General features: G+C 51.6%; 3 protein-coding genes across 8 annotated transcripts in view; 2 read left to right on the top strand and 1 right to left on the bottom strand.

Annotated features, from left to right (window-relative positions):
- Positions 1-3,959: 3,959 nt before the first annotated feature.
- Positions 3,960-83,510, bottom strand: NCKAP1L (NCK associated protein 1 like). 4 transcript variants are annotated; one of them, XM_038752291.1, is made up of 45 exons: positions 83,361-83,510; positions 82,081-82,191; positions 81,061-81,153; positions 79,805-79,861; positions 78,899-79,041; positions 77,620-77,710; positions 77,371-77,508; positions 76,577-76,625; positions 76,019-76,175; positions 74,278-74,334; positions 73,930-74,026; positions 73,626-73,735; positions 72,571-72,703; positions 71,057-71,138; positions 70,774-70,832; positions 70,440-70,585; positions 69,938-70,070; positions 69,351-69,470; positions 68,588-68,733; positions 68,268-68,399; positions 67,809-68,027; positions 66,210-66,343; positions 63,170-63,267; positions 62,839-62,932; positions 62,533-62,615; positions 62,256-62,336; positions 60,170-60,263; positions 58,843-58,959; positions 57,903-58,012; positions 54,798-54,887; positions 36,516-36,640; positions 15,206-15,319; positions 13,187-13,369; positions 12,950-13,016; positions 12,645-12,761; positions 11,666-11,806; positions 10,872-10,972; positions 10,276-10,401; positions 9,418-9,519; positions 7,840-7,960; positions 7,381-7,462; positions 7,145-7,262; positions 6,692-6,831; positions 6,068-6,202; positions 3,960-5,625 (listed from the first exon to the last, which is right to left on the bottom strand). In XM_038752291.1, the coding sequence occupies exons 1-44, from the start codon at positions 83,460-83,462 to the stop codon at positions 6,105-6,107; spliced, it is 4,911 nt and encodes a 1,636-aa protein (XP_038608219.1). In that variant the 5' UTR covers positions 83,463-83,510; the 3' UTR covers positions 3,960-5,625; positions 6,068-6,104. The 4 variants fall into 4 exon arrangements, with proteins under 4 accessions (XP_038608219.1, XP_038608222.1, XP_038608221.1 ...); XM_038752292.1 differs by lacking the exons at positions 3,960-5,625; positions 6,068-6,202; positions 6,692-6,831; ... (10 more) ...; positions 15,206-15,319; positions 36,516-36,640 and adding an exon at positions 50,441-51,064; XM_038752294.1 differs by lacking the exons at positions 54,798-54,887; positions 57,903-58,012; positions 58,843-58,959; ... (25 more) ...; positions 82,081-82,191; positions 83,361-83,510 and adding an exon at positions 37,187-37,247.
- Positions 83,511-85,579: 2,069 nt separating this feature from the next.
- LOC119933642 (gametocyte-specific factor 1-like) lies at positions 85,580-101,487 on the top strand. Of its 3 annotated transcripts, XM_038753193.1 has the most exons (8): positions 85,580-85,758; positions 86,345-86,416; positions 93,323-93,414; positions 94,862-94,988; positions 95,318-95,395; positions 96,013-96,085; positions 98,526-98,628; positions 101,204-101,487. In XM_038753193.1, exons 3-7 carry the CDS (start codon positions 93,328-93,330, stop codon positions 98,608-98,610), a joined length of 450 nt encoding a protein of 149 aa, XP_038609121.1. In that variant the 5' UTR covers positions 85,580-85,758; positions 86,345-86,416; positions 93,323-93,327; the 3' UTR covers positions 98,611-98,628; positions 101,204-101,487. The 3 variants fall into 3 exon arrangements, with proteins under 3 accessions (XP_038609121.1, XP_038609122.1, XP_038609123.1); XM_038753194.1 differs by lacking the exons at positions 85,580-85,758; positions 86,345-86,416 and adding an exon at positions 90,487-90,593; XM_038753195.1 differs by lacking the exons at positions 85,580-85,758; positions 86,345-86,416 and adding an exon at positions 92,693-92,715.
- A 10,466-nt stretch (positions 101,488-111,953) lies between these two features.
- Positions 111,954-117,479, top strand: part of LOC119933574 (gametocyte-specific factor 1-like) — an 11,102-nt gene continuing 5,576 nt past the window's right edge. Inside the window, exons 1-3 of the mRNA XM_038753117.1 lie at positions 111,954-112,045; positions 113,762-113,867; positions 115,471-115,571. Of these exons, the coding sequence (XP_038609045.1) occupies positions 115,559-115,571 (13 nt within the window). The 5' untranslated portion in view covers positions 111,954-112,045; positions 113,762-113,867; positions 115,471-115,558. The remainder of the gene's footprint in view (positions 112,046-113,761; positions 113,868-115,470; positions 115,572-117,479) is intronic.

Below are 117,479 nucleotides of genomic sequence, written 5' to 3'. Positions count from 1 at the left end.
CTCTCAGGCCCATGCGCTTTCCATTAGGCTATGCTGCTTCTCTATTTCCCCATAGCACTTAGTTACACTGTGTTGTTTTCCCTATCAATAATTTATATTCATCTCTGTCTTCATCTTTCTTTGCTCCTTGTGGGCAGGGATCGTGTCTACCAACTCTTGTGTATTGACCTCTCCCAAGTGTTTAATCCAGTGCTCCATACATGGTGAGTAGTTAATTTATTAATTGACTGACCCGGGGGTGAGGGTGCCAATGAAATGAAAAAGGGAACAGGGATGGGGGTGGGCAGGGAGACCCCTGATAGAGGTGGGGTGGGTGGCTGGGGGGTCTGAGTTAATAATAATAATAATAATAATAATAATAATAATAATAATAATAATAATAATGGTATTAGTTAAACACTTACTATGTGCCATACTGGGAGGATACAAGCAAATTGGGTTTGGACACAGTCCCTGTCAATCAATCAATCAATGAATCAATCGTATTTATTGAGCAATTACTGTGTGCAGAGCACTGTACTAAGCGCTCGGGAAGTACAAGCATATTCATTCATATTCATATTCATATGTCCTGCATATTCATTCATTCATTCAATCAAATTTATATAGGGGTCACAGTCTTAATCCCCATTTTACAGATGAGGTAACTCAGGGGCAAAGATGTGAAATGACTTGCTCAAGACCACACAGCAGACAAGTGGAGGAGGCAGGAGTAGGACCCATGCCTTTCAGACTCCCAGGCCCGTGCTCCACCTACTGTGCCATGCTGCTTCTCGTCTGCTTGTCCCTTTTTTTCCCAGAGAGACCACAGAGGCTACAGGAGAGCCCTGGTTTAGACCCGCTGAGAGTGTTCCTTCAAATGTGAGGGCAGACTGGATCAGGTCTTGAACAGGAAAGCAGGGTGGCCTACTGAAAAGAGCCCAAGCCTGCAAGGATCTAGGATCTCTGGATCCTAGGTTTTAATCCTTTCTCTGCCACTGGACCACCGTTTGATCTTGGAGAAGTCATTTCACTTCTCTGTGCCTCATCTGTAAAATGAGGATTAAATCCTCCTCCCTCCAATTTAGACTGTAAGCCCCAGGTGGGAAGAGACTGCCCACCTTGATTATCCTGTGTCTAGCCCAGCATAACTTAGTACAGTGCCTGGCACAGAATAAGTGCTTAACAAGTATCATTAAAAACAGAACATTGGGGTGAGCCAGGAGTGAGGGCCGGATGGGTGAACAGGGGTCCCACCGGTGGGGTGGGGTTGGCAGCCCAATTCTGACCCCCAATCTGAGGGCCCAGGCCTCAGCCTCAGGCCTGGGTGAGCTCTGCCAGCCTGCCACGACCCAGCTGGCACCAGAGCCAGGTTTCTCCTGTTTGCTCTCAACCGTCTCTCTCTGCCTGGCCCCCGGCCCTTGCCCTCTTCCTGATGGCCTTTTCTGCGCTCTCCCACTGATCGCTCATCCCCCACTGTGGCGTTGCCTTTATAAGGTGCCTCAGTGTACCCTAAGCCCCAGCAGCTGAGCATCTCTGATCAGGCTGTCTGCCCACCCTGCCACCGCCACCATGAAGGTATTCCTCATCCTCGTCCTGGCCGGGCTCCTGTGCACCCTCGCCTCGGCCCGTGAGTCTGGGCTCTGACCGTCGTCCCATCCGTCTGTGCGGGGAGAGAGGCAGGGTGGCCCGAGGCGGGCGATGAGGGGCCGGGTGGGGCGGCGGTGTCCCGGGCTCTTTCCTGACAAATTTTCTTTTCTCTGTCGCTACTCAAAAGAAAACCTCACCATGATTGGAATGACAGGTCGGGCCCGCTCCGCTTTGCCAGGGCTGGGGTTGGAGGAGGAGATGGGGAGGAGTGGCGAGGAGAGGCCAGGGCCTGGGCCGGTGAGGCCGATCGGGGTTTGGGCCCCTCTCAGTGGGGGACCGGAGGATAAGCCGTGCATGCGGGATATTGGGGAGTGAGGGAGGAGGGTGTGGGATGGTCCACCCCGGCCCGCAGAGGGTGGGTGTTAAATGAAAAGAGAAGGGGTCTTCAGTTCTCTTTCCTCCGTTGACTCTTCCGCCCTGAACTTTAGGAGCCCCCACTACTGCCACCACCGGATCCTCCGCTACTACTACTGGTATGGGCCCGGCGTGGGCTGAGTGGAGGGGTAAGGAGGCTGGGAATGGATTGGGGCCGGAGTGACGCGCGCGCTTTCTCTTCCAGATTGGCTAATGGGTATCATCAAGACTATTCTTTTTGATTAAAGAGCAGCGAGGCAGCATGGAGCCGGCCTTGCCCTGAGCCCCTTGACCCTCCCCATCACCCACCCTCCGCTAGTCAATGAATAAAATAGTTACAGCATCACCCGGTCGGTCTGCACGTGTTCTGTCCGCTCGCTCCCCACCCCCCGCCCACACCGGCTCCGGTGGCCCTGGAGATTGGAGGCGGGGGACAGTTAACGGATACAGGCTTGGGGTGTGGGGTGGCGGCTCCTGGATTCGTCCCGCTCCACCCTCGCCCTCTGCCAGAGCGGTCACGGGTGCGGGGGAGGCGGGCAGGGGGAGCAAGAGACGGGGGAGTAACAGGCAGGGAAAAGGACCAGAGATGTCGCGCGTTGTCCCGAGAACACACAACAGGGGCGAGGCCACGGTACAGGTGTCCGGCCTCACTGTGGAGCGATTCTTCAGCTCTCCCGGCCAGCAGAGAGTGGCTCTGCCTGGGGCAGGTGTGGACGGGGGGCGCAGAGGGAAAATGCTCCAAGGGGAAAGACTTGGAGAGGGGAGAGCAGCTGGGGTCCGGCCTAGGGGAGCACAGCACTTATGTCCATATCCGTAATTTTATTTGTATTAACGTCTGTCCCTCTAGACTGTAAACTCCTTGTGGGCAGGAAATTTGTCTACCAACTCTGTATTGTACTCTCCCAAGCGCTCAATACAGTACTCCGCACAGAGGAAGCACTCAATAAATACGATTGGTTTATTGACTGATTGGGAACAGGAAGGCCGGCGGGAGGAAGGGGGAGAAAGGAGTCAGACGGGAGGCCGGATTGGCAGGGGACCCGTCCCGCCGTCGACCCCCGGCCCACGTCACCTCCTGGCCTGGAATGCCCTCCCTCCCAACATCCGCCAAGCTAGCTCTCTTCCTCCCTTCAAGGCCCTACTGAGAGCTCACCTCCTCCAGGAGGCCTTCCCAAACTGAGCTCCCTCTTTCCTCTCCCCCTCATCCCCCTCTCCATTCCCTCCATCTTACCTCCTTCCCTTCCCCACAGCACCTGTATATATGTATATCTATTTGTACATATTTATTACTCTATTTATTTTACTTGTACATATCTATTCTATTTATTTTATTTTGTTAATATGTTTTGTTTTGTTCTCTGTCTCCCCCTCCTAGACTGTGAGCCCACTGTTAGGTAGGGACTGTCTCTATATGTTGCCAACTTGTACTTCCCAAGCGCTTAGTACAGCTCTGCACACAGTAAGCGCTCAGTAAATACGATTGATTGATTAATTGATTGATTCCTCTGTCCCCAGGCACTCGCCGTTTATTAACATGCCCTCGAGTGATTTGGGGTCGTGAGTTAACCTGCCGGGCCCCGTGACCCACTGCCAACTCTTTCCGGCTCGCTCTCCCAGCGTGGCTTAGTGGAAAGATCCCGGGGCTTAGGAGTTAGGGGTCGTGGGTTCTAATTCCGTCTCTGCCACTTGTCAGCTGTGTGACTTTGGGCAAGTCACTTAACTTCTCTGGGCCTCAGTTACCTCGTCTGTAAAATGGGGGTTAAGACCGTGAGTCCCAAGTGGGACAACCTGTTAACCTTGTATCTCCGCCAGCGCCAGTGTTTGGCACACAGTAAGCGCTTAACAAATACCATTATTATTATTATTATTATTATTATTATTATTATTATCGCCCCGTCTCTCCAGGGGCAGGAGTGATGTTGCGGGTCCTCGAACCCCTGCAGGAGGGCGTCGGAACAAGACACAGTAACGACCGCTCTCTCTCTCGCTCCTTTATTGGTGACCAAGTGTCGGATATAGCGCAATGTCGGTGTGGAGGCTCAGACCGACTCATGCCTTCCTGCCCCGCCCGGGAGCGGGGTTGGGTGTGGGGTGCATGTGTGTATGTGTTTGTGTGTGTGCGTGAATCAGTGTTTATTACAGTAAGTAATAGCATCGTTCTGGTCCGCAGCAGCGCGTTTAGAAAACTATGGATTAAAGTCCAAACGGCACGGACTTGCCCTGTACAGAAGGGCTGGCTATTTACAAAGATTTGTCCTCTCGCTCCCCTCGCTAAGCTGCTTCCGCGACATAGCGGGGCAAGGGTCCCCATTTCTCTCCCGGACCCTTCCCTCCCAGGAACCCGCGCATCCTGGCCCCCAGCTCTCTCGTACTCCCGCAGAGAGCAAATTGCTACTGGGGATTGACCCCAGTGTCCGACGCTCGCTGGGCCCTTCCGAGAGATGCTGGGGGAAGGGAAGGGGCGTCACCGTTGGGGGAGGGGGCGAGGGGGCGACATCTCTAGGAGAGAAAGCGGGTGGGGTCCCCTCCAGGCCCTTCCCCCGCCTCCAGCAGAGCCCGGGAGGCGAGATTTGTGCTCCTCAAGAGTCCTACTTGCGCGCTTTGCTTGGAGGTTCTCAAAGCACATTACAGACATTAGTCGGATGGGGGCGGGTCCACCTCTCTGGGAGATGGGGGGCGGGGCGGGGCGGGGCGGACAGAGGGGAGGAGAGGGCGAGTTTTGGGAAAGGGGGTCCTTCTTGGCTGACGAACCCACTAAAGTGGCTTCTCCCATTCGTCCGACCACCCGGCTGTCAGGAAGGCCGTGACTCCAAAAACCATAACCACTTCAGTTGTTTTTTGCTTTCGGCTCCCAATAGCAGGCCGGGCCCGGGGTGTCTGAGGGAGGGGGGCGTCGGTGGGTGGGCCATCAGAGATCCGGATCCAGGCTCCCCCTGGACAAGGCGACGCTGCCCCTCCTTCTCCACCCCTACACCCGAGAACCTCCCCCCAACCGCCAGCGGCTTCTGCTTGTGGTCCCAGGCGCTCTGCTTATCCCGCCCCCCCGCAACCCCCCATCTCCTCGACCACCCGCTTCCCCTACTCCAGTCCCCTTCCAGCCTCCTCGGGGCCGGGAGAGACCGGGACCCTGGACCTGAACCAGCCAGCTGGGATCCGGGTTGGGGGGCGGGGCGACCCCCCGATACCTATTGCTCAGAAACAGCAGGTGCAGAGGACGGTGGGTGGGGGAGAGGCTGATCGCAGAAGGAAGGGCTTGATTCTCACCCCGCCCCGCCGATTCCCCGCCGGTCGCCTCCTCCCACTCCCGGCCCTGGACGGATTTGGGGAGATAGGAAGGGCGGGAAGTGAGAGGCAGGGGTCTGGACATAACGACTTTAGGGGCCCCAAAGTCGTAAATATCTCAGATTCCTAGAGATTAGAATCAGACCTGAATTAGGGAGGGGGTCATCCTGGGGACCCTCGATTAAATTCTACGGGCCAACTCCCTCCCTGTCCCCCACCCCTGATCTCTGACATTTGGTTTTGGGTTGGGGGGAGCAGCTCTGTGACTTCGGGGTTCCCTCCTTCCGACCCTCGGGGGTCCGATCCATGTGAGTGGTTCTGAGTTCGATGGTGTCAAAGATTTCCGACAAAACTGGGGACCTGGGAGGAGGGACCATGGAGTGAGCAAGGTGGAGGCCTCCAGGAATCATTATCTCACACACCCGCCCCAATTTCCCAGCAAGGAAATCATCCCCCATTTTCTCCGCTCTCCATTTGTCTTGCCTTTTCTTGGGGTCCACTCTGACCCAGAAATCTATTTCGGATGCTCCTGTCTTTCCCTGGTCACCATTGTTTTTCAGGTAGGGGGAAATATGGCAGGAGGGTTTTATTCTCCTTCCAAAGTGGACTTGTCTCTTTCTCCAATCCCAGTCTGCTCTAGTCCTTTCTGCTGTCTAACCTCCATCCCTCCTGCTGTAGTCCTCTTTCTCCATTCCACCACGTCCACAGCCTCGGAGAGCAGTCCGAATCTCCTTCTCTCCTCCCGGGCCCTCAGCCTCCCGCCTTCTCGCTCTCCCTTCCTCGCCTCCCCCTCCCCTCTAACCTGGGATAGGTCCTCCGGGGCCCGGAGGGGCTAGGGGCTAGTCCAGGTTGCCGTTCTGGTTATGCCCATCGTCGGGGGCTGCGGCCTCATCATCGCAGAGAGACAGCTCCTCGATGGAGGCCTGGTTGGTGATGCCTGTTAGTGGTGGGAGGCGGCAGGGGTCGAGGGGGGAACCGTCACTTCCGTGGTGCCCCCCTCCCGCCCTCCCTGACTGGGCCCTCTCACCTCTGAGGGTGACTCCCAGGCCAGCCTGCCCCCGGCTATCCTCTCCGGCCCCTCCCCTCCTGTCCATTTGTCGGTTAGGGCTGGTCCACTTCCCCCACCACTACTTGTGCAGCCCCCGCCTCCTGCAAGGCGGAAATCTGTCCGCTGAATGGACAGACTCTGCCGGCCATGTGGGCATCCTTCTGACCCTCTCCTCTCCTCGCACCTTAGGCCGAGGCTCCTCCATTCAGGGTCCGAGTCTGCTGTCAGTCCTGTCCTCTAACCGGGGCCCAACGGTTGGCTCAGGGTAGCGCCCCCGGAGCTCCGGACAGACTGGGGTGCTGAGCTCCCCACCCCCAACCCCCGGGCCGGAGGGGACCGAGAGGACAAGGAGATTCGAAGCCAGGCCCGGAGCCTCACCGCTGGCCGCCCGTTCCTTCCACTTCTGCTTATTCTCTTGGACGTAACGGCTCCAGGTGCTGCGGAAGCTGACAATGTCGGCGTTCACGTTCGTCTCGCCCTCGCCACGTTCGTCCAGAGACGGCTGGCGCCACTGCGGGCTGCGGGCGGGACCCCCGGGCGGTGAGACCCTAGCCCCACCTCGCCACTCCACTGCACGCTGGGCCGAGCTTATCCGGGACTCAGTTTCCCCTCCTTGGCCAGAGGAAGTTTCCACTGGACCAAGGCCTGGGGATGGAGCCGGGTCAGGTAGCTAGATGCGAGGAAGAGGCAGGACTGGAGAGGGACCGGGGGCAGGTGGACAGGTTAGGATAGCTGGGGTGGAGATGGGGGCATGGAGGGGAGATGGGTCTGCCTGCGTGGACTAGAGATGGGTCAGAGGTGATCGGGGAAATCTAAGTGATATGGGTTTACCCCTCGGATCTGGTCTGCGTCTTGGGCTTGGTGCTTTCATCCACCAGCGGCTGGACGCTCTTGTCGGCCACGTCGGTCAGCACGGAGAAAGTGGGCTCCACAATGAAGTCAATGAAGCCTGAGGGGTGGGTTATGTCGGGAGCGAGGCATGTGGGTGTGTCCTTGCCCACCTCCCGCCCCCTCCCGCCTCACCCCCGGCCCTATCCCCTCCTCCTTTCACTCCTCCGGACCCTCACCGATCTGGGACTGGGCCACGAGGGTGGACGTTCGGTCACACAGCGGCGAGAATGGAAGACCCAACTCCGCCTCCTTATCTCCCTGTCAGAGACGGAGGAATGAGGCGTTAGAATTAGGCAGGGGCTGGGGGCCGGGGGACGGGAGGAACTGGGCACTCGAGGGAAAGGGCAGAGGCCCGGGCACAGGGGGAGGGGGGAAGCATGTGCCCAGTCAGCACTCTGGAGCCAATCCTCATGCTGCAGCAGGAGGGATGCAGGTTAGACAGCAGGAAGCACTTCCCAAACGTTGGCAACAGGAGGACAAGGCTGGGGATCAAGGGAGCCGCTGGGCAGGGCTGCTCCCTTCTGGGTGTTTCTGAGGAGAGGGAAGAGGTAGGTGGGCGGGGGGGGGGGGAGGTCGAGGCTGGGGGACGGTGCGGATGAACCCCCCCCCCCCCCGCGCGCCCCTCGGGGGCGTACCTGGCGGAAGAATTCCTCCATTAGGGCCTTGGTCCAGCGGCTGTGGACATTCCACTGCTTGGTGGGGTGACTGATGTCAGCGGCGTGGAGCAGTAGGGACAGAGCCTTGGACTTGTCGATCCTGCAGCCGGCGGGCGAGAGGGCAGGAGGGCGAAGGGGAGGTGGCCGAGGCAGGGGACAGGCTGGGGTGAGGGAGGAGCCTACCGTCTCCGGAGCCCCCATACCACTCTCAGTGGATGCAGACACAGGCACAGAGACACAGATGGAGACACACAGGCAGCCAGAGAAAGAGACATACAGACATCCAGAGACAGACAGTGACAGACACACAGATAGACACACACAAACAGCCAGAGACAGACACAGTGACAGACACACAGATAGCCGGAGATACACAAACAGTCAGACAGACACACAGACAGCCAGTCAGGGATACAAAAACAGCCAGACACGCACACAGCCAGAGATAGAGACACAGTGACAAAGATATACAGGTAGCCAAAGAAAGAGATACACAAACAGCCAGAGGCAGAGATACAATGACATAGACAACCCCTTCCACAGATACAGACACACAGACAGCCATAGATAAACACACAGACAGCAATAGACACAGACAGTCCCTCTCACAGACACACAGACACAGATACACAGAAAGTCATAAACACATTCAGACAGGCATAAACACAGACACACAGACAGTCCTCTCACAGACACATAGACATGGACATACAGAAAGCCATAGACACAGATACACAGACACAGGTAGCCACCTCAGACAGTCACACCTACAGCCATAGAAACACAAGCAGCCTCTCTTACAGAGACAACTTAACTCTAACCCCCTACTCATCGCCCCAAGCTTTGGTGGTGGTTGTATTTTTTTATGGCATTTGCTAATCACTTATTATGTGCCAAGCACTGTACTAAGCACTGGTGTAGATATAAGCTAATAATAATAATAATAATGGCATTTATTAAGCACTTACTATGTGCAAAGCACTGTTCTAAGTGCTGGGGAGGTTACAAGGTGATCAGGTTGTCCCACAGGGGGCTCACAGTCTTAATCCCCATTTTCCAGATGAGGTAACTGAGGCCCAGAGAAGTTAAGTGACTTGCCCAAAGTCACACAGTTGACAATTGGCAGAGTGGGGATCTGGTTGGACACAGGAGTTGTGGTACTAATCCCCATTTTACAGATGAGGTACTGAGGCACAGAGACCTGACTTGCCCAAGGTCTCACGGAAGACAAGTGGCGGAGCCGGGATTAGAACCCACGTCTTTCTAACTCCTGGGCCCATGCTCTATGCACTAGGCCACGCTACTCCCTCCACCCAGTCCTTTGTCCCTCTCCCAGCCCCCTCCTCCCCCATCCCTGACTACTCCTTCCTCCATCTTCCTGCTCCTTCCCCCAGCCACTGGCTCTCTCCCCTCAGCCCACTGCTCCTCCTCTCCATCTCCCTGCTCCCCTATCCTCAGCCACTTTCTCCCTTCTCCTGCCTCCACTCCCCACTCCTCACCCAGAGCAGGGTCTCTGCCTGCCCCAGCCCATGGGTCTGCCCCCCGGCCCTGCCTCACCTCTCCAGCTGCTGCAGGGAAGTCTTCATGGACTTGACTTGCTGGAAGTGGCAGGACATGTCCGTGGACAGCACCATTTCTATGACCAGCGAGCGCAGCTCTCTGTCTCCACCAGAGAAAGACCCAGCTCAGCCCTACAGTCCCCTCCCCGGCCCTAAGTGCTCCCTGCCCCTCGGCTCCCCCCTGACAACCTCCTAGATAACTGGTTCAATACAGAATTCATCAAGGACAACAATACAGGATACACTTGCTGCTTCCTTTCCCTTGGATTTGCACCCTTTATTCACCTCCTCCCTCAGCCCCAGAGCATTCATGTCCATATCCATAATTTATTTATATTAGTGTACCTCTCCCCCTTTAGACTGTAAACAAACTGTGGGCTGGAAACGTACATACCAACTCTGTTATATTGTTCTCATCCAAGCGCATAGTACAATGCTTTGCACAAAGCAAGCGCTCAATAAATATGATTGATTGATCGATTTCTGGGTACTGGCATTTCCCTCTACTACCCTTTCCTCGGGGGCCAAGCCCTCTGACCAAGGTTCTGATCCTCCATCCTACCCTCTAATAAGGACCTCCTCTCCCATCAAGGGATGTAGGAGGACAAAGATCAGAGGTCAGAGATCAGAGGTTGTGGGAACCAGGTTCCAGTTGACCAAGGGCTAACCTTGAAGGGAGGAGAGGGATCTTGAGCTAGATAGAGAGGAGCAGGGATTCTCAGGCTGGATGGAGTGGGGTGGGGGTATTGAGCTAGATAGAGATGAGTGGAAAGGGTGCCAGGCTGGACAGAGGAGGGATTGGGGTTCTTGGGCTTGGCGTAGGAGGGGTGTGAGGGGTGGGGTAGAGGCTGCTCACGCGAATTCATCCTTGGCCAAGTTGGTAAAAATGTTCATCTCCTCATCCTGCATCAGGCGGAAGACGGAGCTGATGTGATGGTTCTCCAGCACCGAGCGATCATTGTACAGGATGGCACAGTCGGACCTGGACCAGGGTCTGGGCTCAGGGGGGACTGCCTGGTGGGGTCATGGCTCCCCACCCGGGCTTCCTGACCTCCATCCCTCCACTCCACTCCCTCTACCCTGGCCCCTCACCACCAGCCCATTCCCCTAGCCTCATCCTTGCTCCCAGCCTCAGGCCCAGAACTCACCTGCCTCCACCCCAGTCCCTTGTCCCCAGTCCCTGATCCCTCACCCCTCACTCCGAGACCCCTGCCCTCTCTCTGATTTCATCCCTGACCCCGCCCTCAGACCCCCACCCTGGCTTCCACCCCAACCCCCAAACAGCCCCCTCCCCTAGATCCTGGACATCCTCTGGTGCCAACACCCTGCCCCTGGACACCCTCCACCCCTGGCCCCAATCCCTGGATGCCCTCTGCCTCCGGCCCCGACCCCCGGCCCCTGACCCCAAGACCCTGGATACCCTCCACCCCAGGCCCCCCGCCTCTGTCTCACTTGGTCTGGATGTGGAAGCTGTTGGTGGTACCGGTGTGCTCATAGTCGTGGATGGCGGCTGCGAAGAGGATAGCGAGGACCTCTATCTCTGTCAGGCAGTGCTGGGGCCAAGAGGGAAATGTGCAGAGTTCAGGGTGGGGAACCCCAGAGACCCCAGGCAGGGCTGCCACCACAAGGCTGGTTCATCTCTGGCCTAATGAGGTTGAGCTGGCCCAGCCACTTCCCTCTCACTTGGGACTGAGACTCTGCCTTTAAAGCGCCCTCCCAGTGGCCCAGCTCCCCAGCCAGACACTCTGTGGCCCAATGGGAAGCTCCAAAGGCTGGGTGCACATGCAAATTGGATGCAAATTTGCCTTTATTTTTATGCTCAGGGGCTTTTGGTCAGAAATAGCTCTGTCACTTATCTGCTGTGTGACTTCGGGAAAGTCACTTAACTCCTCTATGCCTCAGGTACCTCACCTGTAAAACGGGGAGCAAGATTGAGCCCCATGAGGGACAGGGACTGTGTCCAACCCAATTTGCTTGTGTCCACCCCAGTGCTTAGTACAGTGCCTGGCAATAGTAAGTGCTTAAAAAATACTATTATTACTGTAATTATTTGGTGGAGGGCCTTGGGGGGACATTGTCCCTCCCCTAAATTCTGGGCTGGGTCCACTCGCCTCTCATCCCAGATGTGTCCCCCTTGCCTTTCCCCTGGCCCTGAAGTGTGCTCCTTTAGCCTCCTCTCCTCTAGCCCCAGGTGTGCCCCATAGATAGGCAAGCTCTTTCAGGTGCCTCAGATCCCTAGGCATTACCACCATGCCAGTCCGGAGCAGGAAGCAGTGGACGGTCTGCGTGACATCAGCTGCGTGGATCTGATTGTGGTAAGGATTTTTGTACTTTCCGTAGCCGGCCTCCAGGGCGTCCAGAAAAGTCATGAGGAACACAGTGGGGATCTGAGAATTGCAGTAGGAGGGATGGAAGTCAGACTGCAGGCAGCACAGCCAGAGTAAGGGAGAGGCAGGGAAATGGCCTCAGTGACCTTCAGTGATCCCTTATGGGCTGGGTCATTGCCTGCCAGTGCCAAGCCAAGCCCGATCCGGTTGGTACACTCAGGGAGATAGCCCTGGAAACCATTGGCCTATCCAGTGGTTCTAGACTGTGAGCCCGTTTCTAGACTGTGAGCCTATTTTGGGGTAGGGACCATCTCTATATGTTGCCAACTTGTACTTCCCAAGCGCTTAGTACAGTGCTCTGCACACAGTAAGTGCTCAATAAATACAACTGAATGAATGAATGAATGAATCCACACTGCAGCCTGCCAGAGGAGTGGACCAGGAGGCTTCCCTGCCTGTCCCCGCCCCCACCCTCCCAGACCGGCTCTCCAGTGCCCCAAATACAGGGAATGTAAAGGAACCGTTCCCATGGCAGCCATTTGCCTATTTTGGTGTTGTCATGGCGCCTGCCGCCGGGCACCTGGGTACAGCCAGGAAGGGACCAGCTGTGCCAAGGGCAGGACCAGAGGACTGGACCTGAATCTGCAGCAAGAAGGATGAAGGCTAGACTGTAGGAAGAAGCAATCAGGGGGGTGAGCTTCGTAAGTGGGGAAGGGAGTTGCTGTCTTGGCCCGGCACTGGTGGAGGGGCTGGTCGACCTGGACAAGGGGGTGGGGTGGCTGGGGTGGTTCAAGAGAGGATGTGGCACCTCCCCTGCAACCTCGCCAGGCTGGATGGTCTGGCGGGAGAGAGGCAGTGGGAGGTTGGGATAACCCCGGAGGAAGGCATGATGTCTGACCTTGAAGCGGCTGTTGAGGTTGTGGCGGGTAAACAGCTCGAAGACAACGGTCCGCAGGGCGTGGTCTTCAGACACACGGTTCAGGGAGAAGACGTCAAAGCACCACAGATCCAGGGTCTGCAAGGGTCCCGATGGGCTGCTGATACTGCCTGGCCCACCCCTTCCCCAGTCTAACCAGGACTCACCCCCAGTCCGGCCCCAGTCCCTCCCGGAGCTCAGTCCTGGCCCTGGCCCTGACCCAAACTGGCCCAGCCCCGGTTCCACCCCTAACCTGAGTCCAGCCTAGCCCTGGCCTCTCTCCTTACCTTCAAGCAGTTGATGACGGCCGAGGAGTAGCTGGGACCCACGGTGGTGTAGGTTCTTCGAAACATGCTGGGGACAAGTAGGTCATGAGCGGATTGGACCCAGAGCTCTCCTAGGGGCCTGTGGGAGGACTCTGGGGGCTCCAAGGGATGGGCGGAGGGCTGGAAGGGGGCTTGGGGAGCTCGGGCTGGGGAGGGGACTCGGGGGCCTGGGGACCAGTGTACAGGGAGTGGCCTCACCGCTCCACGAAGATGCCAGCCTGCACTGCGTGGACGATACTGCGGAACTTGGGCTTCTCTTCTGAGCGGCGGCCCTTGGCCCGGGTCTGCTGGGTGAAGGTGGAGGCCAGCCAGTCCCGCACCTCTGAGGGCACCGCGTCCGAGCGGATCTCCTGCAGTTCGTCCTCTGTGTCCAGGATTTGCCTGGGGCCGGGGGAGCCGCCGCAGACATTGACCTCTGATCCCTGCCCCACAGTCCCCAGCCTGCCCCAGGGATGACGTGGTACCGGGGTTTCTCATCTCTGTGCTCCTTCCCTGCTCCTATATCTGTGACCTTGTACAACTTGTACTTCCCAAGCGCTTAGTACAGTGCTCTGCACACAGTAAGTGCTCAATAAATACGATTGAATGAATGACCTCCCTCCTCTGTCTCTGCCCCTTTCTCCTCTGTTTCTGTCCACCCCTTCCTTCTCTGCCTCGGTTCCTCCCTCCCTCCTCTGCCTCTACCCTTCCTTCCTTCCTTTGTCTCTGCCCCTCCCTCCCCTGTCTCTATCCTTCCTCCTCTGTCTCTGCCCTTCCCTCAATCCATCATTATTTATTGAGTGCTTACTGTGTGCATCATCCATATTTATTGAACATTTACTACGTGCAGAGCACTATACTATGCCCTTGGGAGAGTACAGTGCAGCCCTTGGGAGACATATTCCCAAGGAGCTTACGGTCTAGAGAGGGAGACAGATATTAAGTGCTGTGGGTTTGGGGGTGGGGTGAATATCACATGCTTAATGCATACACATCCAAGTGCAAGGATAATGAAGAAGGGAGAGAGAGTAAGGGAGATGAGGCCTTAGTTGGGGAAAGCCTCTTGGAGGAGAAGTGATTTTAATAAGGCTTTGAAGGTGGGGAGAGTGGTGGTCTGTCGGATATCAATCAATGGTATTTATTAAGTGCTTATTGAGTGCAGATCACTGTATTAAGTGCTTGGCAGAATTGTATATGAGGTGGGAGGGAGTTGCAGGCCAGACGGAGGATGTGGGCAAGGAGTCAGCGGTGAGATAGACAAGATTGAGGTACAGTGAATAGACTGTTGCTAGAGGAGCCAAGTGTGTGGGCTGGACTGTAGTTGTAGTGAGGTAAGATGGGAGGGGAAAAGCTAATTGAGTGCTTTGAAACCAATGGTAAGAAGTTTATGTTTGATGCAGAAATGTAGGGGCAACCACTGGAGGCAGAGTCTTGAGGAGTGGGGAGATGTGGACTGAACTTTTTTTAGAAAAATAAGCTGGGCAGCAGAGTGAAATTTGACCTGGGGAGAGACAGGAGGCAGGGAAGTCAGCAAGGTGGCTGATAAAGTAATCCAAGTGGAATAGGATAAGTGCTTGGAACAGAATAGTAGCAGTTTGGGTGGAGAGGGAAAGGCAGATTTTAGCAATATTATGAAGGTAGAATCGACAGGATTTGGTGACATATTGAGTATGTGTGTTGAACGAGAGAGATGAGTTAAAGATAATGCCAAGGGCACTTGGTTGGCATAATAGGGAGTATAGTGGTATTGTCTACAGTGATGGGAAAGACAGGGAGAGGACAGGGTTTGGCTAGAAAGATGAGGAGTTCTGTCTTGAATATGTTAACTTTGAGATGTTGGTGGGACATCCAAACTGCAGTCCTCCCTCCCTGCCTCTCCCTCCCCATCTCTTCCCCTCCATCTCTCTTTTCTCAGAACAGTGCTTGACACATAGTAAGCGCTTAACAAATGCCATTATTATTATTATTATTATCTGTCCCTCCCCATCTCTTCCGCTCCATCTGTCCCTCACCATCTCCCCGTCTCCATCTCTCCCTGCTCTCTGTCTCTGACTCTCCATCTCTATCTCTTCCTCCTTTCCATCCCTCTCTCTGGGTCTGCATCTCTATTTCTCTCTGCCCCTGTCTCTCTTCAGGATTCAGTCTCTGCTCTATTCCTGCTCTCCCTCTCCAGCCCATTCCTCCCCACCCCGCATCCCTGCCCCAGTCAACACAGCAGCCCTGCAAGCCCTGGTCTACCTGGTCTCGTCGATGTAGACGGCCTCCAGCAGGGATGCTGTGTACTCGAGGTTCTTCTTCAGATCCTCGATGTTCACCTCACCGTTGTCTAGCTGCTTCACCATGAACCGCAGCCTGGGGGTCAGAGGTCAGGAGTCAGGGACAACACAGAGACATCATCTGCTCCCCTAACCGCTCCAGCTCTGATGGAGATGATAAGAATACCATAACTCCCAGGAAAGCATTCCCTGGGGCTTTGCATTAATAATCAATCAATTGTATTTATCAAGCTCATACTGTGTTCAGAACATTGCACTACATGCTTAGGAGAGTACAGTATAATAGAGTTGGTAGACACATCCACTACCCATAGTGATCTTGAAGTCTAGAGGGGGAGATGTACATTAATATAAATAAATAAATAAAATTGTAGATATGACAGTGTTATTATGTAAATTACAGATATATACATAATAGCAGTATTAATAGTTACAGTGATTATTAAGCACTTCTCTAAGCACTTTGCTGAACACTGATGTAGATACCAGAAAATCAGATGTGATCCAGCCCCTGTCTCACACAGGGCTTGCAATCTAAGTCCCCATTTTACAAAGGTGGACACTGAAATCCAGAGAGGTTAACTGACTTGCTTGAGGCCACAAATCAGGGCAAGGACCAAACTGGGACTAGAACCGGGTTTCCTGACTGCAGGCTCAATACCCCCACTAGGGAGGCCATGGACCAAACAGCCACAACCCCCGACATCCTTCCCGGGGGGTGATCCCAAGAGATGCCTCCTGGAGATAAAGGAGAGAGATGCTGGGGTAGAGTGCTCTTTCCCAGCCCTTTCCCCTTCTGCTCCCCCACCTTTCCAGGAGCCTAGAGAAAGCAGGGAGGGAGGAAAATCTCCAAAAATAGTAGGGAGCGGACAGCAGAACTCAAATTCAATTTTCTCCCTCTCCTGCAGGCTAATGGGGTTTGGATTCTGATATCTGCCAGTGAGGAGAGGGGCAGAGCAAAGATAAGAGAGAGAGGGGGAGGGGAAAGGAGTCAGAGGGTAAAGGCAGAGACCAGGGGCCCTGGGAGGGAGTACCAGGGACTGATGGGGTACTGATTATCACAGGAGGGGCAGGAGAGGGGCAAAGGGTCATGGGTGATGAGAGAGAGGGCCAGGGGTGCTGAAGGCTGGAGGGCAGGGGCAGGGGGCTCTGGAGAAAGAGGCAGGGGACTGGGGGGGCAGGAGGACCGGTAGGTGGACTCCAGGCCCAGAGAGATGCCCAAGGTGACCCTGTGAGTCAGAGGTAGCTCAGGGGAGACGGATGACTCAGGACCCCACTTTGGAGACCAAATTAGCCTCACCACTTTCCCAGAGGCTCCGGGGAGGCCGGAGCTGCCGGATTTCAGCTGGGTTCCCCCTCTGATTGGGAAGGGCAATCAATCAATCAATCAATCGTATTTATTGAGCGCTTACTGTGTGCAGAGCACTGTACTAAGCGCTTAGCACTGTACTACGGGCAGGGTCTGGTGTCCAACCAAGGGTCATTCTGCCCTTTCCCCTGCCTCTGTATGGGAGGTTCTTCTGATCTAGTTCCCCTAAGTCTTCAGGGAAAGCAACGCCAACATAACCCACCACACTCCAGCTCCCCTCCAGGCCTGAACACCGGGAAGTCCTCCCTGATGTCTATTCTCAATCCCGCCTGCTGGAATGAGCACCAGCTGTGTCTGCCTGGGAATGGGAGAGCTGCTGGACACGGGGACAGTGCTTCTAGGATCCGGTGGGCTCCCCACTACCCAGCTCTGACAATCCTCTTGGCCTCCAGGCATCTAACTACTACAGTGCTCTGCACACTGTAAACGTTCAATAAATACAATTGAATGAATGAATGAATCTGACCAAGCAGCAGGTTAGGTGGCGGTTAGACATCAGAAAGGACATCCCTTTAGGAGACACAGGTACAGGGAATGGAAGGGTTTTAGGGCATCTCTTCTCTTCTGCAGCTGCTCCCACCCTTTCCGCGACCCCTCCCATCATTCCAGCTCTTCCTCCTAGGGCCTCCTGTCTCCTCCTCCAGGCACCCTTCCCCCTCTCCCTGGGCTTCCATCCTGGGAAGGGAATTGATTTCTTTTTATCTCTTGAAGCCTCCGAGAGGAGTCAGAGGGCGGGAGGGGAATGGCCAGACGGGTGGAGAGTTGGCTGGTGATTAGTATAAATATTAACACCAGTTTTAATAAGGCTGATTACAGCGAGGATTAACGAGGAGAAGATGAATCACCCTCCTGCCCAGAGTCCCGCCGGGCTGCCGACGATCTCCCTCTCCAGCCCCAATTTTACATGGCCGGGGGAGGGAGGGGATTGAAGGGGGAGGGGACAACCGAAGGGGAAGCCAGTAGGGTGGGGGTGCAGAGATCAACCAGTGGCAGGGGCTGGAGCAGAGGATCTCCCCCAGAAAGGTCCCTCGGGTCACCCTTGGGAGGGCGAAACAGCTGCAGCAGGAAGCTTCAAGGGGAGAGAGCGGAAATAGTAATACTAATTATAACACTTAAGTGCTCACTATGTGCCCTACTCCACCCAGTGTCCCCCCACACTTTTGCTTGTGGTCCATCGCCCCTACCCCATTCCCACTGTCACAACTCTCCCTCCTCCTTTCAAACTTAATCAAAAACCCAACTCCTCCAGGAAGTCTCCCCACTTTTGCCACTCCCCTCCACACCCAGCTCTGGTGAGGAGCAGGGCACTGTTCTAAGCACTGGGGTGGATACAGGATAATCAGATGGGAGCAGTCCCCTGTCCCACATGGGGCTCACAGTCTAAGTTGAGGACACTAAGGCACAGAAAAGTTAAGTGCCCAAGGTCCAGAGTAGATCAGTAGTGGAGCCAGGATTGGAACCCAGGGCCTCTGATCCCAGGCCCAAGCTCTTTCCATTAGGCCACATGGGAAAGACTGGCACACAAGTCCTGGAGTTTGGGGGATCTTGAGGACCCCTGAATCCTGTGTCCCCTAAGAGACAAAATTAATCCAAGAACCTGTGACTCCTCTCTTACTGACTGAGGGTGAAACACCCCACAGGTTGGTTGTATCAGAGCAGCTAGGGAGTCAGTACCCCCACCTTATCCAACCCCCTGTCTCTCACCAGCCCAGCCCTACACTGGGAATGTTCTGCAGGGAAAGGGAACACCCTGCCCCCTCACTGTCCCACCATCCTAACCCTTGAGGCCGGAGATGTCCCTCCTCCAGTCTAGCCTCCAGCCCTCCAGCAGCATCACCAGGTACATCCCTCCGGTTCTGACCTCAGTGGAGCTGGAGCACAGAGGGTCTCCAGACCCCCTCAGGCTTCTCTTCTCACAGCTGAGCATCCCTGCTTCTCCGGCCTCTCCCCCGCCCCCCCCCGCCCCAGATTGCCTCGACCCTCTCCCCTGGATGGATGGAGTTGGGGGAGGGAATGACTGTTAGATTGTTTGCTCCTTGAAGGCAGGAAATGAATGTTTTACTCCCTATGTTTCCCTCCATGTGCTTAGTATTCATTCATTCAATCAATCGTATTTATTAAGCACTACTGTGTGCAGAGCACTGTACTAAACACTTGGGAAAGTACAGTACAACAATAAACAGTGACAATCCCTGCCCACACTGAGCTCACAGTCTAGAGGGAGTAGACAGACATCTATTCAAATAAATAAAATTACAGATATATACACAAGTGCTGTGGGGCGAGTGAGAGGGAGAACAAAGGGAGCAAGTCAGGTGACGAGAAGGGAGTGGGAGATGAGAACAAGTGGGGCTTAGTCTGGGAAGGCCTCTTGGAGGAGATGTGCCTTCAATAAGGCTTTGAAGGTGGGGAGAGTAATTGCTTGTCGGCCAGCACTGCACAATCAGCTGGCACTCAATTAATATCACTGATGGATCAAACAAGCATCACAAGAACCCAGTGCAGTCTGTGCAACACCTTGCTGCCTCCTGCCATCCTCCTGGACACCCTGGTTCCCAGGCCCCCAGGGAGAAAGACAGGGTGAAAGGCTGGAGAGACTCAGGAGGAGCTGAGTAGCTCAGCAGGTCTCAGAGGGAGGGAGGGGAGAAGTAGCATAGCCTAGTGGATAGAGCATGGGTCTAGGGGTCAAGAGGACTGAATTGTAATCCCAGCTCTGCCACTTGTCTGCTGTGTGACCTTGGGAAAATCACTTTACTTCTCTGTGCCTCAGTTGCCTCATCTGTAAAATGGGGATTGAGTGTGAGCCCTATGTGGGGCAGGGATTATGTCCAACCTGATTACTTTGTATCTACCCTAGCACTTGAAACAGTTCCTGGAACATAGGAAGTGCTTAACAAATATCACAAGAGAAAGAAAGAATAGAAAAAAGGGGAGGGAGGCCTGGGCTCCAGGGCCTCCTGAGGCCAGCAGCGACGTCAATCTTAACTGGGTTCTCTGCCTAGTTCAGCCACTGCCCGCTCTGACCCACCCAACACACATGGTGATGGACCTTAGAGCTGGACTCTGAGGCAGCCCCCAGCCAAGCCCTCCCTCTCTCAGTCCTCTGAATCCTCTACCTCAGCTTCCTCCAATGCCCTGCTCTCCCTTTCCCCAGCCCAGGCTCCCACCCCAGCCTGAACTAGGCAACCCACCCAGTGTCCCCCACACTTCCACCTGCGGTCCATTCCCCTTCACCATTCCCACTGCCTCCTCCAGGAAGGTTCCCCAAATTGGCCACACCGTCCACACCCAGCTCTGGTACAGAGCAATCTGGTCCCTCCATCCTCCATCTCTCACCAAGCACAGGAGTCTTTCCATGGAGTCTCTCGAGGGCAGGGATCATGTCTCCTCCTTCTGTCCACCAGTGATCACCACAGAGTGTGTGTCTGTGTGTGCGTGTGCACGTGTGCACGTTTGTGTCCATCCTATCACCCCCACCAGACTGGAAGCCCCTCAAGGCATGGTCTGTGACTCTCCTTTCCTGCCCTTCCCCCTGGTTCTAGTGCAGAGCTCAGTACAGTTTGGGGACTGACCAATCTACCAGTTGAGAACTCACTTCCTGGACAGACTGTCCACAGGGGACGATGGGGGGTGGGGTGGACAAGAGGAAGGGAGGAGGAGGAGGGAGGAGGCTCCGGAGTCTTTGGCTGCTTCTCCCGCCCTGTTTTCAACAGAATTCTCCTCCGACCCCTGGCACTCTGGGATGAGAAGGAGTCTCTGAGAGGGACAGCAGGCCTCTGTGTCCCCCTGTCTCCCCCGGACTTTGAGCGGTCTTCACCCACTCCACATTTCCTGCTGCACCCATGCTTCCAGGCCAGGGCCCATGAGCTCATCCCCAAGTTCCCAGCCGTTTATCTCGAGGCTCCCCCCTTCTTATGATAATTGTTAAGCACTTACTATGTGCCAGGCACTGTACTAAGCTCTGGGGTGGATACAAGATAATCAAGCTGGATACCATTCAGGCCCCACTTGGGGGTCACAGTTTCAATTCCCATTTTACAGAAGAGGTAAAAGAGGCACAGAGAATTGAGTGTCTTGCACAAGTTCACACAGCAGACAAGTGGTGGAGTCAAAGTTATAATCCAGGTCCTTTGTCTCCCAGGCCCCATGACCACTAGGCCATGCTGCTTCTCCCCACACTTCCTTCCTTTCTGCTCCTGGGATGACTATTCTCTGCAATGAGGGTGTTGCAGCCAACTCTGGGGAGCAAGTGAAGGGGCAGCACTCCACTGCCGTCGCCCCTCAAGAACATCACCTCCCTCTCCCTGGTCCAGCCTGCTCAGGAGTCAGAATCTCAAGGCTCTACCCCTCACCCACCCTTGGTCCCAACCTTTTTCCTCCTTTCCCCCCACCACACCTTGCTGCGGGTCCTCTAGGCTCTGGGCCCAACTAGCTACTCAGACACCCCGACCCCACTCTGGGGAAAGAGGGGAGAAGCAGGAAGACCAAGGGAGTCCAGAGAATTCTAGGAGGAGAGATTCCATGGCCCTCTAGGGAGGAGCAGTACTTGGCACATAGTAAGCGCTTAACAAATACCATTATTATTATTATTATTATTATTATTAGGGGCCAGTGGGGCCCAGAGTAGGAAGGTGGGGAAATCCTGGGTCCCCCTGAGAATCCTAGGGCCTTCCCCAAGGTCCAATAGGGACACCAAAAGCCTGGGGGGGAGAGAGGATGGGGAGCTGAGAGGGACAGGGCAAGGCTAAGGGAAGGAGAAATGTGGAGAGGAGGAGAAGGAGACGTGGGGAAAGAGATTAGATGGAAAGTTGGCGGGCAGTAGGAGGGATTTAATTCCCAGGTGTACAGAGGCAGAGGGTTATGTGTCTTGAAGTCCACCCTCCTCAAGTCTCCCCAGTCCCCCGAGGGGGGTCCAGTCTCCCCAGTCCCTCCGGGGGAAGAACAGTCTCTCCATTCCCCTGGCGGGGAGTCGGATGTCCCTAACACCCCGGGGGGTGGGGAGTCCAGTCTCCCAAACCCCTGAAGAGAAAGGGGGGATTCTGGTCTCCCTAATCCCTGTGGGGCGTGGGGGTCCGGTCTCCCCAACCCCCCAGGACGAAGGCCCTACCTGAGGACGGGGTTCTGCAGGTGACGCTGTTGAATTCTCACCAGCCCAGCCATGGGGGCCCGATTCGCAGGCCCCCCTGCCGGTCCCCCGCCCCGCAGGACGAGACCGGCCCCCTGCCCCCTGCCCACCCAGGCCAGGACCGGGAGAGCCGGGGCGGGGGCTCCGGGCCCGGGCGGATGGGGGCGCGGGCGGAGGGAGACGCCACCCGCAGCCGCTGAGGAATTGAGGACCCGGGGGAAAGTTTCTTGTTTTTACAAGCCCGAAGGAAAGAGTCAGTTCGAAGAATGGTCCCTCCGCGTGACAAAAATAGCTGCTCAGTCGCTTCCGGAGCCTGCACTTCTCCCCGGAGCTACCCCGCCCCTACCTCCTTTGCTCCCTACCCTGCCCCTTCCTTCCCTCTCCATAGTGTCCCCAAATCCTAACCTCTCCTTAAAAGTGACTCCCCCCCTCAATGCCCCCTACTCTGCCCCTCCCCAACGGTGATTCCACCCCCACAACAACTCTCCCCCCTCCCCGACTCCCCCCCCTCCAGTTCTCTGTGTAACGGAAATAATAATAACATTTAAGTGCATACTATGTTGTGAGTCCCAAGTGGGACATGGACTGTGTCCAACCTGATTGGCTTGTATCTACCCCAGCGCTTAGTACAGTGCCTGGCACATAGAACTTAACGAAAGCAGCATGGCTTAGTGGAAAGAGCACGGGCTTGGGAATCAGAGGACGTGAGTTCTAATCCCGGCTCCTCCACTTCTCTGCTGTGTGACCTTGGACAAGTCACTTAACTTCTCTGTGCCTCAGTTACCTCAACTGTAAAATGGGGATTTAGACTGTGATCCCCACGTGGAACAACCTGATTACCTTGTATCTACCCCAGCGTTTAGAACAGTGCTTGGCACATAGTAAGCGCTTAACACAAACCACAATAATGATTATTATTAATAATAATGTTAATATTAATAATTCTTATCATAATTATTATTATTAACAGCAGTTGGGGACAAGCTAGGACAGACAGTGGAGGAAGCAGAGTAGGTGGGGAGGAGAGGGAGGAAAGCAGGTAGGGCAGGTTGGGTAAACAGGGGAGGGAAGAAGTGGGGCAGGCTGGGGCAGACAGGAGTGGGAGGGGGTAAGTGGGGGCAGGGAGGGAAGCAGGGTAGGCGCAGTCTGGGGCAGGCTGGCTGTTTTCTGTCTCTCTGACTTGTTCCCTTTGCTCTTCCTCCCTCTCCCTGCCCCACAGCACTTACGTATACCTCTGTCATTTTATTTATTTATATTGACGTGTTTATTTGTATTGGTGTCTGCCCCCCTCCCCAGACTGTGAGCCCGTTCTGGGCAGGGATTGTCACTCTTTATTGTTATATTGTACCTTCGCAAGCGTTTAGTACAGTCATGGTGTAGTGAGTAGAGCATGGGCCTAGGAGTCAGGAGGTTATGGGTCCTAAGCCCGACTCCACCACTTGCCTGCTGTGTGACCTTGGGCAAGTCACTTCACTTCTCTGCGCTTGAGTAACCTAATCTGTAAAATGGGGATTGAGTCTGTGAGTCACACATGGGACAGGGACTGTGTACACACGGATTAAGCAAGTGAGTTGGAGAGGTGTGGGAATAAATTTAATTCATTCATTCATTCAATCGTATTTATTGAGCACTTACTGTGTGCAGAGCACTGTACTAAGCACTTGGAAAGTGCAATTTGGCAACAGAGACAATCCCTACCCAACAACGGGCTCACAGTCTAGAAGGGGGAGACAGACAACAAAACAAAACAAGTAGACAGGCATCAATAGCATCAAAATAGATAAACAGAATTATAGATATATACACATCATTAATAAAATAAATGCAATAATAAATATGTACAAATATACATAAGTGCTGTGGGGTGGGGAAGGGGTAGAGCAGAGGGAGGGAGTAGGGGTGAAGGGAAGGGGAGAAGGAGCGGAGGAAAAGGGGGGCTCAGTTTGGGAAGGCTGATTTGCTTGTATCTATCCCAGTGCTTAGTACAGTGCCTGGCACATAATAAATGCTTAATAAATGCCATTATTTTTATTACAGTGCTTTGTACACAGTAAGTGCTCAATAAATACTAGTGAATGAATGTTTGTTTCTGCCAGCCAGGGATGGGGGTGTGCCAACTGGGTTCTTGGGGAGTGCTGCAAGGCTGGGGCCATGGTGAGGGAGAGAGGGTATACCTTCAGTCCAAGGTTGAGGGCCATGAGGTACTCACCACCAGCAGCTGCAGGACACTAAGGGGAGAAGTTGGAGACAGTGGGGAAGGGGAGCATGGGCCGGGGGATTCTGGGGAGGCTGTCTTGGGGGCTCTGGGAGGAAGGGGACACTGAGACACAGTGTGGCTCAGTGAAAAGAGCACGGGCTTTGGAGTCAGAGGTCATGGATTCAAATCCCTGCTCTGCCAACTGTCAGCTGTGTGACTTTGGGAAAGTCACTTAACTTCCCTGTGCCTCAGTTACCTCATCTGTAAAATGGGGAAGACTGTGAGCCCCCCGTGGGACAACCTGATCATTTTGTAACCTCCCCAGTGCTTAGAACAGTGCTTTGCACATAGTAAGCACTTAATAAATGTCATCATTATTATTATTAAGGGGATGGAGCTGGGGCACTAGGGGTGGGGAGGCTTTAGAAGAAGACAGGAAGGTTCAGGGTAATAATTAATAATTACTGTATTTATTAAGTTCTTACTATGTGCCACACACTGTACTAAGCGCTGGAGAGGATACAAGCAAATAAGGTTGGACACAGTCCCTCTTCCACACGGGGCTCACAGTCTCAATCCCCATTTTACAGATGAGGTAACTGAGGTCCAGAGAAGTGAAATGACTTGCCCAAGGCCACAAAGCAGACTAGTGGCAGAGCCAGGCTTGGAACCTATGACCTTCGGGCTCCCAGGCCCATGTTCTATCCACTAGGCCAGGCTGCTTCCCTTAGCAGGGTAGCAGGATCAGGGACCTCGTGGGGTGAGCTACAGCCTGCCCCGTTCCTGGTTCAAAGCCATGGCTGGGCTAGTTGCAGGAGGGATATTTAGACAATGAGCCCCATGAGGGACAGGGGCTGTGTCTGATCTCATTAACTTGTACCTCCTCCAACTTTTAGAACAGTATTTGACACATAGTAAGTGCTTAACAAATACCATAGAAAAAAGAGCCGGGGAGGGGAGGAAAAGGAAAGAGATGAGGGGGTGGGGAAGAAGGGAAAAGAGAGGAGAGGAAATAAAAAGAGCAGAGGGGAGGGGAGGGAAAAAGGAAGAGAGGAAAGGAGATGGGTAGGGAGAGAGGGAACCTACCCCGGCTCTGCCACTTGTCTACTGTGTGATCTTGGGCAAATCACTTCATTTCTCTGTGCCTCAGTTACCTCATCTGAGGGGCTGAGTGTCAGCCCCACTTGGGACAGGGACTGTGTCCAACCCGATTTGCATGTAACCACTCGAGCGCTTGGTACAGCGCTTGGGCACATAGTAAGTACTTAACAAATACCATTATTATTCTTATGATCATCAGAATTTGGCCCCCTTTACCCCTGCCCCTCCCACCCCCCCTTCCAGCCTTTGGCTCCGGCTCCGGCACCGGCCCATCCGAGCCGCCGGCAGCTGGCGGGGCAGAGCGGCGGGGGCGGGAGGAGGCGAGGAGAGTTAAAAATATTTCACCAACTGGTGGCAGCCCCAGGGAAGCCAACATGCCAGGCTACGGGGTCCCGGAAACACCGCGTCCCCCGCCCTGCAATTCCCCAGCCCCCAGGCCTTAGCGCCCTAGGCCACGGTCCCACTGGAGCTGCGGAACATGGACTGTGTCCAACCTAGATGGCATGTATCTACCCCAGCGGTTAGTACAGTGCCTGGCACATAGTAAGTACTTAACAAGCTCCCAGACTGAACCCCCTTTTTCCTCTCCTCCTCTCCATCCCCCCGCCCTATCTCCTTCCCCTCCTCACAGCGCTTGTATATACTTGTACAGATTTATTACTCTATTTATTTTACTTGTACGTATTTACTATTCTATTTATTTTGATGTAAATGATGTGCATATAGTTATAATTCGATTTGTTCTGACGATTTTGACACCTGTCTATATGTTTTGTTTTGCTGCCTATCTCCCCCTTCTAGACTGTGAGCCCGTTGTTGAGTAGGAACCATCTCTATATGTTGCCGACTGTACTTCCCAAGCGCTTAGTACAGTGCTCTGCACACAGTAAACGCTCAATAAATATGATTGAATGAATGAATGAACAAAGCACTTAGAGAAGCGGCGTGGTTTAGTGGAAAGAGCACGGGCTTGGGAGTCAGAGGTCGTGGGTCCTAATCCAGGCTCCACCACTCGTCAACTGGGTGACTTTGTGTAAGTCACTTAACTTCTCTGCGCCTCAGTTCCCTCATCTGTAAAATGGGGATTAAGGCTGTGAGCCCCACGTGGGACAACCTGATAACCTTGTATCTACCCCAGCGCTTAGAAGAGCTGGCACATAGTGCTTAACAAATACCATTATTATTATACTATTATTATTATTATCACGGGCTCCTCCCAAGGCACTCCCAGTCTCCCCCCAAACCTTTCCTTCCTCCCTCCATCCAGGGTCTCTGCCGATTTCAGGGGGCAGCAAAGCTGAAGGGGAATTGGGGGAGCGGGAAGGGTCAGGATCTCCCGGTGCCAGAGTTGACTGGCTTTGATGGTGAAGGGGTGGTCCTGTGATAACTGCTCTCCCTCTCCACCCTTCCCAGATGTTGTCCATCCCAGCTGCCAAGCCTCTGGGGTCGGCAAGGGTCGTCAAGGCTGGTCAAGGCCGGGAGCCCAAGGGTGTCGCTGGGCAGCTTAGGGTAAGAGGAAGGGGCGTCTCTGGGCGCAGCACCAGGAGGTGGCCCGAGACCCCGACGTTGGGCCATAGCCCCACCGAAACCCAGAACTCGAAGGGAAACTGAGGCCCGCAGTGAGGCAGGGAGAGCCCAGACCCATAGGAAAGATGGTGCCCCACGGTGGGAGGGAGGCTCAGAGCTGGGAGAAATTGGGGCTGTAGGGCAGGGAGAGAAGGCTGGGTGGGAGTTCTGGGGGGGCAGGAGATGTTTCCCAGGGGAATTCTAGGAGGGAGACGATTCTCCTTCCTTCTTTTTCTCTTCCCTTCTGGAGTTATGTTCCACGTGCCCCAAAATTATGGAACCCAAGACTACCCAGCTCCAGCTCCAGGGTTAAGCAGAGGGAAGGTTGTTCGGCAGAAGCTCTTTTTTGTAGCGGGGATAGCGAGGAGGAGAGGGCGCTTAGTACAGTACTCTGCACACAGTAAGCGCTCAATAAATACGATTGAATAAATGAGAGGGAGGGGGAGAGAGAGAGAAAGGGAGAGGGAGAGGGAAAGGGAGCAGGGAGAAAAAGAGAAAGCGAGAGCAGAGACAGGGAGATTGAGAGGGAGAGACAGGAGCAGAGACAGGGAGGGCTATGGAAAGGAAGTAGAGAGAGAAAAAGAGAGAGCTAGCGAGAGACAAAGACAGGAACGAAGAGTCAAAGAGGAAGAGAAGAGGTAAAACAGGAGGGAGGCAGGGGGAGGAGGAGAAATGGTGGGAGGTGGGTAAGAGGAAGGGGGAGACGTGGAGCAGGACAGAAAGGTAGGGAAAGGGGGAGGGGAGGGAGCAGGAGGGGGGGAAGGGAAATAGGAGAGGGGAAAGGAGAAAGGGAGAGGCTCCAGAAAGAGAGAGAGAGAGACAATAGCTACATATCAACTCCGGGAAACCATGACAACGCCCAGCATCCCTCCGGGGACCAAGGCGGCCGTGGCCCTGGACCGTGGGAGGGGGGACATTGCCGTTTGCCGGAGAGAGGAAAATGAGGGGCACTGGGGTCCGCCCTACGGCAGGGTTGGTTCACAATGGTTTATGTGGAGTAGGATGGGGCAAGATAAGGAGGCACAGAGAGGTCAGGCAACACGCTTAGGATCACACAGCACCGCGAGGAGGGGCTGGAAACCGACCTCTCAGGTCCTGTGGGAGGGACTTAAAGAGGTCATTTTCTTCATCACCCTGCCTCTCCCTTTCTCTCTCGCTCCCCCTTCTCTGAGGAGGTGGCGTAGATTCCCTTTGCTGTCCAGCCTTGCACTATGTGTCAAGCACTGGGCTAGGCTTTGGAGTAGATACAGTACAGTCAGGTCAGACACAGACACAGAAGCAGCATGGTCTAGTGGATAGAGCTGGGACCTGGGAGTTAGAAGGAGCTGGGTTCCAATCCCAGCTCTGCCACCTGTCTGCTGTAGAACCTCAGGTAAGTCACTAAATTTCCCTGTGCCTCTGTTATCTCATCTGTAAAATGGGGGTTAAGACTGTGAGTCCCACGTGGAACATGGACTGTTTCCAACCCGATTAGCTTGTATCTACCCCAGGGCTTAGTACAGTGCTTGCCACATAGTAAGCTATTAACAAATACCATTTTAAAAATGGGATTACCACTGTAAGGGGGAAGAAGCATAGTTTTTTAGTTCCCATTTTACTGATGAGGAAAGTAATGTGCAGAGAAACTAAGCGTCTTCCCAGGTCACAAAGCAGGGAAGTGGCAAAACCGAGATCAGAAACCAGGTCTTCTGTTGCTCAGTCTTGTGCTCTTTCCACTAGGCCATGCTGTGTCCATTCTGCTCCTAGGATTGCAGTCTGTGGGGCTTTCGGCTCCCCCCAGATCTGCCCTCCTCCTGCCCTGCCCAGCTCCACATGGTGAGCAGAAAGAGGGAGAAAGGAGGGGAGAAAAGTGTGAGGGTGAGAGGAGGGGAGAAGGGAGAGGAGGGAGTCCAAGGTAGATTCCCGATCTGACCCCTGGGCGAGCCATTCATTCATTCATTCAATCATATTTATTGAGTGCTTACTGTGTTTAGAGCACTGTACTAAGCACGTGGGAGAGTACAATACAACAATAAACAGATTCCCTGCCCACAGTGAGTTTACAGTCTAGGGTGGGGGAGACAGACATCAATAAGTGGAGATGGGGGGGGGAACTGTGTTGTCCCTTTAGGGGGACCCCCAGGTTGAGGTACTGTCCACCCAAATGCCTTACTCAACGGCCCAGACCTGCCTCCCAATGGCTGCTCCTCCCCGTCCACCAAGGGGTGCCGTGTCTGAAGTCAGGAGCCCTATTACCGCCCCCCCCATTGCACCCCTCCCACATAGACCCTCTCCCAAGCACTTAACTATTATTATTATTATTATCATTATTATTATTACCGTGGTGTTTGTTAAATACTATGTGCCAAGCACTGTTCTAAGTGCTGGGGTAGATACAAGGTCATCAGTTTGTCCTACGTGGGGCTCACAGTCTCAATCCCCATTTTACATATGAGGGAACTGAGGCATAGAGAAGTGAAGTGATTTGCCCAAGGTCACACATAGCAGATAAGTGGCAGAGCTAGGGCTAAAACTCACGACCTCTAACTCTCAAGTCCATGCTCTTGTCACTAGGCCGTGCTGCTTAATAAAGTGCTCTGTCCACAGTAAGTGCTCAATAAATACGACAATGAGTGAACAGCCGACTCCCACCTTGTCCAGGGAGGAGGGCCAGAAAGCAGCAAGTTTATCCTGCACAGTCACTCGAACAAAGCAGCCAGTGGGGAGGAGAGGAGCTTCCAATTTTCAGCTCCCAGCCCCAACCCCAATCCCTAGCACCCCAATTCCAGTCCCCCAGTGCCCCACCCCTAATCCCACCCTCGGAGCCTTTGTGTGCAGTAATTAGCAGGTGGAAGACACTGCCTTGAGAACATCTGCTCTATCCTTGTCTAGAGAGCTGCCAGTCGGCACACCCACTCACACACGGGCACACTCAAATAGGCACCAACGCACACAGAGATTCACACTAGCATATGCACACTCAAACGTATGCATATGTATGCCCATACATACATGCACATATATGCAAGCACACAGACTCACATTGACAGTCAATCTCACAAGGACTCATGCACAACTATAGGGCTGCACACAGTCACATACGGAAGACAAACACGCAACCACACATATACATAGATATAAATGTGCACACCATCATACAATCACACACAAAGACCCACATCAATCACACACAGATTCCCATACAGCAGGACTCTCATAGTCACAAACATAAAGGCAATCATGTGGTCACACACCTGCCCAGAGACATACACATACATGCTTTCAAGGACACCCTCCTGCCATCACACAAGCAGAAGGATAAACAGGTACACATATATTCACAGAGACAGGTCCTGTAGATATAGTGGCTCAGTGGAAAGAGCCTGGGCTTGGGAGTCAGAGGTCATCGGTTTGAATCCCGGCTCCACCACTTGTCAGCTGTGTGACCTTGGGCAAGTCACTTAACTTCTCTGAGCCTCAGTTCCCTCATCTGTAAAATAGGGATTAAGACTGTGAGCCCCACGTGGGACAACCTGATCACCTGGTACCCCCCCAGCGCTTAGAACAGTGCTTTGCACATAGTAAGCACTTAACAAATGTCATCATCATTATTATTATTATTATTATATACACACATATACACAGACTCACAAATAGACAGTCACACAAGGGAAGTCACATATACTCCCTCCAGGAAACACATAAAAACTTGAAGACCATACGCACATGATTGCACACTTATAAACACATGTACACAACTGCATAGGCACCTGCACATGATGGTTTTGCACATATGCACCCATTTACCCATACAGATGCACACGGATCATATCTTCCCTAAATATGCACACGGAAATGTACACCCAGGGTCACACCTTTATGCTTTCACATACACCCGCACACACAGTTTCAGTTACTCCCAGGCACAAACATACGCAGAAACACACAAGCAGATTCATAGCTCCCTATAGTTGCCCAGCCCTCCGCAATTCAAAGAAAGAACTTAACCTCCCCTCCACACACAGACCACCAGCTCTCTCTCCTTCCCTTTCTAATCATTTTCAACAGTTCCAGGCCCATCCTACCCTCATCGCCCCCTGATCTACCCACCTAACATAAATGTCATACTTGGTAAGTACATACTACTTGCCAAGCATTGTGGTAGATATACAATAATCAGATTGGACACATTCTCTATCTCACATGGAGCTCAGAGGGGAGGGAGAGCATGTATCAGATCCCCATTTGCAGAATGGGGAAACTAAGGCCCAGAGAAGTTAAGTGACTTACTCAAGGTCACACAACAGGCAAGTGGTGGAACCAGAATTAGAACCCAGGTCTCCTGATACCCAGCCTCAGGCTCTTTCCACTAGGCCTCCACCAGGTCTTTGTCCCCTACCTGCATCAGCAGGCCCAGGGTTAGGCCTTGGGGCACCCGCCCTGGCCCCATTGTCCCAGGGAACAGGGAACCTAGCCCCCTGGATCCCCAGGCCCCTGCCTTCTTCCTACTCCTCACTGAATGCCCAAAGAGGCCCTTCCTGAGAAGCATCATGGCATAGTGGATAGAGCACAGGCCTGGAAGTCAGATGGTCATGGGTTCTAATCTCAGCTCAACCCCTTTTCTGCTGTGTGACCTTGGGCAAGTCACTTCACTTCACTGTGCCTCAGTTACTTCATCTGTAAGATGGGGATTGAGACTGTGAGCCCCATGTGGGACAGGGTCTGTGTCCATCTGGATTTGTTTATATCTACCCCAGTGCTTAGTACAGTGCCTGGCACAGAATAAATGCTCAACAAATACCAGCAGCAGGACAGTGGCCCAGAGTCCTCGGGTCCACCACTTCTCTGCCTTAGCCATAATGGCACTAAGGTGGGATTTCGCTGCTCTACCTCTTCCCTGGGCCCGGTCCTTGTGGGTAAGGTAGGGAAAAGGCACCAGAAACAGTTCAGAGAAATCTAAGCCACCTCCGGGAAGGGCATGATGGGCAGAGGGAAGATCTTGGGGGGTCCAGGGGCATGGTTGGCTGGGGAAGACCCTGCTGAGAAAACTGCCTTGGTTTCTCTGGAGAATTCACGGGTGGGAGAGGGTCCACAGGGGAGGGCCAAGTGTGACCCCTCAGCCCAAGTGGCTGCCCTGAGGCAAACAGGGCCTGAGCTGTGGACTCATTCATTCATTCATTCAGTCAGTCAGTCAGTCATATTTATTGAGCCCTTACTGTGTGCAGAGCATTGTACTAAGTGCTTGGGAGAATACAATACAACAATAAGTAGACACAACCCCTTCCTACGATGAGCTTTCAGTCTAGAGGGGTTGGAGACAGACATTAATATTTAAAAAATCACAGATCTGGACATAAGTGCTGTGAGGCTGGGAACGTGGAAGAATAAAGTGAACAAGTCGGCGATGCAAAAGGGGTAGGAGAAGGGAAAAATGGGGGCTTAGTCAGAAGAAGGCCTCCTGGAGGAGATGTACCTTCTGGACTCAAGGTCAAAGCCTAAGCTGCAGCTTTGAAATGAACGATTGAGTTATGTGATTCAAAACCAGCACCTGTGCTTTTTTTTAATGGTACTGTGCACTAAAAACTAGAGCCTGAGCTATGGACTTGAAACCAGCACCTGAGTTGTGGGGCTTGAGATCAGCGAGGCATTGGTGAAGTGCTTCCAATGTGCCAAACACTGTACCGAGCACCGGGGTAAAGTACAAGATAATCAGGTCAGACACAGCCCCTGAGCCACACGAGTCCCGCAGTTTCTTATCCTCATTTTACAGATGAGGAAACTGAGGCACAGAGAATTTAAAATGACTTGCCCAAGTCACACAGCAGACAAGTGGAGGAGCCAGAATCAGAAACCAGGTCCTCTGACTCCCAGGCCAGGTTGCTTCTCATGACCAAGGGTCTAGGGTTGGGTTAGAGTGGAGAGAAGGGCCTCCCACTCCTGTACCCTCTTTGCTCTACCCACCCGAGCTGCTCTCTGAACCACAGGGCAATGGAACTGAACAAAGGTAGACTTGGGGTCCACTCTGATCCAAAGATTTTTTTCCTCCTTCTACCATACATCCGAAAACTGAGAAAGAAGCTCAAGGTGGTTGCATTTTCTCTCTCTTTCTCTCTTTTTTCTGTGTTTTTGTCTCTCTGTGTTTCTCTTCTCTTATTCTCTCCCCCCACCACCCCCACACCAACACACACACATACACATTGGAGAAATGCCCAAGCTGTGGTCTCAGAAATGTGAAATCCCATCGGCCAATTACTGTGCAACAAGACTGCCCAGCCTCTGGCCCTAGCTTCTAGTGATCTCCTGGTTACTGCCCCTTTTCTCCCCTCCCCAGACCTTCCATGTTATTCTAAAGATTATGGCCATGAGCAGCTCTTCCTCCTCCACTGAGGGCGGAACAAGAGGGAGAAGCTGTAGCACGAAGGATGGTAGTTAGACATCAAGTGGAAGGTCCCAGCTCCAGGGATTGAGTAGCATAGGCCCAGGGGGAATCAAGAAGAGATAGGATCTCTCGGTCATCTATCAGCCAGGAGAGACTCCCCTCTTGCCCTCCCGTGCTTGGGTTGGGGAAGGGGCTAGCTGAAATGGAGGCAGGGGGATGGCTGGCAGAGCCTCCAGAGAGCCTGCACAACCCGGAATTCTCTGGCCCATGATCCCCCTAGGTATCACCTTCTCCACAGCTCAGTTGAATTTTCCATTAAGGATGGTCAGGCATGATCCAAAACAAATTCATCTGATTTCCCTCTCTCCTCCCCAACCTTGCTCTGGGGGGCCAAGTGGGCCCAAGGGGGCCCAAGGGTTTCCAGTCCATCTTGTTGCCAAGCTGCAGTGGCCATGGGAAACCTGGGAGGGTGGCCCAGATCATTCCATATTTTTCCCTTTATTCACCCCCACTCCCAGCCCCACAGCATTTATGTACATATTATATTAATGTCTGTCTCCCCCTCTAGATGGTAAACTCACTGTAGGCCGGGAATATGTCTGTTATATTGTTATATTGTACTCTCCCAAGTTTAGTACAGTGCTGTGCATGCAGTAAGTGCTCAATACGTATAACTGACTGACTGGGCCTGCTCTCAAATCAGTATCTCAGTTTCCCTCTCCGAGACACAAGGACTGCCCTTCACTAGTGCCTCTTACATCCCCTTCACCCCTCTTCAGGCACAGTCTCCTCCTAGCCCAAGTGGTGCAAATCAGGATCCCTCTGGCTCTTAGGTGGTGGCTCTAATCCCACAGTTCCCACACCACTGAGCAAAAGGCAGAGGTAGTAATACTTTTGGTATTTGTTAAGTGCGTACTATGCACCAGGCACTGTACTAAGCCCTGAAGTGGACACAAGCAAATCCAATTGGGCAGAGTCCCTGTCCTGCATGGGGCTCACAGTCTTAATCAATCAATCAATCGTATTGAGTGCTTACTGTGTGCAGAGCACTGTACTAAGTGCTTGGGAAGTCCAAGTTGGCAACATATAGAGACGGTCCCTACCCAACAGTGGGCTCACAGCCTAGAAGGGGGAGACAGAGAACAAAACAAAACATATTAACAAAATAAAATAAATAGAATAGATATGTACAAGTAAAATAAATAGAGTAATAAATACGTACAAACATATATACATATATACAGGTGCTGTGGGGAAGGGAAGGAGGTAAGGTGGGGGGAATGGAGAGGGGCAGGAGGGGGAGAGGAAGGAGGGGGCTCAGTATGGGAAGACCTCCTGGAGGAAGGCCTTGAAGGGAGGAAGAGAGCTAACTTGGCGGATGTTGGGAGGGAGGGCATTCCAGGCCTGGGGGATGATGTGGGCCAGGGGTCGACGGCCGGACAGGCAAGAACAAGGCATGGTGAGGAGATTAGAGGTGGCAGAGGAGCGGAGGGTGCAGGCTGGGCTGTAGAAGGAGAGAAGGGAGGTGAGGTAGGAGGGGGCGAGGTGATGGACAGCCTTGAAGCCGAGGGTGAGGAGTTTCTGCCTGATAATCCCCATTTTACAGATGAGGCAACTGAGGCACAGAGAAGTGAAGGGACTTACCCAAGGCCAAACAGCAGACAACTGGCAGACTTAGAACCCATGACCTTCTGACTCCCAGGCCCACGCTGTAGTCACTACTCCATGTTTGGCCAGCAGAGAGTGGAAAATTGCCTTCACGCCTGTCCACCTCTGGGCAGGAACCCTGGGGGTCCTGAGAGGGAGAAACCCTCATGTCCCCTGGGACTCCAAGAAGGGCTGGGTGGCAGAGGGCAAGCAGGCCAATCCCATCACTGGCTCAGCCTGGGTATCTCTCCCCAGCTTCCCATTGCCAGAGTCTGCGAGGCAGGGCTGAATGCTCTGTCCAGTCTCCCTACACCCCCAACAACGTCCCCTACCCAGAGTTCAGGTGCCCCCCCCGGTACCTGAGATCTTCCCAAAACCTCAAAGTCCCCTCCTCCACTGGTCTACCTCCATGCCCTGAAAAGATGGACCTGAGCTCTCTCCCCCAGGCCCTCTTCCCAGACCCTCTCTCTGCCCCCTCCCTTGGCCCTCTTGCAGCCCCTCAACATTGGCCCTCTTGCAGCCCCTCAATCCCTGATCCCCCATTACTCCCTCCCCCCTTGGTTCTCAGTGCCCCCGATATTCACAGGGCCTCCCTGATACAATCTCCACTGGTACACAGTGACCCCTCAGTACTCACTGCCCCTTGGTTCACAGAGGTCCCTGGTACACAGAACCACTCTCATACCCACTGACCCCTGATGCCCACTGACCCCCATTAAACATTGACTCCCAGGACCCACTGCCACCCCAGTAAATGGTCCTACCTAGTACTCAGTGCTCCCTGTACCCAGTACCCCCTTAGCACATAGTGCCCCTGGTACTCACTGCCATCCTTGAACTTAATGCCCCCATGATGCTCACAGAGACCCCCAGTACCTAGTGCCCCCAGTACACAGTTGTCCCCTAGAACTCTCAGCACCCCTTCAGTACACAGTGCCCCCCAATACTCACAGTACTGCCAGCACTCACAGTGACCCTCCAACACATAGTGGACCCCAGATATTTACAATGCACCCCAGCACTCACATTGCCCCTCCAGTACCCAGTGCCCTCCCAAAACTCACAGTGCCCCCAGCACTCATAGTGCCCCATGGTACCCGCGTTCACAGTATCCCCCAGCACTCACAGTGCACCCCGATACTCAGAATGATCCAGCAGTCACAGTGCACACCGATATTCACAGTGCCCCCAATACTCACAATGTTCCCAATACTCAGTGACTCCCAGCACTCACAATACCCCAATAGTCACAGTGTCCCCAATACTCACAGTGCCCCCTGATACCCACAGTGACTCCCAGCACTTGCAGCACCCCAATAGTCACAGTGCCCCCGATACTCACAGTGCCCCCTGATACCCACAGTGACTCCCAGCACTCACAGTACCCCAATACTCCCAGTGCCCCCCGATACTCCCAGTGCCCCCCGATACCCACGGTGACTCTCAGCACTCACAGTACCCCTCGATATTCACAGTGCCTCCCAGCACTCACATTACCTCAATAGTCACAGTTCCCCCCATACTCACAGTGACTCCCAGCACTCACAGTACCCCAATACACACAGTGTCCCCAATACCCACAGTGACTCCCAACACCCCCAGCACCCCAGCACTCACAGTGTTCCCCGATACTCACAATGCCCCCTGATCCCCACAGTGTCTCCCGGCACTCACAGTACCCCAGCACTCACAGAACCCCAATACTCACAGTACCCCGATACTCTCAGTGGCCCCAGTACTCACAGTGCCCCCCGTTATTCAAGTGATTCCCAGCACTCACAGTACCCCCTCAATACTCACCCTTTCCCCATGACTCACAGTATCCCCCCCGATACCCAACGCCCCCCAGATACCCCTAGTGGTCCCCCAAACCCAGAGCGCCCTCCGGCGGGTCCCCCGGGGTACTCACAGCGTCCTCAGTTTAATCCACATCTTCTTGCTGGGGCCGGCCTTCAGCTCCAGGGGAGACGGGCAGCCCCCGGGCTCCAGCATCTCGGGCTCCTCGGGGGGCTGGGCCATCAGCTCCATCGGTGCCTGCGGGAGGGGGAGAGGACCGGGGCGGGGGACGGGGGGGATGCCAAGGGGAGAGACCCGGGCTCAGCCGACCCCTCCAGGTGAACCCCAACAGGTGACCCCCCCCTTTCCCCAGTACGCGCGCACACACACACACACACCCCGTGCTCCCCACCTGCAGCCCCGGGCGGGGTGAGGGGCGGCGGGGTCCCCGGGGATGGGTGGGGGGTTGCTGTCTCCGGGCTGGGGGAGTCTCCCCCCGAGCTCCCAGCTCCAGGCGGCGGTTGTGGCGTCTCCCGCACTCTCTCTCTCTCCCCGGCTCCTTGCGCCTTCTGTCTCTCTCTGTCTCTGTCTCTGTCTCCGGCGGCTGCCTCTCTGCTTCAACGCAGCCGCCTCTCCCCCCCCACCCCCCCGCGAGGCCTCGATCCCCTCCCTCCCTCGGCCCCCTCCCCTTCTCCTCCTCCTCCTCCTCCTCCCTCCGGGAGCGGGGCCCACCAGAAGCTGGAGAGAGAGAGCAGCGCACATACACGCACACACACAAACATACACACACAAGCACCCCCTCACCCTCTACCGCACGCTGCTGCGGTCCGTGGGTCCTCCCTGTGCCCTCCGGGTGGGAGGGCGGGAGATGCGGTGGGTGGGAGAGGGGTGGGGAGAGGGAAGAGAGGAGGGAAGAGAGGAGGGAAGGGGAAGGGAAGGGGAAGGGAAGGGGAGAGGGAAGGGAGAGGGAAGGGGGAGGGAAGGAGGGAGGGAAGGAGCGATGAGAAGGAGGGAGGGGAAGGGAGGGGAGGGGAAGAGAGGAGGGAAGGGGAGAGGGAAGGGGGAGGGAAGGATGGAGGGGAGGGCAGGGGAGAGGGAGGAGAGGAGGGAAGGGAAGGGGGAGAGAAGGGGAGAGGAAAGGGGAGAGGGGGAAAAGGGAGGGAAGGGGAGAGGAGAGGCGGGCCCTGCCGCGGTGCTGAGAGCCGTCCTCAGGGTGTGTGGGTGTGTGTGTTGCGGGGGTCGGGGTGGGGGTAGCTGTCTGTGTGTGTGTATGTTTGTGTGTGTGTATGAGTGAGCCTGTCTGGAGCAAGAACAGTGCTTCATTCAATCGTATTTATTGAGCGCTTACTGTGTGCAGAGCACTGTACTCAGCGCTTGGGAAGTACAAGTCGGCACACAGTAAGCGCTCAATAAATGCGATTGAATGAATGAATATATATACATATGTGTGTGTGTGTGTGTTATATATATGACTCTAAATATACCTGTATATATGTCCCCCTCCTCCCCCTCTCCATCCCTCCCGCCTTACCTCCTTCCCCTCCCCACATCACCTGTATATATGTATATATGTTTGAATGCATTCATTACTCTATTTATTTATTTATTTTATTTGTACATATTCTATTTATTTTATTTTGTTAATATGTTATGTTTTGTTTTGTTGTCTGTCTCCCCCTTCTAGACTGTGAGCCCGCTGTTGGGTGGGGACCGTCTCTATATGTTGCCAACTTGGACTTCCCAAGCGCTTAATACAGTGCTCTGCACACAGTAAGCGCTCAATAAATACGATTGAATGAATGAATGAATGAGTAAATGAGTGTGTCTGTGTGTGTGCGCGTTAGCATATGAATCAGTGTGACTGGGGGCATGAATGGGTAAATAAGTGTGTCTGTGAGTGTGAGTGTGAGTCTGTGTGTGTGTGTGTGTATGTGTGTGAATGAGCATGCCTGGGGTCATGAACAGTGCTGTGCACATAGTAAGCGCTTAATAAATGCCATCGTTATTATTATTATTATTATGAATGGGCAAATACGTATGTGTGTGAGTGTGTTTGTGTGGGTGAATGAGTGAGGGTGACTGGGAGCATGAATAGGCAAATGAGTGTGTTTGTGAGTGTGTGCGTGAGTGGGACTGGGTGTATAAGTGCAAATGGATGTTTGAGTGTGGGAGTAGGAGTGAGTGTGGGAGTAGGAGTGAGTGTGCATGAATGTGTGTGACGGTGTGATAGTGTGTGTGTATGAAGGAGTGTGAACGGATGTATGTGTATGCTCATTACAGGCAGGAAACGTGTCTGCTTATTCTGCTGTACTCTTCCAAGTGCTTAGAACAGTGCTCTTCACATAGTATTATTCTGGGCTCAATAAATACAATTGATTGATTGAGTGAGTGTGAATGAATGTGTGAGTATGCATATTAGTGAGTGTGAGTATTAATGAGTTGGTTGAATGAGTATGTGTTTGAGTGTGTCTGAGTATGTTTGCATGAGTTTGTTTATGAATGAGTGTGTGGATGAGTATGTGTGAGAATGTACATGTGTGAGTGTGCAAGTGTATAAGTGTGTATTTGGAGTGAGCATATGAGTGTGTAAATACAGTGTGAATGTATGAGAGTATGAGTTTGTACATAGCATAAGTATATGAGTGTGTATATGCAGAGTGAATGTGTAAGTGTGTGTATGAATGTGCATATGAGCATAAGTCTGAGTGTGTGTGATGGTGGAAGAGTCAGTCAGTCAATTGTATTTATTGAACACTTACTGTGTTCAGAGCACTGTACTAAGAGCTTGGGAGAATACAATATAATAATAATGGTATTTGTTATACATTTACTATGTGCAAAGCACTGTTCTAAGCACTGGGGTTGATACAAGATAATCAGGTTGTCCCACGTGGAGCTCACAGTCTTCATCCCCATTTTACAGATGAAGTAACTGAGGCACAGAGGAGTTAAGTGACTTGCCCAAAGTCAATCAGCTGACAAGTGGCATAGTGGGATTAGAACCCATGACCTCTGACTCCCAAGCCCATGCTCGTCCCACTAAGCCATGCTGGAACAGATACATTCCCTGCCCACAAGGAGCTTACAGTCTAGAGAGGAAAGGGGCGGGCTGGGCCCAGAGGAAATGGGGGTCGGCCAGCCACTGTGCAGGTTTTGCGGTAGCCCTTGTCTCTCCCCAGCTGCTCTTCTGGGTGTTGCTCGGGGCTCTGTTTCCCAGGCCTGCAAGGAAGGAGCTAAAATAGCAATTCCAGTCTGTCAGACAGTCAATCATATTGATTGAGGGTTTACTGTGTGCAGAGGACTGTAATAATAATAATAATGATGGTGTTTGTTAAGTGCTTACTACATGCAAAGCACTGTTCTAAGCACTGGGGAGCTTACAAGGTGATCAGGTTGTCCCACAGGGGGCTCACAGTTTTAATCCCCATTTTTAGATGAGGGAACTGAGGCTCAGAGAAGTTAGGTGACTTGCCCAAAGTCACACAGCTGACACTTGGCAGAGCCAGGATTTGAACCCATGACCTCTGACTTTAAAGCCCGTGCTCTTTCCACTGAGCCACGCTGCTTCTCAAGCCCTTGGAAGATGGGTGGGGAGGACTACCCAGGTGGGGAGAGGTGGGGTGGGCCCTCTCTCCTTCTAGACAGTAAACTCATTTTGAGCAGGCAATGTGTCTGTTATATTGTTCTACTGTAGTAGTAGTAGTTTCCTCCTCTGCCTCAGTTTTTCATCTGTAAAGTAATAATGATGATACTTGTTAAGCGCTTACTAGGTTTCAAGCACTGTTCTAAGCGCTGGAGTAGATACAAGCTAATCAGGTCGGACACAGTCCCTGACTCATATGGGGCTCACATAGACCAAAGGACTACTTATCATCATCATCATCAATGGCATTCATTGAGCACTTACCATGTGCAGAGCACTGGACTACATGTTTGGGAGAGTACAATATAACAGAGTTGGTATACATGTTCCCTGCAAGCTTACAATCTAGAGATTTTATTATTATTATGATGGCATTTATGAGGCACTTACTATGTGCAAAGCACTGTTCTAAGCACTGGGGAGGTTACAAGGTGATCATGTTGTCCCACGGGGGGCTCACAGTCTTCGTCCCCAGTTTTACTGATGAGGTACCTGAGGCACAGAGAAGTTAAGTGACTTGCCCAAAGTCACACAGCTGACAATTGGCAGAGCTGGGATTTGAACCCATGACCTCTGACTCCAAAGCCCAGGCTCTTTCCACTGAGCCACGCTGCTTCTCCTGCTAGGATTGCTAGGGGGAGGTGGAGAAAGAGCTATGGAGAGGGACAGGGTAAGTGTCAGAGATGGGGAGACAGAAAAGCAAAAGAAGAGACAGACACAGAGATAGAGAGACAGCAAGATCTATTGATTAAATTAACATTTACTGAGTGCTTACTGTGCAGAGAACTGTCCTAAGCACTTGGGAGGCTACAATATTACAGAGTTAGTACATGTTCATTCCTCAAAATGAGCTTACAGTCTAGAGGGGAAATATGGAGTGCCAGGAAAATGTGAGAGACAGAGATGGAGAGAGGCAGAGTGAGAGACAGAAATGGAGAGACAGGGAGACAAAAAGAAGAGACAGATAAAAATTTAATAATAATAATAATAATGACATTTGTTAAGCACTTACTATGTACCAGGCACTGTACTAAGCACTGTGGTGGATACAAGTAAATTGGGTTGGACACAGTCTCTGTTCCACGTGGGGCTCACAGTCTCAATCCCCATTTTACAGATGAAGTAACTGAGTGAAGTGACTTGCCCAAGGTCATGAAGCAGACATGTGGTGGAGCCCCTGGGGAGATAGCAAAAGACAGGAGGTAGGGAAGGAGTGAGAGATGAAGAGTGGAAGAGACAGGACAGAGAAAGAGACAGAGATGGAGTAAATATGAGTGAGACGGCTATCATTCATTCAATCATATTTATTGAGTGCTTACTGTGTGTACAGCGGAGTACAGTACAACAGTAAGAAGACACATTCGCTGCTCACAACGAGCTTACAATCTAGGGGGGAAGGTAGACATTAATATAAATAAATAAATGACACATATGTACTTAAGTGCTGTGGGGCTGGGGTTGGGGGGAACAAAAGGGAGCAAGTCACGGCAATGCAGAAGGGAGTGGGAGAAGAGGAAAGGAGGGGACTCAGGGAAGAGGGGACTTAGGGAGAGGCAGAGCAAGAAACAGAGATGTAGCAAGAGTGAGTGTGAGACAGATCAAAAGACAGAGACAGAGATAAAGTGAACCCCATGTGGGACAGAGATTAGGTCCGACCTGAGTATCTTGTATCTACCAGAGAAGATACAGATAACAGAGAAAATACTAGGAGGAGCAGCATGACTCAGTGGAAAGAGCCCGGGGTTTGGAGTCAGGGGTCATGGGTTCAAATTCCGGCTCTGCCAATTGTCAGCTGTGTGACTTTGGGAGAGTCAGTTAACTTCTCTGGGCCTCAGTTACCTCATCTGTAAAATGGGGATTAAGACCGTGAGCCGCCCGTGGGACAACCTGATCACCTTGTAACCTCCCCAGCGCTTAGAATAGTGCTTTGCACATAGTAAGCACTTAATAAATGCCATCATCATTATTACTATTACCAAGGACAGTTCTTGGAACATAATAAGTGCTTTACACTTTTTATGGTATTTGTTAAGCGCTTACTACGTGTCAAGAACCATTCTAAGTGCTGGGGTAAATACAAAGTTATCAGTTTACTATTATTATAGTATCAGTAATATAATAGTAATCATAATAATAATGAGTGAGACAGATATTGAAACAGAACAAAAGACAGAGATAGAGAGATGCTAAGCAAGAGAGACAAAACCAGAGAGGCAGAAGAAGAAATGGAGGATAGATACCATTGATGAGACAGAGGAAAAAATAGAGACAGAGAGATAGAAATGCAGAGAGCAAGAGACAAAGGAAGAGATAAAACCAGAGAACCAGAAGGAGAGATAGAGAAAAGATACCATGGATGAGACAGAGGAAAAAATAGAAACAGAGATGGAGAGATACTAAGCAAGAAATAAAGGGACAAAGCCAGAGAGACAGAAGGAGAGCTAGAGGAAAGATAATAATAATAATAATAATGGCATTTATTAAGTGCTTACTATGTGCAAAGCACTGTTCTAAGTGCTGGGGAGGTTACAAGGTGGTAAGGTTGTCCCACAGGGGGGCTCACAGTCTTAATCCCCATTTTACAGATAAGGTAACTGAGGCACAGAGAAGTTCACTGACTTGCCCAAAGTCACACAGCTGACAATTGCTGGTGTTGGGATTTGAACCCATGACCTCTGACTCCAAAGACCATGCTCTTTCCACTAAGCCACGCCATGGAAGAGACAGAGGGAAAAAACAGAGATAGAGAGACATAAATGGAAAGAGATAGAGATGGAAAAACAAAGCAGGAGACAAGAAACTGTCAGAGAGAACGACTGAGAGATGGACACTGAAGGACAGAGGAAGAAAGGGTAAAAGACAATGAAACAAGAGAAATGAGACAGTGCGGGGAGGAAGGCCAGTGGCCTGCAGATCTTTGGAGCTCAGGGCAAGAGGGACAAGGCCCAGAACTGCAGCTGAAGGGATGGAGGTTAGTCCACCCAAGGAACTTTTCTGGTGGTGAGTGATGGGGCACTGGAATGGAGTAAGGGTGTGGGGTCCCCTCTGAAGTGCCTGCCTGGCTGGATGTGAGCTATCAATCAATCAATTGTATTTATTGAGCGCTTACTGTGTGCAGAGCACTGTACTAAGCGCTTGGGAAGTACAAGTTGGCAACATATAGAGACAGTCCCTACCCAACAGTGGGCTCACAGTCTAAAAGGCTAGGGGTGGGCCTGAGCCGGGGTAGGAGGGTGGACGAGATGACCTCCTCCCTCTGAAAGAGGCCTTAGCAGATCATGTTAGCAGATCACTCTCAGGACACCTGGATCTGACCACATGGTTTGCCCAGAGAGAGACAGCTTGGCAACTGGGAAGGGCTGGGTGGGAGGTTGCCCTCTGCAGTGGGAAAATGAAGGGTAGATCTCCAGAAGGACTTCCTTCCAGGTTGGATGCACAAGGATGAAACAATTCCCTGAGAGTCATGAACCCAGGAGAGCGCTTCCCTCCAATTCCAGCTCACCCCGACCCACCAGGAGGCAGGGGAATGGATGGGATGGCCCCATTCATTCATTCAATCACATTTACTGAGCCCTTACTCTGTGCAGAACACTGTATTAAGTGCTTGGGAGAGTACAATACAGCAATAAACACTCACATTCCCTGCCCATGAAGGGTTTACAGTCTAGACTAGGGAAGACAGACATCAATACAAATAAGCCACGTGGCTTAGTGGAAAGAGCACAGCTTGGGAGTCAGAGGTCGTGGGTTCTAATCCTGGCTCTGCCACTTGTCAGCTGTGTGACTTTGGGCAAGTCACTTTACTTCTCAGTGCCTCAGTTACCGCTTCTGTAAAATGGGGATTAAGACTGTGAGCCCCACGTGGGACAACCTGATTACCTTGTATCTACCCCAGTGCTTAGAACAGTGCTTGGCACATAGTAAGTGCTTAACAAATACCATCATCATTATTATTATAATTATTATAAATAACCTGATGAGCCCCAGTCTCAAGGACCACCCAAGCCCCTCTCCCTCCCCCCCCCCCCAGTGTCCCTGGGCACTCCCCCTCTCCCCTTAAGAACCCCCAGCCCCTACCTCTCTCCCCTCAGTGCTCTTGCCCCCTCTCTTTTTAGTCCCCCTTCTACACACCCACCACCACCATCACCCTGCCTGCCGTCAGGAAGCCCTTCCTTCAGTCCAACCTCACTCCCTCCTGCTGCAGCTTCAGGCCCTTTGGTTCGTCCAATTCCCAACTGGTCCTCGAGTCCAGCCTCCCGCCCCGATCCCTCTCCCGACGGACCCCCCGCCATCCGGTGGCCCTGCTCGCCCCTTCTGGAGCCCCCCAACCATGACCCTGCCTCCACTTTTTAGACTGTGAGCCCACTGTTGGGTAGGGACTGTCTCTATATGTTGCCAACTTGTACTTCCCAAGCGCTTAGTACAGTGCTCTGCACACAGTAAGCGCTCAATAAATACGATTGATTGATGACCCTCAGGACCCTCCCGTCCCCTCAGGACCCTGCTTCGCTCCCTTCCCAAGTGGAGCTGGGTAAATCGACTCAAAATGATGTTCTGTCAGCGGCTGACGGTGAGAGCTGACGGGCCGCCCACGGAGAGAGCTATTTAAAGGGGGAGCCGCTCATTGCCTCCTCCCCGTTGACAGGAGCGAGGGGACTTTCCCGATCCAGCGCTCAACTACTAACTCGGTTCACTTTTGACACCCCAAACTCTCGGGCTGCACCCGCTCCCTCCTCCCGCTCCTCCACCAGACAATTCCCCATCCCCAAGGTGTGTGGGATGTGGGTTCTATTTTTCCTCGGATGACAGGCACTGCACGAGGAGGAGGAGGAGGAGGGTGCGGGGGAAGCAGCCCCCGACTCTTCTCCCCACACGTCCCCACCTGCTCCTGCTGCCTGGAAGTTTCAGGGAGCGGGCACGTGCCAGCTAGGGTTGGCCAGGAAGAGAGGGAGCTGGGAGAAGGGGGAAGTGTTAACTTCTTCGCCTCCAATTCTCTCCTTGAACCCCTCCAATCTAATAACAGTAATGATGGTTACTTGTTAAGCGCCTACTATGTGTCAAGCAATGTTCTCAGCGCTGGGGTCGATACAAGGTGATCAAGTTGTCCCACGTGGGGCTCACAGTCTTAATCCCCATTTTACAGATGAGGTAACTGAGGCATAGAGAAGTGAAGTGACTTGACCAAAGTCACCCAGCTGACACGTGGCGGAGTCAGGATTAGAACCCATGACCGCTGACTCCCAAGCCTGTGCTCTTGCCACTAAGCCACTCTGCCCTCTTCACTCCACAGACACTACCCTCTTTTAAGATCACCAATGAAGCAGTGTGGCCTGGGATAAATAGAGCCCAAGCCTGGGACTCAGAAGGTCATGGGTTCTAAGCCCGGCTCTGTCACTTGTCTGCTTTGTGACCTTGGGAAAGTCACTTCACTTCTCTGTACCTCAGTTCCCTCATCTGTAAAATGGGGATTGAGACTGTGAGCCTCACGTGGGACAGGGACTGTGTCCAACCCGATTTGCGTATATCAACCCCTCTGCTTAGTACAGTGTCTGGAACATAGTAAACGCTTAACAAATACCAGAATTACTATTAACTCCTTCTTGCCAAATCCAACAGCCTCTACTGCATCCTAATCCTCACCCTGGCTTCGCTGACTCTGTCCTCTCCTGTTCTCCTCCTAAATCTGGTGGCTCATTTTCAGTCTCTTTTGTGGGCTTCTCCTCTGTTTCCCACCTAACTGTGGGAGACTCTCAAGACTCAGTTCTGGGTCCCCTTCTATTCTCCATCTACAGTCACTCCCTTAGTGTACTCATTCACTCTCAATGGCTTCAACAACCATTTCTATGCAGATGATTTCCAAGTCTCCTTCTCCAGCCCCGATCTCTCTCCTTCTCTGCTTCCTTGCATTTCCTCCTGCCTTCAGGACAATTCTACTTGCATGTCCGGCCCCCACCTAAAACTTAACATGTCCTAAGAAAAACTCCTCATTTTACCACCCAAACTCTGCCCTCCCCATGACTTTCCCATCACTGTAGACAACACAGCCACACACACCCCATTTCACAAACCCATAAACTTGGCGTTATCCTCAACTCATCTCTCTCATTCACCTCACATATTCAATCTGTTATCCAGTCCTGTAGGTTCTGTCCTCACAGCATCACTAAAATTCACTCTTTCCTCCCCATCCAACCCGCTCTGCTGATCCAAGCAATTATCACATGCCACCTTGACTACTGCTAATAATAATAATGATGATGACATTTATTAAGTGCTTACTATGTGCAAAGCACTGTTCTAAGCACTGGGGAGGTTACAAAGTGATCAGGTTGTCCCACGGGGGGCTCACAGTCTTCATCCCCATTTTACAGATGAGGAAACTGAGGCCCAGAGAAGTGAAATGACTTGCCCAAAGTCACACAGCTGACAATTGGTGGAGCTGGGATTTGAACCCATGACCTCTGACTCCAAAGCCCGGGCTCTTTCCACTGAGCCATGCTGCTTCTCAGCCTCCTCTCTGACCTCCCTTGTCCCCTGTCTCTCCCCACTCCAGTCCATGCTTCACTCTGCCACCCAGATCATTTTTCTAAAAAAAGTTCAGTCCATATCTCCCCACTCTGCAAGAACTTTCAGCATTTGCCCATCCACCTCCGCATCAAACGGAAACTTTTTACCGTTGACTTTAAAGCACTCGATCAGCTCGCCCCCTCCTACTTAACCTCGCTGATTTCCTTCTACAACCCAGCCCGCACACTTCACTCCTTTAATGCTAACCTATTCACTGTACCTGGATCTTGTCTATCTCACTGCCAACATCTCACCCACATCCTCCCCCTGGCCCGGAACTCTGTCCTCTTTCATATCCTTGCACTTGCATTTGGATCTGTGACCCTTGGGCACCTGGCATTCACCCCACCCTGAATTCCACACTTTCATCCATATGTCCATTAATTATATATTATAAATTATTTATGTTCATGCCTGTCTCCTTCTCCAGACTGTAAGCTCATTGTGTGCAGGGAACCTTTCTACCAACTCTGTTGCATTGCAATAATAATAATAATGATGACATTTATTAAGCACTTACCATGTGCAAAGCACTGTTCTAAGTGCTGGGGAGGTTACAAGGTGATCAGGTTGTCCCATGGGGGGCTCACAGTCTTAATCCCCATTTTACAGAAGAGGTAACTGAGGCCCAGAGAAGTTAAGTGACTTGCCCAAAGTCACACAGCTAACAATTGCTGGCGTAGGGATTTGAACCCATGACCTCTGACTCCAAAGCCCGTGCTCTTTCCACTGAGCCACACTGCTTCTCTACTTGTACTCTCCCAAGTGCTTAGTACAGTGTTCTACACACACTAAGAGCTCAATAAATACCAATGATGAGGAGGAAGAGGATGATATTCAACAGACTATCAGTCTCCCCACCTTCAAGTGATTTAGGGCTGAGGGCAAAATGAGTATAGAGTGAGTGCTTAGGGGTACAGACCAAAGTGCATAGGTGACACAGAAGAGAGGGTGAATAGGGTGGGGAAATGGGGAGTTAGAAGGTGGCAAAGCTAGGGTTTGGGGAGCAGCGGCAGGGCCAGTTGGGTGGGGGTGCTCCCTAGGCCCAACCACCAAGCCAGTGATTGGAAATAGGCCAACACAGCTCCTAGAGAGGCAGAATCAGGGGACCCCTTGGCTCAGGACACAAAAGAATCTGGGGTTCTCAGGGGACCCCAAAATGAAGACAAGGCCAGTGAGGTGGACCGGACTGAGGCCTGCAATTCTGGAGAAAGCTGCGGCTGGTTGGGAGCTTGTTGGGGTGGCAGACCACTGGGAGAAGGGGCAGAAGTGGGAACGGGCTCGGCCTCCCCTGTTCAGCTGCTGTCCGGTTGCTGCTGCCCCAGCTGAGGGGTGCCCCTCTCCCCCTTCCCCTCTGCCAGCCCCCACCTCTATTGCCCTCCCACTGGCCTCGGGTTCCCGGGGAGGGGGCAGGGGGTGCCAGAAGGGTAACACAGCAGTCCTCTGCTGACTGGGGGTGGGGAGGAAGGGAGACAAGGCCGCATTCACTGCACCAACAAACTAATAAAAACGTTAATGAAAACTCAGCAGGGAAGAATATGTCTCAGGAGCAAGCGCCACAGGAGCGAGTGCCACAGAACACTTCCAGTCTGGCTCCTCAGCTCAGCCAGGGCAGACCCCTTCCTCATCCAGTGACCCAGCTCCTGCCTCTTCTCAGGGCCAGCCAGGGTCACCCCACCCTTCCTCCTTTGTCCAAGTGGCCCAAATCCCTCCTCCAAAGGCCGCCCGCACCTCATCTTTAAGACCGGTGCCAGGATAGTGAGGCTTTAGGGGTTAGCGCTCCAATCCTGCCCCAGGCAGGAAGTTCTTCTCAAGGTCTAACCTCCATCCCGCCCGCTGTAGTTCCAGCCCACTCTCCTGACAGGATGGAGTCTGTGGGTTCCCATCCCTTATCATGCTTCCTCTCACCACCCCCAGACCCCTCTTGAGAGCAGCATGGAATGGTGGATAGAATATGGGCCTTGGAGTTAGGACATGGGTTCTAATCTTGGCTCCACCACATGTCAGCTGTGAGACTTTGGGCAAGTCATTTAACCTCTCTGGGGCTGAGTTACCTCTTCTGTAAAATGGGGATAGGAGTGTGAGCCCCATGTGGGACAGGGACTGTGTCCAACCTAACTTGTACCTACCCCAGCACTTAGAACAGTGCTTGGCACATCGTGAGCACTTAACCAGTTTATGTTTCCATCTCCCTCCTTCCTCAGCCCCAGAGGGTGTTTATAAACAGCTGCTCTGCTCTTCCCCAGTCGCAGGTGCAGAGAGGGAAGGGCGGAGCAGACCAGCTCTTGCTGGCTGTGCTTGGCTGAGCGGTGCTAACAAAGTCAGCCATTTCTCTGCAACAATTAAAATTTCAATTATAGCTAAAACGGCATTGGTGGTGGCTTGTGTGTGCCTTTGTCAGCGCCCGGCACGTCTGACCATGGCATGCATCACGGACACGGTGCACCGGCCCATCAACCAGATGGTGAAGAACCTCCTCCTCTTTGGCCTCCCCCATTTACTGTGTGACCCAAGGCAGCTGTCACAGCCTCTCTGGGCTACCAAGGTAGCCATTCCATACAGGGGCAGGTCCTAGCCACAGCAGGGTCCGGGGATGGAACACAAGATTGAGCTGATGAACAAAAAAGTAATAATAATAATAATAATAATAGTAATAATAGTAAGTACTGGGGTAAATACAGTGCAATCAGATCAGATAGTATCCCTGATCCACACAGGGCTCACAGCTTAATCAATCAATCATATTTATTGAGCGCTTACTGTATGTAGAGCACTGTACTAAACACTTGGGAGAATACAATATAATGAGACACATTCCCTGCCCACAACAAGCTTACAGCCTAGGGGACTATCAGGCACTGTTCTAAATGCTGGGGTAGATATGAGTCAATCAGCCCACATGGGGGGCAAAGTCAAAGTAAAAGGGAGATCAGGCATTGAGTCTCCATTTTACAGATGGAAACTGAGGCCCAGAGAAGTGAAGCCACTTGCCCAAGGTTACACAGCATACGTGCCAGACCTGGGATTAGAACCCAGGTCCTGACTCCAAGGCCTGTGCTCTTTCCACTAGGTCATGACTGTTTCCTTGGGTGCAGGCACAGTAGAATGGAGTGAAACCAAGCAGGAGGTACTGGGACTAAAAGACTAAAGGAGAACTTCCCAATCGAGAAAGGAGATGGGATGACTTTTCTATGTGACTGACTCCAGGAACTACTCCACCCCTTGGGGCTCCCTTCCCCCAACCCTGTGTAGCAGGATCAGAGTCCCGTAGGGGCAGGAGCATGGACTAAATGACCCAAGGGCTCGTCCGCTGGCTGGGCTCGCAGGTTGGGGCTCTGAGACTGCAGCCTCAAGCTTGCAGATGGCTTGGGGAGCCAGCTGGGAGGGAGACAGGGCCCCCCCGGGACTCCTCCCCCCACCCCAGGCATACGGGGCTCCACCAGCAAGGCTACAACATGATGATTGATGACAGCAATGGACGTGTGTCCTCTCTGGAATTGTGGGGAAGCATGGTGGGGTGGGTGGGGAGGGGCCAGTGCTACCGGCCCGTGACACAGAGTGCTGAGCTGTGGACTCAGGAAGGAAGTGACGCCAAAGAACCTCAGACCAAGTCCGGGAGTGCAGGTTATCAATCAGTCAATCAACCGTATTTATTGAGCGCTTATTATGTGCAGAGCTCTGTACTAAGAGTTTGGAAGAATACAGTATAATCATATAACAAGGTGATATTCCTTTAATGCCAACTTTAACTGTGGTGCTATTTGAGCATCTGGCATCCCCACAATCCCCCCCCACTCCCTTTCTTCCCTAGCCTGCCCCCCAAGTGGTCCCCACCCCCATCTCCTCACCCCTTGTACTCCCAGCCCCATCTTATTTCCCTAGATGCTCCCAGTCCTCCAGCACAGGAGCAAAGGGAGAGACCCCTATAGTTCTCTGAGTGGGGCTCCCAAGACTCATCCATTCTGGGCCTCTTATGAGACCTGAGCCTTTACAATCAGGGCCAGAAAGACGCCAGCATTCCGGCCTGTCGCCTTCCTCCCCAGTCCAACCCCACCTCCCACCACTAAAATCCCTGCCCTCTTTTTAGCCCCCATGCCCAAAATGTAGTCTTGGTCCAACTGCTCCCCCAATCCCCTAAGCCCCAACTTTCCCAGCCCCTCCCTGAGCTGACAGGCCATACCAGGGGAAAAGCCTGGCTGTCTCTCCTGGCCCCAGCAGTGGGGGCACAGTGGGGGCACAGTAGAAAACCGGTGAGGATGGAAGAGGAAGAGGGGGAGGAGGAGGGAGGAGAGGACTCCTGGCCCTCGGAAGGGCCCCAGGCAGGAATGGGCACCATGGGCCCCTCAGTGGGCAGCAGGGACACGGCTCAGTTGGTAGGCCCGGGAGACCTCTCGGTAGGCATTGCGCAGCAGGACGTAGGGGAAGCAGGACTCCAGCATGTCCAGGGTGAGGAATGGGGACTCTTCCACCACCTATGAGAGATGGCCAGGGGACAGTTGGGTGAGCCTGGGTGAGGGATGGACCAGCAACCAGGGCAGTGAGGCTGGGCAAGAGACAGGCCAGGGACCGGGCCAATGAGCCTGGGTGAGGAAGAGACAGAGACTGGGAGAGGGTCCGACTGAGGATTGGGCGGGTGAAGTTTGGGAAGGGACAACCTGGAGACCGGGCAGGTGAGGTTGGGGGAGGGACAGACAGGGGACTAGGTGAGAAGCTGACTGGGAACTGGGCAAGGGACAGACTAGGGGCCGGGCAAGTGAGACTGGTGGGGGGGGGGATGGACCAGGGATCGGGAAGGTGATACCATGCGAGGGACAGATAGGGACCAGGGACTGGGGGAGGGACAGACTGGGTGCTGAGACAGTGAGGCTGGGGAGGAACGAACCAGGACCGGGACTGGGAGGGGAGGATGGATGAGGGTAAACAGGGACCGGACAGGTGAGGCTCCGGGAGGGAAGGACCAGGAACCAGAAGGGTGAGCCTGGACAAGGGACAGATTGGCGATCAGGTGAGGGACTGACCGGCCCAGTCCCACCTCCAGAAACCATCTGGGTCTGGCTGCTCCCTTCCTACCTGGAGGCAGGGGGAGGAATGGGATGACCAGGCACAGAGGTTGGTCTGAGGGCAGGAGAGTGCAGGAGGGTGAGGTAAGTTGAGGTTGAGGGTGGTGATGGGGTGGGGCAGAGGAGATTCTGTTAATATCTATGTCTGTCTCCCCTTCTAGGCTGTAAACTCCTTGAGTGCAGGGTTCTCATCTTCTGACTGCTGTACTTTCCCAGGAGCTTCTTGCAGTGCTTAGGACACAGCAGGCGTTTAGTAAATACCATTAGTTGAATAAAGATGCTGAGGAGACTCCTGATCCCGTGTTACCTTGACAATGCTCAGGCATCTCTGTGCCTCAGTTTCCTCCTCGTCCCTTCCACCAGACTTACACAGACATTGGGTTCTTGAAGAGAGGACCATAGGTCCAGGGAGGATGAAAGATTTGGAGAAGAGAAGGTAGGAGTAGGGTGGGGTTTTAGGATCACACATTTCCAAGAGACCACCACCTTCCTCTTGCATGGGTCTAAACTGCAGCAGAAGGGATGGAGGTTGGACAAAGAGCTGAAGAGGACAACTAGATAGAAGAAGAGAGACGGGGCCCGGGAGGGATTAGGGAGTATCTGGAAATCTAGGAAAGGGTCTCGTCTGGTGGACCTGTGAGCTTGTTGTGGGCAGGAACGTGTCTGTTTGTTGTTATATTGTACTCTCCCAAAGGTTTAGTACAGCGCTTTGCACACAGTAAGCACTCATAAATACGATTGAATGAATGAATGAGGAAGAGTCCTGCACAGAGACAGAGGGATGGATGAGGTGATCGCCCTGCTTTACTTCCAGCCCTAAGAGTCTTCGGGGGGAGCGGGTCCTCCGGGGGGCTGGGAGAAGGTGCGGGAAGGGAGGTCGTGGCTGAGGAGGGCTTGTAGGCCGGGGCAGCCCACGACCCCCCCGGGCCTCCGCGGACCCAAGCCCCCAAGCCCCTTCCCCTGACTCTGATGGGCAGCTGAGGGGGCTTAGCCCGCCGCCCACACCCACTGCTGCGTTGTGCCGAACGCTTGGGAACCCTCCGTGGAGAGGCTGCGGGAAGCGCGGGATGTGATTAATTAGTCCAATTAGCAGCTGGAGTGCTGCAGCCATCTCCGCAGCCCCTCCTGCCTCCAGGACGGGCGCGGTGGATCAAATGTCCCGGAGAGGTCTTCGCCTCCGGAACCACGAGGGTGGGGGGAAGGAAAGGGGAGCTTTAGAGAAAAGCCAACAGCGTGGCTTAGTGGAAAGAGCGCGGGCTTGAGAGTCAGAGGACGTGGGTTCTAATCCTGATTCCACCACTTGTCTGCTGCGTGACCTTGGGCAAGTCACTTAACTTCTCTGTGCCTCAGTTACCTCATCTGGGAAATGGGGATTAAGACTGTGAGCCCCACGTGGGACAATTGATTGCCTTGTATCTACCCCAGCGCTTAGAACGGTGCTTAGCACATAGTAAGCACATAACAAATACCATTATTATTATTACTATAAAAACCACACTCTGTCCCAGTCCTGCCATCGTCCAGCTCCCTGAGGACCCCCTAGAAGAAACACCCAACTCCCCTTGGCTGGCCAGGGGCTGCAGAGGTCATCTTGCCCTTCCTCTGCCTCCGTGCCCCCCCACCACTTTCCCTCCCCCGCGAGGTGGGGGACGGGGTGCGGGGACCAGACTGGGGCTAGAACAGGAGGAAAAAGGCTGAAACAACAGCAGAAGGGATGTAAGTCAGACAGCAGGAAGAACTTACCAATGGGCTGTTGGCAGGAAGGAGAACGAATGAACAGGAGGACAAAGATCTCTCGTCCCAAGAGAGGTGTCTCTCCCCTCTCCATTGCTCTCCCACCCACCCACTCCCGTCCCCTTCCACCCCGACAATCTTTGTGGTCAAGGGAATGGATCTGCCTCGAGGCAGGGGGATGGCCCGGATGACCTCAGCATGGAGTCTGGTCCTAAGATGCAGTAGAAAGGCGACCCCCGAGCTGGAGAGGGGACAGCCAGGGGATCTGCGGATGTATATGGTGGGAGGGGGCTCCCTCTTTTACCAGCCTCCGTAGTCCCCGTGCGAGGGAGCTCGGCCAGACTGGCACAAGAGCACAGAGGCAAAGCTCAGACTTGGCATCCCCGACCGGAGAGCGGGGGTGTGGGGAGGCTCCGATCTCAGGCAGCCGGAACCCCGCTTCCTGGATGCGAGCCTCCAGCCTCGGCCGCCCTCTTTTATGGCTTCTTTCTCCGTGGAGAGATTTGCATTTAAATTGGTTTGCTGCAGCCCGCGAAGCAGCCAGAGAATATAAAATCCGCAGGCCGGCGATCCTCTCCACCTCCCGTGGCCCCCTGACCCCACGCCCTCCCTAGCCCTAACCGAGTGTGGGTTTTTTTAGTAATAATAATAATGGTATTTGTTAAGCACTGACTATGTGCTAAACACTGATCTAAGCGCTGGGGTAATCCGGTTGTCCACGTGGGCCCACCCCCCGAACCTCGGCCCCACACCCCTCCCTGGCTTCGTCCTTCGCGGGGCAGGGGAAGTCCAGCTGGGTGCAGACCAGCCAGTCAAGCTCAGCAGGAAGAGAGGGGCCCCCGCCCCGGGAGGGGGACCTCCCTCTTCATTCCCAAACTGAGAAGAGACCAAGATGGGGAAGGAGGCTAGGCTGGGGGCGACTCTAGACCGTAAGCTCAATGTGGGCAGGGAACGTGCCTACCAACTCTGTTATAGTGCACTCTCCCAAGCGCTTAGCACAGTGCTCTGCACACAGTAAACGTTCAATAAATACGATTGACTGATTGATTGCCTCCTCCCTGGATTGGGTCCCCGGTCACTCCTGCCCTATGAGCTGCCCCATCGTCCCCATTCCTGAAGGTAGTACTGCCAACCAGGGCGGAGAGTAAGGATGCAGACAAGCTCGTGCCTGCCCTGTGGTCCCCTGGGGAAGGGAGAGGCCCAGAGGGAGGAAAATGAACCAGACCCGGCCCCCAACAGTCTTCTAGACTGTGAGCCCATTGTTGGGTAGGGACCGTCTCTATAGGTTGCCAATTTGTACTCTCCAAGCACTTAACACGGTGCTCTGCACACAGTAAGCGCTCAATAAATACGATTGAATGAATGAATGCCATGCCCATCCATCCAGGCCCCGCCCCCGGCGGCCACTGACCAGGCGCATGAGTAGGGAGATGGACTCTCGGTTCCTCGATTTCAGCTTGTCCGTCTCCTGGCCCAGCTGCAGGAGGCTGATGGATGCCACCTAAGGGGAAGGAGAGAGGAGGGAGAGATCCGGTTCAAATCCAGCGGCTAGTGTAGACACCCACCCGGCTGAGGACCTGGATTCAAATCCAATTGCTAGCGTAACAATAATAATAGTAACAACTGTGATATTTGTTAAGCGCTCATTCTGTGTCAGGCACTGTACTAAGCACTGAGGTGGATACAAGATAATCAGGTCAGACACAGTCTCTGTCCCATATAATAATGATGGCATTTGTTAAGCACTTACTATGTGCAAAGCACTGTTCTAAGCGCTGGGGGGATACAAGGTGATCAGGTTGTCCCATGTGGGGCTCACAATCTTAATCCCCATTTTACAGATGAGGTAACTGAGGCACAAAGAAGTTAAGTGACTTGCCCAAAGTCATACAGCCGGTAAGTGGTGGAGCTGGGATTAGAACCCATGACCTCTGATTCCCAAGCCCGTGCTTTTTCCACTGAGATCACACTATTTCTGTCAATCTCTCCATTTCTGTCTCTCCCTCAATTTCCCCATCTCTGTCTTTGTCTCGATCTTTGTGTCTGACTTTCTTGCTCCATCTCTGCTCTTCTTCTGTCTCTGTCTCTTTCTCTGCTTCTCTCCATCTATCTCTCACTCTTCTCCACACTGTCTCTTGCTCTGCCTCCACATCGGTGTGTCTTCACCTCCCCACCTCACTCAGTCTCTTGCTCTGCCTCTCTCCATCTCTGCCTCTCACTCCATTTCTCTATACCTCTACCTCCACCTCCCCACTAGCAATCTCCTCCACTTCTAAGTGGTTTTCCGGTTTCTCTCTTTTGGAATGTTTCTCACTCCTCTCACCCAGCTTCAGACTCTTGCCAGCTGTCTCAACTGTATGGTGCAGTTTAGGGATGTCTGTCTGGGCCATACCTTAGCATGACCTGGTTTTAGGGACCTCTCGAGGCCTATGCTTGAAAGCACGTGTGTGTGTGTGTGTGTGTGTGTGTGTTTTAGAGGAGTAATCCATCAACGATATTACACTGTGCTAAATGCTGGAGTAGATGCCAAATAATAAGGTTAGACATAAGGTCAGAGAAGCAGCATGGCTCAGTGGAAAGAGCACAGGCTTTGGAGTCAGAGTTCATGGGTTCAAATCCCAGCTCTGCCTATTGTCAGCTGTGTGACTTTGGGCAAGTCACTTAACTTCCCTGTGCCTCAGTTACCTCATCTGTAAAATGGGGATTAAGACTGTGAGCCCCCCCCGTGGGACAACCTGATCACCTTGTAACCTCTCTAGTGCTTAGAACAGTGCTTTGCACATAGTAAGCACTTAATAAATGCCATTATTATTATCATTATTATTATTATTATTATTATTACATGCCCCTGTCCCACATTGGGCTCACAGTTTTTGTTGGAGGGAAAACAGGTATTCAATCCCCATTTTACAGATCAGGAAACTGTGAAGTTAAGTGACTTGCCCAAGGTCACACAGCAGGTAAGTGGAAGAGCCAGAAGTAGAGCCCAGGACCTCCGACTCCCAGGCCAGTGCTGTTTACACTAGGCCCCACTGCTACCCAGATTCAAATCCAGAAGTTAGCATAGACACCCACCCACCTAGGGAACTGGATTCAAACTCAGGATCCCGTCAAGATCCCACAGGATCCCGTCAGGATCCCGCAGGGGTGTGGATGGCCAAGCACAGAAGCTGAGGGGGCAATGCTGTGCTGGTGGGATTGGACCTGGATCCTGGGGGTTCATGTAGACCGGGACTGGGCGGGGGGTGGGGGGGCACCTCTGGCAGATACCAAGGAGACGATGCAGAAGAAAGGGGGAGCATGAGCCAGGGATGGGTCCAGGTAGTAAAAAAGAAAAGAAAGGAGAAGCAGCATGACCTAAATTCTTTATTCTTCTCCCCTCCCAGCCCCACAGAACTTATTTACATTTGTATACAAGTACTTATCTTTTAGACGGTGAGCCCACTGTTGGGTAGGGACTGTCTCTATATGTTGCAAACTTGTACTTCCCAAGCGCTTAGTACAGTGCTCTGCACACAGTAAGCACTCAATAAATACGATTGATGATGATGATGTACATAGCTATTATTTATTTATTACATAAGTACACAGGTACTTATGTATATATCTGTAATTTACATTAATGTCTGTCTCCCCCTCTCTAGACTGTATACTCACTGTGGGCAGAGAATGTATCTGCTATACTGTTATAGTGTAATAGTAATAATAATAATGGTATTTATTAAGTGCTTACTATGTGCCAGGCACTGTTCCTAGTGTTGGGGTAGAAACAAGATAATCGGGTTGGACACAGTCCCTGTCCCACATAGGGTTCACAGTCTTAAAACCTATTTTCAAGATGAGGGAACTGAGGCACAGAGAAGTGAAATGACTTGCCCAAGGTCACACAGCAGAAAGGTGATGAAGCCAGAATTAGAACCCATGATCTTCTGAGTTCTAGGCTCATGTCTATCCACTAGGCCATGCTGCTTGTACTCCTCCCAAGCGCTTAGTACAGTACCCTGCATACAGTAAGTACTCAATATATACAATTGCCTGACTGAGCCCCATGTCAAGATTCATGGAAGTTGACTGATCGATTGATTGATTGGCAACCAGGAAGCTCTTCCCTTGCTGCTTTGATCTACGTTGAGTGGTCTGTGGCACCTTGAGGAACAAGCAGGGCTTAGCCCAATGCTTTGCACACAGTAGGCGTGCAATCAGTACAACTGATTTACTGATTGAGTTTGCCAGGCCAGAGGGAGAGAAGTCAGAGCTGAGGCCTGAGACCACCAGTCTGTCCATCCCCCTGTGCCCAGCTACCCAAGAGCTCCTGTTGAGTCAATCTATTTATTGAGCACTTACTGTGCGTAGAGCACTGTACTAAGCCCTTGGAATAGTACAATATAACAATATGACAGACACATTCCCTGGCCACAGTGAGCTTACACTCTAGAGGGTGGACACCCGGGCAGGAGGATACCTACTGGCACCCCCCCCAACTCACACACTGGCTCCCCCAGTGGGGCACACTCACCACCAGGAACTCCTTGAGGTGGGTCTCGATGTTCTTGTTGTGGAGAGTGAAGAGGGCGGCGGCCACCTGGATGATGGCCTTGGTCAGGCAGTGGATGTTGTTGCTAAAGCCTGCAGGGGACAGGGGACAGGGGAGACCAAGGCGGGCTCTGCTCACAAGGCTGGGCTTGTCCCAGTCGAGCCCAACCTGGGGGTTTCCCAGAATGTTCGTGCCAGGAAACCAGGGCTTGGGGACCAGAAGGAAGGAGTAGAAAACACTGTGGGTATGGTGGGGGCTCTAGGGACATTGAAGAGGAGACGGGCAGAGGCTGGAACTAGGAACATTGAAAGGAGGGAGGGGTAGGACGGGAGACATTGGAGAAGAAAGGCAGGGTCTGGAACTGGGGACATTGGAAGGGGAGGGGCAAGAGACTGGGGTTGGGGACATAGCATTTATTGAGCACTTACTATGTGCAGAACACTGTACTAAAGCACTTGGGATAGTATTCAGCACTTAGAACAGTGCACAGCACTTAGAACAGTGCTTTGCACATATTTAGCACTTAATAAATACCATTATTATTATTATTACTACAGTTTAAAGGGGAGTGGGGCAGGGGTTGAGGACACTGTTGGGGGGAGAGACAGAGACTGCGGACGTTGGAGGGGGAGAGGGGCATCTTGGGAGACTGGTTGGATTTCTGAGCCCTGGGACAAACCCTGGTTTTCTTGTGTGTGACTTTCAAATGAACAAATTTCCACTCAAATCCTTAGCCCCAGCAAGTTTGGGATTGTGCGTACAGACCCGCCCGACTCCAGTTTCCCACCCGCAAAGGGGAGCAGAGAAGCAGCTGGGAGTGGCTTGGGTTTCCAGGGACCCCCACCCCAGCCACCTACAGGCCCTCAAGCTCCCCAAACTCACCCCTGAACCCCCACCCCAGGCCCTCACCCCCGACTCTCACCATCAGTTTCGATATTGAAGAAGGAGGAGGGGTCGGTTGCCAGGAATGGGATGGAGACTGCGATGAAGATGAGGAGGAGGCAGGCCACCTTGTATTCTTCCTCAGGGGAGGAGCCATCTGGGGAGTGAGGGCAGAGAAGGGAGGGAGGTCCAGCAAACTGGGGGTGGAGCCCGAGCGGGGACTGAGCTTGGGAGAGAATGGGTCCCGGGGGTGAGGGGAGAAGCAGCGTGGCTCGGTGGAAAGAGCCCGGGCTTTGGAGTCAGAGGTCATGGGTTCAAATCCAGGCTCTGCCAATTGTCAGCTGTGTGACTTTGGGCAAGTCTCTGTGCCTCAGTTACCTCAACTGTAAAATGGGGATTAAGACTGTGAGCCCTACGTGGAACAACTTGATCACCTTGTAACCTCCCCAGCGCTTAAACAGTGCTTTGCACATAGTAAGCACTTAATAAATGTCATTTTTTAAAAATCTGCTTGAATCGAGGCAGGGGTGGGAGGTGGAGGGAGGGGAGGCCAGGTCAGGGAGGTGGGATTCATTTATTCATTCATTCAATCATATTTATTGAGCACTTACTGTGTGCAGAGCACTGTACTAAGCTCTTGGGAAGTACAAGTTGGTAACACATAGAGACGGTCCCTACCCAACAACGGGCTCACAGTCTAGAAGATGGGCTCATAGTCTAGAAGATGGGATGGATGAGGTGGGAGTGTTAGCTGACAGAATTTACCTGGAAAGGGCCGGGAGAGAAAGGTAGAGCTAGAGGTAGAGAAGCAACATGGCCTACTGAATACAGCACCGGCTTGGGAGTCAGCAGGACTTGGGTTCTAATCCCAGCTATGTCACTTGTCTGCTGTATAACCTTGGGCAAGTGTTGTGTGTAACCACTTAACTTCTCTGTGCCTCAGTTACCTCATCAGTAAAATGGGATTAAGACTGTGAGCTTCATATGGGTCATGGGCTCTGTCCAACCTAATTAGCTGGTATCTATCCCAGTGTTTAGTACAGTGCCCAACACAAAGTGCTTTAATTACATAAAAAAGAGCTAGAGAGATGGAAAGTGTGTGTGTGTGTGTGTGTGTGTGTGTGTGTGTGTTTGCGTGCACCTGGGTGTGTATATGGACTCCCAAGGTGGCCAGGCTTGTGGGAGTTGTGGAGGAGGGGAGAGGGGACGAGGGGCTGTCCTTACTTGTAGGACTTCAGGCCCCAAGCTGCCAGCCCTCTCCTGTCATGCCATGCCACTCCCGGCAAAGTCCTGCCTGTCTGGCCTGGGATCTCAACCTCACCTGCCTCCCGTCACCCAGTCCTGCCCACATGGCCTCAAGACCTCACCTGCCTTCAGGTTGGCTATGGCAGCCACCAGGGCTGGGTCAATGTCGCAGCCCACACCCGCTGCTGCTGCCAGCTCGAAGATGCTCAGGGTCACCTGGGGAGAGGAGAAGGCCAGGCTGGGGAAAAGAAGGTCAGATCCTCCATTCCGGGAGTGGAGGCAGATGGGGGACAATAGACCAGATCCTGGGGTGGGGGAGTGAAGACAGAGATGTGGGGAGGGCCATACAATAGACCAGAGCCTGGAGTGGGGGAGTGAAGGCAGGTGGCAGACAGTAGGCCAGATCCTGGGGTGGGGGAGTGGAGACAGACTAGAGAAAATAGGCCGGATCCTGGGATGGGGGAGTGGAGGCAGGACACAGAGAATAGGCCAGATTCCAGGATGGGAGTGGAGGCAGGCCAGAGAGAAGAGGGCAGATCACGGGGTCGGTAAGGACAACATCACTAGTCAGAGATTGTGGGAGTCGACAGGAGGGATACAGTGGGTGGAGAAATCTGCCAGACAAGTGCGTGGCTAGGAGCGTGGAGAGGGTGCAGGGAAGGCTGAATGGCGTAAAGGGAGTGCATGCCTCCTTCTCCAGCCTTAGCTGATTGCCCCTACTCCCTCAGTCCCTGCTCCCTTGGCCCATGCTCTCCGAGCCTCTGCTCCCCACTTTGCTCAGCAAGGCCCAGAGTCAGGTGGTGAGAGCCATCTAGGGCAAACCAATCCGGAGGCTCTCCTCCTTCAGCTGCCGCTGGTGCCACTCCTGCCATAACCTCAGGCTCCCTGCTGGGTCCTGTCCCACTGGGCCCTGCCCCTTTGCATTGGCTGACCCAATAAATCAGCCCTGGCAGCCTCCCACCATAGACAGGCATGCATGGCCTCTACCCTGGCCAGACTAGAGGGTCTCCCTCTTCTCCATGGGCAATTCCCCCACCTGAAAGTCACCCTGTGCCCCTCCTCACCCAGAAATCCAATTCAAATCCCTCCTGTTGTAATTTGAGTTCTTTGACTCTCCTGTCCTGGCCTTGGCCAGGCCCAAGAACCCCTGCTCTGAGCAATGTTCCTTGAGACACTGGATTCCCAGGATCTCTGGGATCTCTGGGATTCCAAACTATCTTGCTCTCTGCCTCGACAGGACGGCCTGGCTCTCTCCCCAGCCCTCCAGGGACTCTGGGGGACCTCAGGGACTTGACTGGGAGAATTCCGGGACCTCTGATGAGTGGCAGAACCCATGGAGGTGGGGTAGAGCAGTGGAGGGGGACAAGGGGTGGGGTGGACAGAGAACAGCCGAGGAGACAGTTAGGGAGGGGGTGAGCATCAGGGTGGGGAAGAGAACAGGAGGAGGGAGCGGGGAGCAGCGTGGCAGAGTCTGAGAGAGGGCAAGGTCAAGATGGGGGAGAGGAAGAGGGGAAGGGTCTGGGTCAGGGCAGGGAGCCACAAGAACTACCCCAGATACAGCACGGTACTGGAAGTCAGAAGGACCTGAGTTCTAATTCCGGTTCTGCCACTTGTCTGTTGTGTGACCTTGGGCAAGTTACTTCACTTCTCTGTAAAATGGGGATCAAGACTGTGAGTCCTATGTGGGACAGGGACTGTATCCAACTTGATTAACTTGTATCTACCTCACAGAGTAAGCGCTTAGCAAATACCACAAAGAAAAAAAAAGAAAAAGATGGGAGGGGCGTGGGAGCGGTGAGAAGAGAGCATGGCCTGTTTGCCTGGCCAGGGGGAGAGGGATAACCAGCTGAACGACCACCAGATCCCTGTCAGAGGCTGAGGTGGAGTTCAGAAGAGGGCAGATGGAGGCGGTGGGAGCCAGAGGAGGAGGAAAGAAGAGGAAGGGAAAGGGGAGGAAGGTGGGGGAGATAAAGGGGAAGAAGGGGGCAGGGAGGAGGAGGAGGAAGTTCTATTCTAAAACCAAAAAGTGCCAGAGCTCTTGCCTCAAAAACAGCAGGGAGGGGAGGGGGGGCTATTTGCATACTGATTGGATCAAATTTGCATATTACTCATTTCTCATAAAAATTCATAGAAATCCCCCAGCCCTCCTCCCCTCGGGGCCCCCTCCCCTCAGTCCCCCCCCCCACCATCCTCCCACCAGCCCCTTACCTTGATGTCGGTGTCTGGGGTGACAAACTCCTTCAGACACTCAATGGGGCCCATGAGGAAGGGGCAATGAGATGAAAACACCTGGAATCAAGAGCCCAGAGCCATCAGGATCGTGGGGGCCCGGGGAGAGGCCTCCCCCTCCTCTTCAACTACTTTTCAGTGCCCCCCAGCCTCTTCCAAAATGCCCCTGGCCCCTGGCCCTCTCCTCCAGTGCCCCCAGTCCCTGCCCTGACATTCCTTGTCATCCACCCCCCACTGCCCCTCCGGTCCCACTCACCTCCCGCAACCCCTCCTGGGCCATGGAGCGGAAGGTGAGGATGACTCCGATGATGGTCATGCGTTTCAGCACGTTCTCTGCCGCTGTGGAGAAGCAGAGGGGACTCTGTGTGACAGCACTTCACACAGCCCCTCCCCAGAACCCTTCCCCATACCTAACTCTGGTCCAGCTCGAGTTCCCTGCCATCCTGACTCCTCATTGCCAGGTAAACTCCTGCCATGGAGCTAGGGCCTTCCAGACCACCCCACCCCCATCCAAACTCCCACCCCCAAGGCCCCCAGGACCCTAGGAAGTGGGGTGGCTGACCATTGAGGCGGGGCAGCAGAGAGGACATCAGCTCTGGCTTGCTGAAGTTGGACCGGATCTGGACGAGCACATCCATGTTTTCCACCACCAGTTTCTGCAGTGGGGACCGCAAGGGGACCCACCGGGAATCACAGGGGGCTGAGTTTGTGTCTGGAGTCTGCTTCCCTGTCCCCTTCCCTCCCCCAGGAACCTCCACCCCCCTTCCCCACCCTCTGCCAACCCTACCCCACCCACTCCTGCCCTGTCTTCCTCCCCACCTGGGGCCCATGGTAGTTCCAGTCTCTCTTTCACACCCACCCCTGCCCTGGCACCCCGGCCCCAGGCCCAGTACCTTCAGCTCCACGATCTGGGAGGTGACGTGCCACATCAGGTTCTCACTGAGGAACTTCATGCCATAGGGACCCAGGAGCTCAGCCAGGGCCCGCATCTCTGGGGGTGAGCGAGTGGTGTTGGGGAGGAAAAGGGGGAGGGAGAGGAGGGATGGATGCCTTCTCCCCACATCCCTGAAGGGAAGCTGGGCAGGTGCTGGGTCCCCTGGGCTGGGTCACCCTGGTACTGCCCACCTGGCAGGAACCAGGTGGGAAGCAGCATGGCTCAGTGGAAAAGAGCGCGGGCTTTGGAGTCAGAGGTCATGGGTTCAAATCCCAGCTCCACCAATTGTTAGCTGTGTGACTTTGGGCAAGTCGCTTAACTTCTCTGTGCCTCAGTTACCCCATCTGTAAAATGGGGATGAAGACTGTGAGCCCCCTGTGGGACAACCTGATCACCTTGTAACCTCCTGAGCGCTTAGAACAGTGCTTTGCACATCGTAAGCGCCTATTAAATACCATCAAAAAAACCCCAAAAAAACAACCAGAGATCCAGATCCAGGCCTTTCCGGGGCCTGTCAAGCTCCCTTCGGGCCCTCAGCCTCCACTTGGCTTCCTGGCCTCCTCTCAGCTTCCTTTGGGCCGTTCAGTCTCCCTTGAGTTCCTCAGTCTCCCTGAGGCCCCTCACCCTCCCCTGTGCCTCCGTGAGGTTGGATACCCAAGACTCTGTCCAGGCCCTACGGTCCTCAATATCCCTGAACTTGGAAATGGTCAACACACCAATCGAAACCCCCTTTGGAACCCGCCTCTAATAATAATAATAACGATGGCATTCATTAAGCACTTACTATGTGCAAAGCACTATTCTAAGTGCTGGGGAGGTTACAAGGTGATCAGGTTGTCCTACGGGGGGCTCACAGTCTTAATCCCCATTTTACAGATGAGGTAACTGAGGCACAGAGTAGTTAAGTGACTTGCCCAAAGTCACACACCTAACAATTGGCAGAGCTGAGATTTGAACCCATGACCTCTGACTCCAAAGCCCATGCTCTTTCCACTGAGCCACACTGCTTCTCTTGAAGTTCAAGGGATGGGGGTTTGGGACAAGCTTGTTCCTACCTCCTCACCTCTCTTGGGTCCTGAAGGGCATCACATCCATCCCCCTGCCTCTGAGCAGGACCACCCCAAATCCAGCTAGGGTAGGGGAAGTGCCCCTGTAGGGGTAGACACCCACAGGGAAGGAGACAGCACAGACCTCCCCTCTCGGTGGTCAGAAAGTCACTCTTTCAATCTATGGTCACCAATGATCTCCTATTTACCCAATCCAATGGCCTCTACTCCATCCCAATCCTCCTCAACTTCTCAGCTGCCTTCGACACTATGGACCACTCCTTTCTCCTGGAAATATGATCTAACCCTAACTTCACTGACACTGTCCTCTCCTGTTTCTCCTTCTACCTCTCTGGACACTCCTTCTCAGTGTTTTTCACAGGCTCCTCTGACTCCCACCCTCTAACTCTGGGAGTCCCTCAAGACTCAGTTCTGTGTACCTTTACACTCCCATAGTTTCAACTACCACTTCTATGTGAATGATTCCCAAATCTGTCTCTCCAGCCCAGAACTCTCTCCTTTTTTGCAGTCTAGCATTTCCTCCTACCTTTGGGACACCTCTACTTGGATTCCCTCACAACACCTCAAACTTAACATGTCCAAAACAGAACTGCTCATCTTTCCACCCAAACCTTGTCCTCCTGCTGTCTTTCCCATGACTCTAAACAACACCACTACCCTCCCTATCTCACAGGCCTGTAACCTTGGCATTATCAACTCATATCTCTCATTCAACCCCCATAGTCTGTCACCAAATCCTGTCAGTTTTACCTTCACATCTCTAAAATCCACCCTCTCCTCTCCGTCCCAACAGTTACCACGTTGAGCCAAGTACTTGTTATATCCCACCTTAACTACTGTATCAGTCACCTTGCTGACCTCCCTGCCTCCAGTCTCTCCACACTTCAGTCCTTACTTCACTCTGCTACCCTGATCATTTTCCTAAAAAAAATTCAGTCGACATCTCCCCACTCCTCAAGAACCTCCAATGGTTGCCCACTCATCTCTGCATCAAGCATAAACTGCTTCCCACGGGTTTTTAAGCACTTAATCAGTTCTCCCCCTCCTACCTTACTTACTTTGCTGATCTCCTACTACAGCCCAGCCCACACACTTTGCTCCTCTAACTCGAGCCTACTCACTGTACCTCAAACTTGTCTATCCCACCACCAGCCTCTTGCCCAGGTCCTCCCTCTAGCCTGGGGGCTAATTCAATATTTAACAGTCCACCACCCTCCTCACCCTCAAGGCTCTCCTTAGAAAACATCTCCTCCAAGAGGCCTTCCCTGACTAAGCCCTCGTTTTCCCTACTCCCTCTCCCTTCTGCATTACCTATGCACTTGGATCATTACCCTTTAAGCACTGGATACTCACCTCTCCTCAGCCCCACAACACTTATGTATAATCACTCATCCTATCCCGGCTGGATTACTGCATCAGCCTCCTTCCTGATCTCCCAGTCTTCTGTCTTTCCCCACTCTAGTTCTTACTTAATAATAAGAATAATGGTATTTACTAAGTGCTTATTATGTTCCAAGCACTGTTCTATGCACTAGGATAGATACAAGGTAATCAGATTGGACACAGGCCATGTCTAACACGGGGTAACAGTTTTAATCCCCTGACCACCATTGTACCCATCTTCAAAGTTCTTCTGGAGTCCCACCTCCTCCAGGAGGTCTTCCCTGATTAATCTCTCATCTCCCCTCCGTATCACTGCCCTCCAATCACTTCAGCACTTTCATATCACCTAAGAACATGGGTTTTCACCCTGCACACACACCCTATAGTACTTCTGTACATATCTTTCAACTCGGTTGCTTCCTCCTAAACACACTTCCTTTTAGCGACTCTCTCCCCTTTTAGACTATAAGCTCCTTGAGGGCAGGGATTGTGCCTACTACCTGGGGTCCTAACTCGCCTCAGCGGGGACGGAGGGGACGGGGGTCTCACCGGAGACATCGGAGAACTCCTCGGCGCTGAAGGTGGGCTCGCCCTCGCGTGGAGGGATGCTCATGAAGGCCTGAATAGCCGGGGAGAGGATGATGGTCCCGCTACTCGCCTGTCTCAGCAAGCTCTCCAGATACCTGGGAATCAACAGAAAGCTGCTACCCCTCCACCCTTTCCACCCCCTGCCCTCGGTGGGCACTGGGGCACCACAGACATGCCCAAATACACAGGCATCTTCTGGCCCCGACTTGATCCCCCTACCCCAGCTCCCTGGCCCCAGACCCTCTCTTCCAACCCCTTTGCCTCAACTCTGCTAAATGCAGTGCTTTGTCTAAGTAAGCACACAATACATATGATTAATACATAAAATAAACCCGTCTCCACCCCGGACCCCCTGAGTGCTGCCCCATTTCCAGGTTGGAGGACCCTGCCCTTCCCCGACTCCATTCCTCTCCTGGTGCGACAGTCCAGAGAGACACAGCATGGTATAGTGGATACAGCACGAGCCTGGGAGTCAAAAGATCATGGTCTCTAATCCCAGCTCCACCACCTGTCTGCTGTGTGACCCTGGGCAAGTCGCTTCACTTCTCTGTGCTTCAGTGACCTCATCTGTAAAATGGGGATTGAGGCTGCAAACCCCACGTGGGACAGGGACTGTGTCCAGTCCGATTTGCTTGGGTCCATCCCAGCGCTTAGTAATGATAATAGTAATAACGATGATGGCATTTGTTAAGCGCTTACTATGTGCAAAGCACTGTTCTAAGCGCTGGAGAGGATACAAGGTGATCAGATTGTCCCAGGTGGGGCTCACAGTCTTCATCCCCATTTTACAGATGAGGTAACTGAGGCACAGAGAAGGTAAGTCACTTGCCCGAAGTCACACAGCTGCCAATTGGTGGAGCCGGGATTTGAACCCATGACCTCTGACACCCAAGCCTGTGCTCTTTCCATTGAGCCACGCTAGCACAGTGCCTGGCACAGAGTAAGTGCTTAACAAATATTATTATTATTATTATTATTATTATTATTATTATTATTATTATTATTATTATTATTATTATTATTACCTGAGGTCTCCTGCAGCCCCACCCACCTCCGCCCCTCGCCGGAGCATCGGGCTCCCACTGCGCTAACGCTGGACCACGAGCGCCACCAAGTGGCCTGGGGAGGTAGGGAGTCCTGTCCCCTTTTCTCTCTCTGACTGGTCCTTTATCGCCCCATCCTCACTTCCCACTTTGGAGGCTCCCCCATCCCCAGCCCTGGGGGAGGTCAGAGATCAGGCCTGGGGTGGACGGAGGGCGAAGGCGAGGGGAGGACGTGGGAGGGGGAAAGGAGCAGGCGGAGGAAGGGGGAAGAGAGGGGAAGGGGTGGGAGAGATGGAGAAAAAAGAAAGAGGATGGAAGGACCAGTGCCCCCTCCCAGATCCAACCATGGGTGTGTGACCAGTTGCGGAGGCAAGGCAGGGTCCCAGAATAGCCTCGAAGGCCTCCTGAGAGCTGAAGAGACCCCCGAATTGGGGCGTCATGATTTGTCAGGTCGCCGACGCCTGTCCTTCAGGCCTCGCCCCTCCCGCCCCGGCCCCAGCAGAGGTCTGGCACAGACCAGTTGGTGTACAGCGTGGTGATGGTCTGCTCGCCGGCCGAGTCCAGCGGCTGGGTCTGCTGCAGGAGGGCACTGCGGATGACCCGGGTGGCGTCCGCCCCCAGGAACTGGGCCAGAGATTGGATGAAGCCCACGTAGGCCTTGACTGCGGCCAGCACCTCCGAGGGCCGTGCGATCTCCTGGGTGGTGGCATTGTAGCCGGCCAGACACACGATGGCTCTGCGGAGTCAGGCCGAGGGGGTGGACGGTGCTTGGGCGGACCCTAGAAACCTGGGCCTCGCCCCCTCCCCAGCCTACCCTCACCCCCACCCCCGTGGGGCTGGGCGGGGCTGGGGTCCCTCCTCCCCTCTGTGGGGGCTGTTCCCACCCCCTTCCTGACCCTCATCCTTCCCCCGCCTGACCTTGGGACCGGACATCAGCCCGTGGACAGGGGCTGGGGGCAGGGCCGGGGGAGTGTACCTATTAAGCCGGCTCTCCAGGTGACTGCTCAGGTACTCTGACGGATAAAGCGTGTGCTCAAACACGGTGAAACTGGTGGCGTGGTTCAGGGACTGGGACAGCTCCGTCAGAGTCTGGTGCAGTTTGTCCATCCTGGGGGCAGAGGAGCCGAGGGTCAGGTGCCTGGAGGGCTCTTCTCAGCACTGGATGCCCGGCGTGTGCCCCTGCTGGCTCTGGGCACAATCCATAGAGGGACCACGGGTCTCCTGTCCCCAGCCCTTTCCCTACTGGGACCACCCAGCCTGACCCCAGCCCCATCCCCTGCCCGGATCACCCCTTACGTGGTGACGATGCTGCGGTTCTTCCTGTGACTCTCAGCCCCAGGTTTGTCCCTCTCAGGCTCCCCCTTCTTTGGTGTCTGCTTCTGTTTCCTTGCCTTCTTGTTCTTGGCCTTGCTGATGGTGGTAGCACAGTGTTTGGGCAGCAACTTTGAAGACACACACACACACAGTGTGTCAGTCAGGCCCCCAGTCTTTACTGGCCACCTGAAGTCCCTGCAACCCCTGTATCCCCCCCACCCCCAAGGTCTCCTCTAGGGAGACCTCAAGGGGCTGCCAATCTGGAGGGAACAGGACAAGCTGACAAAGCAGGACCCAAATTCTGAGCAATTACTCCATGGACTCAGTGGCCTCTGCTCTTCAACTACCCCTGACCCCTGGGACTTCTTATTGACTGGGGGAGAGGGTGTGTGTGGTGGGGGGCGGTCTGTATGTGTGTATACATGGGTGCCTACATGTCTCTGCATGTCTGAGTAGGTCTGCGTGTGTGTCTGTGTGCATGGGTGCATGAACACATGCGTGGGCATGTCTGTGCATGCCTGCATGGAGATGTGCAGACCCAGGAGGTTGGGTGGCTTGTGGGAGCAGACAGGGATGAAAGCCGAAAGATGAGCTGGGAGGGGCTGAGCTCGCTGCAGGGAGCTGGGGCAGTCGCGGGTGGGGGGGGGGGGGGGTGGAATGAGGCAAGGCTGGGTCACCGGAAGGCAGGGGGTGGCTGGGCAGGCCATAGGAAGTTGGGGGGCTCCCCCTTTCCACACAGAGGTACCTGCTCACTGAGTTTGCGTTGCTCTGCACAGATCTCCAGGACACAGTCGCTGGTCAGCTTTGCCAGTTCCTCCAGGAAGGAGTTGCAGTGGTGGAGGGCATGGTTCCTCAGGTGGGGGTACTGGATGGGGCGAGGGGGGACAACACAGGGGCAAGGGTGTGTCACTGAGCCCACCTCAGCCTCTCCCTCCCCACAGGGATGCCCGGGGCAGTGGTCCTGGTCCTGGTCCTTGGGTCCAGAGCACCCTAGGGATATCTGCAATTTAGGACCTGGGCATCTGGGATTTGGGAATTGGGATCTGGTGGCTGAATGCTTGGACTTGCTAGTTAGTGGCAAGGGGGTGGGGTACACCTGGAGGTTGGAACCCTCAGGGTAGGGGTCCCAAGGAACCCTCCAGACCTGGACTGTCCTCACAGCCGTGGGACCACAAGTCCTTGAATCACTTTTTGCGGGGGGTGGTCAGCCCCCAGAGTGTTGCCCCAGATGGCCCCCAGACCTGCCATTGGGCAGTTCGCCATGGGGGGGAGGGGAGGGCCAGTGGTTGGCTGTAATGGGGAGGGAAGTAGGGGAGGGAAGGGATCCCCCACCTCTTCTGGACACATGTCATGGGAGCAGTTAGCGAAGTGGGAGCAGATCAGGGGGAAGGCGATGGCCCGGCACAGCATGGAGGGCTCCTCCAGTGTCAGAGCAAACATCTTCTCCAAGATTCGGGGATGAAAGCTGCAGTTGAGGTGCGGGGGGTGGGGTGTCACGGCCACCCCTCTCCACACCCACCTCCCTTCTGCCCCCCCAATCCCTGGCCCACACCCAAATCCCTAGCCATGTCCAAGCGCTTATAGACTGTGAGCCCGTTGTTGGGTAAGGACCGTCTCTATATGTTGCCGATTTGTACTTCCCAAGCACGCACTTAGTACAGTGCTCTGCACACAGTAAGCACTCAGTAAATACGATTGAATGAATTAATGAGTGAATAAATGAACAGTGCTTGGCACATAGTAAGCATTTAACAAATATCATAATTATTATATCCCAGGCCTGACTGCGAGCACCCAAGGGGTCCCCCAACCCAGGACCTCTGGCTGGACGCACCAGAAGGTGGACAGGTCAGAGGTCTCTACCAGGATCTCCTCCACCGAGTCCAGCATGCGGGAGTGGAACACAATGAGGTTCATGATTTTGGCCAAGTCAGGGTTCTCGTGGAGGTGCAGCGGTGCCTTGGCCACACTGGTATATGCCTAGGGGAGGGGAGGGAACATGAAAGGTCTAGGGGGGTACCGGGAGGAGAGAGGCAGGGGGCACTGGAAGGAAAAGAGCAGGGGGCACTGAAGGTGGGGAGAGAGGCAAGGTGAACTGGGGCATTGAGGGGGCAGAAGCCAGGGGACCAGAAACAGGGATGAGAAGTGGGGAAAAGAGGCGCGCTCACCTGTAGCCGGAACCAGTCCAGCCTCAGCCCCGAGAAATCAAACTTCTCCCCGGCTTCGACTGTGCAGGGAAGAGGAGGGGAGATGAGGCTACCTCACTAAGAGGCCAATCCCAAGCCGCAGCTCCAAATCCTGGAGGTCATCTGGTCCCTCCCCCTGCTGTGGGGCAGGATCCCTTTTGGGGCTCCCCATCCCCACCCCAGCCCAAGCAGCCCCCACGGCTCAGAGAAAAGACCTTTGTTGACCCCCAGGGAGCCCGGCCTCCAGTCCCCCTCGCCAGCTCACTCTGCTTGGGGTTCAGTGAGGACAAGGTGCTGACGAATGACGACATGATGACTGATTCCTCCTCGGGGCACACGGTCAGGTTCTGGAAGCAGGGTCAGAGGTCAGGGGGCCGGGGTTGGCCGGCCCTGGTCACACCAGGAAAGGATGCTGGTAGTTGGGGGATGGAGGGGTGGACTAGAGAAGAAAGCTTGTCAGCAGGTCCCTCTCCCCTACCTTAGAACCACCTCAATTAATGTCTTGACCTCTGTCTGTCTCAGCATTTCTTTCTCTCAGCATTTCTTTCTCTTAGCCTGTCTGTCTCTCAGCATTTCTGTCTCTCAATCCTCTCCCTGCCTCTGTACTCTTTGTCTCTGGCTTCCCCTTCAGTTTGATGAGTTTGGGATGATTTGCAGTGGGAGTGGGGGTAGAGATAGGAGGGAAAGAGCTCTCACTCAAGGATTTAGTTACCAGGTGTGGCCTAGTGGCAAGAGCATGGGCTCATGAGTCAGAGGACCTGTGTTCTAATCCTGCCTATGCCATTTTCCTGCTATGTAAATTTGGTCAAGACACTTCACTTTCCTGGGCCTCAGTTTCCTCATGTTCTGGGAACCCCAAGTGGGACAGAGACTGTGTCTGCCAAATGATCTTACATCTACCCCAGCACTTAGCACAGTGCTTGGTACATAGTAAGTGCTTAACGAATGAGGAGCCATGTGGTATGGTGGAAAGAGCACGGGCCTGGGTATCAAAGGATCTGGATTTTTTTATGGTATTTGTTAAGCACTTGCTAATATGCCAGGCACTGTACTAAGTGCTGAACAATGTACTAAATACTCACAGAGTGGCTTAGTGGATAGAGCACATGCCTGGGAGTCACAAGGACCTGGGTTCTAAACCTGGCTCTGCCACTTGTCTGCTATGTGACCTTGGGCAAGTCACTTCACTTCTCTGTGGCTCAGTTTCCTCATCTGTAAAATGGGGAGTAAGACTGTGAGCCTCATATGGGACAGGGATTTTGTCCAACCTGATTAACTTGCATCTACCTCAGCTCTTAGTTCAGTGCCTGGCACATAGTAAGCACTTAGCAAATACCTTATAATAATAATAAAAAAATCTCTGTGCCTCAGTTACCTCATCTGCAAAATGGGGATTCAATACCAGTTCTCTCTTCTACTTAGATTGTGAGCCCTGTGTGGGATACTGATTGTGTCTGACCTGATTATCTTGTAACTGCCCCAGTGCTTAGATCAGTGCTTGACACAGAGTGAGTGCTTAACAAATACCACTCCTATCATTATTAATATTGTTATTATCACTGATTCATTTTCATTCAATCGTATTTATTGAGTGCTTACTATGTGCAGAGCACTGTATTAAGCGCTTGGGAAGTACAAGTCGGCAACCTATAAAGACGGTCCCTGCCCAACAACGGGCTCACTGATACCACCATTATTCATTATTATTATTCCCCCTCCATCCCTACACTGTTTTCCTTCATCCTTTGCCACCCGCCCCCAGCCTGATCCTGGGCATACCTGGATGATGTCACTGAGCACCAGGGCATCGAACCTGGACAGATACTGAAGGTGGTAGCGCTGGATCACATTAACGTATCTCCGGACAAGGCTCCTTATCTCCTCCAGTAACAGCAACAGCTCCGCTATGTTCCTGCTTGGACAGGGTTGGGGTGTGAAAGGGCCAGGGGAGGGGTGAGGGGAGGAGGACAGAGAAGGGGGTGGGGTCAAGAATCTGGCATTTTTTTAAATGGTATTTGTTAAGCACTTTACTATGTGTCAGGCACTGTACTAAGCATTAGGGTAGATACAAGACAATCAAGTTATTCCCCTCTAGACTGTAAGCTCACTGTGGGCAGGGAACATATCTACCAACTCTGTTCATTCATTCATTCAATCGTATTTATTGAGCCCTTACTGTGTGCAGAGCACTGTACTAAGCGCTTGGGAAGTACAAGTTCGCAACATATAGAGACGGTCCCTGCCCAGCAACAGGCTCACAGTCTAGAAGGACTGTTATATTGTACTGTTATATTGTACTCTCCACACACTAAGTGCTCAATAAATATGATTGATTGATTGACTGATTGACAGAGACCCTGTCCCACAAAGGGCTCAAAATCTCATTCCCCATTTTAGAGACGAGGGAACTGAGCACAGAGAAGTTAAGAGATTTGCCCAAAGTCACACAGCAGACGAGAGGCGGGATTAGAACCCAGACCCTCTGACTCCCAGACCTGTGTTCTTTCTACTAGGCCCAGTTGCTTCTCCACGCTGGTTGGGCCCTTGAGGGGTCAAATGGTCCCTTCCCCTGCCTCAACATCCAGTCAAGATTGTTTGATGCTTCTCTTATTCATTCATTCAATCGTATTTATTGAGCACTTATTGTTTGAAAAGCACTGTATTAAGTGCTTGGGCGAGTACAATATAACAATAAACAGGCATATTCCCTGCCACAACGAGCTAAGAGTCTAGGGTCTCTTATGTGGAGCAGTCTTTAGAGACCCCCTCCCAACCCCTCCAGCCCCATTTATCTCCCCACTCCCTAAGCCCCCCACCCCAACCCTAGAGCTCACGGATCCACGAAATCCTCCGGTGTCTTGGTTTTGGTGACATTCTCGGCATGGCGGACCAGCCAGTTGACCTCATCGCGGATGAAGGATAGAGCCAGGAAGGCAAAGAGGGCCTGGGGAATGGTGGGATGGGGGGGGGTGGCAGAAGCGGGGAGTTAGCCGCCGCTGGCAAACAGCTCACCCACCCTGGCCAACCCCCTGACATCCACAGCCTCAGATCACCCCAACCTGGAATAATCGTCCAGCCGCACAGAGACCATCACACGCAGGCAGGTGAACACAGAAGCGCGCACACACACACGCTTGCCTTGGGGCCCAGGAGTCCGGGCTCGTCGGTGAACACTGTCTCCAGCTCCTTGACCGAGCTGCGCAGGAAGAGCCGCCGTTGCCGATGGAACTGGCCGCTGCAGGGAGGGGGATAATGAAGGTGTCAGAGAGATCAAGGCCGTGCACCCCCTTCAAATCCCACCCCCAAACACCCAACCCAGGTAGCCAGAACCAGCCCCCCCATTGCAGGGGGTAGGGGGCCAGTGGCAGAGCTGGGAAGGAGTCGGTGGGCATGGAGGGCACTGGTGCGGGGCACCACACTGTGCCAGAGCTGGGATCCTAGGGTCACTGTCCCCCTGTGAGCAGGGGGCACCCAGAGGACACCCACCTGTTGGCGGTTGCTTGCTCCTTGCATTCTTTTATGTCTGACACCCGCTTCCCATACCTGCGGACCGAAACACAGCTGGTCACGGGAGTAGGGGTGGGTCGGTGGGGGCAGGGCTGGAGGAGAGGGGGCCGCTGCCTCCAAGGAGCCTCCTGTCCTGTCCTGTCCTTCCCACTCCTGCCAATAAGGCTGATGCCTTTCGAGAAGCAGAGTGGCTTAGTGGAAAGAGCCCAGACTTGGGAGTCAGAGGATGTGGGTCCTAATCCCGGCTCCACCACTTGTCTGCTCAGTGACCTTGGACAAGCCACAACTTCTCTGTGCCTCAGTTACCTCATCTGTAAAATGGGGATTAAGACTGTGAGCCCCACGTGGGACAAGCTGATTACCTTGTATCTACCCCAAAGCTTAGAACAGTGCTTAGCACAGAGTAAGTGCTTAACAAATATCATTATTATTATTGTTATTCACTGCTGGGAAGAGTTACCAGGGAGACTCGCTGACCACCCCCTACCCCACACACCTGAGAGGCTCTGGGGGTCTAAATTCCATCCTGCTGGGGAGACTTGCTGACCACCCCCTGCCTCCAACCCCGAGGGGCTCCAAGGGTCTGAGCTCCATCCTTCAAGGGAGACTGGCTGAGCACTCCTTTCCTCTAACCCCGAGGGGAAGCTCCAGGATCTGAGCTCTGTACTGCCAGGGAGACTCACTGACCATCCCCTTCTCCCCACTCTCGAAGGTCCACAAGTGACTTAGCTCCAAACTACCATGGACTTTCACTGACCTCCCCTTGCTCCGTCCAATCCCTAGGGACTCTGGGCATCTGAGCTCTGGGCACTGGGGAGACTCAGGGACCACCCCTTGGGAGGGACTCTGAGGCTGGAGGTGGGGAGGTGAGACCCATGGGAACCCTGATCACATTCACTACCACACCACCACAACCTCCACTGCATCACACAGAGAGGGAAAGAGAGAAAAAGAGAGCAAAAGAGAAAGAAAAGACTATTTAATTCAATTGGATTTATTGAGCGCTTATTATGTGCAGAGTACTGTACTAAGTGCTTGGGAGAGTACAGTATAACGCTCCCTGTCCTCAACGAGGGTAGGCTACAGTATCACTACTACTATTTATTACTCTATTTATTTTATTTGTACATATTTACTCTATTTTATTTTGTTAATATGTTTTGTTTTGTTCTCTGTCTCCCCCTTCTAGACTGTGAGCCCACTGTTGGGTAGGGACCGTCTCTATATGTTGCCAACTTGTATTTCCCAAGAGCTTAGTACAGTGCTCTGCACACAGTAAGCGCTCAATAAATATGATTGAATGAATGAATGAATAGAGAAACAGCGTGGCTCAGTGGAAAGAGCACAGGCTTGGGAGGCAGAGGTCATGGGTTCTAATCCTGGCTCTGCCACTTGTCAGCTGTGTGACTTTGGGCAAGTCACTTAACTTCTCTGGGCCTCAGTTACCTCATCTGTAACATGAGGATTAAAACTGTGAGCCCCCCATGGGACAACCTGATCACCTTGTATCCCCCCCCAGCGCTTAGAACAGTGCTTCGCACATAGTAAGTGCTTAACAAATGCCATTATTCTTATTATTATTATTATTATTATTACTGTGAATACTATTGGCCCCTTATCAGGTCCAACCCCCGCCGCAGGGTGTCTGAAGCCAGCCCTCTGTAGGCAGGGCCCCAGGTGGTGAGGGGGTGGCTGTCCAGGTCGGGCCCGCACCCCTTACCCTTTCAGGCCACTAAACAGCTCCTCCATGACCTTGTGCACCTGAAGTCCATCCTCCCGGATGAGGGTGATGAACAGCGAGCCCTGCAGCCCCAGTTTCCACAGCTCCTGGCACTGCGGGTTCGAGTTGAGGCAGCCATGGCACAGGAGGAACCCGACTGTCAGGGAGAGATGGGCAGACAGGGAGTTGTCCAGGAGTCCTATGAATCCCACCCTGAGCCACCCCTGAATCCTACTTCCTCTCCCTGCTCCACCCTCCCTCCCTGTCCCGCTCCCAGCCCAGAGCACTGCTGGGGAGAGGTGGGGGGTGGGGACCAGAAATCCTACCCGGGACTACCCCCTGCTCCCCACCCCCAGGATGGGCCCCTTGCCCCATCTGCCCTCCCTGCACTACTCCCTGCACAGAGCAGGGAAGTGAGAGGGAGTCAGAATTCCAGAGGATGGGGAAACATGGGATATCTGACCCCTGTGACCCCCCCCCGACCCCAGACCCAGGGCCCAGCCTGGTGCTGCCTCCATCCAACCCTTGTGGCCAAGGTACGGGGCCCTCAGCACTTACTGATGACCCAGCGCTCCATCACCTCCACGGACAGGTACTCACAGGCTATCTGCAGGGTGGGCAAGGGGCTCAGGGGTCCGGACAAAGCCAGGCCGCACCCACGGACAGCTCCATCCGGGGATGGGGGAGAGAGGCAGCGGCCTTGGCCACTCTGTCTGCTCCCCCCAGGCCGGGAGAGTTTGTTCCCAGTGAGGGAGACCTCAACCCTGAGGGTCCCACCTGCCTCAGCCTCCCCATCCCACCAATGGAGGCCCTACCACCATTTGCCTCTCCCACCTCTTCTCTGGAGCCCACCCCCATGCCCACCCATACTTTGAGTCCCAAAATGCAACACTCCAGAAGTAGGGTAACCTGTTTGGCAGCACATGCTGGGACTTGTAGTTCCCAGGAGGGCATTCTGGGGCTTATTAATAATAGTAATAATAATAATAATAATGGTATTTTTTAAGCGCTTACTATGTGCTACACACTGTACCAAGCACTGGGGTGGATACAAGCAAATTGGGTTGGAAACGGTCCCTGTCCCCCATAGGGCTCACGGTCTTAATCCCCTTTTGTAGTTGAGGTAACTGAGGGACAGCGAAGTGAAGTGACTTGCCCAGGGTCACACGGCAGATAAGTGGCAGAGCTGGGATTAAGACCCATGACCTTCTGACTTCCAGGCTGGTGCTTTATCCACTATGCCATGCTGCTTGTGGGTCTAAGCACAGCATTCTGAGTCCACTTTCCCCTCTGCTTCCCCAAGTCACCCTCCCCTCCCAGCCCCGTCACCCCAGCCTTGGGGGAGGCCTCACCGTATCTGAGTTGGCAGGGTTGATCATAGTCGGTGGGGCACTGATGAGGCTCAGGAGCTGGGCACTGCGCCACTGCTCTGCCCCCTGGTTCCTGCGGATGAATAGGAAGTGTAGGGAGAGGAGAGCGCTGCTCACAGCCTGTGGCAGGGAACAGAGAATGGGGTCAGCAGGGGTCCTCCCTCTCCTTCCCTGCCCTTCCCTCCCCATCCTGCCCCACGTGGGCCAGGCACCCAGGCCCGGAGTGCTCACTTTAGTGTGGGGTCCAAATTCCTCCGTCAGCTTCTTCAGCGGGTGGTCGTATTCCAGGATCATCTGGCCCAGGCGGGCGAAGCTGGGGTCGCTGAGGGCGGCGGGGAGGTCGAGGGGTAGAGGGAAGGGATGGGCGGTGGGAGAGGATTGGAGGGGCGAGGGGAAGATGAGAGGGGGGGCCATGGGGGCAGAAAGTTACAAATCAGCCTCCCCAAAACTGGGATTGTTGGGCCACTGGGACCCCTGACAGGGAGGGGTGTGAGCCCGGTGTGGGCAGGGATTGTCTCTCTTTATTGAGAAGCAGCATGGCTCAGTGGAAAGAGCCCGGGCTGTGGAGTTCAAATCCCAGCTCTGCCCATTGTCAGCTGTGTGACTCTGGGCCAGTCACTTAACTTCTCTGTGCCTCAGTTACCTCATCTGGAAAATGGGGATTAAGACTGTGAGCACCCCGTGGGATAACCTGATCACTTTGTAACCTCCCCAGTGCTTAGAACAGTGCTTGGCACATAGTAAGTTCTTAATAAATGCCATCATTATTGTTGAATTGTACTTTCCAAGCGCTTAGTACAGTGCTCTTCACACAGTAAGATGCACTCAATAAATATGATTAAATGAATGAATGAATTTTTAGACTGTGAGCCCACTGTTGGGTAGGGACTGTCTCTATATGTTGCCAACTTGTACTTCCCAAGCGCTTAGTACAGTGCTCTGCACACAGTAAGCGCTCAATAAATACAATTGATTGATTGAATGAATGAATGAATGAATGAATGAGAGGATGAGGCCTTTCAGAGTAAGGATGGGGGTATCACAGTACAGTCACAGCAATACACGATGGAGAAGGCTGCAGAACATTTCATGCAACACGGATGTATGAGCACACATGTGTGACCTCAATAATAATAATAATAATAATTGTAGTCTTTGTTAGTGTTGACAAACACTGTACTAAGTGCTGAGATATATACAAGATAATAATGCCCCACATTGGGCTCATAGTCTACGTAGGAGGGAGCTTGGGTGTGGAATCCCCATTTTACAGATGAGGTAACTGAGGCACAGAGAAGTAAAGTGATTTGCCCAAGGTCATATAGCAGACAAGTGGCAGAGTCAGAATTAGAACCCATGACCTTCTGACTCCCAGGCTGGTGCTCTATCCAATAAGCCATGCTGCTTCCCTGCAGGGGTTGCCCTGGTGGACGAGCTCATGGAGCACAGTCTGACCCACCAAGCCCCTCCCCGGGCCCCGTGGGGACCCCAGCCACCCCCCAGGCCCCACCTGTGCCCCTGCAGCATCTCATGGGCACAGTTGTAGGCCCCGATGAGGATACGGCGGTCGTCGATTCGCGACAGCAGCAGGATCACGGAGGTGTAGGTTACGATCAGGTCCAGGTAACTCCGAGTCAAGTCGAAGTTAAGGTTCTGGGATGGAGACAGATAGGGTGGGGTAGCCATGGAGATCAGACCTGTCCACTGGCTCCTTCCTCCCCAGATAATAATAGTAATTATAATTATAATAAATGTGGCATTTGTTCAGTGCTTACTATGTACCAGGCATTGTACTAAAGGACTGGGGTGGATACAAGCAAATCGGATTGGACACAGTCCCTGTCCCACATGAGGCAGTTTCAATCTCCATCTTACAGATAAAGGAACTGAGGCACAGAGAAGTGAAGTGACTTGCCCAAGGTCACACAGCAGACTCGCGGTGGAGGAGGGTTTAGAACCCATGACCTTTTGACTTCCAGGCCCGTGCCCTATCCACTACAACATACTGCTTCCCCGAGCCCCCTTATTCTCCACCTCTAACCCCCCAGCACCCCATTCCTTCCTGTTCCCCCAACACTCCTATCTTTCCCCCTCACCTCGAGAGACCCCATTTCTCCATTCCCCCTCAAGAGCATCCCATCCCACCTACCCCATCCCTTCCTGCCCTCCAGTCTTGGTGTCCCTGAAGCCCCCCAGAGTAGTGTGGGAGCCCCGAGGGTGGGAGGAATTGGGGCAGGTCTTCAGGAAGCCACATGGCTGCTAAAAGGACCAGTGCTGGCCAGCGTCCTACTGTGAGTGAACAGCTTCTGCTTCTTCAGAAATAGTCCTGAGCCGAGGGGTTCAACTTCTTTTCCCCACCAATCCCCAACCAGATGTGCTTCCGGCCCACCCTCTCCCCAGGGCAGAGGGGTCTTACTATGTCAAAGTGACACTGGCAGGCATCGATGGTGTTGAGAAGCTCATACACGTGGTCCTGAGGGCAAACAGAGAGAGAGATGGCCAGGGGTGGGAACTGTAGAAGCATCCCACTCCCTCACCAGACCCCTTAAAACAGAAGATGGGGGTCTCTGATCTTTCTCCCGACCAGTGGACATGGCAAACAGCCATTTGCTGTGGTCCCTAGGTCATGGGAAAACTGTGCTATAGAATTCAAGCTCATTTTGGGCAGGGAATGTCACTGTTTATTGTTGTGTTGTACTTTCCCAAGCGCTTAGTACAGTGCTCTGCACACAATAAGCTCTCAATAAATATGATTGAATGAATGAAATCACCCAATCAACAGGAACGAATGAACTAGGGAGTAGCTGTCTCAAAGATGCTACATCTATTTCAGCCTCCATCCAACTCCCCAGTGAGATTATCCACTCCTGGAGGACAAGGATCATGTCTACTAACTCTATTGAACTCCCCCAAGTATTCATTCATTCAATCATATTTATTGAGAGCTTACTGTGTGCAGAGCACTGTACCAAGTGCTTGGGAAAGTACATCACAACAATAAAGTGCTCTGCACACAGTAGACTGTTAGGTCCTTGAGAACAGGGTTCACATCTACTAATTCTAGTATACTCTCCAAAGCTCTCAGTACAGGTCTTTAGACACACAGTAGACTGTAAGCTCCTTGAGGAAGGAATCAATTCTACTCACTCCATTGTACTCTATCAAATGCTCAGTACAGTGCTTTGCGCACAGTAGACTGCTAACTCCTTCAGAGCAGGAATCATGTCTATTCTTTCTAATCTACTCTCCCAAGTGCTTAGCTTAGTGCTTTGTACACATTAAACTGTAAGCTCCTTGAGATAGGGATCAAATCTACTAATTCTATTGCACTCTCTCCCAAGTGCTCAGTACAGTGCTCTGCACATGGTAGGCTGCAAACTTATCGAGTGCAGGAATCATATCTTCTAACTCTATCGTACAGTCCCAAACGCTCAGTAAGTGTGCTGCACAATGTAGTGGGGAAATCAGACATTAAAATAAATTCCAAGTAGTGGAGGTGGTAGTTCCTCTCCAGAGCTTGAAATTAAAACTTGTTTTAGCAGAGTTGGGTGTCCTCGGGTTTTGTGGAGGGAAGGAAGGGTCAGGGCTCAGGAGCCTGGGAAAAGGGAAAGCCCCCTCCCCACACCCCAACCACAGAATACAGGGGATGATGGCGGGCTGGGGGCAGCTCACCCGGAACTCCATAACGTCCACAAATGACTGGTAATAGTTGGTGAGGTATTTGATGATCTCAGCCTTCTCCCGGTGCACTGGGCCCAAGTGTTGCTGGGGGAAAGCACAGAACAGTTCAACTGAAGTGCAAAGGGGCTTAGATCGCAGCAAGATGGATAGGTTAGACTCAAAGAAAGACTTCCAGGAGGTGGATCTGGGAGGGTCCTTGGGAAGAATCCAGAATACTAATGATGATATTTATTGACCACTTATGAGGTGCCATGCCCCACCCAGAGTGTCAAGGCTGATACAAGTTCCTGCCCCAAATGGGGCTCACAATGGAAGGAGGGAGAATGAGGATCTTCTCCCTAATTTACAGATGGTCCTCCTTGCCTGAGGTCACACAGTAGGCAAGTGGAGGAACCAGAACAAATCATCATCATGATAATAATAGCGGTATTTGCTGAGCTCTGCTCAGCATATAGTCAGCACTCAATAAATAGCACTGATGGATTGATTAGGCACCTACTATGTACCATGCATGTACTGTACTAAGCACTGAGGTAGATACAGTACAGTCTGATCCAACACAGATCCTATCCCACATGGAGCTCACAGTCTAAGAGGGAGAACAGGTATTGAATTCCCATTTTACAGAGGAGGAAATTGAGGCCCAAAGAAGTTAAGCAACTTGCCCAAGGTCATACAACAGACAGGTGGCCAAGCCAGGATTAGAACCCAGATTTCCTGACTTCCAGTTCCATGCTTTTCTCACTCAGTCAACTCACAGTGGGGGCAGCATCTCCCGCTGTGCCCAACCCCACCTCTCCAAACCTCCCTGAAGCCCACCCCCCAACTCCGGCCCATGAACAGGGAGTGGTTTTGGGGCCTGAGGAGCCCACATTACAGAGCGGCTCTGAAGCAGGCCAGGTGACCCTTGACCTCCTGACCTCTGCTCTGTTGGGGTGCAGATCCTACCTCTCCTGTGGGGGCTCACAAGGAATCAGGTCGGGGGGAGGTGGGGAGGGGAGCGGGACTCACTGTGCTGCCTCTGACATCGATGTTGGGGAACTTCTTGTTGATGTATTTGAGTGACGACTCCATGGCTTTCTCCAGGAAGAAGGGCGGCTTCCCTTTGGGGTCCGAGCATGTCTGAGTGGATCACAGAGTCACCCCCCACCATCAAAACTCCTGCCCCTCACAAAAAAACCCTCTCTAGGCCTGAGGATCTCAAAGCACTTAACAGTCGCTCTCAGCTGCACCCCAGGGGATGGGAGCAGGGCGGTCTGGGTCCCTGGGCTCCACAGTGTGACCTGCTCTCCACAGCTTCCTCTTTCTGCCTTCCCTTCCCTCCCCTCCCCCCAACCAGCAGGGAAGGGGCTCTGATGAACTTGTTTAACACCCACCCCTACAATGCAACTTTACCCCATTTTCCCCCCCCCGACTCCCTAACTGCCCCAGGGGAGACTGGGGCCAGAGTCAGAGGCCAAGACTGAGAGGCTCCACACAATCCCCTTTGCTGGTGTATTCAGTATGGACAAGAGCACCAAAATTCCTCAGCCTCCTCCCACCTCCTCCTCCTTCTCCTCTTCTAGGGTCTCTGGCCCTCTTCCTCCAGGGATAACAATAGCCCTCCCACCCCTAACCCCCTTCCCCTTTCTAAAGAGTCTCTGACCCCTCCCAGGGTCCCTCCTCAGAGCTTCAGAGTGTTTGGCTCCATTGCGGGGGGTTGGGCTTGTTCAGGATGGACTCACTCTAAAGGCCTAAAACAGCCTTTAGACCCCTTCCCCAGCCCTCAGCCCCTTCCTGGAGACTCCCCACCTCCCCAAGAAGCTGCCCCAAACTATTTCGGCCTTAGGGCCTTGGCTTCTAATTCAAACGGCCCCTCGGGGTCTCCTGCCAGGGGTCCCATCTCCAAGCAATGGCAGACCTGTCAGTCAGCGGCCTTCTCTATTGACCTCTGTCCATTCCTTGACCCTCACCGCTGACAACAGGGGTGGGTTTCACCCTGCCCAGCTCCCCAGGGGCCCCCAGCCTCATCACCTGGCTCCTCCCCCCAGCTCCCCCTTCCCAGCAGTCTCTGTGGGGCGGCCCCTCCCCAACGACCTCTCCCCAACTGCCCCTTGCCTCAGGGCCCTTCCGCAGAGGCCTCTCCTGGGAGGCCAATCTCAGGACCCCCTCCCAACTGCCCTCCCAGCAGTCCCTCCCCAAAGGCCCCTAGCCTCAGGACCCCTCCCCAACAGCCGCTTAGCCCCAAGACTCTCCCTAGCAGCCCCTCCTGGGGGAGTCCTCCCAACCAGCCACCTCCCCGCCCCACCTACCTTTTTGATGTTGTATATCCGGATAAGGACACCCCTGCCCCGGTCATTCAGGATGGTCAGTTTCTCTGCCAGTTTGTGCTGGTACGCAGAGGCCAGAGACATGGTGCCCACCAGTGGCTCTCTGCCACCCTGTGATAACACCCGAGTCTCCAGAGGCCCGAGGGACTGGGCCCACTTCCTGCCCAAGTCAGGCAGTCAGCGGGGGGCCGTCCAGGGCGGGCACATCAGTACTGTGATTGGCCCCCCGAGAGGTGGAGCAGGCGCAACGAAGACTTGCAAGTTCTCTTCTTGAACTTCCTCTCAGCGACTCCGCCAAGGCCGGACTTCCTCTTTCGGGCAGTGGGGCGGCTGGGGGTGGGGAGAAGACACACACAGGGAACTAGATATAGGGATGGTACCGGCCCATCTGCTGAATCTGGGTGGGGTGAGGGAGATAGATGGTCACCAGCCATCTATTCCATCCTGCCCCAGCCATCCTGGGGGGGAAGCCAGAGAGGGCCCAGAAGATGGAGGAGGAGTCTCCGGGGGGCTGAATTGAAGGAGCTCAGGAAGAGGAAGGCTGAGGAGGCATCTGACCTGACCTGGGAGGGATTCATTCACTCATTCAATCGTATTTACTGAGCGCCTACTGTGTGCAGAGCACTGTACTAAGCACTCAGGAAGTACAAGTCGGCCACATATAGAGACGGTCCCTACCCAACAATGGGCTCACAGTCTAGGATCACCTAGATTGTAAACTCCATGAGGGTAGAAGTTGCACCTGTTAGCTCTGTTGTACTCTTCCAAACACTCTGTACAGTGCTCTGCACACAGTAGATTGTAAACTCCCTGAAGGCAGGGATAAATCAATAGAATTGTACTCTCAATCAATAGAACTGGGCATTTGGTCTCTGGCCCACCCTCAGCCTTGGAGCACTTATGTACCTATCTATATATTTTACATTATAAATTATTTATTTATATTAATGTCTGTCTCTACCTATAGACTGTAAGCTCGTTATGGGCCAGGAATGTGTCTACAAATTCTTTAGTAGTATATTCCTTCCCAACTGCTTAGTACAGTGCTCTACACACACAAAAGCATTTAATAAGTATCATTGATTGATGTATTGAGCACTATCTGTGTACAGAACAGTATACTATATGCTTGGGAGACTAAATGTAGTAGAGTTGGTGGACATAATCCCTGCCCTCACAGAATTTACAGTGTCCCAAACATTCAGAATAATGGTCTGCACACAGTAGTTTATAAAATCTTTGAGGTTAGGAATTGTATCTATTAACTTTTTTGTGGTGTTTGTTAGGCACTTGCCATGTGCCAGACACCGTTCTAAGCACTGGGGTAAATACCAGTGTCAGGTTGGACAAAGTTCCTGCCCCACACGGGCCTCACTGTCTTAATTCCCATTTTACTGAGGTAATTGATACACAGAAAAGTTAAGTGATTTGCCAAGGCCACAGAGCAGGCAATCAATCAATTATATTTATTAAGCACTTACTGTGAGCCGAGCACTGTTCTAAGTCGTGGGAGAGTACTATATAACAGAGTTGCTAGACAAGCAGTGGAGCCGAGATTAGAAACAGGTCCTCCGGCTCCTAGGTCTGTGCTCTTTCCCCTAGGTCACGCTGTTTTTCACTGTATTGTACTCCCAAAGCACTAGTACAGTGCTCTGCACAGGGTAAGCGCTCAACAATAATAATAATAATTGTGGTATTTGTTAAGTGCTTACTATGTTTCAGGCACTGTTTGCTTGATGGCATGGTGGTCTGGCAGGAGGGAAAAGATTCCTTCCATTGGGAAGGGAGGTGGAATGGCAAGGGCTTTTTGGGGGTTTTTTATATCATCTGTTAAGTGCTTACTATGTGCCAGGTACTGTTCTAAGTGCTGGGGTAGATACAAAGTAATCAGTTTGTACACAGTCCATGTCCCATGCCGAACTCACAGTCTTAACCCACATTTTACAAATGAGGTAATTGAGGCACAGAGAAGTTAAAAGGTTGGGGGAAAATTTCCCATCTATGGGGCAACAGGCAGTCTATTCAGGGTAAGCCTCTCTCTGAAGGGGATTTTGAGGACAGAGAGTGTGAGCCTAGGGGATTCTTCCCAACCACCCTCTGACCGTGGTAGTTAAATTCCAAGTTCCCATCCCAGGAGGGACCCAGTCCCCTTCCTCGGCTCCTTCCCAGTTTCTCGGGTCCGAAAGTTGTGGGGGGAAGGGAGAGAGGGTGCAGCTGAGAGCACTTTGAGATTGCAGTCTCATGGGAGAGGCAGCAGGGCTCTCATTGGCCAGGCACCAAGGGGGTAAGGTCATAAAAGGGCAGGAGCCAGCAGACAAAGGACTGGAAGTTGGTAGCAGTGTGGGTGTAGCCGGTGACCTTTTAATGTGTTTTTAAACAGGTGAGTGCTGGATAACCCTGTGCTGTTTCTAGGTGTTGGGAAAGTGAGCCTCCATGTGACACAGTCAGGCAACTGTATTATTGAGTGCTTACTGTGTGCAGAGCACTGGACTAAGTGCTTGGGAGAGTACAGTATAAGGGATTGATGACTGGGGGTGGGGAGTAAGAGGGAGTCCTGTGGGCCTCCTGAGAGGTAGAGTGTGCTCTGCCCTGTGATGTGCCCTTTGTTTCAAAACAGTGAGCATTCTGAGAAGGGGTCCAGGCAGACAATGCAGCATCAAGTTGGAGCCACAGTGAAGAAGGCGGAGGAATAGAGGGCCTTGGTATTGGTTCAACTAAACCTGAAGTGGAATTGGGGGTTGGGGTTGAGTTGGATTGGTCATTTGGGCCTGGCTAAGGCTGCTTGAGCTGAGTGAGGGGACTGGGGTCTGTTCCTGTTGTGAGGCCTGGGTCTTGGAAACACCCAAAACAGGTTCCTGACAGAGCTGATCTAAGATGTGGGAACAGTAAGCGCTCAATAAATACGATTGAATGAGAGGAGGGGCTTTGTGTGGGCTTTTCTCTAACAGTCCTTTGTTCCCTTGAAGGATTTCTCTCCTGAGTGCTACTTCTCCCTAGTCCTGATCTGGAACAGTTGTTACTCCTGCTTATTTGACCTGGTAAGTGACTTGATATTTGAGAGGAATAGAGGGCATCTCCTCACAAATGAAGGGGACCCCTAACTTGCTTGTCCAAACACAGGCTTGCTGAGCCAGCTTAGGACCTGCCCTTGAAGGCCAGGCTGAAATGTTCTTGGCTGTTCTTGGCATCTTCCTGCCCAGCTGAGTCCTCTGTCTACACATCCTCTCCCTGGGTTCCTCAGTCTTCTGGTGGGAGGGGCCCTGGAAAGTTAGCCAGGGAGCAGTGTGGCCTAGTGGAAAGAGCATGGGCCTGGAAGAAGATCTGGGTTTTAATCCTGCCTCTACCACTTGTCTGCTGTGTGACCTTAGGCAAGTCATCTGGCTTCTCTGTGCCTGTTATCTGTAAATTAACAATAATAATAAAAATGATAATAATTGTGGTATTAAGTGCTTGCTATGTGCCAGGCACTGTACTAAGTGCTGGAGATTGTGAGCCCCATGTGGGTCAGGGTCTGTGTTCAACCTGATTATCTTCTATCTACTCCCATGACTAGTACAGTGCCTGACACATAGTATGTGCTTAAGGAATATTTTAAAAATGCAGGGAAGGTGGTGTGATCAGTCAATTGTATTTGAGTGCCTACTGTGTGCCAAGCACTGTACTAAATGCTTGGGAGAATACAGCAAAAGAGTTTAGACACTATCTCTGCCCACATGGGGCTTACATTCTAAATAGAGGAAACAGAATAAATTCCAGATAGAGAAAATGTGGGCATAAAACAACATGTATATAAGTGGTGTAGCAAGTACATCACTTGTTAATGATGTGTATCTAGCCTTATTTTTATTTATTCTGGTGACCTGACACCTGTCCACATGTTTTGTTTTGTTGTCTGTCTCCCCCTTCTAGACTGTGAGCCTGTTGTTGGGTAGGGACCGTCTCTATATTTTGCCAACTTGTATTTCCCAAGCACTTAGTACAGTGCTCTGCACACAGTAAGCGCTCAATAAATACAATTGAATGAATGAATGAATGCAATACCAGCATCCTCCCTATCTCATAAGCCTGTAACCTTAGCATTATCCTTGGCTCATCTCTCATTCAATCTCACTAAATCTTGTCAGTTCAACCTTCACAGCATCACTAAAATCTGCCCTTTTCCTCTCCACCCAATCCACTACTATACTAATCCAAGCATGTGTATTACAGTTTGACCACTGTGTCTACCTCCTCACTGACCTCCGTGCCTTGTGTCTCTCCCCACTCAGTCCATACTTCACTGTGCTGCTTGGATCATTTTTCTAAAAAAAAAGTTCAGTCTGTCTTTTCCCATTCCTCAAAAACATCCAGTCGTTGCCCATAACCCTCTGGCATCAAACAGAAACTCCTTACCATTAGCTTTAAAGCACTAAATCAGTTCTTCCCCCTCCTACCTTACCTCGCTGACTTCTTACTACAACCCAGCTGGCACACTCTGCTCCCCTACTGCCAAATCACTGTCTGTCATTGTCTATCTCACTGCCGACCGCTTGCTCACGTCCTCCCTCCGGCCTGGAACTGCCCTCCCTCTTCATATATGATAGACCACCATTCTCCCCACTTTCAAAGCCTTATTAAAATCACATATCTGAGCAGCCTTTCAATCCATCACATTTACTGTTTGCAGAACACGATACTAAGCGCTTGAGAGAGTACAATATAAGAGATTTGGTAGACATGTTCCCTCCCCACAGTGAGCATACATTTTAGAGGAGGAGACAGACACTAATATTTGGATGGAGAAGAAAAGGCAGATGCTGGAGATGAGGGCAGAACTGAAGGAAGGTGTACAAAGGGTGTTGAGGAATGGGAGCTGTAATCAACTTGGATGTCCCACTGATGCCTCAAATTAAATGTCCAAACTGAATTTCTTATCTTGCTACCCAAAACCCTGTCCTCCCCCGTTTTTCCCATTACTGTAGATACCACTATCCTTCTATCTCTCAAACCTGTAATCTTGGCATTATCCTCACCTCATCGTTTATTTCATCCACATATCCAATCTGTCACCAAATCCTGTCGGTTCTACCTTCACAACATTGCTAAAATTCATTCATTCATTCATTCAATCGTATTTATTGAGCACTTACTGTGTGCAGAGCACTGTACTAAGCTCTTGGGAAGTACAAGTTGGCAACATATAGAGAAGGTCCCTACCCAACACAGGGCTCACAGTTTAGAAGGGGGAGGCAGACAACAAAACAAAACGTGTGGACAGATGTCAAGTCGTCAGAATAAATAGAAGTAAAGCTAGATACACATCATTAACAAAATAAATAGAATAGAAAATATGTACTATACAAGTAAAATAAATAGAATAATAAATCTGTACAAACATATATGCAGTTGCTGTGGGGAGGGGAAGGAGGTAGGGTGGGGAGGATGGGGAGGAGGAGAGGGAAAAGGGGGCTCAGTCTGGGAAGGCCTCCCTGAGGAGGTGAGATCTCAGTAGGGCTTTGAAGGGAGGAAGAGAGCTAGCTTGGTGGATGTGTGGAGGGAGGGCATTCCAGGCCAGAGGGAGGATGTGGGCCGGGGGTCGACGGTGGGACAAGCGAGAACGCAGTACAGTGAGGAGGTTGGTTAGCAGCAGAGGAGCAGAGGGTGCAGGCTGGGCTGTAGAAGGAGAGAAGGGAGGTGAGGTAGGAGGAGGCAAGGTGATGGAGAGCCTTGAAGCTGAGAGTGAGGAGATTCACCCTTTTCTCTCCATCCAAACTGCTATTACGCCAATCCAAGCCTTTATCCTATCCCACCTTTACTGCATCTGCCTTCTATCTCCCTCCATTCAATCCAACCTTCACTTTGTTGCATGGATCACTTATCAACTAAAATGTTCAGTTCATGCCCTTCTCGCCCCCCAACACACACACACACTCTCTCTCTCCTTAAGAACCTCCAGTGACTGCCCATCGGCCTCTGCATCTAACAAATGCCTTACCATTGGCTTTAAAACTGTCAATCAGCTCACCCCACCCTACCTCACCTCACAGATCTCCTACTACAGCCCAGCCCACACACTCTGTTCTTCTAATGCTATCTTACTCACTGTGCCCTTATGTCATCTATCTCACTACTGACCCCTTTCCCACATCCTCCCCCTATCCTGGAACTCCCTCCCCCTCCATATTTATCAGAGCACCACTCTCTCCACCTTCAAAGCATTATTAAGGTCCCAGGTCCTCCAAGATGCCTTCCAGGATTAAGCCCTCTTTTTCCCTGGCTTACTCTTCTGTGTCTGTGCACTTTGATCTGTGACCTTTGGACATCTGATACTCACCCCATCCCCAAAGCAATTATGTATATATCTTTAAATTATATATTATAAATTATTCATATTATTGTCTGTCTTCCCCTATAGACTGTAAGCTCATTATGGGCAGGGAAATTGCTAAATCTGTTTTATTGTATTCTTCCAATGCTTAGTACAGTGCTCTGCACATAAGTGCTCAATAAATACAATTGATCAGTTCATGGTTTTTTATTGATCACTACGAAGTAGTTTTGAACTATACTGTCCTGCCTCTGTCTGGATAGGTGCAAACACACATACATACACGCACGCACACACGCAGTCTGTCTCTGGGTCTGTATCTGTCTCTGGGGGGTCTTGGTCTTCCCCCAACTTCCTCCTGGGAAGGGGTAAGTCCCTTGGCCTCAGAATTCCCCTGAAAATGGGGGAGAACACTTGTCTCACAGGGGGAATGGGGGACTGTGGGTAAAACTAGATGTGTAATGAGATCTCTGAACCTAAAATTGCCTTTCCTGCCCCCTCCTCTTCCCATCACTTTCCTATGGCTTGACTGGCAGATAGACAACTTCACATTGGGTGGGCCAGTGTCCCCAAAGAGTCAGGATCTCTCGAGCAATTGAGCCCCTGGCCGGGAAGGAATTCCCTCTTCTCCCCCACCCCCACCACCCACCACTTCCTCCCTCCCCCCATCACCTGTCCACTTGAGGCTTCTGCTTGGCTACAGCTGTTGCCTGGGCAACAGGGGAGTCTTTGAAGCGGAACAGGGCTCCTTAGAAGGTTGGCAGCCTCCACTCCCCCGCCCTACCTAATCTCCATCTCGATTTGATCTGGGTCTGGTGAGATGACGCTCTAAAGTCTGAGACTCATGAGATGCTGCTGTCCATCATACTGTCCCTGAGAAGCAGAGTGGCCTGCGGGAAAGAGCCCAGGTTTGGGAGACAGAGTACCTGTGTTATAGTCCTGGCTCTGCAACTTGCCTGCTTTGTGACCTTGGGCAAGTCATTTAACATCTGTAAAATGGGGATTTGATGCTTAGTCTTCCCCTGTGTTAGGCTGTGAGCCCTGGGTAAGAGAGAGATTGTCTCATCTGATTATCCTGGATCTACCCCAGTGCTTAGCATGATGTCTGTCACATAGGTGCTTAATAATAATAATTATTTCTTCACATAGCCTTGCTACTGCCTGACACCTCTCCCCTATCTAGTCTTGCTGTATTTTAATGTCTCTCTCCCCCTTTTGACTGTAAGCACCTTGTGGGCAGGAGTTGTCTAATTCAATCAATCAATCAATCAATCGTATTTATTGAGCGCTTACTATGTGCAGAGCACTGTACTAAGCGCTTGGGAAGTACAAATTGGCAACACATAGAGACAGTCCCTACCCAACAGTGGGCTCACAGTCTAAAAGGGGGAGACAGAGAACAGAACCAAACATACCAACAAAATAAAATAAATAGGATAAAAATGTACAAGTAAAATAAATAAATAAATAAATAAATAAATAAATAGAGTAATAAATATGTATTCTATTGTTAGAATAGATAATAATAAATAACAATTCTAGTCAATTGTAATAAATAACAATTCTATTGTTAGAATAGAATAGAATATATAATTCTATTGTTATACTTTCCCAGGAGCTTAGTACAGTGCCTCTGCACACAGTAAGTGCTTAAGTGACAAGCAGCATGGCCTAGTGGATAGAACACAGGCCTGGGAGTCAGAAGGTCATGAGTCTGCTGTGTGACTTTGGACAAGTCAGTTCACTTCTCTGTTTCTCAGTTCCCACATCTGTAAAATGTGAGCCTTATGTGGGACTGGGACTGTGTCCAACCGATTATCTTGTATCTACCCCAGCAATGGGCACATAGTAAGCGCTTAACAAATACTGTTATTTTACCAATGTGTTTCAGACAAGGGCAGAGCTGGCTCGAGTTCAGTCAGATTAGTCGATTCTATTGTTTGGACACCTGTCTGGAACAGCCTTAAGCACTTGAAAGAAGGCAATAGAATTAGGAGATGTGATCCCTGCCCTCAGGGATCTTACAGTTTAAGTGGGAGAGACCAATTCCAACATGAATTGGAGAAGCAACGTCACTGGAAAGAGCCCGGGCTTTGGAGTCAGAGTTCACGGGTTCAAATCCAGGCTCCACCAATTGTCAGCTGGGTGACTTTGGGCAAGTCACTTCACTTCTCTGGGCCTCAGTTCCCTCATCTGTAAAATGGGGATTAAGACTGTGAGCCCCCCATGGGACAACCTGATCACCTTGTAAACTCCCCAGTGCTTAGAACAGTACTTTGCACATAGTAAGCGCTTAATAAATGCCATCATTATTATTATGAATTAAAAAACAGAAGGAAGAAGGAGTGGGCATTCATTCATTCATTCAATCGTATTTATTGAGCGCTTACTGTGTGTAGAGCACTGTACTAAGGGCTTGGGAAGTACAAGTTGGCAACATATAGAGATGGTCCCTACCCAACAGCGGGCTCACAGTCTAGAAGGGGGAGACAGAGAACAAAACAAAACATATTAACAAAATAAAATAAATAGAATAAATATGTACAAATAAAATAATAGAGTAATAAATACGTACAAACATATATACAGGGCACGAGTGTTCAGTGCTTGTATGTAATGGAGTATGTAAGATGTGGACTGAAACACTTTGTCAGTTGGGAATGCTCAATCGTTTAAGTAGCACAGAAGTTCTGAAGTGGCAGTCGGAGATATGGGATGGGGAGATGAGTAGCGGGAGAAGGCCACCTGGACATGGTAAAGATGGGATTTGAGGGAGAGTTCCAGGCAGAGAAAGCTCTGGCACCTTCTCTCTGCCACTCCCAGAAACAAGCCACTGGAACCATTGTGAGGTTCAGGTGTGAACCCTGGGTCCCTGCAGAGTTCAGGGGAGGGAATCTGTCTATGTCATAATAATGATTGTGATACCTAAGGGCTCACTATGTGTCAAGCACTGTGCTAGAACCAGGATAATCGGACTGACTCAGCCCCTGACCCACAAGGGGCTCACAGTCTAAGAGGAAGGGGGACCAGGTATTTACTCCCCCACTTTAATCAATCAGTGGTAGTTGAATGCTTACTTTGCCTGGGGCCCTGCACTAAAGTATTTGGGAGAATACAGTAGAGATGGCGGAAATGATCCTAGCCCTTGAGGAGCTTACAATTTTAAGATTTAACATGTTTTTACAGATGAGGAAACTGAGGCACAGGAGTCAAGTGACTTGCTCAAAGTCACCCAGCAGGCAAGTGGCAGAGCTGAGATGAGAGTCCAGGCCTCCTGGCTCACAGTACTGTGCTCTAGCCACTAGGCAATGCTGCTCCGTTGCCCTCTCTGAAGCAATGGCTACCTCGGCCCAGCAGAAACAGAAAAGTGAGGGCTATGGGCCAGGGGCCAGCTGCCCAGTGGCCAATGCCAGGGTTATGCAAATCCATCAGCAGTACTCAATGAGCACCTATTGTGAGCAGAGTACTGCACTGAGGCTCTTGGGAGCATTCATTGTCATTAGTAGACATAGGTGCTTGCTCAGTAGTGGTTTGAGCTGCTGTACTGAGGTGGAAGAGGTGGGTTGGGGTGGCAGAAAGCATGGAAGCATTCAGGTCTACATTGTACTAAGCCTGCCTTGGTGACTCTTCCCACCAGTCGTCATGGAACAGATGCTGCAGTGCCCCTATGACAAAAACCACAAAATCCGTGCAAGCCGCATGCAGTACCATCTGGCCAAATGCAGAGAGGTAAGTGCTACATCGTGGTCTTTGGTTTAGGGAGGAGGGGGTGTCTTGAGAGTGGGGAGGAGACTCTGGCAATCAGTGTTCATCCATGTCCAGCCATTCCATGCAACAGGCTCAAAAGGCTCCCTGTAACATCATTGCATCACCATTGCTTAGAGAAGCAGCATGGCTCAGTGGAAAGAGCACGGGCTTTGGAGTCAGAGGTCATGGGTTCAAATCCCGGCTCTGCCACTTGTCAGCTGTGTAACTTTGGGCAAGTCACTTAACTTCTCTGTGCCTCAGTTACCTCATCTGTAAAATGGGGATTAAGACTGTGAGCCCAACGTGGGATGACCTGATCACCTTGTACCCTCCCCAGTGCTTAGAACAGTGCTTTGCACATAGTAAGCACTTAATAAATGCCATTATTATTATTATTATTATTATTATTATTATTATCACACTTGCATGTGGTGTTCACCTGTTAATTCTGGATCAGCAAAAGGAGTCATCCTGGCCCCTGGGTCCTGGAGGATCTCCCCCGTCCCCCTTACCTGGAGACCAGGATTAGGTTGCTAGCCCCCAATGTAATATCCCACAGCTCCCGAACTGCCTCTACCACCTTAGCAGGCTCTGATCTCCACTGTTGATGGCAGGCAAAGAGCCCGGTCTACTTGTGAGCCTCCTGCCTGCAGAGGACAGCTCCACTACTGGCTTCTCGGCTTCAGTTCCCCCTCTGTAAAATGGTGGAGAGACTGGGAAGATGGGGGAAATAGAAGAAATCGGGGTAATTGAAGATAGGGGAAAGGTTTTGTGATCTTTGACCACCAGGGCCCGGCACTGTACTTAAGCACAGGGGTAGATACAAGCTAATCAGGTTGGACACAGTACATGTCCCAACTGGGGATCATGGTCTTAATCCCCATTTTACAGATGAAGGGAATTGAGGCATAGAGCACTTAAATGACTTGCCCAACATCACCCAGCAGACAAGTTGGCCGAGCCAGGATTAAAACCCAAGTCCTTCTGACTCCCACAGTCCCATGTTCAATGCACTAGGCCATGCCGTTTTTCACTTGCCTGCTAGGAGACCTTGAGCGAGTCGCTTCACTTCTCTGTTGCCTACATTTCCTCATGTGTAGAATGGGGATTCAATACCAGTTTTCCTCCTACTTAGGCTGTAAGCCCTGTGTGGGACCTGATTATCTTGTATCCACCCCTGCACTTAATACAGTGTTTGGCCCAAGTGCTTAACAAATACTATTATTATTACTATTATAATTATTATCCTCTACCTCAATGCTTGACCTATAGTAAGCACTTAAATGCCATTATAAAAGTAGATGTGATCCCTACTCTCAGAGTTTACAAGTATTATTGTTACTATATTATTTTGTAATGGGACCTGTAAGATGCAGTCAGTTTAGTCTGCAACCTAATAACTTTGGCAGTTTCTGTCCTGCCCCACCAGAACAATCCGGACACAGCAAGGGGAAAGCTGCCTTGTCCTTTTAACGCATGCCACGTGACCTACAGAGCAGAAATGGGAAGACACATGGGCGAGTGTCCGGACAGGAGCAGAGATTTGGGACACAACGGTAAGGATAAAGCCTGAAACCCAGATGGGGTTGGACATCTTGGTGGGGGGGGGCTCCTAAAAGGTCTCCATCATGGACTGGGGAATCTGATAAGGTCAGCCACTTCCCTGGTATACTGCTCAGTGCCCCTTTCTGTGTGTGAGGATGGTCCCCCAAAGGTGGCAATTACCTCAGGCCCCCCCTTGCAAGAGGCCTGGGGGCTGATAAATCAATCAATCAATCAATCGTATTTATTGAGCGCTTACTGTGTGCAGAGCACTGTACTAAGCACTTGGGAAGTACAAGTTGGCAACAATATATGATCTTCAGGCTCTCCTTGCTGCTTCTAGAGTCCTTCCTTACCAGCGAGGAGAATAAAGCGCTCAGCTCCTGGCAGGCCCCCCCTCCAAAAGAGAACTGGGAACCAGGTAAGTTCTTTGAGTACTTCCAAGCACTTAGTACAGGGCTCTGCACACAGTAAGGGCTCAATAAATACTACTGGATGAATGAATGAACTTGTGTGCAGAGAAGCAGTGTGGTCCAGTGGATAGAGCACAGGGATGGGAGTAGCGTATAAAGATATGTACAAAAGTGCTGTGGGGATGGGGTGAGCAACAAAGAGTTTGAGGTAAAGGCCTAAGTGCAGAGGTAATGCAGAAAGGAGGACAGATAGGATGGGGGGAAAGAAGAGGTTAGTCAGGGAAGGTGTTTTAGAGGAGATACAATTTGATATTACTGGTATGATAATATCTTATGCTTTCTTAGAAGAGTTCAGTTGGAAGACATGATCCCTGACCTCAAGGAGCTTACGATCTAGCAATGACTTATTTAATCCACCTCCTGATTTTCTGAGCTTCAGTGCCTGAATGACCCTTCCCTGAGGGAGGCCTGAAGCAGAGGAAGGCAGCTGTCTTCACCTGGTGGTGGGTGGGTCTGTGGGGAGGGATTGCAGCAAGTCTATACGGAAGATGGTTGAGCCCACCCACTCCCCCTCCTCCCTGCCTGGACTGACCCTCTCTTCCTCTCTTCCCCCACTTTTTCCTAGATGAGGCTGAAGAATCTACAGCAGCTCCTTTTGTTTTTGGTGCCTGGGCCCCCAAGGCTTTGACCTGCCAGAGGTGAGATTCCTCTCAGACCTAGAAAGACTTCATAAGGAAGTCTTGATGAGAAACAGCATGGCCGATGAGAAGCAGCATGGCTCAGTGGAAAGAGCCCGGGCTTTGAAGTCAGATGTCACGAGTTCAAATCCCAGCTCCGCCAACTGCCAGGTGTGTGACTTTGGGCCAGTCACTTCACTTCTCTGTGCCTCAGTTCCCTCATCTGTAAAATGAGGATTAAGACTGTGAGCCCCCCGTGGGGCAACCTGATCACCTTGTAACCTCCCCAGTGCTTAGAAAAGTGCTTTGCACATAGTAAGTGCTTAATAAATGCCATCATTATTATTAGTATTATTATTATTAAGGAGAAGTGTGGCCTATAGGAAAGTCCATGGATCTGGCAGTCAGGGGACATGGGTTTAACCCCAGATCTACCGCTCAATTTCTTTTATTTCTCTCTAGGAAGTAGCATGGTGTAGTGGATAGAGCACAGGCCTGGGATTCAGAAGCTCAGAAGCTTTGCCACTTGTCTGCTGTGTGACCTTGAGCGAGTCACTTCACTTCTCTGTGCCTGTTACCGCATCTGTAAAATGGGGATTGAGACTGTGAGCCCCACGTAGGACAGGGAATGTGTCCAACCCAATTTGCTTGTATCCACCCCAGTGCTTAGTACAGTGCCTGGCACAAAATAGGTGCTTAACAAATACCATTATTATTACTATTATTATTTGTTATTATTATTCATTCAATCATATTTATTGATTGCTTACTGTGTGCAGAGCACTGTACTAAGCACTTGGGAAGTACAAGTTGGCAACATATAGAGACGGTCCCTGCTCAACAATGGGTTATTATGCGTCTTTCCCCCTCTGTGAAATGGGTATCCAATACCTGTCTTCCCTTCAACTTGACTGTGAGCCCCACGTGGGCCAGGGACTGTGTCCATCCCAATTTGCTTGTATCCACCACAGTGCTTAGTACAGTGCCTAGCACAAAATAGGTGCTTAACAAATACCATCATTATTATTGTTGTTGTTATTATTATGCTTCTTTCCCCCCCTGTAAAATGGGTATCCAATACTTGTCTTCCCTCTAACTTGACTGTGAGCCCCTTGAGGGACAGGGACTGTCAGATATTGATTATCTTGTACCTACCCAATTACTTGGCACATAGTAATCTCTTAACAAATATGTGTACTAGATATGATCCCTCCCTTAAGTTTACGGTAGCAGAAGACAAATCCTTAGAGCAAATTACAGATTGGAGATGAAGGTTAGAGGGGAGTGATGGAATGTACAAGATATGTACGTAACTCCCCAGGGGATTGTGGGAAGTTAAGGGCTGAGATGACAGTTAGTTCTAGGTTCTCCTGCTTCTGAGTCTCTGTAGGACTCCCACCCCTTACAACTCCACACCAAAAGTCATGAGCTCTTTTGGGGAAAACAAGTCTGTTTCAAACATGCCCCTTCTCCCCAGCCCCTGAAAGGCCTTCTGGGAAGGAATCACTTACTGTGTGCCCATCACTGTACTGTCTACCTTCCTAGACTGCAAGCCTATTGTGGGCAGGGGACATGCTTACCAACTCTGTTATACTACTCTCCCAAGCACTTAGTAAAGTGTTACACACGGTAAGTGCTCAATAAATAAAATTGATTCACTGTACTAAGTGGCTTGGGAAAGAACAATATAACAAGAGTTGGTAGGCGTGCTCCCTGCCCACAATAAGCTTAGTCTAGTGGGGGAGACAGAAATGAAAATAAATTAGGTATATATCCATAATTTAAGTGCTGTGGGGCTGAGGGAGGGGTAAATAAAGGGAGCAAATCCAAATGCAAGGGTGATGCAGAAGGAGATAGTAGAGGAAATGAGAGCTTAGTCAGGGAAGACCTCTTGGAGGAGATAAGCCCTCAAGGCTTGGAATCATCAAGCTCTTTAGGGCCAGAGCAGGGGAAGCTAGTCCTTAAGTGGCTTCTTGTGGTTAAAAACCCATAAGCTTCAGCAGCAAAGCAAACCCTGTGAAGAAAATGTCCTTAACTTTTGACCTCTCCATCTGCTTAAGCCCTCTCCATTCATTCAATTCATTTGAATGCTTACTGTATGCATAGCCCTGTACTAAGTGCTTGGGAGAGTACAATATAACACTAGACAGACACATTCCCTGCCCATAGTAAGCTTGCAATCTGGAGTGGGAGACAGACACTAATATAAATAAATTAAAGATATGTACATAAGTGTTGTAGGGGCTGGAAAGGGGGAAGGTTAATAAAGGGAGCTTCTCTAAGATGCTCTCCTGGCCCAGTTACCTACCTCTCCTCTAGAGAAGGCTAGAGGGAGACTGGCCCGGCTCCAGTCCTTCTCAGGCTGCAATGATCTGGCAAACTCACTCCTAGGACCTGGATTAAAGGCCAAGTGGGTGGTGGGCTTGGGACCTAATATGCAGATTGACCTCCTCCTTCCTAGTGATGAAAACTCAGAAAAAAAAGAGGACCCCCAGAAGGGCCGTCGAAACCGGCGCAAGAAAGCCAAGCAGGAGAAGAACTTGTGACTGCCCAACCAGCGATTGGTGAGTCATCCCTTCCAAGATGTGGGGAAGGGGACCGCAAGAGCAGAGTGGGTCACTGAGGCAGGGACGAGGAAGAGTTAGCTTACCAGGCCATTCTCAAACTGGCTCAGTTCCTTAAAGAAAGGCAGCAAGCCCTAGTGGAAAGAGAACCTGGGCTCTAATCCTTGCTCTGCCACTTGCCTGCTGGGTGACCTTGGGCAAGTTGCTTGACTTCTGTGGGCCTCAGTCTCCTTTTCTGTAAAACAGGAATTAAATATGTTCTCCCTCAAATTGTGGAACAAGGACTGACCTAATCTTCTCTCTACTCCAACACTTAGGTCAGTGCTAGGCACATAGTAAGTGCTTAACAAATACCATTTTATGCCTTTATTTTTAAAGCCAAACATGCACAATACTCAAACCTGAAGATTGTGTTGCTCAAATACCAAACACAGTGTTCTTTCAAAGGAATCAGTCAGTAGTACTGATGGAGCATTTTGGAGAATACTCCATCATGATCCTTGACCTTACAGCCTAGTGAAGGAAACATAGATATTCAAAGAGGAGAAAGTGCAAAAACGTTATAGGTGTCTGGGGAGAGGAAAATCAGGGAAGGCCTGGAGGCAGTGGGATTTCAGAAGGGCTTTGAAGATCAGGAAGTGCTGATGTCTGATGGCTAATTCATCCATTCCATTGTACTGAGTGCTTACTGTGTGCAGAGAACTGTACTAAGCCCTTCAGAGAGTACAACAACAGACACCTTCCATGCCCACAAGCTTAAATCTAAAGTGTAATGGGAAGAGGAATAGGTCAAATGGTTAATATGTAAACTAACGGGTAAAGTATGTATATGTCCCTAATTTTAATTATATTAATGTCTGTCTCCCTCCTCTAGACTGGGCTCCTTTTTTATGGTATTTAAGTACTTTCAATGCTTCAAGCACTGAAGAAGACACAAGTTAATCAGTTGGGCATAGGCCCCTTCCCACATGTTGCTCACAATCAAGTAGGACGGAGAAAAAGTATTGAATCCTCATTTTACAGTTGAAGGAAACTGAAGCACAGAGAAGTTAAGTGCCTAAGGTCACACAGCAGTCAGAGCTAGGATTAGAATCCAAGTCCTCTGGCACCCAGGCTCTATCCACTAGGCCATACTGCTTCTTGTGGGCAGGAATCTCTACCAACACCATATTGTAACAATAGTAATTGTGGTATTTAAGTGCTTACTATATGCCAAGCACTGTTCTAAGCACTGGTGTAGGTACAAGGTAGGTGAGTTGGATACAGTCCCTATCCCTCCTGGGGTGCTCGGTCTTAATCCCCATTTTACAAATGAGGTAACTGAGACCTCGTAAAGTGACTTGCCCATGGTCACACAAAAGTCATGTGGTGGAGTAGGGATTAGAACCCACGTCCTCCAACTCCCAGGCTTGTGAACTTTCCACTAGGCCAAGCTGCTTGCACTCTTCGAAGCGCTTAGTGCTGTGCTCTGTACATAGTAAGCACTCAAATACCACTGACTTAAAATGCCAGAGGAGGTTTATAAGACTGAGTTGGTGACCTGGAAGGAAGAATCTGTAGCCTAGTTCATCTCTGGGCTCACCCAAACATCTACCCTCAATTCTCACTTATTTTTTTTTTTAGAGTTTTTGTGAAGCACTGTTCTAAGTGCTGGGATAGATACAAGTTTATCAGGGTGGACACAATTCCTGTCTCACATGGGGCTCAGTCTAAATTGGAGGGAGGAAATTTTTCTGTGGTATTGGTTAAATGCTTAGTATATACCAGGCACTGAACTAAGCACCAGGGTGGATTCAAGCTAATCAAGTTGGATATAGTCCATGTCCCATGTAGGGCTCAGTTTTAAGCCCCACCCGACAGATGAGGTAACTAAAGCAGCGTGGCTCCGTGGAAAGAGCCCGGGCTTTGGAGTCAGAGGTCATGGGTTCGAATCCCAGCTCTACCACATTGTCTGCTGTGTGACCTTGGGCAAGTCACTTAACTTCTCTGAGCCTCAGTTACCTCATCTGTAAAATGGGGATTGACTAAGACCCCCCTCCGTGGGACAAACTGATCACCTTGTAACCTCCCCAGTGCTTAGAACAGTGCTTTGCACATAGTAAGCGCTTAACAAATGTCATCATCATTATTATTATTATTAAAGCACAGTGAAATGACTTGCCCAAGATCTCACAGCAGACAGGTGGTAGAGTCAGAATTAGAACCCAAGGTCCTTCTGACTCCCAAGCCCATGTTCTAGCCACTAGGCCATGCTGCTTCTCATATAAAATGAGAATTTAATATTACAGGTGAGGTAACTGGAGCGCAGAGAAGTTGAGACTTGCCCAAGATCACCCAGCAATCAATTAGCAGAGCTGAGATTTAGAACCCAGGTCCTCTAACTCCCAGGCCTGTGCTCTTTCCATTAGGGCACATTGCTTTTCCTCCTGCCATTCAAGACTTGCAATGAAAGAACTCTCAGGACCTCTAACTACAGCACTATTCTCAATCCTCTTACGCACTTGCTGTAACACTTGACAAAGTGGGATTCAAAAAACTGCCTTATCCTCTATTCTTTCTCTTTTCCTCTCCCCAGGTTCTTCTGAGGATATGGCCAGAAACTACCAACTGAGAACAAGCCAGAAGAGAAAGAAACGTTTTAAACTCTCAATTCTTTTCTTTCTTTTTTTTTCCTTTCTTTCCCTCCCCCTCCCCCAACCACCCGAACAACAAGCCTTTTATTAAAACTACTTCTGAAGGAATTTTTTGTAGCCTCCCAGTGGTTACATTTTAGGTATTGTTAACCATTTTAATTCTTGCCGCTCTTGGTATTTTATGGTTTTTTAATTAATAATTGTGATTCAAATAATAAAGCTTGTTTTTCCCCATGACACAAAGAGTTACATATTTGGGGGCTTTTTTGCCTGTGCTGGGGCAGGAGGGCTAGACTCCTGCTAGCCTGAATAGTGATGATGTAGAAAAGCCACAACTTCTGTTACTGAAATGGACAGGCAGGCCCGCTCAGGTTGCTATTAGAACCTAGTCAGGGGCCCTGGGTTCTAATTCCAGTTCCATCACTTGCCTGCTGGGAGACCTTGAGCAAGTCACTCATCTCTGTGCCTGATTCTTCATTGGCAAAATGGGGATTTAATACCTGTTCTCCTTCTTGCTTAGACCTTGAGTCCCATACAGAATAGGGATTTTTTATGGTATTTAAGTGTTTACTATAAGTCAAGCACTTTTCCAAGTGCTGGGGTAGATACAAGTTAATTAGGACAGGGTCCCTATCCCACATGGGACTCACAATTCAAGTGGGAAGGAAAACAGATATTGAATCCCCATTTTTCAGTTGAGAAAACTGAGGCACTGAAGGTCACACAGCAGGCAATTGGCAGAGGCAGGATTAGAACTCGGATCTTCTGACTCCCGGGCCCATGCTCTTTCCATTAGGCCATGCTGCTTCTGACCTGATTATCTGTCTCTCCCAGTGCTTAGCACTGTATTAAACAAATAACACTATTAGCTCACAGCACATCCATATCAATAACTTGAATTTTCACCCTTTGAGCCTTGATATTCACCCTACCCTTAGTTGCATAGGCTTTAGGTATGTAGCTGTAATTTATTTATGTTTGTGTCCCCCTGTAGACCATAAGCTCCTTATGGGCAGGGAATGTCTACTAAATCTGTTGTACTGTGCTTTCCCAGGAGCTTAGAATAGTGCTCTGCTCATAGAAAGCACTCAATACTATTGTTGAAGTTCCCCAACAGGAATGAGACTGTTTTCAACATCTTTTCTAGCCTAGGCCCTTTAGACTATAAGCTTTCTGTGGGCAGAGAATGTGGCTGTGGGGATGGCTATGAGAATGTGGCTACTGACTCTATTATAGTGTAAGCTCCGGAGTGTTCCACACACAGTAAATGCTCAATGAATATAATTGACTGATTAACTGATTGGTCATCCTCTGCATTCACTGAGATGAGTGAATAATAATAATAATTATGGTATTTGTTAAGCGCTTACTATGTGCCAGGCACTGTACTAATATCTGGGGTAGAGGTTGAGGCTGGCCATGGCAAACAACTGACTGGGCAATCTGGACACATGGAAACTGACCAGGAGCTCTGGTTTGAGGGACCAGATTTCCAGCTTTGGTTAAAATTTTTGCAAAGACTCCAACTAAGTACTTAGTATAGTGCTCTGCACACAGTAAGTGCTCAATAAATACGATTGAATGAACTAATAACTTGCCTCTACTTGTCTATTGTGTGACCTTAGGCAAGTCACTTATCTTTTCTGTACCTCAGTTACCTCATTTGTAAAAGGGAGATTAAGACTGTGGGCTCCATGTGGGACATAGATTGTTTCCAATCTGATTAGTTTATATCTACCCCAGTGCTTAGTATAGTGCCCGGCACATAGTAAGCACTTGAAAAACACCAAAAAAGAACACTAATAGCAGCAACTGAGCATCTACTATGGGCAAGAACACTGAATTAAATTCTTATTCATTCAATTGTATTTATTGAGCACTTACTGTGTGCAGAGCATTGTACTAAGCGCTTGGAAAGTACAATTCAGCAATAGAGACAATCCCTGCCCACACCGGGTTTACAGTCTAGAAGGGGGGAGACAGACATCAAAACAAGTAAACAGACATCAGTATAATAATAATAATAATGATGGCATTTATTAAGTGCTCACTATGTGCAAAGCACTGTTCTAAGCACTGGGGAGGTTACAAGGTGATCAGGTTGTCCCACGGCGAGCTCACAGTCTTAATCCCCATTTTACAGATGAGGTAACTGAGGCCCAGAGAAGTTAAGTGATTTGCCCAAAATCACATAGCTGACAACTGGCGGAGCAGGGATTTGAACCCCTGACCTCTGACTCCAAAGCCCATGCTCTTTCCACTGAGCCACACTGCTTCCCCAATAGAATTAGAGCTAGGAGGGTGCAATACAATTAGCAGAAGCAGCACGGCCTAATGAAAGGCCTGGAAGTTAGAGAACCTGGGTTCTAAACCTAGTTCCATCAAGTACCTGCTGTGTGACCTTCAACAAGTCACTTAACTTCTCTGTGCCTCAGTTCCCTCATCTGCAAAAATGGGGATTCAATACCTGTTCTCCCTCCTACTTAGACTGGGAGCTCCATGTGGCATCTGGTTAACCTGTACCTAACCCAGTGCTTAGTACAATGCAGAGTAGGTGCTTAACAACTACCACAATTTTTTTTAACTTTCTATATGGTATTAAGTGCTTACTACGTGCCAGGCACTGGGGCAAATACAAGCTAATTAGGTTGGACACAGTCCAAGTCCCACATGGGACTCACAGTCTTAGTCCCCATTTTACAGAAGAGGTGACAAGCACAGAGAAGTAAAGTGACTTGCCCAGAGTCACTAATTATTAATTAGTATGCATGGCCCTTTCCCTCAAGGAGCTCATGTTCTAGTGGGGGAAACAGTCATTAAAATAAACTAAAAACAGAAAAAAGTAATAGAGGATCATAAAATATGTACATTAGGGCTTCAGGGAGTTGTCAGAACTTAATGATATTTATCAGTACTGTGTGCAGAATACTGTTCTAAGCCCTTGGGAGAGTTCAGTATGGTTAGCGGGAATGATTCCTCCCCTCAGGGAGCTTACAGTCTTTCTAGGGAGTTGGACACTTAAAGAAATTAGATGTAAGGGGAATGATCGAATATAACGGTATGAATATAAGCACCTTGAGGACAGGGGACAGAATCCAAGTGTTTGTCATTTGGACATGCTGAAGGGAAGACATTTGGTGCCTGGCTTGGCAATTCTCTTCAGACTCTTCTACCTTGTCCGACTCCAGTAGCGATCTCTGATGCCAAATTAAAGTAGAGAGGTCGAGACTGAAGGTAAGGCTCTTCCCCCACCACTCCCCAATCCAATTCCTGGCAAGGATATCAGTGCCGCCTCGGGCTGTTGAGAAAACAGCCAATTCCGGAATCCAGCTATCGTTGCGATCTCTCTTTGGCCTCCATCTTCACTGAGACTCACATGCATCCTTCTCTCAATTAGTGTCAGCATTTTGAAACTACACCAAATGCCCCTGAGACTGTATACTCCTTGTAGGTCAGGTTCGTGTCTGCCAACTTTGTTGTACTGAACTCTCCCAAGAGCTTTGTGTGGTGCTCCGCACAAAAGCAAGTGCTCAGTAAATACCACTCACTGACTGATTTGGTGACTTGGGTAGGCCAGGTCCCTGTCAGACTATCCTGTCATCGGCACAGCTCTCAGCATCCCTCTTCCTTATAATAATAATAATAATAATAATGGCATTTATTAAGCGCTTGCTATGTGCAAAGCACTGTTCTAAGCGCTGGGGAATTTACAATGTGATCAGGCTGTCCCACGTGGGGCTCCCAGTCTTAATCCCCATTTTATGGAGGAGGTAACTGAGGCCCAGAGAAGTGAAGTGACTTGCCCAAAGTCACACAGCTGACTGGTGGCAGAGCTGGGATTTGAACCTATGACCTCTGACTTCAAAGCCCAGGCTCTTTCTGCTGAGCCACACTGCTTCCCTTCTGAAAAGTCACGTCAAGAACACCTGAGAGGACTGTGATTAGAGAAGCAGCATGGCTTAGTGGATAGAGCACGGGCCTTGGAGTCAGAAGGACCTGGGTTCTAATCCTGCCTTTGCCAAATGTCTGCTCTGTGATCTTGGGCAAGTCACTTCACTTCTCTGGCTCAGTTATCTCCTCTGTAAAATGGAGATTAGGAGTGCGAGTCCCCTGTGGGAGACGGACTGTACCAACCTGTTTAACTTGTATCTACCCCAGTGCTCAGAACAGTGTTTGGCACGTAGTAAGCTCTCAACAAGTAACATTATTGTTATTGTTATTATTATTATTAGGAAACAGCTCCAAGGCCTGCCTGCCTTCCCCCACCGCAGGATAGTTTGCTGGAAACAAAGTGAAGAGCCTGTGGTTTCCATCCCCCATCCACAGTGGGTGAGTGGGATAGAGAATCGTTTAGCGTCAGAGGCAAACCAATGTTTAATCCATTGGTTCCAGAGCTTTAGCTGGGCTGCGGTTTGCTCTCTGTCTCCAGAAGGCCTTTTGTGTGAGTAGTCCCCAGGCAGCTGTGAGGCCCCTATGGGAGGTGAGAAGCGGGGAGGTCACAGTCATCTCAAGCATCTCTTAGTTGCTCCTGGCCACGTATCCCCTTGCAGGACTCTTCATGATGGGTTTTGCATCTGCTCTGTGAGAAAACACACCTGAACTCTGAGCAGGGCAGAAGTGCTCCCTCCCTGCTTCAGAGAGGAGAGAGTAATAATAGCATTTCACTCATTCAATCGTATTTATTGAGAACTTACTATGTGCAAAGCACTGCACTAAGCGCCTGGGAAGTACAAGTCGGGAACATACAGAGACGGTCCCTACCCAACAACGGGCTCACAGTCTAGAAGGGGGAGACCGACAACAAAACAAAACATGTAGACAGGTGTCAAAACAGTCAGAATAAATAGAATCGTAGTTATATGCACATCATTAACAAAATAAATAGAATAATAAATATGTACAAGTAAAATAGAGTAATAAATCTGTACAAATATATACAAGTGCTGTGGGGAGGGGAAGGAGGTAGGGCAGAGGTGGGGAATGGGGAGGAGGAGAGGAAAAAGGGAGCTCAGTCTGGGAAGGCCTCCTGGAGGAGGTGAGCTCTCAGTAGGGCTTTGAAGGGAGGAAGAGAGTTAGTTTGGCGGATGTGTGGAGGGAGGGCATTCCAGGCCAGGGGAAGGACGTGGGCCGGGGGTCGATGGCGGGACAGGCAAAACGAGGCACAGTGAGGAGGTTAGCGGCAGAGGAGGGGAGGGTGTGGGCTGGGCTGTAGAAAAAGAGAAGGGAGGTGAGGTAGGAGGGGGCAAGGTGATGGAGAGCCTTGAAGTCGAGAGTGAGGAGTTTTTGCTTGATTCGTAGGTTGACAGGCAACCACTGGAGATTTTTGAGGAAGGGAGTGACATGCCCAGAGTGTTTCTGTACAAAGATAATCCAGGCAGCAGAGTGAAGTATAGACTGAAGCAGGGAGAGACAGGAGGATGGGAGATCAGAGAGGAGGCTTTGTTAAGTGTTATTTGTTGAGTGCTTACTGTTTCTCTGATCAGGCACCATCCTTGTCCCTCAAGGGCCCCTGATCTGAGAGGGAGGGAGAATAGGTATTGAATCCCACAGGTGAGGAATCAGGCACAGAGAGGTTAGAACACCTGCCCTAGGTCATACAGAGGGCAAGTGGTGGAACCAGAATTAGAAGCCAGGTCTTCTGATTTCCAGTCTCAAACTCTTTCCAATAGGCCACACTATCTTCGATTTCAATCAGTGTACTTATTGAGCACCTATTGTGTACAGATCACTGTACTAAGTGCTTGGGAGAGTGCAATACAATAGAGTTGGTTGAAGCCATCCCTGCCTAAGAGAATCTGGAGGCATCTGGATTCTACAGTCTGGGTGCTACCTCAGAAGCAGCATGGCTTAGTGGATTGAGCATGGGCCTGAGAGCCAGAGGGACCTATGTTCTAATCACAGCTCTGCCACTTGTCTGCTGTGTAACCTTGGGCAAATTACCTAACTACTCTGTGCCTCAGTGACCTTACCTGTAAAATAGGGATTAAGACTGTGAACCCTATGTAGGACATGGACTGTGCCCACATGATTAGCTCATAAGCCTCAGTGCTTAGTAGAGCATCTGGCACATAGTAAGTTCTTAAGTACAATGACAAAAATAAGTAAAACTGCTTCCTCTGATGCTGCACTTGTGAGAAATCAGATCTCATGGCGGCATTTTAAAAGCGCTTTCTGAGTGCCAGAGCACTGAGCTAAGCACTGGGGCTGATGCCAGACAATCAGAGCTTTTCCTATTTGGCTTTGGAATTCAGCCGCAGAGCTGAATCCCTCTCCAGGTTTATCTCCTAGCTTGAAGTGGAAAAACTGGCTTTGCTGGAGTTTCCCTCTCCCTGGCTGCAGCTGCAGCAGCTCAGCACAACCTTTAATGTTCAAGCTCCCTTGGAATCTTTTCAGAGAGCAGGTGAATGGGCCCAGTGGGAAGGGAGGGAGGGAGATCAGGGATCAAGAATATGGAGTTGGAATTGCAAATTTGGAACTCGGAGCTGGTGTTGGTATGGTTTCAGAAAGATGGACTGTGTCTGGGACTCTGGGCTCACCCGGTCCTTCAGTCCCAAGGTCCAGACGGCTTCCTAACCTACTGGAGAGTCCCTCTAGACTGTAAGCTCGTTGTGGGCAGGGAATGTGTCTATCAACTCTGGTAAAGCGTACTCATCCAGGTGCTTAGTACAGTGTTCTGCACACAGTAAGCACTCAATAAATACGACTGATTCATTGGAGATCTGCCCCTGCTCTCCCACTTTCATTCATTCATTCATTCAATCGTATTTATTGAGTGCTGTGTGCAGAGTACTGTACTAAGCGCTTGGGAAGTACAAGTTGGCAACATATAGAGACAGTCCCTACCCAATTTTACTTGTACATATTTACTATTCTATTTATTTTGTTAATGATGTGCATCTAGCTTTATCTCTATTCTGATGACTTGACACCTGTCCACATGTTTTGTTTTGTTGTCTGTCTCCCCCTTCTTGAATCAGGGGGCTGAGACAGCCAGGGGTGGTGGGAAAAGGGCCTTTTGGGTGCCCACTTTTGGGGATGTTAATGAATTCCAAAGCCAGGACTTTCAATTTGCAGACAAATCTGAGCAGAGCCTGAGGCAAGAATAATCAACTTGGGTTTAGGACCTAATACCAGACACTCTGCTAGCTTCTGAATGACCTGCATAGAAGTCAGTGGCCCTCTTTCCCCCGCCCCCACCTCCCTTTTTCTTTTTAACCCATTATTCAATCTAGCTGGCAAACCAGTCTGAAAGCTAGCTCAGGGTGGACATTAGCTCCACCAGGCATCGAGTTTTCTGGGGATGAAGAAGGCAGACAAGGACAGAAACTCTCAGCATTTTTATTTTTAAAAAACCCAACAAAACCTGCAGAAAAACAGGTCCAGTGGTTTCTGAAAGCGGGAGAGTCTTAATGCTGTAGCTTTATCGGCTGACGATGCTGTCACCCTGACAGGACATTACCGAATTCAATGAAGCCTATCGAGGGATTGGGTTTTGGTGATTTTTTTTTTCTCCTTCAGCTCTCCTTTCTCAAGAAATTTCAATCTGCGGGGAGCTGAATAAATAGCACTTGTGGGTCACCGAGTAGCAGTGTCAACAATTTCAAAAAGATTATTGCCGTTTAAACCCTGACGTCGGGAAAACCTTAAGTACTCGAAGGTGATTGGGGTGGGGGAATAAGCCCCAGACCCTTCCCTCTCTCCCCCACCCCCAACCCTTGACAGCCACTCCACTGGCTCAGTCCTGAAGGAGTGGTGATAAACTGAGAGCCTTGAGTTTGGAGAGAGCTTGTCGGTTTCTATTTCTAGTTTTCTTTTGTTTGGGGTTTTTTGTGGGGGTTTTTGTTTTGTTGTATTTCATCTGTCATTTTAAATACCCTCCAATGACCTCAAAGCAACAATGCTTGGCACTTCCCGGACTCCAGGGGAAAGCCGCACTGGCGCAGTGTTATTGTCTTCTCGGTAACAGCATGCATCGAGACTGGAAAGCCTCCCTCTCTTCCCGGAGCATGGTCCAGATTGGGCAGCTCAGGCCCAAATTAATTCCCTCTTCTCTTCTCTTCTAGACAATTACTCTCTCCCCCTTCAAAGCGTTTTTGAAGGCACAGCCTCTCCAAGAGGTCTTCCCTCACTATGTCCTCATTTCCTCTTCTCCCCCTCCCTTCTGCGTTGCCCCGATTTGCTCCTTTTATTCACTCCCCCAACTTGGCCCCACAGCACTTATGTACATTACTGTTATTTATTTATATTAATGTCTGTGTCCCCCCACTAGACTGTAAACCCACTGTGGGCAGGGAATGTGTCTACCAACTCTGTTGTAATGTTGTATTTTACTTTCCCAAGCGCTTAGTACAGTGCTCTGCACAAACATTAGACTGTGAGCCCTCTGTTGGGTAGGGACCATCTCTATATATTGCCAAATTTTACTTCCCAAGCGCTTAGTACAGTGCTCTGCTCTGTAAGCGCTCAATAAATATGATTGAATGAATTAAGTGCACAGTAAATATGGATTGATTGACTGATCTTCCTGAAACATTCTCTCAGAACACACATATCCCTTGATGTCCTCTGACAAAAAGTGACTGAGCTCTGGGCTCAGCAGCAAACTGTTGGATGCCCATGAAGAAGCAAAATGTGGTCCAAACAGCCCCAACTTCAAGATCTCTTCCTAGTCCTTTGGCACCACCCAGTAGCTGCAGCTGGCACAGGTTGGGGCGGGGGGCCAGCAGACTAGCACTGGGTGGGGAGGAGAGACCCTTCACACACTCTCTGGTCCCCTTCCCTTCAGCCTACCCAGACAATAGCCCCAATCTCCCTCCCTCCCCGTCAGGATGGCCCATTTTAATGAATTTTAATTGTAAATAAATGTTGGGTGTAAGCTCGCTGTGGACAGGGAACATACTGGCTCTTTAGAGAAAACGCGGCTTGAGTCAGAGGTCATGGGATCTGATCCCGGCTCTGCCACTTGTCAGCTGTGTGACTTTGTGCAAGTCACCTAACTTCTCTGTCCCTCAGTGACCTCATCTGTAAAATGGGGATTAAGACTGTGAGCCCCACGTGGGACAACCTGATTACCTTGTATCTACCCCATTGCTTAGAACAGTGCTTGGCACATAGTAAGGGCTTAACAAATACCATCATCATCATCATCATTTGTGGTATTTTTTATGGTATTTTTTAAGCACTTACTACGTGTCAAGCACTATTCTAAGTGCTGGGGCAGATATAAGTTAATCGGGTGGAACACAGTCCCTATCCCACATAGGACTCACAATCTAAATCAATGGGAGAACGATTTAATCCCCATTTTACAGATAAGGTAACTGAGGCACAGAGTAGTTAAGTGACTTGCCCAAGGTCAAACCACAGGCAAGAAATGGTGCAAATTAGAACCCAGGTCTTTCGCTTTTTCCACTAGTCCACACTATTTCCCTAGTGTACTCTCCAAAGCGCTTGGTACAGTTTCAATCGTATTTATTGAGCGCTTACTGTGCACAAGCGCACTGTACTAGCATTGTACAGTGTTCGCCCCCTCGTCCCCCTCTGCATCCCCATCTTACCTCCTTCCCTTCACCACAGCACCTGTTATATATATATAAATAAATAAATAGAGTAATAAATATGTACAAACACATATATATATATATGTGTTTGTACATATTTATTACTCTATTTATTTATTTTACTTGTACATATCTATTCTTTTTATTTTATTTTGTTAGTATGTTTGGTTTTGTTCTCTGTCTCCCCCTTTTAGACTGTGAGCCCACTGTTGGGTAGGGACTGTCTCTATATGTTGCCAATTTGTACTTCCCAAGCGCTTAGTACAGCGCTCTGCACACAGTAAGCGCTCAATAAACACGATTGATGATGATGACGATGATGAGGCACAGAGTAGTTAAGTGACTTGCCCAAGGCCAAACCACAGGCAAGAAATGGTGCAAATTAGAACCCAGGTCTTGTGCTTTTTCCACTAGTCCACACTATTTCCCTAGTGTACTCTCCGAAGCGCTTGGTACAGTTTCAATCAGATTTATTGAGTGCTTACTGTGCACAAGCGCACTGTACTAGCACTGTACAGTGTTCTCCCCCTCGTCCCCCTCTGCATCCCCATCTTACCTCCTTCCCTTCCCCACAGCACCTGTATATATATATATATATATATATACATATATACATACATATACATATATATATGTTTGTACGTATTTATTACTCTATTTATTTATTTATTTTACTTGTACATATCTATTCTTTTTATTTTATTTTGTTAGTATGTTTGGTTTTGTTCTCTGTCTCCCCCTTTTAGACTGTGAGCCCACTGTTGGGTAGGGCCTGTCTGAATATGTTGCCAACTTGGACTTCCCAAGCGCTTAGTACAGCGCTCTGCACACAGTAAGCGCTCAATAAATACGACTGATTGATTGATTGATTGATTTAGTACAGTGCCCGGCACACAGTAAACCTTCAATACATCCTATTGATGCGGCCCTCCCTGAGGGGCCCGCCACAACTCGACGCCGACTTTTCCCGCCCAAACGAAGGTGAGGAGAGCAGGGCGGAGCCTCGTCCTCGCTCCGGCCGGGAGCGAATGCGCATGCGCGTTGCTCCGCACTCGAGGGGGCGGGGGCGCGTTCGGCGGCCGGAAGTGAGCGTTGCCAGGGAGCTCGAGGCGGAGGCGGGGGAGGTCGCCCCCGCCTCCTCTCACCGTCCCCCATTTTCCTCAGGCCCCGACCCCAGTCACACACACACCTTGGAGCAGCTATTCTGCGTCTCCTTCTCCTCAGGTTGTCCTCCCTTCTCCTCCGAAAAGACCTCTTCGTTGAGTTTCCCACCCAAACCGAAGTAGGGGGGCTAAGCGCAGGGCCTCGTTCTCCCCAGAGGGGTGGCGTTGGAAGAAGGGCTGAGGAGAATTTTGGAAAAGGCCATCCCCACGCAGTTAAATAAGGGGGGGAGGGCACGCCCGACGGCCATTAGTGGACAATACCAGGGTGCTGGGCGGCGGGGGCCTGAGGTAACGACAGTAGAGTCGCCAAGTTACCTGCTGAGGGATAAGCCGCCCCCATTTCTCCAGAGACCCCCACCCCCTACTTGGCACTGACAGTCCGTCCCTCATTTCCCTCAGGCCAATTGTCCGTCTCCTTTGAGGACCCCCACCTCCTACTTGGGACAGACAGTCCGTCCCTCATTTCCCTCAGGCCAATCGTCCATCTCCTTTGAGGCCCCCCCCCCACCTCCTACTTAATAATGATGGTATCTGTTAAGCGCTTACTATGTGCAAAGCACTGTTCTAAGCGCTGGGGAGGTTACAAGGCGATCAGGTGGTCCCACGGGGGGGCTCGCACAATTTTAATCCCCATTTTACAGATGAGGTAACTGAGGCACGGAGAAGTGATTTGCCCAAAGTCACACAGCGGACAGTTGGCAGAGCCGGGATTTGAACCCATGACCTCCGACTCCAAAGCCCGAGCTCTTTCCACTGAGCCACGCTGCTTTTCTACTTGGGACTGAAAGTCCGTCCCTCATTTCCCTCGGGCCGCTTGTGGTCTCCTTTGAGGACCCCCACCTCCTATTTGGGACAGACAGTCCGCCCCTCCCTCATTTCCCTCGGGCCGCTTGTCTATCTCCTTTGAGGACCCCCACCTCATACTTGGGACAGACAGTCTGTCCCTCATTTCCCTCAGGCCAATTATCCATCTCCTTTGAGGACCCCCCCACCTCCTACTTGGGACAGACAGTCTGTCCCTCATTTCCCTCAGGCCAATTTTCCATCTCCTTTGAGGACCCCCACCTCCTACTTGGGACAGACAGTCCGGTCCCTCATTTCCCTCGGGCCGTTTGTGGTCTCCTTTGAGGACCCCCATCTCCTACTTGGGACAGACAGTCCATCCCTCCCTCATTTCCCTCAGGCCAATTTTCCATCTCCTTTGAGGACCCCCACCTCATACTTGGGACAGACAGTCCGGTCCCTCATTTCCCTCAGGCCATTTGTGGTCTCCTTTGAGGACCCCCACCTCCTACTTGGGACAGACAGTCCATCCCTCATTTCCCTCAGGCCGCTTTTCCGTCTCCATTGAGGACCCCCACCTCCTACTTGGGACAGACAAGCCGTCCCTCATTCCCCTCAGGCCGCTTGGCCGTCTCCTTTGAGGAGACCCCGGGCGTCGAGTTTCCCGCCCCATCCAGAAAACGGGGTTAAGGGCGGAATCTCGTCCTTTCAGGGGAGAGAGAGGAGGAATTCTTCTTTGGGGGGGTCAACTGATGCTCATTGCCGAGCAAGAGGGGCGGGCTATGGCCGGCCACCGGAAGGGAGCGTTTCCAAGGAATCGAAAGCATTGGTCACAACGGTCAAAGCAGGTACCACCAAGGTCCGGCGCCTCACGGCCACCGCATCTGCCCTGGGCCTAGGGATGACCCCGCGCCCTCTCCTTGAAGGCCCCATTTCCCACCCCTTCCTGGGACCCCCCAGGGCCGCCCTGTAACCTCCTTCTGTCTCTCCACAGCCCGACCCCCGCTGCCTTCGTATCCTCCAGCCTCGTCTTCCTGCCAACCGCCCCCGCTTCAATAAGGAGATCAAGGTCAACGATTTGTCCACCCGAGTCAGGGGGCGTGAGTGAGGGCGGAGCCTCGTTATCACCCGGGGAGGGAACGAGGAAAGAGGAGGACAATCCTCTAGCTTTCGGTTGCCTGGACCTTTTCCCTCCTCCTCGTCCACCCGACTCCCTCCCTCCGCCTTCATCCTCATCCCCGCCCCCTCCTTCGCCTTCCCCTCCTCATCTCTGTATCCACTTTAGCTAGCCACTTTCCAGGGCTGCTGCCCGACTCGGAGGCCGCAGCCGATTCCCTTGTTTGGTGGATGTTCACCATAAAGAAGCCCCTAGCTTTTTCTGCCTTAGGCTATTTCATGGCTAATTAGGGACCTTCTCTGGGGGACGGAAAGAAAATTAAGGTCAAAACCAGACAGGGTTTCTTTGTTCCCTCTGGTCAATGCTCTTTTTAGCTCAGAAGGAAACTGAAACTATTGGCCAAAACATTTTTTAAAAAAACGTTTAGATTATCTTTGCATTTTGAATGTCTGTGAACCACCTGGCCTTCATTGTCTTTGTTCATTTGCTCCCAAGCTTTAGGTAGCTGACTTGCTGGTTGGGCTGATTCCAGGCTCAAACTGCTGACCCTTTCAGGTACTGTCCTGATAGTAGTAGTTGTTTGGGGGTTTTTTGTGTGTGTTTAATGACATTTCAGAGGATCGGGCAACTACTGCTTGAGAAAATGGGATTGACTCCAGCTCTAAGTAAAGGCATTACTGATATTTAGAGGCAGCTGGTTTATCATGAGTAATTAACAAATGAGCCTCCAAGGACTAAGTCCTTTAGCCTAAACTGGGTGTTCAATTTACCATCACGGAAGACTCGAAAGTCCTGGAGCTCTACATCTAGCTCCACCCCCTTTTCTCTGAGAAGCTGTTCCCCAGCTGGGCCAGGAGGGAGGGGGACCAGACCACAGTTGCATCCTGAGCACCGGGCCCCATGAGGTTTGAGCAGCCCATCCACAGTCTCACATCTGGTAATGTGACTTTGAGACTTGGTTTCTGGCCAGGCCTACTGTCCCGAAGCATCCCTTATGACGCTGAAAGAGAGAGAGAGAGACAAACAGAATAGTTGTTACCTGAGTAAATCTTAAGTAACAGTTTGGACCTTCAGTGCTAAGCCTTGCTGGAGCCAGGGGAAGGTCCATAGAGGAGCTGGCTGCTTGACACTGACTAAGAAAGGGCTCAACACTCCCTGGAAGTATCAGCTACACCCTGAATTCTCCCCACCTCAGCCCTCACCCAGCCCCCTGGGAAAGGACAGTAGTCCTACCAGCTTGCCTCGCCCCCTTGTTTAGGAGTGGGCCTGAAGTGCGGGGTGATTCTTTAGGCCTTAATGACTTAAAGCTCCTACCTCTCCCTGGTGCGCCCACTCCATTAAGGAGTATATCCAAACACGAGTGTTGGCAAAATGTGAAAGGTAGGTGCTCAGAAGTGTCAGCCGGTTTGTTACCAGCACACAAACTGAGGTGCCTTCGTTCTCTTCCTCCACCCCCTCTGTTGGCTCTGTTCACTTGTAGGAGCCTACAAATCAGTGAGGGGGGTGGGTATGGTGGGGAAGGTTTTGGTGCTGGGTTTTCCAAACCGTATTGGATCTTTCATTCCACTCAGGCCCTGTTTTTTCAGGGCTGGGAACCATTGTTCGTGCCTCTGGTCGCTGAGCTTCCCAACCACACCCCGCTCCGCCTGCTGACTTCTGCTTCCAGTTGCCAACATGAATTCATACGGTAGGTGGGCACGGGCCAGGAGGGCCAGCTTTTCCTGTTCCGTCCAAAATCCCACATGGCGAAAGAGAGAGCTGGGGGTGGGGGGGCATCCACCACCACCGGCTGAAGTTCTCCCTCAGACTGAGGAGACAGAGGGCCCGTAGTGGCTGGAAGAGTTCAAGCAGGGAACTGCTCAGTGCTTGCATTCTAGTCCCCACTCTGGCTGCAGGAGCATCAAAGGGAAGAGGCAGTCCTCTGGCATCTCCAGAAAGTGGCCTTTTAGAGTCCTGGGGGCCCTTGATCAGTTAGTCTCAGGGGCTCACTCAGATCATTGAATTAGGGCGTTTCAGGAGCTCTTTACGTGCCAGGTTCAGAGAGCAACTTGAATATCAGATTGGACATGATCTCCGTCTGTCTTATCCCCCTTTTACAGAGGAGGTAACTGAGGAACAGGAAGGCGAAGTTACTTGCCCACGGTCACCCAGTGGGCTGAGCCACGTCTCCTGTCTCCCAGGCACGTACTCTCTTCCCTAGGCCAAGCCTCCTCCCTTCGTGGTTTGAGAAGGAAGGGCCTGTGCTGGATGGGGGATCCCAGCCATCCTCTCCCTCGTAGCATTTTGGTCTGGGAGCAGGCTAGTGGAAGGCTAGAGAAAAGCCCTCCGAACCTGCCCTCGAAGAACTCCCCGTAGACAGGCCGAGCCGGGGAACACAGGCAGAAGGTGCAGACGTGACAGAAGGTTTGGGTCCCCGTGGGTCAGGGAAGCTGGAAAGAGTTCCTGGAGGTTGAGGCTCTGCACAGGCCAGGGGAGGGGGGAGGCTGCAGAGAATGATGGGGCAGTTTGGCCCCCAGGGTGGTGGCAGGAGAAGAACAGCCATGTGGAAGGAGTAACGGACCTCGGTCTAGGCAGGGGCAGAGGGGGCAAGCTGGGGGCCAGGCATGGGGGTGGCTGAGCGGGAACCAGGGTGGCCGGGGGCCCTGGCTACCAAAGTAATACTGATGATGATGATGATGGCTTTAAGTCTGGAGTCGCTACCCCCCAGGGGTCGGTGGCATGGTTGTCCCTCTGGTAGGGATGGGTTAATGCCAAGGAGGGTAATGAGAAAATTCGCCCCCACACAATCCCCACGGTGACCTTGGACAGTGCTGGCCAGGGACAATCCTGGCAGATTCGGCCTACCTCCTCAATTTCCAGCTCTCTCGCTCTCTGCTTGCTGTGTCCTTCAAGTCTCCTCTCTGGCTCATTTGCATCGCGCTCATGGTTAGCAATTTATTCCATGTTTACCACTCTTCGAGGGAACTGTCGGCTTCAATTCCCAACCGTCTCCTGATTTTCATTGCGCGTCCCCTGGCGAATAAGCCTCTTATGGATGTGAGAGGTTTCATCTCATTTGGCTTTGATCGGAGGGACATTTTGCTCGGTGATGTGGCATTGTGGGGGTCCCTTCCTGGGACAGCTCGCCTAGCCCCTTGCAGGCTGCAGAGATTTTGGGGGCCGGGGGGGGAGCGGGCACCTCTGTGTAATCAAATGCTTTCCAACCATGCACAGAAGCTTTTGGGCTTTTTCTGAGGACGGGGATTTTGTTGTGGGGTGGAGATCCAGCCAAAACAGCCAGAACTTAAAGAGTCTGACTCTCCCCCACGCTATACTCTAAGCTCCTGGAGGGCAGAGATTGTGTGTAAAGATAATTGTGGGGTTTGTTGACTCCATATTTTACACAAAGCACTGGGGTAGATACAATCAGATCACAGTCTCTGTCCCATATGGGCCTCACAGTCTAAGAGGGAGAGAGAACAGGTGTGTAATCCCCATTTTACAATTGAAGAGTCTGAGGCGCAGAGAAGCTGTGACTCACCCAAGGTCATTCAGCAGGCAAGTGGTGGAGCCAGGGTTAGAATCCAGATCCCCTGCTCATTGTGAGCAGGTAACG

This window comes from Tachyglossus aculeatus, chromosome 10 (assembly GCF_015852505.1).
Source record: "Tachyglossus aculeatus isolate mTacAcu1 chromosome 10, mTacAcu1.pri, whole genome shotgun sequence".
Lineage (NCBI taxonomy): Eukaryota > Metazoa > Chordata > Mammalia > Monotremata > Tachyglossidae > Tachyglossus > Tachyglossus aculeatus.
Note: the sequence above shows the minus strand (reverse complement) of the source record. Positions and strands in the feature narration are given on the sequence as shown.

Bases quoted from the DNA above. Each gene is read 5' to 3' on its own strand.
- NCKAP1L (XM_038752291.1), bottom strand. From the start codon at position 83,462: ATGTCTCTGGCCTCTGCGTACCAGCACAAACTGGCAGAGAAACTGACC. The intron at 74,335-76,018 runs GTAAGGGGTGCG...TTCGGTCCGCAG, and splicing joins CTGTTTAGTGGCCTGAAAGG to GTATGGGAAGCGGGTGTCAG. The intron at 66,344-67,808 runs GTCTGTGCCAGA...GTTGATTCCCAG, and splicing joins ACCACGCTGTACACCAACTG to GTATCTGGAGAGCTTGCTGA.
- LOC119933642 (XM_038753193.1), top strand. From the start codon at position 93,328: ATGGAACAGATGCTGCAGTGCCCCTATGACAAAAACCACAAAATCCGT. The intron at 94,989-95,317 runs GTAAGGATAAAG...TGCTGCTTCTAG, and splicing joins CAGAGATTTGGGACACAACG to AGTCCTTCCTTACCAGCGAG. The intron at 96,086-98,525 runs GTGAGATTCCTC...CCTCCTTCCTAG, and splicing joins AAGGCTTTGACCTGCCAGAG to TGATGAAAACTCAGAAAAAA.